Source organism: Perognathus longimembris, chromosome 11, assembly GCF_023159225.1.
Source record: "Perognathus longimembris pacificus isolate PPM17 chromosome 11, ASM2315922v1, whole genome shotgun sequence".
NCBI lineage: Eukaryota > Metazoa > Chordata > Mammalia > Rodentia > Heteromyidae > Perognathus > Perognathus longimembris.
Genome location: NC_063171.1, coordinates 2,965,567 through 3,095,528, shown reverse-complemented (window position 1 = coordinate 3,095,528; position 129,962 = coordinate 2,965,567). Strand labels below are relative to the sequence as shown.

Below are 129,962 nucleotides of genomic sequence, written 5' to 3'. Positions count from 1 at the left end.
CAGTCCTGGGGCTTGAATTCAGAGCCAGAGCACTATCCCTTAGCTTTTCTGCTCAAGGCTGGCTCTTTACTATTTGAACCAGAGCTCCACTTTGGTATTATTATTATTATTTTTTTTTTTTTTTTTTTTTGCCAGTCCTGGGACTTGGACTCAGGGCCTGAACACTGTCCCTGGCTTCTTTTTGCTCAAGGCTAGCACTCTACCACTAGAGCTTCAGTGCCACTTCTGGCCATTTTGTATATATGTGGTGCTGAGGAATTGAACCCAGGGCTTCATGTATATGAGGCAAGTACTCTTGCCACTAGGCCATATTCCCAGCCCCTATTTTTATTTTTTATTATCTTAAAATAGTTATACAAAGGGGTTGCCATTTTACAAAGTGTTTGCTAATACAGTGCATCTTGATCAGTGTTACCCTTTCCCCCTCCCTCCCTGGCCCTTCCCTTTCCTAACTTTTCTTAATTTTGTAGTATATATAATGACTTCTTGACTGCATTCTCCTCTCTTCTCTTCAGTCTACTCTAATCTCTCCTCTTAGGGATCTTCATCTCCTTCAAGTACCCATTTATTTCCTGGTGCTTATTTTGTTAGGCTTTGTCTTTATCAAGAACTGCACTATTTGAGTTCTCTGAAGAGTTTACCATACACCACCCAATGAGTTTACTTGTAGGTTTATAGGCTAGTTCTAGCTACCACAAATGAGGGAAGACATGGCAACCTTTGTCTCTCTGGGACTGACTTCACTTACTATATTTTTTCCAAGTATTTCTATTTCCTTACAAATGGTCCAACATCATTATTTCCTATGGACAGGTAAAATGTAAAACTCCATGTCTATACATTCCACGTTTTCTTAATCCACTTGTCCATTGAGGGGCATCTGGGCTGATTTCATATCTTGCCCATGGTGAATAGTGCTGCAATAAACATGGTTGTACTGGTGGCTTTACTGTAACCTTGTTGTAATCTTTTGAATAAATGCCAGGAGTGGAACTGCTGACTTGCATTTTTTTGGTGGTTGCTTGGAGATAAGAGTCTTGTGGACTTTCTTACCTGGGCTGGCTTCAAAGTCCAGTCCTCAGACCTCAGTCTCCTGAGTATTTAGGATTATAGGCATGTACCACTCATATCCAGGTGTTTTTTCTTAATTGTTTTTTAACTTGTGGCTATGGGTTATGTTAGATAATGGGAAGGATCTAATTAAGTTGGGGCTCTTATGCTCAATTTTAGATAGGTGTCATGAAGAATTAAGCAGAACCAAGTGAACAGGCCTATTTGTGGCTTGTGCAGTGGCACAAAGGAGAGAGCATAGGATGGGGTTGTGAGTTTGGCTCTCTAGTTGCAGCAAACCTTGCCATTCAGCTGCTGTGTCCACAGGTGTGCTGGTTCCTATTGCAGACCATCCAGGAATTTGCACTCATCTCACATGATCTTTGCATGGTGATTTGCTCAAATGCATTAGATTTGTTCTCTGTTTGCAAGATGGCAGAGGGCTGGCTCACTGCTGTCACCCTAGAAAAGCCTCCTTCTAGGCCTGGATTCTGCACATACAGAGGCAATAGGGACATCCCTTTATGAGCCAGGCACTAGTGGCTGACCCCTATAATCCAAACTACTCACGAGGCTGAGATTTAAGGATTGCAGTTCGATGCCAGCCCAGATAGGAAAGCCCATGAGACTCTTACATTCAATTAACCACTAAGAAGCTGGAAGTGGCTGTATGGCTCCAGTAATAGAGTGCTGCCTTGAGCAACACCCCCCCACCAAAAAACAGTGCCCAGCCCTGAGTTCAAGTCAGCACAGAAACACAAAGTCCCTTGGAAAGAAGCAGGTAGTGAGATGAATGGATTAAAAAATCTGGTACCTATATACAATGGAATTTTACACTGCTGTTAGAAAAGATAAAATAATGGCATTCGCTGGAAAATGGATAGAATGGCGTTTGGTCTCCCATTGGGTGTTAGAATTAAAATACAAAGAGACAAAACAAAGTAAACAGATCTCAAGATACCAAAACACAGTAAAAAGCAAAGAGGACACAGAATGAATGGAAAGTATATGAGAATAGTAATAATAACAATAATAATATAGCAGAGGGTACGATCACTACATTGGACACTGATGAAAGGGAACTAAGCAACTCATGGGTGGGAATGAGAAGGAAGGAATGAGTGAAGGAGGGAACAGATGTTGCTAAACAAAAGGAATGTAATATACATATCATCCGAAATGGAGAAAGTGATTTTACTGTTAAAGATCATAGACTTCATAAGCTATGTAGAGTAGAATGACAATTTCCATCATTGTGAAAGTTAAAATGTATACTGTGGGGCTGGGGATATGGCCTAGTGGCAAGAGAGCTTGCCTCGTATACATGAGGCCCTGGGTTCGATTCCCCAGCAATACACATACAGAAAACAGCCAGAAGTGGCGCTGTGGCTCAAGTGGCAAAGTGCTAGCCTTGAGCAAAAGGAAGCCAGGGACAGTGCTCAGTTCCTGAGTCCAAGGCCCAGGACTGGCCAAAAAAAATGTATACTGTGAAATATATGTAATATCTTAAACCCAATAAAAATAAGAAAATGAGGGAAGGAGGTGATACTGTTCAAAAATAAATGCACTCAATACCTGACTATGTAACTGTAACCTCTCTGTGTATCATCTATGCAATATAATTGTGGTTTTTTTTTTTTGAAGAAGCAAGTAGTGTAAGTATGGTTGTCTTCGGAAGTATATCCTGTTATAATTTGTCCTATCAACAATGAAAAAAAAAAAACGAGGAGGAAATGGAGCCTATTGTATTCTGTCTCAGTACTGAAGCCAGAAGGGACTAGGGAGAACAAGGCATGAGGTTGCCATAGGCTAGACACAAGAACCACTGGCAATAAGTAACTTGGTCAGGAATGCACTTGCCTTTCCAACTGGCCTCCCCCTTCCTCACTGAGCTGTAGCATGCAGTAGGAAAACACACCATTTGACCTTGCCCAAAGGAGGACTATGCTCTGGGAAAAATAATAGTTGACAAAAGACACTTTTCTGGAAAGTTTTGATAAAGCAACTCATTTGACCACAGATATGTTGCCAAAGTGGAAAAAATTATCTCAAGAAAGGATAATTGTAACTGGGAGAGAGCGAGGAAAGGGGTGACATTGTCCAAAACAAAACACATTCTTTTTTTTTTTTTTTTTTTTTTTTTTGGCCAGTCCTGGGGCTTGGACTCAGGGCCTGAGCACTATCCCTGGCTTCTTTTTGCTCAAGGCTAGCACTCTGCCACTTGAGCCACAGCACCGCTTCTGGCCATTTTCTGTATATGTGGTGCTGGGGAATTGAACCCAGGGCCTCATGTATATGAGACAAGCACTCTTGCCACTAGGCCATATCCCCAGCCCCACAAAACACATTCTTTACCTAACTTATGTAACTATAGCCCCTCTGTAACTATAAACCCACCTTTATATCAACAACAACAATAAAATTAACTTTAAAAAAAAGGACATTTGTCTTGAAAGGAGACGCTAATGAACCACCCTTTGTTTAAAGGGATCCTTAAGGAGAAAAGATGTTTTTATCACTGACCTAAATTTAGCAAACCCATAGGCTTGATACCTCTGGGCCCAATTGATAATGTAAAAGTGCAGCAGCAAGAATGATTAAAATATACCAAGTGATAGAAGGGGCAACACCGATCAAGATGAATTGTACTCATAAATTATGTTGAAACCCATTTGTGCAACTACTTAAAGATGATTAAATAATAAAATACCATACCAAGTGTATAGAACAAAGATGATTGAGGTTTTGAGCCAGCTTGAGTAGAGAAGTCCATGAGATTTTATCTCCTACTAACTAGCAAAAAGCCACTAGTGGAGATGTGACTCAAGTGGTAGAGCACCAGTCTTGGATGAAAAAGCCAAGTGAGAGCACAAGGCCCTGAGTTCAAGCCCCAGTATGGGCACAAAAGAAAAAGAAAAAAGAATTACTTTCCACTCTGTTCTCACATGGCTTCTCCTCTGGCAATGCTATTAGCAATAGAAAGTTGGAACAAGTACTGGGATTTGAAATCTCTTTGGGCTCTGAGGGAAAACAGCTAATAGAGGAAATGTTGGCTAGTAGGCACAGCAGGAAAGTTGTAAAATGGAATTTGTGGACATTTGAAGGCTTCAATCAGGGAAGAGCCAGTAAAAGCAGAAATTGGAAGATGAAGGAAAAATGGTCACTACTTTAGAACAATTGTGTAGCTCTTCAGTACCATCTTAGATCCCTTAGCTTGCTGTGTACATTACACACCTAGTGGGGGATGAGAGAAAAGTCCCACAACATGGGGTAAGGAATGGCTTCTACTTCTGATTTTCTGGTGGTTAATTGGCAATAAGAGTCTTGTGGACTTTCCTGCCCAGGCTGGCTTTGAACTGTGATCCTCAGATCTCAGTCACCTGAGTAGCTAGGATTACAGGCATGAGCCAGAGAGCTTTAAAGTTCCTTCAGTTCTTCTCTTCTTATGTGCCAGCAATGGAGCTTGAACTCGGGGCCTAGGTACTGTCCTTTACCTTTTTTTCTCAAGACTGGCACTCTACCCCTTCAGTTTTTATTGTGTTTTTTTGTTTTTGTTTTTGTTTTTTTGCTGGCTTTTCTGCAGTTTTCTCTCCATGCAAACAATCCTATTTGCAACAATTAATATCATTGAGTCAATTGTAACAACTTAAATTATATTGACAACCTATTTTTATGTTCTTAGGTAGCATCACCAAGAGTTTAACAAGAGCAATGTTCTGATTTCCCAAGTGTCAATGTGCATATGTGTCTGTCCTGTAGCTGGTGGGCCTGAGCTTTGTTAGTGCTATACTACTGTCTTCTTTCTGGTTACTATTTTTTTTTATTGGATAATACCTGAATAATCACAGGAGTGTTACAAACTCTAGAGTTGGGACTCAACTTGTTTTTAGAGTTTTACCATTGAAAAATCACAATATTCAGTCAAACCCCATGGGCACAAAGGAAAAAGCCAAGTCAGTAAAAACAAACCTAGTACTTTGAGAGACAAGCATGGCAAAAATGACTTGGCATATCTTGAGTGGAACTTGATGTCTGGCGCACCTAAGAAATAAGCTGGGGACTGTAATGGGGAGGCCAGATCTGCCCAATGCCATTAATAGCTGTGGAGGGACTTTAGGTTGACTCCAGCTCAGATTAGAGCAGAAGCCAACTCCATCTCCACTAAGCCCTCCCCCACCCTATTCAGGGAAGCTCCCTTTACTATGTAGATTGACTACCTGAGGCCTGGGAGCTTCAAGGGAACCTGTGTCCTCCTCTTTATTATGATAAGTTATGTAGATTAACCACCTGAGGCCTGGGAGCTTCAAGGGAACAGGCTGTGAGTAGGCATATCCGCCTGCATCATGTGAGCCCCGCCAAATCCATGCGTCAATTCTAACTAAAATGATAGGTTAAGTTCAAATGAATATTATGAGACAGACTGTAACTCTATTGGCCACCTGCGTGCGGCCTAGCATGCTCTGTAAGTGTTGTATCTTCATTGGTCACCTGCGTGTGACAAGTTTGTCTGTGATGTTTGCCTTATAACCAGGCTGGAAGGCCACACGGGGGCGGTCCCAGCTCCCGAGTCTGGGCTCCACACGTGGTTGGCAGTTTCGGCTCCCGAGTCCGGGCTGCGACCAAGGCCTGTCGGTTCACTTTTTACTTCCCCAATAAAACTGTCTTTTTGTCACCTTGTAGCTGGAGACTGTGTGGTGGACTCTTAGGGGAACCAGGAATCCCCTCCCTTGGGGGGGAACCCTGTTTCATTGTAGCAAACCCCCACTCTACTTCAGGGACCACTTTACACATGATGGGTTATCCCCCAGGGCTCACAGAGACTCAGGGTAGAGAAGTTCTCTTCAGTTTGTTCACTGGAAGGCTTTGCATGATTGATAGGTAAGCCCTCCCCATTCTCACATTTCTCCTCTGAGGCACTGCTTCCACTCACCTGGCTGGGAATTCCACTCCTTCCTCACTCATTCACTTTGGAGTCAAATCTAAGATCTGGGATGGACCAACTGGTTTGGAATGCAGCTTTATGAGCCTAGACCATCCATGATGGATAAGCATGCATATGTGTGTGTGTGTGTGTGTGTTTGTGTGTGTGTGTGTGTGCATGCATGTATGTTGATGACAGCAGCCATTCTATGCTCTGAAAACTCAAGTCAGTGTAAGATTGCGAAGATTTGGGGCTATTAACCTTGGCAGTAGTTTCCTTGAATTATTATTTAAAAAATCAAATGAACACAGAGAGGTTTTCACTTTCAATAGTTTCTTTAAATAAAGCATGGCTATCTGTACACCAAGAAAGAAACATGTGGGCTGGGGATATAGCCTAGTGGCAAGAGTGCCTGCCTCGGATACACGAGGCCCTAGGTTCGATTCCCCAGCACCACATATACAGAAAACGGCCAGAAGCGGCGCTGTGGCTCAAGTGGCAGAGTGCTAGCCTTGAGCGGGAAGAAGCCAGGGACAGTGCTCAGGCCCTGAGTCCAAGGCCCAAGACTGGCCAAAAAAAAAAAAAAAAAGAAAGAAACATGCCTGGAATTTATTATATGTAAACAAGTGTGAGGGCCACAGAAAGAAGATTGCTTTGTGATTAGAAAAGCTGAGATCTGACATCAAAGCTAGCCTGGACAAAAAGTCTGTGAGACTCTTATCTCCAATTAGCCAGCAAAAAACCAGAAGTAGAAGTGTGGCTCAAGTGGTAGAGTGCCAGCCTTGAGCAGAAAAGGCCAAGTGAGAGCAGGAGGCCCAATGTTCTAACCCCCGAACTAGGGAAGCTGAAGTAAGAGACCCAAATGGGTCACTTCAGGATTGATGGAAGTTAGGTTTAGATTTTCTTCACCAAGTAGTTTCTGTAAGAATAGGAGCCTAGCCAGGCACTGGTGGCTCACACCTGTAATCCTAGCTACTCAGGAAGCAGAGATCTGATGATTCAAAGCCAGCCTAGGCAGTAAAGTCCATGAGACTCATCTCCAATTAGCCACCAGAAAACCAGAAGTGGTGCTGTGCCTCAAGCAGGAGAGTGCTAGCCTTGAGTTGAAGAGCTCAGGGACAGTGCTCAAGCTCCACCACCAACAGGAAGAGGAGGAGGAAGAGGAGGAGGAGGGGGGGAGGAGGAGGGGGAGGGGGAGAGGGAGGAGGAGGCAGTGAGGCTCTATTTAAATAGGAAAATTTAGAAACAGTGCTTAATAGCATGAATCAAGTTGTTGGAAAAACTAGTAAATTTTTCCTGGATATAGGAATTGCAATCAATTGGTTGGATTTATTCCTAAAAGAGATGTAAGAGACAGGATATTTGAGCCCCTGGATCTTCTACATGCACAATCCAAAGGGAAGGAAGCATTATGATCCTCTATTTTTCTCTCTCTCTCTCTCTCTCTCTCTCATCCTGGGCCACTGGGCACTGCCCTTTAGCTTCTTTTGCTCATGACTAACACCCTACCACTTAGAGCTACAGCACCACTTCTTGCTTTTTCTGAGTGGGCTTTCTTGCCTGGGCTGGCTTCGAACCATGATCCTCAGAACTCAGCCTTCTGAGTAGCTAGGATTACAGGCACGAGCCACTAGCTCTTGGCAGGGTTTCTCACTTTTATTGGACCTGATTTCATCCCATATGGTGATCCCAGGTAACAAGGTCAGGAGACATTCTGGATATATAAAATTTCCAGTGTTCCAGATAGTTTTGAAAACGGATCTAATTTTGTTAACTGTACTTTCATGCACATCTATCTTAGCTATTATGCACTTCTTAAATATTGGCTGTAAGCAAAGGCATCCCAAACAAGACAGAAATCAATCTTATTTCATGGTCTTTAAAGTAGGGCTAGTACCTCCTGAATAAAGATGTAAATTGTTTTCTGTTTGTTTTGGGGGCCGATAAGGTCTTTCTACATAGCCCGGGCTGGCCTCTAGCTTGAGACCCTTCTGTCTGTCTGAGTGCTGAGATTACAGCATGAATCACTAAGCCCTGCTCAAAATATAAACCTTGAGCTACTGCTCTACTTAACCCCCAAATCAACTTGATTTGTCTATTTCAAGAATTGTCACTTCCGGAAGATGGTGGAGGAGCTGCAGAGCGCTAGCTGAGCTCCCTCCGACAATGCAGTTTTCTCACCCCATAGGAACTTTTACTCCTAGAAAGACAGCCAGAGTAAGTTCTCACAGTACAGGGATTCTGGCCAGGAAGGAAAAATCGACTTTACTCATCTGAAAACATAGATTTGAGCTCCGGGCGGTGTCCTGCCACCGCGCCAGTGCTGGTGCTGGCACAGTGACCAGCACAGCGACCCACATTCTGCGCGGCTGAAGCACACAGCGTAGACCAGGGTGAAATCCTCCAGACGGCAGCTGAGCATGGACGGGCTGAAATCGCAGAGAAAGCGTGAGTACCCCACGAAAGATATTCTCACTCGCGCCCACAGAGCAGTTTCTGGAAGGTAGCTCTTCCCCCACCTCCAGAGCAAAGCACCATCTTTGACACTGGCATAGGGTCAGACCAGACTAGAACTAAAGCAGGCCTGGGGAAAGCGAGGACAAAGGAGCCATCTTTGAAAAGGGCAAGAGGGACCGACCAGTGAGAGCCAGCTCCACCCAGGAGAATGCCCCCTGCCCAGGTGGGAGGCTCGTCCTGGGCCACAGCTTAGCCAGAGGTACCCCACCCTGCCTGCCGGAATTTCTAAATTTAAAGCGAAAGCAGCAAGCAGCTACCAGTGGCACGGAAACACCAGATGGGGGAACAAACAGTTCCTGAGACAGATAAATGGTCCCATCACAGAGGAAGTCCAATTCCCAGCCCAAAATGAAGCTGAATTCCATAGCCAGTTCTGCCAGGCGGCTGCCCTGCCCAGGAGGGAGGAACCTCCCCCAGGCAAGCAACTCTCAGCCTGGTAAACCAGGCCAGAGGTGCCCCGCCCTGCTGAGTACACAGCCTATTCAAAGCCAGGAATTAAAGGCCATGGCCCCACAACAGACAGAGGAGCCACGGTTCCTGAGACTGCTCACGTCCCCATGTACAGAGGATGCCCAAGGCCTACCTGAAAGCTGTGCAAACCACAGAGACCCAGGATTGCACCAACAGGGGAGAAGGGTCAGAACAGATCCGCCCCCTGCAAACTGATAGCAAGTCAAAACAGCCAATCAGGAAAATAGACTGCAGACCATGACAAGGAAACCAGAGACTGAGGAAAGACCACCCAAAAAAGGAGGACTCCATTTTTTTTTCTTTTCAAACATTTTTTAAACTTTAAAAAAAATTTTTTTTACTTCTGAAACGTTGTTGGTTTTCTTGTTTTCCATTTTTACCTGTTTGTTTTATCAAGTTTTTTTTTTTTTGGTTGTTCATTTTTCTGTTTTTTTTTTCTTTTTCTTTTTTCTTTTATGTTTTTAAAAATAATTTTTCTCTGTTTTGTGCACCTGTCTTCCAGTATTTTTTTCTTTATTTCTCTCTTTGCATTCTTTCTTTAAAAATTACTTTCCTATGAATAACACCTCCACTCTTTTCTGCTAACTCTCCATTGTCTATCATATTAACCTTGTTCTTTCTACTGATTCTACTCTTCTCCACATTTCCACGTCACTGAAACTAAACCAAAACCATCACCCTCCATACATTTTACTCTATTCTCTTTACTACCTCTAACTTTCCCTCCTGACTTACTGTCAGGACCTCCAGGTTCCATTGACTCCTGGTTATTGGATAGAGGGTATCCCTGCTTAATCCGAGTGAATCAAAGGGGTTCATAGAGAAAGCCAGTCCTAAAAGAACTTAATATAAGAACAAGAATTGCTCATAGGGTTGTAAGAGTAAATACATAACTACTGAATACAGGGCCCAGGATCGATTGTTATATTGAAATTGTATTCTTTAGGAACACCAAATCTAATTTTATAGACAGGTATACAAGGTATCTGTATATAATTGTGAACTTCTAAGATTTACACAACAGTGCTTGGTAAGATCTGCTTTGGGTCTTAAACGGTGCTCACAGGTGCTTGTACATTGGCATTCCCAATCCAAATGGGCAGAAGAAACACAAGAAAGATGGCAAGCAATGGAGTCTTTCCTCCCACTCAAAAGAAGCAGGAAACAGAGCAGTCAATCAAAGACATAGAAGAGAACTCCCAAAATGCTCTACAAAGTCTACTGATAAACATGTTAAATGAAAAGTTTGAATCAATACAGCAATCCTTCCATAAAATAATAGATGATTTCATGGCCTCAACAAATAGAAAGATAAATGAAATTCAAGAGTGAAATGAAAACATAGCTACCCAGGTAAAAGATTTGAGAGACAGCACTCAAAACCAAATTAATGAAGTAAACAAGTCCATGCAAGACCTAAGAGATGACATGGAAATCATTAGGAAAGACCATTCAGAAGGAAAAGAGATTCAAAATCAAGTAGCTAGCCTACAGTCCTGAATAACTGAAGCAGAGGATCGAATCTCAGGAGCTGAAGATTCCCTAGACTCTATGGAGAAAGATAAAAAATCCAGTCCAATCAACAACACAGATCTCTACAGGAGATTCAAGATACGATCAGGAAGCCCAATTTAAGGAAAATAGGTATTGAGGAAAACTTGGAGAAAGAAGTTAATGGAAAAGACCAGTCAGAAGGAAAAGAGATTCAAAATCAAGTAGCTAGCCTACAGTCCTGAATAACTGAAGCAGAGGATTGAATCTCAGGAGCTGAAGATTCCCTAGAAACTATGGAGAAAGATAAAAAATCCAGTCCAATCAACAAAACAGATCGCTACAGGAGATTCAAGACACGATCAGGAAGCCCAATTTAAGGAAAATAGGTATTGAGGAAAACTTGGAGAAAGAAGTTAATGGGATAGGCAACCTATTTAACAGAATATTAGCTGGGAACTTCCCAGATATCCAGAAGGATAGGCCTATATAGATACAAGAAGCATTTAGAACCACAAACTGATCAGACAAGAATAGGACATCCAACCGAGACGTTGTGATCAAAACAGGATCAGTAGAGTACAAGGAAAGAATCCTTAAAGCTGTTAGGGAGAAGAAAACAATGACATATAAAGGAAAAGCAACCAGAATTACCCCAGACTTCTCAGCAGAGACCATGAAAGCAAGGAGAGCCTGGAATGAGGTATACCAAACACTAAATAAAAATAACTACCAACTAAGAATACTGTACCCAGCCAAACTCTCATTCATAGCTGTAGGTCAAATAAAAGTATTCCACAGTAAGGAAAAACTGAATCAATTTATCTCCACCAAACCAGCTTTACAGAAAATCCTCAAACATGTACTATACAGGGAAAATAATCAAGATCCCAATACAGACAGAGAAATGAACCCTAAATAGTAAACATCAGATCAAGAAATGGAAAGACACAGCTTTTAACAAGATAGATATAATGAAAGGAACAAACAATCACCTTTCAATCCTAACTCAATATTAATGGACTTAATTCTCCAATCAAATGACATAGGCTCATAAGTTGGATCAAAAATCAAGATCCATCTTTCTGCTGCCTCCAAGAGACACATCTATCCAGCAAAAGTAAACATCTTCTAAAAGTGAAAGGCTGGAATCAAATCTATCAAGCAAATGGCCCCCATAAGCAGGATGGAGTTGCAATCCTAGTATCAGACAAAATTGACTTCAAATTAAAAAAGGTAAGAAGAGACAAAGAAGGTTACTACATACTAGTAAAGGGATCTCTCCTACAGGAAGATATAACCATTCTAAATATCTACACACCAAATGTAGAAGCACACAACTTCATCAAACAAACACTACTGACTCTAAAAACACTCACAGACCCAAACACATTGATAGTTGGGGACTTTAACACTCCACTATCACCTATGGACAGATCAACTCGCCAAAAACTGAACAAAGAAACCACAGAACTAAACAATTGCATAGACCAACTAGACTTAACCGACATCTACAGAATATTCCACCCAGCAACAACAGAATACACATTCTTCTCTGCAGCACATGGAACATTCTCCAAAATAGATCACATCTTAGGGCACAAAGAAAATCTGTACAAATTCAGAAGTATCAAAACCATTCCCTGCATCCTCTCAGACCACAATGGAATAAAATTTGAGCTCAATTCAAACAGCCACCACAGAAAATCCTACAATTCATGGAGACTAAACAACACACTGCTGAACCAACAGTGGGTAATTGTTGGGGTCCATCTTTCCTACTGGGAGCAGATAAAGGCTGTGGGACTGGCAGCATGGCGCAGTCTGAGAGGAAGGCCCCTAGAGTCCTCATCAATAAAAGCCATCCAAGAAGCCGACGAGAGCCTTGCTGCCTTCGTTGGCCGAGTGAGAGACAATCTCCACAGACAGTTTCCTGGGTCCCAGGTAAATCATTTTTTAAGGACCCTTGTGTGGGAAGGGATGACAACAGAATGCAGATTGGCTTGCGCAGGAGTAAAGGAGAGATCAGTGGACAGCTGGATTTACGCTTGTCGGGGCACCGGCGCGTGAGCCCGCCAGACGCAGCCGCTGACCACTCTGTTCACTGAGGAGCCCGCCCCGGCCCCCACCGGTGAGGTAAGCAGGGAGCACTGTTACACATGCAGCAGCTGGGGTCATACTAAGAGGGTCTGTCCCTCTAACACCACAAGATCTAGCCCGGTAAGATCTGGTGCCGTGAGGGCACAGTCCCCAAGCCGGAGAGCTAGGGAGGTACCCAAAAGACTTTGCTCCCGCTGCCAAAAGGGATTTCATTGGCGGAGAGACTGTCGGTCCAGATTTGATGCCAAGGGAAGGCCTTTAAACGACTAAGGGGGCGCCCTCCAGCCCCGTCACCCAAAGGAGGTGATCAATCCCGAGACAGGCCCAATAAACAGCCCGAGGCTAAGGCCCTCTGGGCAGTTCCCATTGTCCCCGAGATGAGGCCAAAGACTGAAATCATCATAGCTGGGAAAAAGTTCCGAGTCTTAATAGACACCAGAGTGGACCAGACCATATTAAAGAAGGAGCTAGTGCCCCCGTGGTGGGACCTAATCCCCGGCCCACAGACGTTGGGGGTGGGAGGCACAGCTGAAAGTGAAACAACCAGAGACTGGCTCCCTTGGGATGATATGAATGGTGGCAAACAAATTAGAAAAGTTAAAGGAAATAGTTTCAGAACAACTGTCCCTTGGCATATTAGACCTTCGCTGAGCCCTTGGAATAGCCCGGTATTTGTTGTACAAAAGGCCTCAGGTAAATGGAGGATGGTACAGGACCTAAGGAAAATCAATGAGCAGATAGTCCCCGCAGGCACCCCCTTAAGAGGGTTGCCATGGATCCCCTCTATTCCTCGGGATCTTAATCTTATTATACTTGACATCAAGGACTGTTTCTTTTCCATTCACCTCGACCCCCAGGATTGTGAGAAGTTTGCTTTCTCGGTGCCCTCGGTTAACTACCAGGGACCTGATCAGAGATATGAGTGGGTAGTATTACCCCAGGGCATGGTTAATAGTCCTGCCTTCTGCCAACATTATGTGTCACAAGTTCTCCAACCCCTTCAGAACCAGTCAGATATTGTCCTTTTTATTTACATGGACGATATTATTATTGGATCAGCAGATGCTCAAGTGCTAGACTTGGCCTATAGCAAGGCCCAAACACTCCTTCAAAGAGGAGGGCTATGTATAGCCAGTGACAAGGTTCAGAAAGTATACCCCTTTAAGATCTTGGGGGCAGAGCTTAAACTAGACTCTGTATGCCCACTCAAGCCCCAGTTATCCTTCCAGGCAACTTATACTCTGGTGGAGATGCAAAGATGGTTAGGTGAAATTAATTGGCTAAGACCCTGGCTTCAACTGCCTACAGAAGAGCTGATTCCGCTCCATGACTCTTTGAAGGGCAAAGCGCCCACTGATGTTATTAAAATAACTCCATCACTTCAAACAGCCTTCCAGAAAATCCAATTGGCCTTAAATAAGGCACAGCTGGCACGCTACAAGCCTGAGTGCCCACTTTGCCTTTGGATCCTCCCTGGGTCTGAACTCTCCTCAGCTGTAATTACACAATCAGGCGAGCCTCTTCAATGGGTGCACGCATCAGTGGGAGGAGCTCCCAGGGTTTATTCCCAGCTAGACCAGCTAGCTGACTTGGTAATTTAGGGCAGGGATACTTCCCTGAGACATTATGGGAGAGATCCCGACGTGCTAACTATTCCCTACCAGTTGTCAGATTTTGAATGGGTCAGAAGAAATAATGCACGTGTCTCTAGTGCCCTGGAGGGCTTTATGGGTAAGATAGATTGCCACTATGGCACTTCAAGATGGGTGACCTCATTTTCCAGGCTACAATGGACACCCCCTGTGCTTTTCTCTACCAAGCCTCTTGTCAAGGCTGCCAATGTGTTTACAGATGGGGGACGAGCCGACTCTGCCGTAGTGGTGTGCTCCGCCTCACCCCCTGCTGTTGGGAAAGAGACCACCCATTACTTTGAAGCCATCACTGGCTCTGCACAATTTAAAGAGTTGTATGCAGTCACCTTGGCACTGACCCATGTTAAACAGCCAATGAACTTGTTCTCTGATAGTCTGTATGTGGTTAATTTGCTACCCAACCTGGTATGTTCATATATCAAATTGGATGAAAACCCAATCACTCCTCTGATGATCCAAGTCAGGTCTCTGTTAAAAGAGCCGAGTGAGCCTATATTTTTACAGTACCTTCGTGGACACCAAGGACTGCCTGGGGACCTGGCACAAGGTAATCGTATGGCTGACCAGCTGGCCACTAATGGAACCATCATAGCTCTGGCCATTGTACAACCTCAAAACCTCCAAATGGCCAAAGGACTTCATGAGCATACTCACTTAAATTGGAGAGGGTTACATCAGAGATTTCCTTCAATTCCTATAAAAGACTTAAAAAAGATTATAAGGACTTGCAAATCATGTATGCCTTTAGTGCAAGTCCCTCCCCTGCAATCTCCAGGGGTGAACCCAAGAGGATTAAAACCTAACTCAATTTGGCAGACTGATGTGACGCACTACGCTCCCTTTGGAAGGCTAAAATATATATTTATGTCTATTGACACATGCTCTGGCGCGTGTTGGGACTCTCTGCATACCGGGGAAAGAGCACGGCATGCTGAAAGCCACTTCTTACAATGTTTTGCTATCCTAGGACTGCCTTTACAGGTTAAAACAGATAATGGACCTTGTTTCACCAGTAAGCCTTTACAGGCATTTTTCCAAATGTGGAATATTAAACATACCACTGGAATACCTTATAACCCAAAGGGTCAAGCCATAATTGAGAGGCATAATAAGACCCTGAAGGATAAATTATTAAAACAAAAAGGGGGGGAAGCCCCCATGACCAGCTGAGGACAGCGATGTTTACATTGAATATTTAAAATTTCTCTAAGGACCAACCTCTGTTGGCTTTCCAGAGACACTGGTCAAGCCAAACACCCTACTTAAAAGTGGAGGTCCGGTGGAAGGATCCTCTGACAGGGGCGTGGCGTGGCCCAGACCCACTTATCAGTGCCGGAAGGGGTTTTGCCTGTGTTTTCCCCACTGGGGAACCGAATCCAATCTGGATACCTGCTAGAGATGTAAAATATTGTCCATCAGAATGACCACCCAAGTGCACCTGCCCTTGAGGGATGTCTCCCCTTGTTTCCTCTCAGGAAAGCAAAGACCGAGGTGGAATTTTCTAAGGAGAAACGGGAAAGCCTGCCTGCACCAGCGATGGACCCAGTGTCGGCCCTGTTTCTTCCCTGGACCCTGCCTGATGCCCTTTGGAGTAACGTTTGCTGTGGCAGCGTGGCCCACAGCCTTGCACAAGGACCAAAGGGAAATGTTGCACGGTTGTTCCTCCCTTCGCTCCCCCCTTTGCTGCTTATCTCGGGGGTCCCCATTGGAGGGAAATAGGAGCTAAAGGACGTGGACACTTTAATGTTTTATGATAAATGTTTGTAATAAGCAAGGGATTGGTACCTTGCTGCAATGTTTACTATGAAGTGTTTACTAACCTCAGTTGTTAAGTTACCAGCACCCTGGCTGCCACATCGCCATGACCTGAACCTGCCCCTCTACCTCACTGAGGGAAGGAAGAGCCATCTGCGCTACCTTGAGTGACACCAGACTGGACCAGGATTCCTCTGTTTTCCATGGACTGACCCAAATAAGAGACCCTCCATTGCTTTGTGCCTGTGTTGTAATTGCTCATGTGTTACAGTTGCTCATGTTTGCATTTGCCTTGTATTACGATTGCTTATGCTCATGTCTGCTTGATGCTCCCATTTACATTATGTTTACAATGGGTCTCTTATTGTAAGCGATGGGCCAGAGATGTCTAGGTACCAAGCGGCCTTTGGCCTTCTAGCCATATAAGAACCCCAAGAGGCTCGTCACTCAAACCCTAGGACCTGCTGCTCACTGAGGTCCGCTGGCATGAGAGAAAATTATAAGGGCTTTCTTTCGAGTGCCAATCCCACTCTCTCCAAGGCCTCTCATTGGGCCCGCCAGCCCGGCAGGAAGGTCAGCCTGAAGAGCTAGGGCGTTAGCCCAAGATGGGTAAGACTCCCCTTGGGGGGGGGCAACCTAAGACACGGCATGCTCTCAAGTAGGGCGCCTCCTGCTGTTTGAAAAAAAATTAAATATAAAAGAGACAGATGTTGGGGTCCATCTTTCCTCTTGATGGAAGGGGCTTGATGCACCTCCCCCAGCCCTGGGGAATGCGGCCCTGCTACCCCCTCTGGATTGGAATCCAGAGAAACCGGTTGGGCAATCAGCCCCCAACCTTCTAGCCAGCCCGGCGCCTACCAACCCGCCCTGGTTTGGCGCGCTCGAGTGACGTTAGCCCTTGGGGGTCAGGTGATACCTTTAAGCCTATCGACATCCTGGCCAAACCCCTCCCTTGGAATCATCTCCCCTTGTCCTTCTTTTAATAAAGTCAGTTCGCTCTAGGAATCCAGCCCCGTTGCATATGTACGCCAGACTTCTAGCGTAAGGCGGCGAGCACATATCTGTGGCAGATCACGTGCGCGCCAGGTCGGAGCTATCTCTTCTGTTCCACTCTAGCTTATTGGCAGGTCGAATGACTAGGGGAGAGGGCGTGAAAGGGAGAGTGGAAAGGAAGAATTAAGAGTCCGAGCCGGGAGGGGCAAAAAACCCCAACAGGTAGTTGAAGAAATTAAAATGGAAATTCAAATGTTTATGGAATTCAACCAAGATGAGGACACAAAGTACTGGTTCCTTTGGGACACAGCAAAGGAAGTACTCAGAGGAAAATTTATATCTTTCAGTGCATACGCCAACAAACTGGAGAAACAGCAACTCAATAATTTAAAGAAGCACCTTAATTTCCTTGAACGAGAACAACAAGCCAAACCCCATGTCAACAGATGGAAGCAAATAATTAAAGTCAAATCAGAATTAAATCAATTAGAGACGAAAAAACCATCGAAAGAATCAACAAAACAAAGAGTTGGTTCTTTGAAAAAATCAACAAGATAGACAGACCCCTGGCAAACCTGACCAAAAAACGAAGGCAGCACACTCAAATAAGCAAGATAAGAGATGAAACAGGTAACATCACCACAGAAATAACCAAAATTCAGAAAATAATAAGAGACTATTTTGCAAACCTTTATGCCAACAAATTTGAGAACTTGGAAGAAATGGATGATTTCCTAGAAAAAATTGATATCCCCAAACTCAACCATGAAGATTTAAACCTTCTAAACAGACGCATATCCAGTACTGAAATAGAAATGGCAATAAATGATCTCCCATCCAAGAAAAGCCCAGGTCCAGACGGATTCACTGCAGAATTCTACAAGGCCTTCAAAACAGAACTCACACCAATATTTCTCAAACTCTTCAATGAAATTGAAAGAGAACGTTCACTACCAGATACATTCTATGAAGCCAATATAACCCTCATCCCAAAACCAGGCAGGGACTCATCACGGAAAGAGGACTATAGACCGATTTCCCTGATGAACATGGACGCAAAAATTCTCAATAAAATTCTGGCCAATCGACTTCAACAGGTCATCAAAAAAATCATACACCACGATCAAACTGGATTCATCCCAGGGATGCAAAGTTGGTTTAATATACGCATCAATTAATGTAATCCACCACTTCAACTGGAGCAAAGTAAAAAACCACATGGTTTTATCTCTGGATGCAGAAAAAGCATTCAATAAAATCCAGCACCCATTTATGCTAAAAGCCCTGGAAAAACTGGGATTCCAGGGAACATTGCTGAATATAATCAAGGCAGTTTATGACAAACCAACAGCAAGCATAACTCTAAATGGTGAAAAACTACAGCCATTCCCTTTAAAATCAGGAACAAGGCAGGGATGTCCAGTCTCTCCCCTGCTCTTCAACATAGTACTAGAATTCCTAGCAGATCAATTAGGCAAGAAGAAAATATAAAGGGGATCCAAATAGGAAAAGATGAAGTTAAACTTTCTCTCTTCGCAGATGACATGATCCTATACCTAAAGAACCCCATAGACTCTACCACAAGCTACTAGAGCTGATCCAAAACTTTGGCAAAGTTGCAGGATATAAAATAAACCCTCAAAAATCAACGGCCTTTCTCTATGCTAATGACCCGAAGACCGAGGCTGAAATCAGGAAAGCAACTCCTTTTGCAATAGCCCCCAAAACATAAAATACCTAGGAATAACCTTAACCAAAGAAGTGAAAGACCTCTTTGATGAGAACTTTAAAAGCTTGAAAAATGAAATTAAGTCAGAACTAAGGAAATGGAAAAACCTCCCATGCTCCTGGATTGGGAGGATTAATATAATCAAAATGGCAATATTGCCAAAGGCTATCTACAAATTCAATGCAATACACATTAATATCCCAACACCATTTTTTAATGAAATAGAGGAAGCAATCCAGAAATTCATATGGAGCAATAAAAGACCTAGAATAGCAAAAACAATCCTAAGCAGAAAAACGGTGCTGGAGGAATTACAATACCCAACTTCAAGTTGTATTATAAAGCTATAGCAATAAAAACAGCTTGTTATTGGCACTGGAACAGGCCTGAAGACCAATGGAACAGAATTGAAGACCCAGAAATGAACCCACAGAACTATGCCTACTTAATCTTTGATAAAGGAGCTAAAACAATAGTTTGGAAGAAAGATAACCTCTTTAACACATGGTGCTGGCAAAACTGATTCAACACATGCAACAAACTCAAACTAGATCCTTATATATCATCCTGCACCAAAATCAATTCTAAATGGATCAAAGACCTCGAAATCAAAACAGACACCTTGAAAACACTAAAGGAAGGAGTAGGAGAAACACTTGAGCTCCTTGGCACAGGACGGAACTTCCTTAACAAAGACCCAGAAAGGCTGCAAATCACAGAAAGGTTGGACAAATGGGACTGCATCAAACTGCAGCGCTTCTGCACGGCAAAGGACATAGCTCGCAAGATAAACAGAAAGCCCACAGACTGGGAGAAGATCTTTACCGGCCATTCAACGGACAGAGGTCTCATATCTAAAATATATGCAGAACTAAAAAAATTGCCTTCCTCCAAAACAAAACTGCAAAGAACCAATAGCCCCCTCATCAAGTGGGCTAAAGACTTACAAAGAGACTTCTCTGATGAGGAAATGAGAATGGCCAAGAGACATATGAAAAAGTGCTCTACATCACTGGCCATAAAAGAAATGCAAATCAAAACAACATTGAGATTCCATCTCACCCTAGTAAGAATGTCATATATCAAGAAAACTAACAATAACAATTGTTGGAGAGGATGTGGCCAAAAAGCAACCCTACTTCATTGTTGGTGGGAATGTAAACTGGTTCAGCCACTCTGGAAAGCAGTATGGAGATTCCTCAGAAGGCTAAATATAGAGCTCCCCTAAGACCCAGCAGCCCCACTTTTGGGCATCTACCCAAAAGACCACAAGCAAGAACACATTAAGGCCACCAGCACAACAATGTTCATCGCAACACAATTTGTCATAGCTAAAATATGGAGCCAACCCAGATGCCCCTCAGTAGATGAATGAATCAGGAAAATGTGGTACATATACACAATGGAATTTTATGCCTCTATCAGAAAGAATGACATTGTCCCATTTGTAAGGAAATGGAAGGACTTGGAAAAAATTATACTAAGTGAAGTGAGCCAGACCCAAAGAAACATGGACTCTATGGTCTCCCTTATAGGGAATAATTAGCACAGGTTTAGGCTAGTCACAGCAGAGGATCACAAGAGCCCAATAGCTATACCCTTATGATTACATAAGATGATGCTAAGTGAAATGAACTCCATGTTATGGAAACGAGTGTTATATCACAGTTGTAACTACTTTCAACGTCCCATGTGTATCTGTAGCTTCTACTATTGATGATGTTCTTGTATCACCTTCCTGTGGGTGTATCTACACTATCTCTGTAATCTTATCTGAGTATATTGGAAACCATCTATACTGGTATTAGAACTAGGAAATTGAAAAGGAATAGCAAAATCAAGAGACACAGGGTAAAAAATGACAAACAACTACAAAAGCAATACTTGCAAAACTGTTTGGTGTAAGTGAACCGAACACCTCATGGGTTGAAGGTAACAAACAGTACAAGAAATGTATCCAGGGCTGGGGATATAGCCTAGTGGCAAGAGTGCCTGCCTCGGATACACGAGGCCCTAGGTTCGATTCCCCAGCACCACATACACAGAAAACGGCCAGAAGCGGCGCTGTGGCTCAAGTGGCAGAGTGCTAGCCTTGAGCGGGAAGAAGCCAGGGACAGTGCTCAGGCCCTGAGTCCAAGGCCCAGGACTGGCCAAAAAAAAAAAAAAAAAAAAAAAAAAGAAATGTATCCAATGCCTAATGTATGAAACTGTAACCTCTCTGTACATCAGTTTGATAGTAAAAATTTGAAAAAAAAAAAGAGTTGTCATGGCAATTATGTCATTGTTAGGACAGTTTGCACATGATGTTGGATAGGTAATAATACAATAAATTTAACTTTGGTTTACCTATGAAGTTCTTCAAAATATTCCATTGTAAATTGAGGACACTCTTCTAAGTCTCACGGTAGTAGGAAGAGGCTAGGATTCTGGTTAGAACATCAGTTGCACCCTGCAATTTAGTCCTTTAGGACAGCCATTAGAGTCCTGGAGTTTAGCTTCCTCATTTAGAACAGATTAAAATATTGATATGTGCCTGGACTTGTTTTTAGTTGAGTTTAAGTTACTACATATATTTCACCATACACATTTTAACCTTCACAATGATGAAACTTACCATTCTACTCTACATAGCTTACAAACTCTATGAACTTTAACAATAAAACCATTTCCTTCATTTTGGGCCATATGCACATTACTTTCCATTTGTGTGCCTGGACTTGTTAAGACCAGATATTTCTGTGACTCATAGGTGCAACTGAGTGAGAACTTCTTGTTACTGTTTGTGTAAAGGAGAGCGTACATGTAATTTATAAATCACAAGGAAGAGCAGCAGGTTTGAGGTAAACTCCCTTGACTCTGGGCATTCATTTTCCGCAGAGGGTTAAGTATGCACATTTCTGGTAGGCAAGACTACAGATGCAACAGCAGAGCAGCAGTGCAGTGGGCACAGCTGTCCCTGCATCCCCATGCTCATCACCTCATTGACTCCTCCTTCTAACCTCCGGCATGGAGGTGCCAGCCCTACAACAGGTGTGACAGATGCTCCAAAAGACAAAAGACTGCCAGGCATCTGTCATTGTAGCTATTCAGGAAGCTGAGATCTGAGTTTTGAGGTTCAAAACCAGCCTCAGACAACAAAATTCATGAGACTTTTTTTCTCCAAATAATCAGCAAAAACATGGAAGTGGAGGTAAGCCTGAACTTAGGATTTGGGTGCTTTCTTTGAGCTTTTTATGCTCAACAGTGGCATTCTACTACTTGAGCCATGATTCCACTTGCAGCTTTTTGGTGGTTAATTGGAGATAAGAGTCTCACAGATGTTCTTTTTTTTTTTTTTTTTTGGCCAGTCCTGGGCCTTGGACTCAGGGCCTAAGCACTGTCCCTGGCTTCTTCCTGCTCAAGGCTAGCACTCTGCCACTTGAGCCACAGCGCCGCTTCTGGCCATTTTCTGTATATGTGGTGCTGGGGAATCGAACCTAGGGCCTCGGGTATACCGAGGCAGGCACTCTTGCCACTAGGCTATATCCCCAGCCCTCACAGATGTTCTTGACAGGGCTGGTTTTAAATGGTGATCCTCAGTGTGGTATTTGGAGTTACTACCACTCATGTATTTGATGAAGACAATCTTACTCTTTTCATAGATGGAAAGCAAAGCCCTAATAGGGAGGCAATACCTATTTTTCTCAAGGACATGACGTGGGTGGGCGTCCAGGCAGTGGAGTCTGCCTGACTGGTGGGTGGGCATCCGGGCTGTGGAGTCTGCCTGACTGGTGGGTGGGCATCCAGGCTGTGGAGTCTGGCTGACTGGTGGGTGGGCATCTGGGCTGTGGAGTCTGGACTATGGCGCATGCTCAGGAAAGGTCCCCTGGTGAGGGCTCATCAAAGACATTTTGTGGGGAGCAGCTTCAGAGACTTGGGAGTGAAGTACAGGCCAAGCAGTGGCACCAAGCTGGAAAACGCGGGAGTGAGGTACAGGCCAAGCAGTGGCACCAAGCTGGAAAACGTGTGGTGAGTGCAGTCTGGAAATTTCCAGTCACCAGGAAGCTGATACATTCAGAACCACAGACATAGAAGTGGTTACAGAGGCAGCACAAGGAAGTAAAAAATGGGACAGAAAATAACACTCTTTGACTAAAACCTAAATATTAAAAAAGAAAAATCATGTACACAGGATGCCTCAATAAATCTCAAAAGGAAAAAAAATTGTTCAAACTATACTTTGTGACCATCATTATCCATAAAATTAGAAATCAATGACAAAAAAGTCATTAAAAACAGAGAGGTTTTTCAGAAAGTAAAAATAACAATTATCATGTGATCTGGCAATTTATTTACTTTTATTTATGAAATTATTTACTTTCGCATTATGTCCAGTGGAAATAAAACCAGCATGTGAGAGAGAGCTTCCCTCTCATGTTTATTACAGGGTTATTCATATCATCATAGTCAGCCTAAATGGCCATCAGTAGATGAGTACATAAAACAATGTAGCAAGTACACATAGTAGAATACTATTGGGCCTGTCTTGAGAAAGAAAGAAATCCTGTTCTTTGTGATAACACAATAAATGAACACGGAGGGCATATGTGAACTGAAATAAGTCTGGTATAAAAAGACAAACACCATTTGATCTCCTTAAACCTCATAAAAGCAGAGAGAAGAATGGTAGTGGCCAAGGAATCAGGTCTGGGAGTCTGGGGAGTTGGTGAGAGGAAGCATTTCAGTTAGGAGGAAACCGTGTGAGAGATCTATTGTTCTAGCTTGGTGACTACAATTATAACAATGTAAGGTACACCTGGAAATCATTAAGACAGTGAATTTTTTAGTGTTATAGTATTCTCACTATAAAGACATTTGTAAGATAATGGGCATGTTAATTAGTTTGATCAAGTAATTTACATCTATATATCTATATCATTACTTAAGTCTGTATCATCTATCTCTATACCATCTCTATATATCTACCTCTACATATGATAACATTTACAAAATTAAATGTACATATATAAGTACTACTTTACAAAATTAAATGTACATATATAAGTACTATGTAGTACTTATATATAAGTGTACACTATAAATGTATGTAAGTTTCATTTGTCAGAATAAAGAATTAAAAGAAAAATCAATATCTGATATGTTGGAAACAGAGAAATCTTGGAATTGAAATGAATTTATTAAAAATATGAAGAGATATTCAGAAATGAACCACTTTAAGAGGTAAGCCAGATGCTGTTCTTCATGTACAAAATCAGGTTGACTTTAAAGCTCTGAGGTCCAGGAAGGCCTCAACTAGCAAATGTGTCTGTATACTAGAATGGCATGCTACTAGAGATCCTGGGGCCTTGCTCTGAGCATTTGACCACCAACAGTGGGGGTAAAGTAAGCCTTTATTGAACACACGTATGTGTGGATGTCTGCAATCTTCATGTTTTTCCTGAAGGAAATGTCTGTTGTAAATTATCCTTCAGGTCACCACATGTCCTAGGTAGCTTGTCCGCTGTCCTAGAAAATTTATTAATGGGCATTACCTTTTACTTTTGCTAGTGCCATGGTATGGATGATAAATTATGCCATCACTCAGATAATCAGTTACAACTCTAAGCTGGTCATAATCATGAATGCTGATATTTTATATTAAACAATGTATTTGTAAAATTATAATTTTATTTTGGCAGTTGTTTCATTCTTTTATTATTATTTTTTTATTTTTGGTCATCGGGCTTGAATTCAGGGCCTGAGCTTTTCTTGCTCAAGGCTAGTGCTCTGCCACTTTGAGCCACAGCTCCACTTCCAGTTTTCCTACCCAGGCTGGCTTTAAACCATGATCCTCAGCTCTCAGCTTCCTGAGTAGCTAAAATTACAGACATTATTCACTGACACCCGTCTCTCATTTCTAATCTAGCAAAAAGCAGGAGGATTAACATAAATTATTATTTATTTAATTTTAAAATGCTTTACCAATCACACAATAATACCTTACCAATTCTTTTTGTTTGTGCCAGTACTGAGACTTGAACTCAGAGCCTCACACTTTCACTTAGCTTTTTTCCCTCAAGGCTGGCATTCTATCACTGGAGCCACAGCTCCACTTCTGGCTTTTTGCTGTCTAATTAGAGGTAAGGGTCTCTCACATTTGTCTGTCTGGGCTAGCTTCTAACTGGGATCCTAAGATCTCAGCCTGTGAGTAGCAAGGATTACAGGTGTGGGCCACCAGTGCCTGGTACAATTTATTTATTTGTCTATCAAGTACAAACTGAAGATTATTACTCAGAATCCATATAGATTGTTAATTGTTAAAAACTTTTAGCATTTATAAAACCCCTATTATAACAGATTAATATATATTTAATATTAATTCTGAATGAACTATGAACAAGGATTTTCCATGCCCAACTTGAGTATACAGTAAGTGACAGAGACTATCTGTATTTATATTTACTTATCAAAAGCAAGAAGAAATTACTGTGCCATTAGACATTCTTTTCTGATACCTTTCATAACTACCGAGTTCTAGCGATCTAAGATAATATATAATGTCATAGTAAAGAAGAATGTTCAAAGAATGTTTATTTGTGGTGCTTATTTATCTGAATTATGTAAACAAGCATCGAATGTCAATGGAATTGACACCAACTTCATCTGAGATGCATACAGGACTTTAATATGAACTTTGAAACACCCTAGAGGGCTGGGAATGTGACTTAGCAGTAGAGTGCTTGTCTAGCATGCATGAAGCCCTGAGTTCAATTCCTCAGTACTACATAAACAGAAAAAGCCGGAAGTGGCACTATGGCTCAAGTGGTTGAGCGCTAGCCTTGAACAAAAGAAGCTCAGGGACAGTGCCCAGGTCCTGAGTTCAAGCCCTGGGACTGGCAAAAAAACAACACCCTACATTTGGGGGCACTTTGAAAAACTGTTTTTCTGCTTATAGACAGTGCTATTTCATAGACAAGATCAAGTAGGAACCACACAATGAAGAAATATATAGCTATGGCTTAATCATAAATTCTATCAGGACTTTATTATTGTCAAGCTAGATGTAGTCAATTGGTCTTTATCTTTTTAAAATTTATTTTTATTATCCTTAGTTTCAATTCAAGATGCCAGTTTATGGGTATAATTTACTTCGTAGATGCATTATTCCATCATAGGTGCAGAAGAATGAGGAACACAGAGCAGAACAAGTTGACCTAATTCTGCATCATCAGACCCAGGAGAGCTGCTTTGAGTCATCTGGAGGCCTCCTGTTTAGAGAGACCACAAAGCAGATCTGCGAAGGTTCTCTGCTTCCGGTTTGTGAAGACAGTCATTTCCTTCTGACCAGAGATGCACCAGCTTGAATTTAACCATTTTACTTTCTTCTGATGCTGATTCTCTTGAGTGAGTCAATTCCCAAGCCGATGACTAGATTTTAATCTGGGATATCTGATGAAGGCTTGCTTCAGGACCTATTTCAACAAACATCCACCTGGCTAGGATTCTGTGGTGGGTATTTCTTGGACCCCAGGGCTCAGTCTGAGTCAGTTGGGGAAACATAGGCACCGGTTGTCAGAGCTCCACCGAGGAGCCCTTCTCAAGGTCCTGGGTAAACCCAGTCCAAAATGTGGGGTAGATGGGCATCTTCTCCACTCTGTTGTGTTTGGCCCGAGTTTTCTCCTGGGGCAGGTAAGTCAGGAGAGTAGTGTGTCTGTGGCATCTTAAAAAGTAAGTGGGCCCTGAATGTCTAGAAAATTAGCAGGCATCCCTTCAAACTCTTCAACCTTGGGAATAATTGGTATCATAGCTGATTAAATTAGGATCTCATTATAGTGCCTACTTATTGTTTAGGACCATGTACATTATTGTGCTGAGTGCTCCAAATTAAGAAACAATATCATCAAGTACTAAAAAAGAGAATGTTTCTGGGATCCTAACTATTTAATAAAAATGGAATTCATGGAAGGAAAAACTTAAGTCTGTGGTGGTATAGATATGAGTACAAGCGTCTGCAGGAGGAGCTTCCATACTTGAAAGGCAGCAGAATGGCTTCCATGCTGCATCTGAGTTCAGATATCAGCTCAGTCATCAGGGCTGCCTGCTCTCCAGAACAGCTCGGAGCCTTGCTGCTGAGGGTGGTGAGTGCTTGATTTGTCTTCTATAAATGTCATGGGCTGATGAGTAAAGCAAACCAGAATGTCAGGGAGTCTTCCATATATAGAAAGCCTGAAGGTACCAGAACAAAAGATAATGAAAACATTGATTTATAAATAGGAAACCTGCTTTTCTTCCAGGAAGCCCAGCTGCCTGATTCTGTGCATCCACTTCAGTAGCAGGTGTGACCATGTCGACTACTTACCTGGAGGGTAACCACATAGGATCACATTCTCAGAGAAAACAGTCCCAGCACTCCCACTGCCCTGGCCATCCTAGGGTTCTGTGCCATTTTCAAGTCTTTATAGTTGTCTTTAATCCATATATCACCTTTCTCAGATAAAATCTATGTTTAAACTTCATGTAGGTTCTATGTAAAAGTAGAAGATTATAGTTTGAACCCAGCCATGTCTTTCTTCTTTCCTTCCCTGGCAAATTTATTGGACTAGGTATTTCCAACATCCTTCTTTTTGAGGCCACAATTTAATGTAGAGGTGGGATTCTCAGCAGACAAATCAGTTGCTCATTTCTTCCAAATGAGCAGCGGTTTCATCTCACCTTCAGAAACCTCTTTTCTTACCCCTTGCTCTTTGAAATGATTTTCTACTGCTGACATTGAAAGGTCAAAGATGGGGCTCAAAATCCTCAAAGCATCATATATTCTTTTTTTGTTTTTTTTTTCTCTCTCCCTCCCTCCTTTCTTTCTTTCTTTCTTTCTTTCTTTCTTTCTTTCTTTCTTTCTTTCTTTCTTTCTTTCTTTCTTTCTTTCTTTCTCTTTCTTTTATCTCTTTCTTCCCTCCCTCCCTCCCTTTCTTTTTTGAGACCATCTTACTATATACCTAACCTTCAAACTCCGATCTTTCTCTCAGCCTCCTCAGTGCTAAGATTACAGGTGCACCAGATACTCAGCTTAATCTCACGTTACTACAAAAGTTAATTAAAAAATCCATTTGGGCTGTGTGCTGGTGTTTCTTATCTGTAATCCTACTTACTCAGGAGGCTGAGATCTGAGCATCTTGGTTTGAAGAAAATCTGAATGGTAAAGTCCCTGAGACGTATTTGCAATTCACCCAAAGTCCTGAAGTGAAGACGTGGCTCTAGCCCCAGACTTTAGTGGAAAAGCTAACCCACTAAGCTTCTGTTGGATACAGAGAGACAGGTAGGAGTCACCTTGTGTATCATGGCCACACCAATTTTTCTTGCTTACTATTTAATTTTCTTTTCCACAGGGTGACTTCAGGACTTACACAGCAGCTACTTGGCTTTGATTGTGCAACCAGTATTCTGCCTTCAATTTTCTTTTTTTTGGCCAGTCCTGGGGCTTGGACTCAGGGCCTGAGCACTGTCCCTGGTTTCTTTTTGCTCAAGGCTAGCACTCTGCCACTTGAGCCACAGCGCCACTTCTGGCCATTTTCTGTATATGTGGTGCTGGGGAATTGAACCCAGGGCCTCATGTATACGAGGCAAGCACTCTTGCCACTAGGCCATATCTCCAGCCCATGCCTTCAATTTTCTTCTGTCAGTAAACTACCTATCTGCAACAACTGCCTGGCAGTGAATTGGATCACAATATGCTCGTCTATAAAGCCCACAGCCCATGGCGTTGGCCATGCGATCCACATCGCCCGGGTCACAGTACCCACATGATCATGTGACTGACTGTTGTTCTTTTTTTTTTTTTTTGGCCAGTCCTGGGCCTTGGACTCAGGGCCTGAGCACTGTCCCTGGCTTCTTCCTGCTCAAGGCTAGCACTCTGCCACTTGAGCCACAGCGCCGCTTCTGGCCGTTTTCTGTATATGTGGTGCTGGGGAATCGAACCTAGGGCCTCGTGTATCTGAGGCAGGCACTCTTGCCACTAGGCTATATCCCCAGCCCTGACTGTTGTTCTAACTTCCTAGTTTAGCAAGAAATTACTTAATTTCCCCTGTGTGAATTTAACCCTTGGGATGGACATTTGCCAGTCATAAAAAAAAGAAAAGAAAAAAAGCAACCAGCAGAGCAGGAAATGCAGGTGGCTCATTCACCATTTTCTCCAAAAGCAGTTAGCATTCACCATCAAGCAATCCATGAACTATTTCCAACCCCTCCACTGCTCCTCCAGAGCTGCTGGCTCTCGCTGCTGCCTTCCTAATTGAGCACTCATTGAATAAATAGCTTTTTAACAAGTCCAAAGGGGACACTGACTAGAAACAGAGTATTAAGAGTTTCTGGGATAGAATTTTGAGCTCTGATGCCTTGGAGGTTTTGAGTCCTAGGGAAGAATGCATGCACAAAGACACAGAAATGCTTCTACTGAATTGCAGGCTAAGACTACCAAATATATACTTTGATCTGGTAGTGCTATTGGGACCAATAGGCCACCAAAAAGAGCACTGACAACAAACAATAGAGGAAGGAGGAAGACAAAGAGGAAAGGAAGAAAGAGGAAGGAAATGTATTATTATTATTTTTTTTTGCCAGTCCTGGGCTTTGGACTCAGGGCCTGAGCACTGTCCCTGGCTTTTTTTGCTCAAGGCTAACACTCTGCCACTTGAGCCACAGCACCCCTTCTGGCCATTTTCTGTATATGTGGTGCTGGGGAATTGAACCCAGGGCCTCATGTATACGAGGCAAGCACTCTTGCCACTAGGCCATATCCCCAGCCCGGAAATGTATTTTTGATGCCTTTCTTTGGCAATACAATTCTAAATATTGTCATTTTTAAACAGTTCTACTTCTGAGGACTATTAACCGTGATATTTTGCTGTCAGAGGCTTCAACAAATATTCTTGCATAGCGAACTTTAGCTGGCTGGTGGCATAGATCAGCACTTACCGAGCATGTCCAAACCTTACCACGAAAAACAAACAACCCCAAATCACCCATACCAAAAAACCCTCCCAAATTTTTGGTATATCCTTCCTGATTATTGCTTCAGGATAAATTCTAAAGCAAGAGGAGAAATTTTAAACCATCTGTTCCTAGGTGGCATATCACTAACACTAAAACGTGAATCTTTTAAAATGAAGATTTCAGATAGCAAAGTATTTTTACTTATTTTGCTGGGCCTGGGCACTGTCCCTGAACTTTTTTTGCTCAATGCTAGTTCTCTATCACTTGAGCCACATCTCTACTTCTGGCTTTTTGGTGGCTAACTGGAAATAAGAGACTCATCGTCTTTCCTACCTGAGCTGGCTTTGAACCATAATCCTTAGGTCTCAGCCTCCTGAGTGGCTGAGGTTACTGGTTTGAGCCATTGGTGCCTGGCTCAGGAAAATGTTTTTAGGGCTAATGGACTTAGTATCTGTTAAGAGAGCACTTGCTCATCAAAGCTATGTAATGAGCCAGGTGCTGGTGGTTCACATCTGTAATCCTAACTACTCAGGAGGCTGAGATTCAGGATCATAATTTGGAGTCAGCAGGAAAGTATGTGAGATTTTTATCTTCAACACCCAAAAGCAGCAAGTAAATTGGGTGCCAGTAGCTCATTTTTTAAATCCTAGCTACTCAAGAGGCTGAAACTTGAGGAACATGGTTTGAAGCCAGACAAGCAGGAAAGTCCATGTACAATTAGCTACCAAAAGAAGGAAGGCTAGCCTTGAGTAAGAAGCTCAGGGACAGAGCCCAGGCCTTGAGTTCAAGCCTCAATACTAGCACATGTATGCACCTACAGCCATGTGCTTTAGAGACATTATTGTAACTAATCATCACACTGGTACTGTCTATTGGTACTTCTAGCTTCCAGGGGAAAGGACAGGGGTATAGTCAAATAGCTTGCTTGAGTTTATATAACTCATAAAATGGGGGATCAGAATTTGGAATCCAGCTTTATTTATTTTTACTTCACCAATTGTTTTCTTACTGATAACAAGAACTTAACTCATTTTAAAGTTTTGAAATTTTTTTTCCTTATTGCCAATATTGGGGCTTGACATCTGGGGTCTTCCATGGCTTTCTCTGCTCAAGGCTAACACATGCTATCACTAGAATCATAGCCTCATTTCTGGCTTTTTTCTGGTTAACTGAAGGTAAGTCTCATAGACTTCTCCATGGGCTATTTGAACTATGACCCTTGGATCTCAGCCTCCTGAGTCACCAGTGCCTTTGGAGTCTTAAGTAAAATCAGAAGCAGTACAGGTGGAGAAAGCATTATCAAGCACCATAAGTCTTAGTTACGTTATCAGGCTGTTTTATCCAATGAACATTTATTTTAATAGCCAGTGGTGCACCAGACACAGTTGTCTAGTAGGCTAAAAATACAAACGATGTAACCAGTTCACTTATTAGCTTACCTGATTAACAAAATACATTTCATAGAAATGATTATAAAATGCATTGCAGATAGAAACAGAATGTATTTTATACTTATAGATCTTATGGTACCCTAAACATTTAATAAAAACCAACTAACCCATATAGTAAATAAAGTTAGCAACCCTTCAGTTACTTAATTTACTCAGTAAAAGAAAAAGACATACAATTGCCATGCTGAAATGGATTTTATCGTTTCAAACCTAGTTTGCCTACAATCTTAAAGATTTCAGTGTTTTTCATCTGGCATTAAATCACTATTACAACTTTTTGTTTAAAAATTAGTTTTGGTTTCAGAGTTAAGTTTTATTTAGTATTCCCATCTCACAGATTCTTGACCTGAGGTGGCTGAGAATAGATGCAATTAAATATTAGATACAGAAACAGCAAGGTAATACATAAACAGAATAGCTCAATCCACTATATTTAACACTCTTTGAGAAAGTATGATATATAGATGATTTATATCAGAACAGTAAAAGAACCAAGAAAGAGAGAAATACATGTTTTGTTTGAAGCAAGTGTGTCTATTTAGACATTCATTGCATTTCCAGAGACGTGTGGCTAATTTTTAAAGGACCACATGGAGTCTGTGGGTATCCATGTATCCCTTAGTCTGAGGGCTGGTTATGTAGGGCAGAAGGAGAGAGGAGGAGGTTGGGAAGGGTTAAAAAGGCATGACATGGAGTGTTCATTGACACAGTCAAGATCATCTGGAACCACAGGCATTCCACAGGGTCCTCCTGGCCCTTTCTGAGGCCTCCCGAGATGGGTCTGTTTTCTTACACAGCAGCAGCAGCAGCAGGAGCAGCAAAACTTTTTCAGAGAGACAAGATCAAGTTTTATTGCACAAGAAACAAATGATTCCCCTTCTCCCTTTTCCTGTGCTGGAGATCTCCAAGGGCAAACACATCTGGATTCTCATCCACTCACGCCACCGACCAGCAGGAGGCGCCTGACAAGGACACTGCGGGAGCACCTTCTTCAGGGGAAACTGAGGTATTACGTTGGCCCCAGCGATCTGGTTGGTCAGTCACCATTCTTAAGCAGCTTTTGTAAGTTGTTTTGAATCTTAAAAATAATAAAAGAGAGGCCATCATTAAACAGAATGGAGAATTTTAGGAACATATTCGCTGTGGTTTACAAATGCTTGAGATTAATCTATTCGACCTTGAATAAAGATTTATGAATGGGTTAAATTTAAATGAGGTGGGATTAGGGCGAAGAGTGTGTGTGCGTGTGTGTATGTGTGTGTGTGTGTGTGGGTGAATATGATAAAAGTGCTCCATATAAAATGAAATAATGAAACATTAATTAGCGGGGGAAGGGGGATAAGAAAGAGTAACGGAGTGAATTTGATAAAAACTATATTATATATATATATATATATGTATAGAAACATCACAGTGAAATCTCTTTCAAATCAATAAATGCTGATAGAGAAAATGAGAACAAAGAACCAGAGATACCAGGTGTGACCCTGATACATCCAGAGCTGATGTGTCCTCCATAGAACTCATTTGATGGTCTTAATTAGACAAATGCCACAAACAATGCTTAATATTACTTTCAGAGATTATTGTACACAACGCAACCAAGAGGATTGCAAATTTCATAGGGACAGGATTAACCATGTCTTGTGTATGGACTATAAGGCTAGAGTCCAAGGTTGGCCATTAAAAACACACTCAGTGCTGAATACACAAATTTTAAAGAATTCAGAGGGAGGCAGGCCCTCTAAATAACTAAGACTTTCATGGGAGTAGGAAACTCTGAAGACCAAAAGGAACAGAAGAACCCTCTTTTCATTGTGGTATCGTATTTGTCCTCCAAAACTCATGTTGAAACTTAATCCCTGAAGTTATGGGTCAATGGTCGCTTGAGGTGGAGCATTTACTCATGGTTGTATTACATAAAGAGAAAGAAATATACAAGTTAGCAAACGAGCTCTGTCTCACTCTGTGAGGGCTTGTGCTGCTGTGGAACTTTACCAGTAAGAGGTTTTGTTTTTATTTTTTGGGGGGGCTGGTCCTGGGGCTGAACTCTGGGCCTAGGTCCTGCCTATGAGCCTTTGTGTTCAAAGCTAGTCCTCTATCACTTGAACCACAGCTCCACTTCTGGCCATTTTTTGATGGAAATAAGAGTCTTATGGACTTTCCTGCCTGGGCTGGCTTTGAATTGCAATCCTCAGATCTTGACTTCAGCCACCACCACCCAGAGTAAAACAAGTTTTTTTACTAGATATAACTCCTTGACCTTGGTCCTTCCAGCTTTTTGAGCCATATGTTGGATAAACTTTTATTCTTTATAAATCACTCAGTCAGTGGTATTTACTGGAGGTGTATATCTATAAATCTCAGGGAGGCAGAGGTAGGGGGATCATGAGTGAAAGGCTAGCCTGGGCTGCATCATTAATTCTAGGCCAATCTGAATTATATAGTGAGATCCTATCTCAAATAACAATGGCAACAAAAAGGGGAAAACTATCCTTTGGAGGTGATCTGTGATGGACAGGTATACTCAGCAGAAGCAAGAGAAGGGGGTTCTAACATGTATGTGCTGGGACTGGATGAAAGTTTATCTCAATTGCATGACAGCACACAGAGGCAGGATATACATTGCAAATGGTGGGCCAGAAAGACTAAACAACAAACCACTTTCACAAGAAGTAACTTGCAGAGTAGGGACAAGCACAAAGGTGTGACTTCGAAATTCTTGATCTTTCTACTGTATCACTGACATCTTTACCCACTGCCTTCTTCCTTCCACATCTCTGCTCTATAGCATTCCTGCCTCACCCTCAGGAATGAAGACCAGTGTAAAGACAGAAAAGGACATGAAATACAGGATTGATATCTAAAACATGTAAAACGAACAAAACACCCCCCCCCAAAACTCTAAAACAACAAAAAAACCAAAGTTAAGCAAATAGCCAATAAATATATGAGCTGTTGAACTTTAGTAGTAATTAGAAAATATAAAGAAAATCCATGAGATTCAGTTTCATAGCATAAGACTGGCAGTCAGGGGCTGGCATGAATGGAAAGAGAACTTGAGAAATTTTCCAACAAATTAACCACTCAATGGTAAGTGGGAAAAGAACAGAGGTGGGAATTATTCTCAGAATTCCAGTGAGGATGACTGAGAGAGCAGTGATAACCATGACTTTAAGGTCATGAGGCTCTGCCAGGGCTTTAGCACACAGCTGCTATTTCACCCCAAGGCTGTGCTGAGTAATTCCTAGATTGCTCGAGAGGAGAGTCCACCAGTTAAAAAAGTTAAAACACAACCCTAGCAAGTCAGGAGGCTGAGATCTGAGGATTGTGGTTAGAAGCCTACTAGAGCAGAAAAGTTTATGAGACTCTTATCTCCAATTAACTGCCAAGAAGGCAGGAAGTGGAGCAGTGGCTCAAGGGGCAATCAGCATCCAGGCCCTGGGTCCAAGCTCTAGGACTGGCACCCCCCAAAAAGTTAGGATGTGGCTCATAACTCTCTTAAACACATATCTTGGAGCAATGTGTGCAACTTGTAGCCTTTTAAGAATGTGCATTTTGTCCCAAAAGGACAAAGGTGGGTTCCAATGGGAATGCTGGAGTCCCCACTCATCACCCTGCTGGGTGAGGTCAAAGTGTATTGCTGCTCTGCTCTGAGCATGCCCTTCTGTTATTTGTTCCCTTCTCACAGAATGTGGCATCCTGCACAAGCTGGGTAGGGGAGCGGGCAGAGCCAGCGGGAAGGAGGCAGGACTCTGTGTTTCCATCCAAAGAACATCCTTTGAATCTCAGAATGAGCACAAGCCAAAACAAAAGTGGGGGAGTCAGCGCCCAGCCCAGAGTTCATGCCCCACTACCTGCACAGCAACAACAAACAAAAAAAGGAAGAGAAAAGAAATACCATACGATTCTGCAAGTCAACACAAAAGCCAACATTGCTACTTAAAAAAATTGCATTCATTTATTAGAATGTAATGTTTTAAAAAGGAAAATAATTTTAGCAGAGAATCTATAACTTCTCTAGGCTGATTTGGAATTCAAAAGCAATGTTTCTGTGTTTGTCCAAAGATATAATGATTTCAATTAAGAATTTTCTGTCCTGGCTTGGTTTGGTTTAGATCAGCAGTTTGGAAACTCCTTTGCTAAATGCTTGATAACATTTACAGTTGGAAAGCAAACACAGTTTAATTTGGCACCTTTGAATTTCATATTTCTTCCCATATAGCGCTATTATATCAAGCTACCAAAATACTGGAAACTTAAAATTAGTTCAAATGAACACAGGATTCCCACCTTATACCTTTCCTGAAAGATAAGGGTGAAAAACAAAGTAGTTAGCAGATGGAAAGGGACAGGAATGTTGAAAGGAGAAGAAAAGAAGACCTAGACTTGACTGTGGTCTATTTCTGACATGCGTATCTTTTACTCTTACTTTGACCTCCTATTCTCTTCTAAGGGTTCCACCAGCTAGGGAGATCTGTCCTGGGAAGAACCTTTTAGAGAGTGACTTTATCCATAACACCTAAGGCTGGATTCTGAGAAGCCGTATAGCAAAGGGCTGGTTTATTCATTTAGTGCTGGGATTGAGTGCGGGCCTCTCAGCCCCAAGCAGAAGGTTTCTCCATACAAACTTGTAGTTCCAATCCCAAGTCCCTAGTTAACTTTCTACACACACATGACCTTGAGCAAGGGAATTTGAAACTCTGTTCTTCCCATATCAGGTAGGAGCAATGACACCTAGTTTCTAGGGTTCTTCTATGGGTTGAGTGCAACATTTTGTGTCTTGCAGGAATCATCATGGTGTAGCTGGAGCGGCATCTTTGCTCAGCCTCGTGGCAGTAGCTTACTTCCCTCTGTGCTTTCCAGAGCCCGGGTCAGTGGTCACATACCACTGGCCTGGTGGTACAAAGAAATACATCCAACCAAGCAGAAGCACAAAGGGAAACAAATGAGACCCCGATTTTAAAGAAAATGAGATTATACCTGTTTCTTCACTGAAATACAAAACATCTGTCTCCATTTAGTTTGCAACCTCCTGAGTAAGGTTGGCCATTTAAGCTTGTGGTCACCTGAATGTATTTGAGTGTGTAACCCTTGGCTATGGCAAATGACAGGAGCTAGCATGACTACCCACAGGAAAGATGGAAGTCACCTTTTCTAGAGTCACTATGTTGGCTGTGAGCTCCTGGCAGAGGACATCCACGTTTAACTGTACTTCAGATCCCACGGTGGATGACACAGGGCGCCTATAAGAATAAAGAGAAGTATTACTATGGGCAAGGGAAAAAGGAATGAACACATGTTAGTATCTGAAGGGAAGACCAGGCTGTGGCAGACAGAGTGAACATTATTTTTTTGGAAATATCAGAAAGACCCTGTAGTAATGCAGACACCTGCACTAGATATTTAGGAGGCTGATTCTTTAAAGTTCCACTGGAAATCTGTTATGCTACTTTTGTGCAAGCTGAGGCTTGGCTTCTAAACAAAAACTGAACAATTATTCTAGAGCATGTGGTTTCTTAGGCCCTTTTGTTCAACACCAAATATCCTCCCACCATGGTAGACATTTACAGGAATTACTGCTCATTCTAGGCCCATAGGCCTATTATTTTTTTCCTTAAGAGTGATTTCTAGTAGAACTTTCAGAGAGTTTGGGAATATCTTATATCTAGCTGATGAAATTGCTACTAAAGTATGAGACTTAGCTGATTTCTTGAGATTTGTCATGCAAATATAGTTGCCCTTGCCTTATACTAAAACAGATGTAGTCAGTGTTCACTATTATACTATTTATGTCATAAGCTCTTACTCTGGGGTCTTGTACTAGCTAACAGTACACAGGAAATTTGAGAAGGCACAGTAAGTACATTTTATTGCAGAGATGGTCTGAAGCTATTTATCAGATTTTCATGACATGTTTCATATTTCCTGATTTTGATTTGATGTTAAGCTTTTTAATTTTGGATGTCAGTGACTGGTCTCATTTATTTCACACAATGTCTGCTTTTGCGATAGAGGCATTTGGTAAATTATTATTACAATTATTTTTGGCAGTATTGGAGTTTGAACTCAGGGCCTTACCCTTAACAGGCTGGTGCTCTACTGCTGAGCCATGCCCTGTTGTTTTGCTGGCTAATTCTGGACATTGCATGGACATTGTCTGTGTGTGCACAGGGACTATGATCCACTTATTTTAGGCTTCCCATTGTTACTGTACAAGCATGTGCCACATGTCCAGCTTCTCTTCACCGATTCAGAATCTGGTGGGCTTTTCCGCCTGGGCTGGCCTGGAATGGAGGTCCGCTGAGTCTTAGCCACTCTGGTATCTTGGAATGACAGGTGCATGCCACGGTAGCCAGCTAGTGTTGAAGACAGGTCTCCAGAACTCTACTGCCCAGGCTGGCCTCACATCTAACTCAAGTAGCTAGGATTACAGGTACGTGCCACAGGCAACCAGCTCACTGGGTAAATTACTGATAATTATCTATATCTTGACCATATATCTATTTTCTAGCACTGAAACAAATACAATGCTTCTAATCTTCAACTGAGAGAAACAGAATCTAAATCTTTGACTTTCTAGATGAAGGAACCGAGGCCAGAGAACTGTCATTCTGAGTAATTGTGGTGCTGTTACTCCTGGGATGGGATTTTGGGGAACAGCAGCCCCTTGGCAGCCTATAATCTACAGCTGTTGGTGTGTTACAGCTGGTAACGTGTATGGATTCAGAGGGAAGGGGTTTCAGCACGTGCAGAATCAGGCTGCACATGTGGATCAGTTCCTGGGGTGGTGTGGATAGGTCACTCTGGGGACCTGGGGAAACAACAGCCCTCCCTTATGGGTGGCCCTCTTGTCCCTTCTGCTTCTTGTGACTTTTCCTCTGAAGGTCTGTTTTCAGACTTCCTCCTGGGTATTTCAAGAGTATTTCCATTTGTTTATGGAATTTCCCCTCTCCTCACTAACAAGTTAATTAAATGATAACAGGACATGTGGTACATTTTTCTTGTAACAACCTTTATGTGACAGTGACCCAAGCGTCTGTAGAGTCACTTGCTAACTCCAATTGTCTTGGCATTCTGGACAAGATAGGAGAATAAGGGGAGAGACTGGATCTATTCCAGACAATATATTAGGCTTTTGTATTTTATTGGTTCTAATGTATATTTGTGGTTTAAAATAACCTGAATGGCAAAATACATGTAAGCCACAGAAAAGAGCTTCTAGATAATTAGGCAAAAGCAAAGAAGGTCCTAGAATAACTCCTCAAAGTTCTCCAAGAAGCCTCATCCCTTCCCCAACTGCATCAGAAATTCTTGAGTAGTTCCTTCAATCTCTTTTCCCAAGGCCTCCAGATAATTCTGGGGCACACTAAAGTATGAGCTGGCAGCTCATACTTTGGTAGCTATATATATAGACTTTCATTTACACCCTGGTTTCATTCCACACTGAAGACAGTAACTTAATGATTTCTCCCAGTCTCAGTTTCCTCATCTGTGAGATGGAAGTAACAGCTCTCCTACAAGGTTACAAAGGTTACAGTAAAAAATAATGAGGTTATACATGTACGTTTCCGTGATAGAGATTCTGCTACTTTAAAAACTTGAGCTAAAAGTATGCTTTCTAATGGAACATAATGATTTTATTTTACTTTTCACTTTTTAGTGCACCAAAATCCTCATGTAAAAGGCTTGGAAAATAATACTATGTCTGACTAATTAATTAGGTGAGGCATGTTGAAACGTGATGGATGAAAAATGTCTTTACAGACGTACTCAACTAATTAGTTAAATATATAGCGGTCAAGAGATTTGTCAATGAGTTATATAATATGCATGATATTTATGCATGCTGAGTTACTTGAATTGTTTCTTTTCTGTGATTCATTGCTATTTCACAAATACAAACCTGTACAGTTTAATAAATAGGTCAAAGGAACAGAGGCAGATAATTCCATGCTAAGTGTGCTTCTGGCTGTTTTGGTGACACTGTAATTCAGAAATAGTGCAGGGGTAGGTCATTTATTTCTATGGCACTCCTATCTCTTTACTGTTCATCTATTAACCCAATGTCTCCTGGAGAATGTGGTCTCTATTCACATTTGCTAAGGAGGATGCTAAGCTCCAGTCCACTGGACCCATCTAAGCAGGGAAGAGAGGTGGGCTGGAGGGAGGGTCTTACGCAGTACTGTGGGTGTCCACAATGGAGGCCAGGGAGCCCAGCTGCTCCTCCAGAGTGTTAATTCTGTATCTCATGTAGAAGGTCGATATGATAAGTGCACAGACACTGGAAAGGAATAAGTAATTTCTAGTAAGTTAATGGCAAGGACCTGATATTAGAAAAACAACAAATTTGGTGCCAAGGTCCTACAATGGAAGGATTTTCCAAAACAACTTGGCTAAAAAGACATTGAAAATGTCTTTTTATTTTATTTTTTTGGATTTTTTTATGCGCTATAAGAAATTTATTAAGGGCTGAGGATATGGCCTAGTGGCAAGAGTGCTTGCCTTGTATACATGAAGCTCTGGGTTCAATTCCCCAGCACCACATATATAGAAAACGGCCAGAAGGGGCGCTGTGGCTCAAGTGGCAGAGTGCTAGCCTTGAGCGGGAAGAAGCCAGGGACAGTGCTCAGGCCCTGAATCCAAGGCCCAGGACTGGCCAAAAAAAAAAAAAAAAAAAAAGAAATTTATTTTAGCCATAAATTGTCTTTTTGCATGAGGACATGCTGATAAATAAAATCATATATATAATCATATATATATAGTTTACATGTATATAAATTATATATATATATATATATATATATATATATATATATATATGCCAGGTGCTGCGAAGATTCCATGTGGAGATTGGTTTAGAGAATGGAATCTTCACGTATATATTCAATAGCCAAAGATTTACTTACACGATTGCATAGAATATAAGAATATGTTGAACAGCTGGACATTTCTCAGACTTGACTTTAGGTAAGATTCCAGTTGTTTCTGACTGACCTGTTGGGTTAAAAAAAAAAAAAAGGAGCCATTTAAGACTAGGAACCTGTGGCTCATGCTTATAATCCTAGCTACTTAGGAGGCTGAGATCTTAAGATCAAGGTTCAAAGTCAGCCTGGGCAGAAAAGTCCATGAGATTCTTATCTCTAAGTAACCACCAAAAAAGAAAAAAAAAGCCAGAAGTGAAGCTATGGCTCAAATGGTAGAGTTCAGCCTTGAGTGAAATAGCTATGGGACAGTGCCTAGGCTCTTAGTCCAAGCCCCTGTACCAGCGCATGTACACATGCACATATACAGATAAGCACTAACAGCTTAATACCATAGCATAGTGTACTTCTTTCAAGAGATATTTATGACAGGTCATCATTCCTAAGTAAAGAAAATCTTAACCAGGTCTCCCAGTGGCTATTTTAGCCAGTAACTTTAAGGCTTTACAATAATTTCATTCAATGCATATTTTATGAAGGGCCTTCCCTGGGGACATATGTGTGATAGTCATTGGAGAACAATAGACCATTGGAGCTCTTGTCCCAGTATAACTAATAACTAGTTACTAGAGTAATTAGTAAAACAAAAAATCTGAGTTTTTTTTTTTTTTTTTGGTCAGTCCTAGGCCGTGAACTCAGGGCCTGAGCACTGTCCCTGGCTTCTTTTTTTTTTGCTGAAGGCTAGCACTCTGCCACTTGAGCCACAGCGCCCCTTCTGGCCATTTTCTGTATATGTGGTGCTGAGGAATCGAACCCAGGGCCTCGTGTATACGAGGCAAGCACTCTTGCCACTAGGCCATATTCCCAGCCCCAAAAATCTGAGTTTTATCATCAAATTATGGATTATCATTTCAAAGTATTTGGGATAATGAAGCAACTTACATGAAGGAAGGGAGGATATGTGTGGACTATCACCTACTGAAGTACAGAAGTGGGTGCTATTTATTGGATGAATAAATGAGAATATGCAGAGACCTACAACAGGAGAGGACGGAGAATATGAAAAGTAGTCATAAAATGAAACATTGTTGGGCTGGGAATATAGCTTAGTGATAGAGTGCTTGCCTTGTATGCATGAAGCCCTGGGGGTTCGATTCCTCAGTACCACATAAACGGAAAAAGCTGAAAGTGGCGCTGTGGCTCAAGTGGCAGAATGCTAGCGTTGAGCAAAAAGAAGCCAGGGACAATGCTCAGGCCCTAAGCCCAAGCCCCAGGACTGGACAAAAATAAGAAACATTGGGACTCTTTAAAAGTTCCAAACAGAGCCAGGTACTGGTGGCTCATATCTGTAATCCTATCCTAGCTACTTAGGAGGCTGAGATCTGAGGATCACATTTAGAAGCCAGCCTGGCCAGGAAAGTCTGTGAAACTCTTATCTCCAATAAACTACTAAAAAATCCAGAAGTGGAGCTGTGGCTCCAATGGTAGAATGCTAGCTTTGAGCAAAAAGAAGCTCAGGAACAGCACTTAGATCCTGAGTTCAAGTCCCAGGACCAGCACACACACAAAATTTAAACAGAAATCTCCCCACCTCCATAAACCTTCGTTCCTTACCATGTATGGGAAGGTTCTTGGCTTTCCCATCAGGCACTCTGGTCAAATGGGTGTCGGCCCGAGGAGACTTTGCTTCCCCTTTGGTGACATTCAGAACGGTCTGGGAGTCTGTTACGTGGAAGTCTACCAAGCCAAAATGAGGTGGAGTCAGTTTGTTCCAGGATGCATTTGAAAACAGCATCAACCACAAAGCAAATAAATTCTTTTATTTTCCTTCCTTTTTTGGAGGGGATAGAGGGACAGTGTTTTTTTTCGTTGTTGTTTTTTGTTAGTTTTTATTTTTTGCCAGTCCTAGGGCTTGGGCTCAGGGCTTGAGCACTGTCCTTGGCTTCCTTTTGCTCAAGGTTAGCACTCTACTGCCTGGGCCACAGCACCCACTTTCAGCTTTTTCTGTGTATGTGGTGCTGAAGAATTGAACCCAGGGCTTCATGCATGCTAGGCAAGCAGTCTACCTGTAAGCCACGTTCCCAGCCCTGACACTGGGTTTTGAACTCAGGGACTTGCAACAATTCAGCTTACTTGCATGCTTGGAGCTCTACTACTTAAGCTATGCCTCCAATTAAACTTTTGTGGTGCTCATGTTTGTGTGTGTGTGTGTGTGTGCATGTGTGTGTATGTGTGTGTATTGGCACTGTGGCTTGAACTAAGGCCCTGGGCACTGTCCCTTACCTTTTTTTCTTTTAAGGATGGTCCTCTACTACTTGAGTCACAGATCCACTTCCAGCTTTTTGGTGGTTAATTGAGGATAAGACAGACACAGACTTTTCTGCCTGACTGTCTGTCTTTGGACCTTGATCCTCAGATCTTAGCCTCCTGAGTAGCTAGAAATACAGATGTGAGTGACTGACACCTGGCTTTGCGGAGCTTTTTGCTGATTAACTGAAGACAAGATTCTCATGGGCTTTTCTGTTCAGGTTGGCTTTGAACCTCAGTCCTCTACATCTCATTTTCCTGAGTTTCTGGGATTACTAGTGTCAACCACTAGCGTTGGGATAAAACAAATAAATTCTTAATCTGTACAATGGCCAAGTATATGCATGGACTGGCCACAAGTGGGCACACCTCCTGAGCACACCACCATATGTGGCTTATTCTGTCCACTTATGAGACATTTCTTAAATATACATAAAAAGAAATGGGTTTTTACTATAGAAAGGCATTTCCTTTTCTTTGAACTTTCAAATAACCCCCCCTTTCAGATTCCCTTTGCATCTGTTAGGTAGCAAGAGTTGGGGAAGGGCTGAGGGTGTTTGGTGGGGAGCTAAGTTTGAGACAAAATTCAAAGATTTCCCAGACCTCGGGAGTTCTCTGATTCCGGAGTCTGAGAACCCGAACTGCTGTATCCTTCCATGTCCTGCCTTCTTTGTTCAACCACTCCATCCAGGTCGGAGAATTCATCATTGAAGTCCTGCAGGAAAACAATGACAGGAGAATTTCCTTAGTGAAGGGCAGGTCCTTGTAGCCCTGGCTTACTCACACTTGACCCATGGAATATGGAAAAGAAGGAACTACCCTCCAGGACTGGGGTTTTCCTAACCAATCAGTTTTTGATTACTGAAACCAAGATTCTCTGGCTGGTTAGAATCCTGCCAAGAGACAGTAGCCAACTTGTTTGCAATAACAAATATCTAGAAAAAAACTACTAGAATGCTAATGAAAAGCATCTAAGCTTGAAACTGGAGAAGCTTCATTAATGCTTTGTAATAAGAAAAACTGGTTGCTGCAGACATGTACAAAGGAAAAAGTGAATAGAAAGTCAGGAATACAAGTTTGAATCCATGTTTTAAAAAAGAGAACATACTGCTAAAGTATTGTTTACAGAAAAGTATGGAAAGCAGAAAAGGAAAAGCAGATATTACAAATTAGACCATGAAAATTAGGAGCTCCTTAATTCTTCCAGATCAATCTAAACAGGTCAGAGACATTACATTTATTATAGAAAGTTGGCAGGAAAGCAAGGGACAAAGCAGAGAAGTTTTATTTGTGAAACCACCAGCTCCTCCAAGGGCTTGAAGTCTAAAGACACAGGTGCTGTCATGAAAATGTCCTGGTAAAGGTACAATTAGGTTGAACTTTTAGCAATTCAGGCAGTTGAAGAGACTCATCTTACAGCCTTTCCCCTTGAATTTGGTGTTCTGTCTTTGGTTATCCACACTCATTTCAATTCCATGCAAGAATTTATAGGGTGTGTGTGTGTGTGTGTGTGTGTGTGTGTGTGTTTGCACCAGCGGTTCAGGGTGCTGAGATCTGAGGATCTAGGTCTGGATCTAGCCCAGGCAGGAGAGGCCCAGAGACTCTTATCTCTAATTAACCAGCAAAAAGCCAAAGTGAAGCAGAGGCCCAAGTGGTAGAACACCAGCGTTGAGTGGTAAAAGCTAAGGGAGATTGTGAGCTCAAGCCTCAGTACTAGAACAACAACAACAAAAATTACATGAGGAAGGAAAATTTAAAAATTAAAGCTCTTCAATTTTTATCAAATGCCTATTATGTATGAGATTATGCAAAACTGTTCACTTATATAATGACATCTAATCTCCATAGCTATGTCCAGAGATTGGCATGTCAGAAAATTAAGGAACTGAGTATGGGCAGCCTCAGAGCTTGCCTGATGACCAAATGCAGCTGTGGGTCCACAGGTGAAACTAGCTTTGTCCCATTCTAACCATGCATGTCTAATTGTATTCTTTACCATTTTCCAATTTTTCCCCCTCCTCTGTGCATGCCAGTACCAGGACTTGAACCCAGGGACTTCTGGTCTTGCTTGGCTTTTCACTAGGTAATCTGGAGATAAGAGTCTCACAGACTTTACTGTCTGGGTTGGCTTTAAACGGGAGTCATCTATCAGCACTCAGACCCTTGGGTAGCTAGGATTACAAGTGTGAGCCACAAGTTTCTAGCTCTAATACTTTTTTAAAATAACAGATTTTTTTTTGTTTTGCCAGTCCTGGGGCTTGAAGTCAGGGCCTGAGCACTGTCCCTGCACTCTACCACTTGAGCCACAGGGCCACTTCCGGCTTTTTCCATATATGTGGTGCTGAGGAATCGAACCCAGGGCTCCATGTATACGAGTTGAGCACTTTACCACTAGGCCATATTCCCAGTCCCTAAAAGTGAGATGTTTTAAAGAATTGGGATGTACCATTTCAAAATGTACAATTCAGTAACTTTTGAATATTCATGGTGTTTGAAAACTACCACCACTTTCTCATTCCAGAAATTTCCTTCATTCCCCCAAAGAAACCTTGAGCCCATAAGGGATCACCCTCAGTTTCTCTCTCATCTCATTTCTTGTACCACTAGTTTATTTCTGTGCCAATGAGTTTGCCTGTTTGGACCATTTCATGGATGGATAGCTCCTGACTTTAGCGATAGTGTGACACCCTATAAGACTTCTGTGCAATGTCGATAGTGACAGAAAAGCAGTTCCCAGGCAGCAATGGGACTGTGTGAGGAACTGAGCAATGTTCTATGGTACACTATGCTGTGGGGCTAAGTTAAAACATTAGGTTAGGTCTAGCAAATGCATTTTTTTTTTTGTTGGTATTTTCAACCTATGATGGGCTTATTGGGATGGAAACTCATCATCTGCAGAAGAGCATTTGTAAATGGAATCATACAGTATGTAGTCCTTCGTGTCTGGGTTTGTTTTCTTTCCACTTAATACATCTTCTGTAGAACAACTCAGTTACCACAAGCAAGCTCATGGCCCCCTATGGTTCTCCTTCAGGAAACATACTTTGTTTCTTCACCTATACCTCAAAGACTCTACTCCTATGTTCTCCCCAACCCTGCTAGTGGTGTAGGCACAGTGTATTGTGGGACACACCCCTTTGCTTTTGCCTTTAGATGGCTCTGTAGGTGACTTACCAGAGGCAAAGACGAAGGGCGGTCTTCCCGGAAGCTGTTTTCAGGAGAAGATGGGTTGGGACTGTTACCAACACTCGAATTCTGAAATTATTGAAACAACATGAAAAACAAGAAGAACCACAAAACCATACAAAATACAGGAACTGACTTGGGATGTCACACTCACATCTAAGTGTCCACACACAGATCTGAGAAGTTTGTATGTTGAATCTCTGGAGAGTAAGGAGACGAATATGTACTGACAAAAAAAAACAACAACAACAGAAAATCGTGGTTAACAAAGAACCTCTTGATGAGATGAAAAAGTTCGGAGTTCAAAATAATATCTGTAAGCCAGGCACAGGTGGATCATACCTGTCACACTAGGTATTCAGGAAGCGGAGATCTGAGGGTTACAGTCTGAAGCCAGCCCAGGCAGGAAAGTCTGTGAGACTCTTATCTCCAATTAAGCACCAAAAATCCGAAGGGCAGCTGTGGCCCGAGGGGGAGAACTCTAGTGTAAGGGCTAACCCAAGAACCTGAGTGACTAATAAGTTTTAGTGTTAAAATTTTAAAAGCTTCTAAACCCTGGTGATGACTCCATGCTAGAGGGCTGCACCCCCAACCCGTGAAACTAGTTTCTTGTAGTTTGACATTTAGAAATATAGGGAGCCCTTGTTCCCCTCTGTCCCTAGGTAGCAACCATGGTAATGGACAGTAAGAAAATGATCATAGTCATAGATTATAGAAATAACCATAATAGTAATAGAAATGCCATGGTAACTGTTGGGTTGGTTTACTTATGATTGAGTACTGGATTGTTTTAGCCTGCTCAAGCTTGCTTAGTGGTAATGGGAAAACATGGTGGCAATTGTTAAAATAAAGTTGGTACTAGGTCAGCCTGACTGCAGAATTCTGCTTCTGTAAACAGCTTGCTTAACCCATTTGTGACTTGCTCTACCTCCTGCATCAGTGCTACGTGACCACCTGTTGTCAGTTCCTGATATTTAGGCCAGTTCCCATTATCAAAGCCAAAATAGATAACTGAAAGGGTAGATAGCCAATAGAAATAGGACAAGACCTGCTTGCTAAATGCCATCCAGTAAAGTATCTGCCAAGTTGGAAATACCCTGCCCCTGTTGTAATCACAATGAAAACCCTGCCTATCTGAGGGTTGGGGCTCTCAATCCAGATCTGCTGCATTGGTGATGGTTGAGAGTCCAGGCTTGAACTTGCAATAAGGACTCTCGTGAGTTTGCATCGGAATCGGCTCCTTGGTGGTCTTTGGGGACCAGAAATCTAGGCATAACACTGGCCTTGAGCAAAAAAGCTCAGGGACAGCACTCAGACCAATTTCAAGCCCCAGGACTGCAGACACAGACACACAGACACACATACAGGAGAGCAGTGGCTGATGCCTGTAAGCCTAGCTTATTAGGAGGCTGAGACTTAAGGATTACAGTTCAAAGCCAGCCCAGGCAGAAAAGTCCTTGAAATTCTTAGATACATTTAACCAACAAAAAAACTGGAAGTGGAACTATGGTTCAAGTGGTAGAAAATCAGCCTTGATCAAAATATCTAAGGGACAGCCCCAGGCCTTGAATTCAAGTGCCAGTACTGGCACATACACACATAAAAAAGTATCTCTATATAGTTTCCATGTTTTCAAATGACACAGACCATTCTCTCATCTATATTTTCTCCTCATTGAAATTCACATTCAGTTTTTATTGCATTTCTGGAATAAAGCAAGTATAGTTCTTCAAAAATAGCAACAAAAATCCCTAAACTCAATTTAAGAGCAATAAAAAAGAAATGTAGGTCAAATGAAGGCTCTGACAGTATGACGGAGGTGCCACACAAAGCCTAGGGAGGGAGACTGTGACGTTTGCTAGGCCCTCTGAGTCTCTCCCTCTTCAATTTGTTCCCCCCCGCCGCCGCCCCCGAGGGTATTTAAGAATTCCCACAGGCCCAATTTCTTTGCTCTGACCCAGATTCCCACTGCAAACTTCCCAGTGGCTCTCAGAGGCCTATTCTTTCCCATGCCACCTCTAGATTCTTCCTAGTCCAAATATGGAGATTTCCTAGTGGATGCTTGCTTGCTATGGGAATTGGGTAAAATCTGAGCTAGACAAATAATTTGGAGACAAAGGACACATGGGAAAAATTTACCATAAATGTACATTCAGAAAGTATTTTTAAAATTCTCTTTTTCCATTTGTGTGATCCATAGTCGTTTCAGATTTCATTCCCAGGATTTTGTGCTGATCCTCCTCATTTGCCAATTAAAGAAGTTGATATCATTTCCAATATAACAAATACTTTTCATATCCCAAAGTAATTAATACTGTGGGTTCTGGCATTAGACAGATCCAGTTGCAAATTTTAACTCTGATACTAAGTGATATTGGGAAAATTGTTAAACTATGTTTTCATTAATGGATGAGAGAATGGGATAAATGAGAAAAGACAAAGAAAGCACTTGATTTATGCCTGACAATGAGTATTAGTTAATAGCTGTTAGCTATTAGTATTTTCAAAAATCCTAAAATACATACTAGCCTCTTTTATCCTCCCATTTCTTTTCTCATAAGTTATTTAGTATGGTTAGAAATTGAATATAACTTTTATGCTTTCATAAAAATAGCAAATAAAAAGATTAAAAATGGTTTCTAATGAAAAATGAGTAAACAAATTCCCCTGTACCCTCTCTTATATCAAGCTAAAATAAATATCACCTTCAGTGAAAACATTTCTGACTGCACATGTCTAATATAGCCCAGTAACCAAGAGTATCTCTATGATTTGGGCAGAAAACTGGCTGCTCAGGTACTTGGCGGCAAGGAGAATCTGGAGCACATCCTGAAGCTGCACTTGAAGAATAGGCACACATTTCATGCATATGGGATGGCTAGAGAAGAGCCTTCTGAGGTTATGAGGAGATAGTTGCCCTACCCCAGGAGTTCTTCAGTATCATCCTGCCTCATCCTGAAAGCAAGGTGATTATTATTGTTTTGTTTTGTTTTTTGCCAGTCCTGGCGCTTGAACTCAGGGCCTGAGCACTGTCCCTGGCTTCTTTTTGCTCAAGGCTAGCACTCTGCCACTTGAGCCACAGTGCCACTTCTGGCTTTTCTAAATATGTGGTGCTGAGGAATTGAACCCAGGGCTTCATGAATACAAGGCAAGCACTTTACCATTAGGCCATATTCCCAGCCCCGATTGTTTCCTTTTAAGTAATGTTGAAGTAACTGGATATATCACTTTGTTCTGACTAAACAGATGTTAAGGGAAGGAAATTGGGAAGGGATTTTTTTTTTGGCCTATGCAGGCAAGTACATTTAAAAGAGCAGCAAATTCACACTTGGCAACAGTTATGTTAGAATAAACCATTTTGTGAGGGAAAATGACATTACATAAATGTTTCTACACTCTATTATTATGAATTAGTTTTATAGACTATCATCTGCTTCACGCACCACAGCAGACAGCAATGTTTCTGATGCAGGTCCTAGTTGTCAGCAAGAGGCTTCTGAGGCAAGAGTCCTGAGCAGGGCAGAGGGCAGGCAGCTGCTCTACAGTGTACTCACCCTTTCGGTAACTGTGGCTATGATCAGAGCATTTGGCACCAGAAGAGCAGTTTTGGTTTTCTTTATTAGAGTTACTGAGAAAGCCGGAATCGTGATCTGAAACAGAAGAACCAATTTAATTCTGGTTTAGACTTCACAGGACAGCACATGACAATGACCATCAACATCAAGTTCCCTGGCCTTCATGTAGAAAAGCAAATCTTAAAGAGCAGCATGGTGGCGTCAGCCTAGAATCACGGAAGTTGGGAGGCAGAGGCAGAAGGGCCATGTTCAAGGTTAGCTTATGTGAGCTTGAGGCCAGTTCATGGTCATCCACCTTGAGCTAACCTGCCTTGTCCCCATCCTGTGCTGAGAGCATGTGAATGAGGAGATGGTTAAGGAGCACTGTTTGTAGTAGACCCATCACTGGTAGAACTCTTAGACATGAATTCAGCACTGTTACGATCTCCAAATCCTGTTCAGTCTTACAAGCTACCCATTCTAGGCTTATTTCTCAATATGTAAGTTGGAGACCATTCTTGTCTATTTCTCAGATGTCTTGTGACTAAATGAAATAAAACATAGAAAATGTCCAGTCACCAACAAAAATGTCATTGATTTCCTCATATTATAAAATTAGAAAATATGAAATAAAGAACTCTAAGTTCATTCCTGTCTCAAATAAAAAATAAATAGGGAAGCTATTATTATTGTCTGTTTACCAGATGGGAATATTATTTAATTCCAGTGATCTGATAAAGTCATATAAATATCTATATGGTTATATAGAGTTATAGAAAACTAAGGTTCTACTGCCTGTCCAGGCAGAGAACATAATCTGCCTGTTTTTAGGATTCTTGTTATTGATAGGATGTTATTGAAGAGACTCAGGGCACAGCTTCCTCTGTTAGAGGGACTCTTGTGGACTTTTCTATCCAGGATTGGCCTAGAACCACAGTACTCCCAATTTCAGCTGGGAACAACAGGCACACGCCACCATGCCCTGCTATAAATTGTGACTGTGTCTTGTGAACATTCCATTCCTGCCCATCTGCCCATGATCCTCCTGTCCTCAGCCTCCCAAGTTGCTAAAATCATGGGAATGAGCCACAGGTGCCTGGATTAGAAATAGGACTTAAAAACCATTGCTAGAATTGCACACCTTGAAACTACACTTACTTCCTTTGTGACTGTGCTCCTCCTTAAAAACAACAATTCTTTGTTCACAAATGTGAACAAAATGTTTAATTCCTGATACTCAGATTCAGAGATAATGGCTCACTCTGAATTCCTGAGAAATATCTTTGTCAACTTAGAATGACTACCTAACTCCATTCGAAGGACAAGGCCTTGTAATCTAGATATCTAGAAGGATCATAGAATACTACTTAATATTGCCTTCATTATATTGATTCAGATAGCATTATGAATCAAAATGTTTATCTAAATGTCTAACACACATCAATACAACATTTTCATGTTTACCTAAAGAATAGTATGTCAGTCCTCAGACCAAAGAATTTCCACCATGTTTGTTGTGTGGTCTTTTATACCACTACCAGTAGTTTTAGGGAGAATATATAAGTGACGTGCATCTACTTGAAATAAACGGGCCAAGGGCTGGGAATATGGCCTCGTGGCAAGAATGTTTGCCTTGTATGCATGAAGCCCTCGGTTTGAATCCTTAGTACCACATATATAGAAAACTGCCAGAAGTGGTGCTGTGGCTCAAGTGGCAGAGTGCTAGCCTTGAGCAAAAAGAAGCCAGGGCCAGTGCTCCGGCTGAGTTCAAGGCCCAAGACTGGCCAAAAAAAAAAAAAAAAAAAGACTGAAATAAATGGGCCACTTCAGGAATATAAAATTGCTCATTCATGGTCAGATGCCAGTGGCTCATACTGTAATCCAAGCTACTCAGGAGCCTGAGATCTGAGGATCAAAGTTCAAAGCCAGCCCAGGCAGGAAAGTTCTTGAGACTCTTATTTCCAATTAACTATCAAAAAGCCAGAAGTAGACTCAATTTGTAGAACATTAGCATTGGGGGAAAATGCTAATGGACATAAGTTCTATTCCTAGCAGTGGCACCAAACCAAACAACAATAAAAAACAAAACCAGGGCTGGGGATATGGCCTAGTGGCAGGAGTGCTTGCTTTGTGTACATGAGGCCCTGGGTTCAATTCTCCAGCACCACATATACAGAAAACAGTCAGAAGTGGCGCTGTGGCTCAAGTGGCAGAGTGCTAGCCTTGAGTAAAAAGAAGCCAGGGACAGTCCTCAGGCCCTGAGTTCACGGCCCAGGACTGGCCAAAAAAAAACAAAAAACAAAAAAAAAAAAAACCCACCAAAATAAACCAACCAGTTAATCAACCAACCATTCCCGTCCCTACCCCCAGTATTCATAGTCAGCAGTAGAATGACTGAGAACTCACTGAGATTACACAAACCCAAGAAGCGCTGATTCTAGGCAAGTGTGAATGAATGAGGACTTAATACCAAGATTAGATTTTCCCTTCTTTAGGGGAGAATCTGGGAAGGCATGGCCTTAGGAAAATGACCACATCACTTGGGACGTCAGGTACCTGGCTCCCCACATCCATGTTTAGTGAGGATTTAGAGGTGGTGCTGGCTGGGGTACTGGTATGTGATTTCCCCAGACAGTGCCTTACACACTCATTTATAGCCCTGACACCTCTCTAATGGCAAATGGTATAAATAAAAGTGCAAAAATATATATGTTAAAGTGTTTTGGTTTTAATACATGTGTTCATACCAGGGCTTGATCTCAGAGCCTCACATATTCATTCAGATTTTGACATGGTTAATGCTCTACCACTAGAGCCACACCTGCAGTTATAAATTCATTTTAAATGAAGCAAATTATGGCACCCTCCTAATAGGAACATCACAGGAAACATCTGGGTAAAGAGGACTTAGGGTCTGGGGCAGGAGAGGCGTGATGCATGCATAAATAAGGGAATGAGTGAACTTGCTATTTAAGGAAAGAGCAAGTTAGTGTCATCTGGATACATTTAGAACAGCAGTGTTTGGATCCTCAACAAAAGAAATAGAGTGTAAAGGCATAGTCATGATAAGAAATTTAAAACAATTTGAGTGAAAAAGGAAATAGGGCAAGAGTAGAGCAAGAATACTCAATGCATATGTAATAAAGGAAGGAGGATTATGAAATGAGTTAGGGAGGGTGGGGGCAGGCGCAGATGGGATGGGGAGAATGATAGGAGGGGTGACTGATCAAAAAGAACTGAACACTCTGATACGCTATATTGTAACTATGTTATACACCTTTATAAGTTCAGAAAAAAGTTATATTTACAATATATTAAAAAAATAGAGGCACTCCTTCTGTCCCTCTGCTCCTCCTGCCCTTTCTCCTTCATAATGGTATTGAACGTAGGGACTTGTGCTTGCCAGACAAGTGCCTACCACTTGGGCTATATCCCCAGAAGCTAGATGTATTCCCTAGTCTTTATACTAACCTTAGTGTCTTTCCCAAAGACCTTGGAATGAAAACAAATCCAGTTCTCTGATACAAAGAGCTTTCCTTGATACAGTATTTCTTTCTGCAGGGCACACGTAAAGCCTGGGAGAAAACAGACAGATGTAATAATATCATTTAGAATTCCATGAAAACATTATTTCCATTTAAAATAAAAATTGTATATGTTTTGGTAATGTAAGGGTAGAGATAATACTTGGAGATTAGAGATAATATACTTGTACTCTTAAGTTCTATCATCTCTTTTTCAGTCTCTTCTTTCTGTTGCTGTTTACTTGTTTAGTTGTTTTCCTGAGACAGGGTCTTGTTGTTTAGTCCATGTAATTTGTTATCCTTCTGCATAGTCTAATGAGTGCTGGGATTACAGTTGTATACTACTATGCCTGGCTCTTCAGTCATCCTTAGTGGCAACTGGAGTTTATTTTTTAATTTAAATCGTGGAGGCTTTAGAATGACAATCAACATGGAAGACAAGTCTGCCATTGCCCAAGAGAAACTGAGAATGATGCTTCAGGAAAATGCTTCTTTGGGGCAGCTGCCTGCCACCCTTGTGCTACCAGGAATATTCTTCCCCAGATCCTCACTAACGATGGACCAGATGCTTCCACCAGGGGCAGGAACATGTGATGACTCCTTTAGCCTGGACACCACAGCTTGCTGGCACCCAGCAGCTTGCTTTGCCATTTGGAAACAGAGGCTGGAATTGAACCTCAAGCCCCACAATGGGCCATCTGCTTAGTTTGCTTATTGGGAAGTTGTTTAGATGTGACCACCACATCCTGGATAGCACAGGCATTAACTACACATCTGTGTACTCAAACTTGAGTTTGTACTTAACCTCAGCCCAGGCCTGTATCCTAACACCCAGGATGATTCAATTGTAAACGTTTCAGCAATAAACACAGAAGGCAGGGAGGCCATTGTGGAACAGATCTAGATAATTCCTCATCAGCTTTACATTCTTCTTTTCAGAATGCTGGTATTGGCTGGGAATATGGCCTAGTGGCAAGAATACTTGCCTCGTATACATGAAGCCCTGGGTTTGATTCCTCAGCACCACATATATAGAAAAAGCCAGAAGTAGCGATATGGCTGAAGTGGCAGAGTACTAACCTTGAGCAAAAAGAAGCCAGGGACAGTGCTCAGGCCCTGAGTCTAAGCCCACGGACTGGCAAAAAAACCACAAAAAACAAAACAAAAAAAATAGAATGCTGGTATTGGGGCTTGAACTCAGGGCCTGGGTACTGTCCATTAGCTTTTTACACAAGGTTGGCACTCTACTACTTGACTCACAGCTCTGCTTCCAGCTTTTTGGTGGTTAATTGGAGGTAAGTGTTTCGCGACTTTCTTGTCCAAGCTGGCTTCAAAACGAGATCTCACCACCTTGAGTAGCTAGGATTATAGGCATAAGCCACTTGTGTCTGACTTCTTTCTCAATGTCTTATTGTAAGGTGACTACATCTGGCATTATGGTTTCAATATGACCTTTACAAATCTATTCTGGGTAACACAGTCTTAACATGTGCCCTCCCCCCAAACCACTCGACAACTTTCCAAACATGTCATTTAGGGAGACAAACGAGTCAGAACTTACTTTGTCTCAGAGGCTCCTCAGTTGGGACTTCAAGGAACAACTTGTGAAAGTGCATGTTCGCCTTGTACTGTGAGGAGAACAAAATACAGGCACCTTGAACTCTTGTCACAGATCTGACTCTAGTACACATTAAGGAAGAAGGGTTTCCTCTCTTTACCAATTCATTCTCTATTTTCTTTGGTAAAACACAGGAGCTTGTTATCTAGCAGGCTGGCACTCTGTTGAGCTGACTAAGCAGCTGGTGGTCACTGAAATAATGGGGCAAGACAAGAATATTCCTGATAAAAAACGGGATGGGGAAGATACAGGATCCTCACCCGTACACATATAAGTGAGTGCCCTCTGAAAAGTAAGGGTGAAAAGCTTTGCACTCAGATAAGTCTGAACTTGAGTCTTGCTTCCATCGCTTCCTTGGTATGTGATCAGAGTCTAGGCACTTAACTCTCCTGGGCCTGTTTCCTCTTCTGTGGCAGAGGGAAAAACCACTCACTGCCTCAGAGGGATGTCATGGGCTTGCCTGGCATTACAGGTCTAAACAGCCTGGGTCCTGGGACGAAGACTATGATAAAATTGTGGTGAAAGCCTTTCCTTAGTCAGGGCAGGACAAGTAGTCCTTCAAATAAAAGATCTAATTCTCCAAGACAACGTAAGGCAAAAACGTTGGAAGTGTGGTAAATGGCTTCATTTTAAAGGCATTTGTGTCCACGATGGTGAGGACAATGCAGGCCCAGCAATTCAGTTTGAAAAATGCTTTCACAAATGTGATCTTTACAATAGCCCCGGGAAAACCTGATTCTCATTCTATAAGTCAGGACCCCGAGCTTATGAGTGCCAAGTGGCAGATGCCACACCACAGGGGTACTAGGAGGCAGAGTGTGGTCCTCACAGGACCCTTCAAAGGCAAAGTATGGTAAGGAGACAGAGGGATTCTCCCAAGCAGGCCCTCGATGGTTTATTATGCACACCAGGTGTGCTCTACTGCTGCAAAAGGAAAGTTCAGACCAGGTCATCAAAATGATGGATAGTCGTCCTTGCAAGTCACCTTACACAAACCACACTAACTTACGCTGCTTCATTTTGCATCAGAGCTCTGGAACGTCGGTCTAAAATGAGTCCAGTCATGGCTATCCACCTTAGCTGATGTGTGTGAATTTTCAAATCCTCAACTCTGTACTGAGGTTTGAAAGCTAAGCATTTGTTGTTGTTGGTGGTGGGGCACTGAGATTTTGTTTTTCATGGCTTCAGGGAGTCTCAGTTACACACTTAATTAAAAATATTCTAGGCCAGTTAGGCATGGTGTTGTGTGTCTGAAATCCTAACACTGGGAAGACTGAGGCAGGAGGATGGGAAGTTTGAGGCCAATTGGACTATATAGGGACACTGTCTCAAGATTAAGTAAAACAGGGCTGGTGATGTTAGCTCAGGGGTAAGTACAGCAATTACCTAATGCGTGAGATCCTATGTTCAACCCTTGGTACCACAAAAAATTAAAATAAAAATACAAGAGGGATGAAGGAAAGAGAGAGAAAGAAGAGAAAAAAAAAAGAAAAAGGAAGGAAGGAAAGAAAAAGAAAAGTGCCAGGTGCTGGTGGCTCACGCCTTAGCTACTCAGGAGGCTGAGATCTGAAGATCGCAGTTCAAAGCCAGCCTGTGCAGGAAAGGCCAGGAGACTCCTATCTCCAATAAACTTCACAGAAAAAGACAGAAGTGGTGCTGTGGCTCAAAGTGGCAGAGTGTTAGCGTTGACCAAGAGTTTAGGGATAGCACCCAGGCCCTGTGTTCAAGCCCCATGACAGACAAGGAAAAAAAAGAGAAAGAAAAAAATTCTAGGCCACGAACTCTTCAAAAAATAATAATAAAAATAGTAATAATAGTAATAATAAAAATAGTAATAAATGAATAAAATAACAAAATGTAGTTGACTGATGTAACTTAAAACCATAATAAAATATAAATTCACTATTTGACTCTTGACTGGACTCTGAAGAGAAAAAAAAGAAAAGATCTTTATACATGAAGCCCTGGGTTCCATTCCTCAGCACCACCCATACAGAAAAAGCCAGAAGTGGATCTGTGGCTCAAGAGGTAGAGTGCTAGCCTTGAGCAAAAAGAAGCCAGGGACAGTGCTCAGGCCCTGAGTTAAGCCCCAGCATGCACACACACAGGCAGTATACATTTTAGCACTATGTACTAATAGGACTGGAGACACAATACCAGTAGGTAAGGAAAGAAGAATGCCACAGAACAATATGTGTTTGATATATAGGACCTAACAGGATGAGCAGAGTTGGGAATGAGGGAAAACATTCCAGATTGAGAGAACAGTACAAGCGGAACGTGAAGGTGGGGAGAAAGAACACATTTATTTATTCTATTTTATGTACAAAAGAGGATTTGTTGTGATATTTACATATTGGCATACATGCATCTAACAGAGCTTTTGATCAAATTCAAGCCCCTGGACTGGCAAAAAACAAAAACAAAAACAAAAACAAACACCTTTATAAAGAACATTCCTTCTACGACAACTGTGGAAATTTAAAATAAATTTGATATTTAGTGAAATTTTATTTGTGTATCAAAAAGTAGTTCATTTTAGTGCTTTTTAGAAGGTACACATTGAACTATTTAGGGATGATATGTCAAAAAAGGAATAAGCTGGGTGTGGTGGATCCTGCCTATAATCCTAGCTACTCAAGGGGGGTGAGATCTGGAGTCTTATGGTTCAAAGTCAGCCCAGACAGAAAAGTCCAAGATAGATATCCATCTCCAAAATAACTACCAAAAAGGAGTGCTGGAGACAGGGCTTAAGTGGTAGAGCACCAGCCAAGCAAACCCTGGTAGTGGCCAAAGTGTGTTCTTAGCATGCACAAGGCCCTGGGTTAAATCCTTAACATGGAAACCAAAGACAAAACAAAAGAGCCAAAATCCCACACACTTGTGACCTCAGTAAGCATTAGACTCTGTGACACACAATTAGACTATGTGACCTGTCAGGGCGTGTTTCAGAGAGTTGAAATTACGCCTGGAGAATGTGGCCCTGTGTGTAATTGGTGCCCTTACCAGACTGAAATTTCTTACAGGGATGTCACACCATCGTTCCCTGTCCTGCTGGCTACCGACCGGTATTTTCTGGGCTCTTGTCAGAGTTAGAGGCCACAGCTGGGCACTCATTACTTTTCAATATGTGTTGAAAGGTCCATTGTGGACTCTAATATTGATGAAAAATTGAGGAACTGCTTCCCATCTAACCAGCAGGAAGCCGTACCTTTAGATTCTTTTTCTCCACTGGCTCCAGAGCTACCATAAACCTTGGATGTGATGCAATACACATTGCAGTTTGCACTTACCTGGCTGGAAGATGACGACTTTTTCCTTTCAGTCTTAGAGTCATTTTTGTTTTCTGTTTTATATTCATTCTTGTCACCTGATACAGTGGCACCTTCAAAACTGGATTTTGACCTAGAGAAGTAAACACCAGGGAGATCACAAGGTGAATTGTTGATGTCCCTTATTAATTTATTGAAGTAAATCTCTATTATTACACCATGTCATGAAGGAGCCAAGCATTTCTTGTTCTCTTCTAGATATTGCTGATCACTCTGGAGCTGCAGGGCATTTGCCAGTGAAACTCAGCAGGTTGTTGACCCAAGCTGCAGACACAGTGACTTACAAAGGGACTAAAAGTGATGGAAATGTGAGTTATCGTATCACTTCTAAAGTGGTTTTTTTTTTTTTTTTGCCAGTCCTGGGCCTTGGACTCAGAGCCTGAATACTGTCCTGGCCTCTTTTTGCTCAAGGCTAGCACTCTGCCACTTGAACCACAGCGCCACTTCTGGCCGTTTTCTATATATGTGGTGCTGGGGAATTGAACCTAGGGCTTCATGTACACGAGGCAAGTACTCTTGCCACTAGGCCATATTCCCAGCCCCAAAGTGTTTTAATCAATAGAAAGAAGAGTGCTTGAGGCAAATTACTAAATCAAAATTGCAGCTGAGGTTAAAACAAAGAATAATTGTTTCAGAATCTATTAATATTCAATGAGCATTAATTGAGAAAGGGCATTGTGCTGATGGCCTTGGGCACACAAGATAGTCTTTATCTTTAGGAAGCCAACACACACACACACACACACACACACACACACACACACACACACACAGAAGAAAGATTTTTTTTTTAAGTCAGTACATAGCTTGGTGGCTCATGCCCCTTGTCCTTAGCTACTTGGGAAGCTGAGAGCTGAAGATTGTAGTTTGAAGACAGCCTGGGCAGCAAAGTCCATGGGCTCATATTTCCAATTAGCCACCAAAAAGCTGGAAGTGGTGCTGCGGTTCCAATGGTAGAGAGTTAACCGTGAGCAAAAAAACCTCCTGGACAGTGCCCAGGCCCTGAGTTAAGCCAGCATGCACACACACAGGCAGTATACATTTTAGCACTATGTACTAATAGGACTGGAGACACAATACCAGTAGGTAAGGAAAGAAGAATGCCACAGAACAATATGTGTTTGATATATAGGACCTAACAGGATGAGCAGAGTTGGGAATGAGGGAAAACACTCCAGATTGAGAGAACAGTACAAGAGGAATGTGAAGGTGGGGAGGAAGAACACATTTATTTATTCTATTTTATGTACAAAAGAGGATTTGTTGTGATATTTACATATTGGCATACATGCATCTAACAGCTTTTGATCAAATTCACCCTGAAAGAAACATATTTAAATCCAAGTCTTTCCTTGTTCTGTAAAGAGCAGAGGTCAGGTTCAAATTTTCTTTCTATGTTTATTCTAGTTCCAAGAATCTAGAAAGTTTGTGCACACTTTCAGCCACACAGATAACAGCAGCAATTTGAAAGTGGAATGCACGTATGATTTCTAGAGGTATTATATGAACGAGTTTTGTAATTATGTAGTTGCTTTATTGTTTATGGAAGAAAATGGTACATGTGAAATCCATAACTATTCATTACTATTCCTAAAAATGTGGCTGTTAATTTGGTTCAAGGTAGATTTAGGAAGAAACTAACGTCATTTGGGTGCCACAGAGGGAAAGAAACGACTGAAGTTAGATGTTAGTCTCTGGTTTTCTCAGCTTGAAAAGATGTGATATCTCAGGTCTCTTCCAGCCCAATAGATCATGATTCCACAATGCTCAAGTCACTGGTAGAATACCTCTCAGTAGGTCAAAGCACATGAATTCGATCTCTCTTTCTCTCTTTCTCTCCTCTCTCTCTTTCTCTCTCTCTTTCTCTCTCTCTCTCTCTCTCTCTCTCTCTCTCTCTCTCTCTCTCTCTCTCTCTCCCTCCACTCCCCTCTCTCCTCTCTTTCTGTCATGTCAGTACTAGGGATTAAACTCAGGGCCTGGGCTCTGTCCTTTAACTTTTTCACTCAAGGCTTGGTGCTCTACCTTAGCCACAGCTCCACGTCCAGCTTTTTGGTAGTTAATTGAAGATTGCAATGGACTTTCTTGCCCAGATGGCTTTAAACTGCAATCCTCAGACCTCAGACTGAGTAGCTAGGAATACAAGCAAGGAATACAAGGAACATCTGGCTGGATTTGATTTCTGGTTACTAACTCTATTCAGAGATAGAAATCCCCTGGGAATTCTAGAGCTCATTTTTTTAGAAACTATAAACAAACATTTGTACTCTTCTTGACAATAAAATTATTTTGTAGCTTTTATTTTAAAAAGTTGTAAGTATCGTGAATTTGATTTAGAGCCTTTCAGACAGATAGGACCTGCCAGGAAGGTGCTATGCCACTTGAGCCATGCCTTCAGGCCTTTTTGCTTTAGTTATTTTTCAAATTGGGTCTCCTATTTATGCTTCCCAAATGGCTGTGATGACACCCAGTTAGTTGAGATGGGGTCTCATGAAGATTTTGCTCAGGCAGGCCTCAAACTGTGGTCTTCTTGATATCCACCTACTAAATTTTTATTCAATTTTTTTTTTTTTTTTGGCCAGTCCTGGGGCTTGGACTCAGGGCCTGAGCACTGTCCCTGGCTTCTTTTTGCTCAAGGCTAGCACTCTGCCACTTGAGCCACAGTGCTACTTCTGGCCATTTTCTGTATATGTGGTGCTGGGGAATTGAACCCAGGGCCTCAGGTATATGAGGCAAGCTCTCTTGCCACTAGACCATATCCCCAGCCCACCTGCTAAATTTTTATGAAAGTCAAAATAATAATGTCCAACAGAGTGCCAATGGCTCATGCTTATAATCCTAGTTAGCCAGGAGGCTGAGATCTGAGGATTCTGGTTTGAAGTCAGCTAAGTTGGAAAAGTCCATGTAACTCTTAACTCCAATTAACCAGCAAAGAGGAAGAAGCTATGTGGCTCAAGTGGTAGAATGCCAGATATGAGTAGAAAAGCTAAGCATGCATGCAAGGGACTAGTTCAAGCCCCAGTACTGGCACCCTTCTTACCCTCACCCCCAAAAGCTATTAACCAGTTATGGTGGCTTATTTCTGTAATCACAGCACTCAGGAGGCTGAGGCAGGAGAGGAGTGAATTTGAGGGCAGCCTTTGCTATATAAGGAGACCTATCATAAACAAATTACTACTAATTTAAGTACATCACCTCTGCTGATTAAAGTTAACCTGTGCTAATGGGACTGCCAAGAAGATGGTAGATCTTTTGAAGATGAAAGGACTGGAGGCAAAGACTACAAGCAGGGAAGTGCTGCCTCTGATGACTGCAAAGGCATAGCATCTCATAATGTTTCATGCTCTGCGCCCTGTCAACCATGTGATTCCCACTTCCTATAGGTGCACGTGACCAGAACCAGAAGCAATGTGAAAATGCAATCCCCTTACCCAAAGGGGATTAAGGATTTCCAGACTGAGCACTATGAAAGGCCCTCTGCCATGGCACAAACCATATACCTGTGCCATGCAGGCAAGGCTTCCGCCCAAAGCCTGGGGAAGCATATCGCACACAAAACAAAACATTCTGTGTCTTGTGGGAGGACTCACTGGGTGACGAGGCAGAGATGTTCTGATGAGAAATGGCTACAGAAAGATAAGAGCTACAAAAGCAGCATGCAGAACATACAGAAAGATACATGGGAGTCTGAGAAGGGAAACTGAGGGAAGAATTAAGACTTACGGTTGGTCCTGAAGGAAGCAGATTTGGGGAGAAGATAAGGGTGGGGAGTCAGGAAAGAAAGTGAAAAGCAGGAATCAGTTAATCATCTCTTAGCAGAGGTAGAGGAGAGAAAGTAGCAGTTCTAACAATTCCCAGAATGGGGACGGAGGACAATCACATGCTTTAGTAGAGACAAGTACTACGTATGTGGGGCAGGGCATGTGGTACAGTGATAGAACACTTGCCTTCACAAATTAGGACCCAGGTTCCACCCCCAGCACCACATGTGCATACACAAAAATCAAAACAAACATCAACAACAGAACAAAATAAAAACAAGACAAAACAAGAGCCAAACCCAATACCCACATTAACCTGTCACTAGGACCACCTGTACCTGCTCTATTTTTAAAGCCCCTTTAAGTCCACCCTGGTATGGATGCCTCAGAGCTAACCATCTCAAAACAACCGCTCCCTCTCCAGCGCCCAGCCAAGCCACAGGAACCCTCACAGGAGCTCCGGGAGGGGTTCATTGCCCTTTCCTAAAGGCTCCTGGAAAATCTAGAGGCTGAGTAGACACTCCAGGATGCAACTTCCAAGGCGCTTCATTAGTCTACACCTGAGCATGGGAATCCTGGCCTTGATTGGGGCATCAGTGCTCCCAGAGAGGAGCTGCTGCTCTGCAGGCAGGGACAGCCAGGGGCTTTTTTGCAGGCTGGGGCAGCCAGGAAGAGATGAGAAAGGAAGGCAAGTGCCAGCCCTGGGCTATCAGGAAGGGCCCTCTGTTCTTTCTTGGGGCATGTTCTACCTATCGTTAGTCCTAACTCTTAACAAGAACCATAAAACTAGGAACACCATCTTTTTACCAAGTCCCCAGATAAAGAGTTGTGAGAGAACTCACCGCAGGTAGATGCTCTTTTTCTGGTCTGGAGATTCGGCTTCCACAGACGGGGCAGGTGACTGGACTGTTGGCGACCTGCAAACTTTCTTTTTGTCCTCCACACCATTCTCAGCCTCAGAGCTGGAGAAGAGAAAGTACCTGATCTTAGACATCTAGAGAGAGGTTGATGGATTCCTGATGAACACGTCAGTCATGTGTTTTGGAGTAGAATGATCTCAGTTCTCATTGACAGGCTCAATTCTGAGGGCTGTGACCTTCCCAGTGTCCATTCTAACCCCTGTCAGCTGCAGCCTGAAGGGCAGAGGCTGCAGGCCACACCTGCTTCACTTGCAGATGTCTGAGTGTGCAGAGACCTGCTCAGCTCTCAGGCCTGTGCCTCCCGTGGGCCGTGTGCTGCTCAGGCTGTCTGTCTGGCCTAGATGTGTGCTGTAAAGCTAAGAGGGCCCTTGTGCACCTCTCTCTCTCTCTCTCTCTCTCTCTCTCTCTCTCTCTCACACACACACACACACACACTTCTCCTGCAGGTGCAGGAGCCCCCACCCTCTGTTTGCACTTCTCTATGTCACTTATCACCTTTTGTCTGGGCTGTTGTTGTAAGCAAGCCAAGTAAGCACTTCTCTAATTTACAGTCTGCAGTCTTACCGCCATTTGGGTGAGGCAGGATTTATTACCTTTGTTTTACAGGCGAAACCTGGGGCTGTCATATATCCTGCCCAAGTCCACAAAGCTAGCAACTGTCTTGCTTGGGATTCAAATTCCACTTTGTCTTCTTGCCAGGTGTTTGTGCATAAATTCTCTTTTCTTTCTCTCATTTATCAGTCTACCCATCCTTCCAACAATTAAACTGTTTATCCTTCAGTGTGAGAGCTCTAGGATGAGATGAGAATCCTATTCCTTTTTCCAGTAACCACAGGGGCTAAGATACTAGTTATATATAGTTCAGATTATTAAGTTTAGGAAAAATTAAATTTTGGTAAATTTGGAAAATGAGAGATGAATGGGAGTAGATGGATGCAGAAATAAACTTGCTCAATTGGTAGTTTGTGTGGGGACAATTTTCAAGATGAGAGACAAGAAATTCTGAAAGGAGGACAGAAGGTAGGATTCAGAGTTCAGTAAGGAACCCACAAGATACACACACACACACACACACACACACACACACACACACACACACGGAGATGAGAACAGCGTGGCCAAGCCTCAAGTAAGACACAAAACTCAAGTATTACTATGACAGATTGCTGTTCATCGGTTTCCATGCACTGTAGAAGTGACTGATGCAGTGCTGCAGTGGCAGCTGCCTGCGGACACCTAGTGTGCGCACTGTGTCCGCACACTAGGCGCACAGTGGCGCACACTAGGTGTCCTGTCTCAGAGGCATAAAGCAGCAGGCAGACATCCACTTGAGAAGCTTCCATAGGAAGACTCACATGCAGAAGGTAATAGTCATTTCAGCATTCAGTTAAATATGTATTAAGTGTTTTGCAGGGTCAGGTTAGATCTCAGAGGCAGAGCAAAAGCTGTCCTGTACAGCGCTTGCATCTAGCAGGAGTTATTCGTGCCAAGAAGTGTCCCTTTTTTCCTAATACGTGGACTGGTAGAGGTAAGATAGCCCGTGCTCTAGCACCAGATTCCAAAGGGAAGTTCACCCAGCTTGGGTTGGATTAGAACCCTTGGTTTTTCTGGGCAGTGCAGGGTTCTAAGGGCTTAATGCTATGTGCTAATTTGGCATTGAACTGCTCAGTGTGCACCTCTGCACCTCTTGCAGCATATTTCACCAGTGCAAAATATACAAGTGGGTTCCACTTCCACTCAAAAGAGCCTGTCCAGGTGTTTTCCACCCTTTATTCTTTTTTTTTTTTTGGCCAGTCCTGGGCCTTGGACTCAGGGCCTGAGCACCGTCTCTGGCTTCTTCCTGCTCAAGGCTAGCACTCTGCCACCTGAGCCACAGCGCCCCTTCTGGTCGTTTTCCACATATGTGGTGCTGGGGAATCGAACCAAGAGCTTCATGTGTAGGAGGCAAGCACTCTTGCCACTAGGCCATATTCCCAGCCCCTCCACCCTTTATTCTTGAACTTGAGCTTGTCTTCAGCACAGGTTCCTTCCTTCATGATCCTACCTGGAGCACATCTTTCCATCCACCCCATCTCTTTCCACTCAACAGCCTGGAGCAGTGACCTTGGAGTGGTGACCTTGTCTCCTAAAGCCTCATTTACCCAGCAAGCTATAGGAAGATCCTCCTGGCCAGGGAATGTGGTTTTTCTCCACAGCACAACACTCATAGTTTGCTTACAGTGGTCACTTATATGTTGATAGATGTGGGGTTAATTATGGATTGCCTCACAGAGGAAGCAAATTCCATCTAGGGGTCAATTCAATGTTAGGTTTTGTTTACTTAAAGAAGGTACAGGCTCAAGCAAGTTAATTTCCAATAGGTGAGATTTCTCCCGCCCAGGGCCCCTTCCCTTGGAGGTCGTGGGAGAACAGGCTGAGACTGTGTAGAATCCAAACCGTTTTTTGGGCAAGTGGAGTGTGAGGAAGGGGAATAGAAGCTTCTCTGGGGACTCTCAGGAACTGAGAAAGTTTTAGTTGGTGAAGCTGAATAGGCTTCAATTGATGGCTAAAATGAGAAAATCTGCTTTTTTTTTTTTTAAACCAGAAGACCAGGTCCTTGTAGAGTGTCATGGACTAGAAGAGTCAGCTGGAAAACAAACACAAACCCAGCCCTCTCAACAGATGCTTACTGGAATGCACTCTGTTAGGAGGATGCCCAGGGCTTCCTAAGACAGGGAAAAGTGAACCTGGCAAGTGTAGCATCACATAGATACAGAAGATGCTGGAAATCGAGATTCCGCCTTCACATGGCCTAGGCAAGTTACTTCTTTTCCATTTCCAACCAATCTGGGTCTTGAGAGCTTTCAGCAAGAATTTCAGGGCTGTGAGACAGTCATGATTATGCCAACTAAGCCTCACTTCACCTAGTAGGAGATGGTATTTTATTACTCATCAGGGCAAGCTGGTTTCAATAAAACACTGCACACACTGTTACATAATCTATAAATAAAGAAACAGGTTGGGACAACTTTATCAACAACCCATTATTTGTCACTTCCCAGAACTCATTAGTCTGACGATGATTTAAATTCATATTTCACAATTAGATTCTTAGGTATAGGGTCAATTACCATCTTTCTGGAGAAGGCCTCTGTGAGGTAAGGTAAAGTCAACATGCTTTTCTGTGGCTGGGCCAGTGTCTCAGACAAGCATTCAGATATTTTCACATGCAAGTCCAGGGAAATAAGTAGTGTTTGGTTAGAAACTGTGATTAAACTGCATCTCAGGTAAATGAAAACAAGTGCCTCACTGTGGTTTGGTTCAGGAAGAAAAAAAAAAGAATTATATACATACATACATACATACACACACATATATATATATATATATATTTGGTGCCAGCAGTGGGGCTTGAGCTCAGGGCCTGGGTGCTCTCTTAACCTTTTTTGCTGAAGGCTGGTGCTTTTCCACTTGAGCTACAGCTCCACTTCTGACTTTTTTGATAGTTAATTGAAGACAAGAGTCTCAGGGACCTTCCTGACTGAGCTGGCTTTGAACCTCAATCCTCCAATCGGGGCCTCGGCCTCCTGAAGGGCTAGGATTACAGGTGTGAACCCGTTGCCCAAACTGTCTTCCTTTCTAATTACATTGACCATTCCCTGTTGTGAGTCTAAATTCATGCCAGATTATCCTAAACTGAACTTCCTTAGTGTGGTACAGGTGGAGGCAATTTTACATGTAGTACATGTAAAATAAATCTCTGATCCTTACTTTTAAAATCATGGTCTTGACGCACAAGGAGACAGGATAGCTACAGGACAAATTCCTGAGCATGGCAGGCCAGGGAAGGCCGAGCTGCCGGGCCCTGTCTATGCTCCACACTCAGTTGGCCCTTAGGTATGCCAAGATGGGCGCCACGCGGCTTTGTGTCTCTGTGGTGCTGCTGTAGCTTGATGGCTCTATTGCAGGAAAAGGGGCAAAACTTGGAAAACACAGTTAACCAATAATGACAGAGAAAAGTTCTGGGAACTGTGGTCGCAGAATGAAAATATACATTCTTGTAACCAAAGGGAGGAGGTAGGTTGGTATTCTGAAGCTCACAGGTTTGTAGAGAAGACCCTTTAGCTTCTCTAATTTGGTAAATTCAGAATTTCACAAGTCAAGTACAGTCTTCCATTTACAATTGTTTTTACTGGATCCTTGTGTAGACATTTTCAATCAATCTATCAACATACTTATTTTTTGACTAGGTGCAGTAAGCACTAGCATTAAACACAGCAGTTTCTAATGGAGACACAAATTTCTCCAACCCCTGTTCCACAGCGGCCATTTCTCCCCAGCCCCTGGCTTTCCCCAGCAGCACGGGAGACCTTTGTGTGTACATTTGTATACATTGAAGTGTGTGCCATCTTACATATCAATGATGGCACCCTATTCCTAACCTTGCTTTGTCTCCCCTACCCCTACAGTCACACCTTTCCTCATTCTTTTAAATGACACACAGAGTTCCATCATACATATTATAATTTAACCAGTTCCTTATTGTTGGGCACTGAGGAGGATTTGAGTCTTTGCAAATACACAGAGCATGGCAATGAGTGAGTTTGTATGTTTATTATGGAGATGAATGGGCCCGCAGGGTCATTTCTTGGAAGTACAATTACTGTGTCAAAAGGCAGACATAAAAAATATTATCACTGCCATTGGTAGAACTTCCGTGACCCACACCACAAGACATAGTGAAGTTTACACATTCTTACCAATACTTATATACTCACATATGTGCTTATGTATGTGTGTGTATATGTATGTACACATCCATGTAAGTCTTTTAGGTCTAGCTTACACATATGAACAAAAACATATATTTGGCCTATCTATCTCTCTCAACATGTTCTCCAATTTCATTCATTTTCCTGAAAATGACCTCATTCAGTTTTTCTTTACGAATGTGTAATATTCCATAGTGTATGTGTTCCATTATCTTCTTTATTCATTCATTTGTTATTGGGCACCTCAGCTGATTCTACTGTTTGGCTACTGTGAACAGAGCTGCCATAATGTTACAATTGGGCATATATCTAAAGGAATGCAAATCACGTTAATGCATCTCTGTTCCCAGTAGCCATGGCATTAGGGAGGCCTATTTTTAGATTTTTGAGGAAATGCCATACTGGTTTCCATAGCATATGTGGGCTCTTGTTTCCCTGAATCCTTTCCAGCATTTGTCATTTGCCATTCTGATCAGGTGAGATGGAATTCTAGTGTGGTTTTGCATTTCCTTTTGGCAATGTTGAAAATTTCTTCATGTAGCTACTAGCCATCTGTATTTCTTCTTCTGACAATTGTCCAGTTTGCTTGATCATTTATTAACTGGATTATTTGTTCTTTTGCTATTTAAGTTTTTGAGTTCTTGGTACAACTCTTTTGTTAAATAGTTGGTGAAGATTTTCTGCCAAACTATGTGTTGTCTCTTGGTTCTGCTAACTGTTTCTTTTGGTGTGCAGAAACTTTATTATTATTTTTATTTTTCTGAGAAAACGGGCTTCTCTTTTTAATTAGTTGTAATGCCAGAAAAGTTTATAGATATAATTGTCCTAGTATTATTTCAGACCATAAAAGCTATTACCCATATTGCACTTTAGTTAATAATAGTACCATGAAGTTCCCTTCTTTTTAAATGCCAATATGAACTCAGGGTCTCTTGCTCTGCTCTCACTTTTTTTTTACACTGAAGGTTGGCACTCTACCCCTTGAACCACAGCTCTATTTCCAGCTTTTGCTCAACTACAGAAGTCTTATAGACTTTCTTGTCCAGGATGGTTTCAAACAGCAATCCCCAGATCTCAATGATGGAACTATGATTACAGATGTGAGCCACCAGCCCCTGGCTGAAGCTTCAGTTTTTAATTTTTAGATAATTTGAATTGCTTACATTAATTTTTGTTTAAATGTCCAAATAGTTGTATCTCACAACTAAATGCGAGAAAGCTAGTGTTTGTTACTAAGATATTTTCAGATGGTACATTTTAACAAAGAATTTTTTTGTTTGTTTGTTTTCTTTTGCCAGTCCTGGAGCTTGAACTCAAGGCCTGAGCACTGTCCCTGGCTTCTTTTTGCTCAAAGTTAGCACTCTACCACTAGAGCCACAACATCACTTCTGGCCTTTTCTATGTATGTGGTGCTGAGGAATCGAACCCAGGGCTTCATGTATACAAGGCAAGCACTCTACCACTAGGTCATATTCCCAGCCTAGATGGTACATTTTAAAGACAGAATTCCAGGCAATATTGTACTAATCTAATACATTATATACAAATTATTTTTTCATTTGTTTTCTTGGTTCCTATTATTCAGCCTGGCTCTGAGGTATAATTTGAAGTCCAGTATTGTGAAATTCATTCTACAGTAAATTCATCAGTTTGGAATACTTATTTTTAGAAGAAAATAAAAAGTCTGGACATAGCTTTAATTCTTTGTATTATTTATTTATTTATTATTCTTTTTTGCAGAAACTTTTTCATTTGATGTTGTCCATTTGTCAATTCTTGCTCTTGCTTTCTGGAAAATTGGAGTCCTATTTAGAAAATAATTACCTATAACTTACTTTGAGCTCATGAGCCTATTTGCAGTTGATTTTTATACAAACTGATGGATAATGGTCAAGTTTCAGTTTCCTGAAACTATATAACAAGTCTCAGCAGTACCATTTATTCAAAAGACTGTCTTTTCTCCAGTATATGTTTTTGGTAAAAATTAGATGGCTGAACTGCATGGTTTTATTCCTAGATCTTCTATTCTGTTTCACATGACTTCGGGTGTGTTTTTGTGCTAGTACCAGGCTGTTTTTGCAACAATGGCTCTACAGTATAATTTGAAGTCCAGTATTGTGAAATCTCCAGCAGTATTATTTTAACTCAGGATTGCTTTTGCTACTTTGGGTCTTTAATGCTTCTACAGGAATTTTTGGATTGATCTGTGTTGTGTTTTGTGTGTGTGTGTGTGTGTGTGTGTGTGTGTGTACTGAAATTTGAACTCTGGACTAGTGCTTTTGCTTGATTTTCTTGCTCATGACAGGTGTTCTATCACTTGTGCCATGCCACCAGTCCAGTTTTTGTCTCTTAGACTTATCTGCCTGGATTGTCTTCAAACTGTGAATAACACAATATTGACTGTGTTAATCCATGAGTATGAGAAGTCTATCTTTTGGTGTTTTCTTCAATTTAATTTTGTAAGACTTTGTAGTTTTCATTATAAAGGTCTATAGTGGTTAAGGTATTTTAATAATATTTAATAACAATTTAATACTTTTCATTACATTATACATTATATTATGCTTATGTAATATATTTGTATATTATGTTTACACAGTATATTTACATATTATATTATCATATATCATGGTTATACTTATTATTAATAGTTTAATAATATTTAATAACATTTAAGCAATAGAATACCCTGGTATTTTATTTACAGGGTTTTTCTGTTTATTTGCCTATTTATTAAAAGACAGGGTCTTGCTACATTGCCCAGACTGGACTCAAATTCCTGAGTTCAAGCAATGACTTGCCTCAGCTTCTACAGTAGCTGGGACTTCAGTGAGATGCTACCATACCTGGCTTACAATCAAATTTTTTTTTTGCTGGTTCCTGGGCTTGAACTCAGGGCTTAGACACTGTTCCTGAGCCTTTTTGTGCTCAAGGCTAGCACCCTACCACTTGAACCACAGTGCTAATTCTGGCTTTTTTTGAGTAGTTTATTAGAGATAAGAGTCTCACGGACCTTTCTACCTGGACTGGCCTTGAACCATGATCCTCAGATCTCAGCCTCCTGAATAGCTAGGATTATAGGCATGAACCACTGGCACCCAGCACAATCAACTTTTTGAACAAATAATTTTAAAGGTAGTTGAGTCTTCTTTTGTTGTTTAATCCTCTGCATATAATACTGCTTTGTATTGTTTACTACTAATAAAGTTCCTAAAATATATATGCAATATATCTTCTTTATCAAACTAAATATAACCTTCTCAGGGGCAGATAATTGAAATATTGTTTAAATTTCTATATCCATTATTTTAAAAAATGTTATTATAAAGGTGATGTACAGAGGGATTACAATTACGTAAGTCAGGTAATGAGTAGATTTCTTTTTGGACAATGTCACCCCTTCCCTCACTCCCAGTTTTTTCCCTGTTCTCACCCACAAGTTGTATAGCTCATTTTCATCATAGTTTCCAGTGAGTACCACTGCTATCCATTCTCTTTTGTTTTCTACTAGCAATACTGTATATCAGAATAAGCTACTTTGCATATACTTAAGATATAATAGAGAGTATCTATATGAATAGGGTCCTTGGCCTGAGGGATATGGTTAGGATTTGTTTTGGAGAAAGAGTCTCAGGCTGGTCTGGAACTCACTATGTAGCCTACGTTGGTCTTGAACTTATGACACTCCTGTTTCAGCCTCCTAAATGCTGGGATTAAAGGTGTGTATCACCAGAGCTGGCCAGAATCAGTTTTTAAGCAGAATAAAAAAAATTCTCAAACAGAAATATAAAGGAATGGGACATAAAATCCAGAAAAAATTTAGGTAAAGTATCATATTAATAAATCTTTAGCCAATAGAGCAAATATTTAAAGCATAAATTTCAAAGAAGACTGAATAGTAGCCAGGGACTTTAGAAACAGCTATCAATTAAAACCTAGATGATGGAAAGTAACATGGTCACTGGGGATATATTTTTAGAGGTAAGACAGAGAAAGAGCATGCCATGTAATAAATCAAAACAGCCACGTGGAATGAAAGATAACTCTGAAGGATAAAATGAAACAAAGCTGCTCACTCTAGCTTCCAGGGTGATAAATTTCTGTTGTTTATGAGCCACAGTTTATGGTCTCTGTGGCAACAGATGGATTTCATTAATACACCAGGTGGTTTTTCTCTTGTAGGAAAAGAATGAATATGGACCAGGCAGAGAGTAAGAAAGGAAAGGGGGTGAAGACAAAGGCACCCCAGTGAGAGGCATCCCTAATAGAACTTTTATGAGCAAAACATTCCTTCACCTTAGTATAAATTCCTCTTGAATTAAGTTTCAATTTCCTTGTTGCTACCTTAGGGAGAATGTATTCAGGAAAACAAATTTTATTGGGGGTGTGGAGGGGTGGAAGGCATCACGGCAGAAACACATGTATTAGAGCCCTAGATATATAGTACCTACTGACAGTGCAGTGACATTTCAAGTTAAGAGAGACTGAGACCAGGCCATCAGAAGCACTCTTGGAAGAAACAAGTGATTGCTTCTGTGTGAGGGCGCAGGCTACCCTGGCCCTGCCCTCTGCTGTGGACTAGAGCTGCCTCCCTCCTGCACCCTAGAGTAACCCTGGCTAACTAATGGCCTTCCATCTCCTAGGACTCCTTCTGTTCCATGTAGGGGACTAAAGAAATAAAGAGCAAAAGCAGAGTGAGCTAAAGGAGTGAGCATATACGGGCATTGCAGACGGCACACCGAGGCTGGTGGCACACAGCTGTAACTACAACTGCTCTGGGGGCTGAGTTCTGAGGATTACGGTTTGAAGCTAGCTGGAGCAGGAAAAGTCTGAGAGACTCTTTATCTCCAGTTAACCACCAAAAGGCCAGAAATGGAGGTGTGGCTCAGGTGGTAAAGCACCAGCCTGGAGTGAAAAAAGCCAATGGAGGGTTTGAGGCCCTGAATTCAAGCCCCAGTCCTGTCACCCAAACAAATAACTGACAAATAAGTAAAAATAAAGGCATTGAGTGTCCAAAATATCAAGTGAGCATTCCAGAAACCTCCCTCTGTTTTCTTTCTCCCTCACTCAACCAGTCCTTCCTTCCTGCTTCTCTTGTGTGCTGACTCTGTGGCTCAGCAGCCCAGGGCGTCCACGGGACTATGTCAGGGAGGAACCTTCCAGAAGGAGGTAGGGATATATTGGCACATCACACCGGATAGCCCACACAGCAAGGCACAACATGGATGCCATTAGAACATGCCCAAATTATCTTTGTTTAAAATCCATGTATTATTACAGCTAAGAATTCTTTTCTTATAAAAAAATCAGCAGGGTCTAGTAGTACCTGTTTGTAGTTTCAACTACTTGGGAGCTGAGGCAGAAGGAGTGCTTAAACCCAGGAGTTTGTGGTCATCCTAAGCAACACAGCAAGAACCAGTATTTTAAAAATCCATAAATAAATAAATAATAAAAACAAAGCAAATGAACAAATTCAACCTCTAAAAAAGGCAATGTTTCTTCTTTTTGTCAGTATCAGTGCTTGAACTCAGGCACAAAAATCTCACTTGGCTTTCTCACTCAAAGCTGTACTCTAGCATTTGCATCACGTTTCCATTCCACAATATCGTTTCTTACAAATGGTTTGCCTAAGCAATAGAGAAGACAGTTCTGTACCAATGGATTTGATTTAATCAAAACAAAACAATCCTAAATCAAGTATATTTAGAAAAAGAGCAGCTCCTACTATCCTATGACAAAAATTAAGATAGAGCTTTCGTTATTTCAATTACTAGGTTTAATAAATACTAATGTAAGTTCCCTTGGAAGTGTAATTTCTCTTATTTGTACCTGTTTCTCCCTAGAATTTACTTGGTTTTTTTTTGGTACACATTAGTATAAATAATATAGAATTATTCCGTATCTTATCACATAACGTAACAGTAAAATATATTATAATTTGTATATCAAGATAGAATAATTGTAGAATTAGTGATAATTCCTCACTGTTACTTAAAGTTTTTAATATTTAGTCCAGTAATTTATACTAGACAACTGCTACCTTTTTTCAAGGAAATAAAGATTTTAAACAGACTTTAGTTTTACTCTTGATATCCTTAATTTTTCCCATCACAAATACTCATTTTCTCTACTGGCTATATGAAACAGGCTGTCTTGTAAAATACCTTTTCACTGTCTCTTCCTTCTTTCTCCCCACTCCTTTCTACTGGGACTTCTTGAGGACTTTTACTTGCATTGTGTTTTGCTATTCTTCAATATTTGTACCACTGCACCATGCTGCTACCCTGACCCTCCTGCCGACTTTTTGAGGCACAGACAGATGTTACCCATACTCCACAGATGGAGACAAAGTTGAAAGCTTTGAGGAACCACAAAGCTACCATCTTAGAGACCAGAGGCTTCCATTACTCTAGTACTTAGGCTAGCTCTTTCTCACTAAGACCAGATACCTGCCTCCTTAGGATTTTTTAGTCAAGTTTCCTCCCTTCTCTTGTTTGGATGACATCGTTAGGGTCCCAAATGTTTTGTCTGGGTCACCATCCCTCTCACTCCAGAGTGAGACACTGTCTCTTTTTATCTACATAAAAGATCACTTTGCCCTGGGATCTTTTCTTTTCTTTTTTTTGGCCAGTCCTGGGGCTTGGACTCAGGGCCTGAGCACTGTCCCTGGCTTCTTTTTTTTGCTCAAGGCTAGCACTCTACCACTTGAGCCACAGTGCCACTTCTGGCCGTTTTCTGTATATGTGGTGCTGGGGAATTGAACCCAGGGCCTTATGTATACGAGGCAAGCACTCTTGCCACTAGGCCATATCCCCAGCCCTCCCCTGGGATCTTAAAAAAAAAACAAAAAACAAAAAACAAAAAACTCAAATAGGATTACATGCACATCATGAGCCAATCTCCTCAACCCCTCTGTGGCTTTCCCTTGCCTGCAGATCAGAGGTGAAGACAACAAATGGCTGTGCAACAAGCTGCTGCTTCTTTTCAGAGGCTGTTGTTAGGACTGTTTGGCAGTATTGGGATTTGAACTCGGGGTCACACTTGTTAGACAGCAACTCTACCATTTGAGCCATACCTCCAGCTGTCTTTCTGGGTCTAGCGTCTTGTCATATTTCCCCCCAAGACTAGCTGGGATAATTATGCCTTCTCTTGGGTATTGCTCCCATGAGCAGAGCATCTTCTTCAAAATTTAGCTCTGGCTGAAGTCATATTCTTAAAGAAGACTGCTCTACCTCCTTTGGGCCCTGAGGACTGACATTCTGGGTTCCATCCCAGTTCCCTGACCGACTGTCTGGAAATTAACTGTGTGTGGCTATTATCTGTATATCTTTCCTTGGCTTAGCCCTTAAGTTGCTGAAGGATAGTTCAGAAAATAAATGAGGAGGCACTTTGGCTACGTCATCAATATGCTTTCCAATTCTTCCCCACAGAGGTCAAACTGATACCTTGGAAGGTGATGGGTAGAGAAGGAACATTTCCAATGAAGAAGTTCCACCAGAACTGACCGGCTCGCCGTCCCTCCCCACCTCCCTTGCATTATGTAGGATGAGTTGTAGCTCTGAGTTACAGCTGGATGATCTCATGTTTCCTTCTGGGAGAGGCCATCATACCTTCCTGTGATGGACTTTCAGAGTTTAAAAGAGTCATGCTTAGATATTGTAGATTGCAAGAAGCTGGAAGACAGAATTGTTTTTCTTTACTCTCCTCCTTCTTGGAAATGGAAAAGGCTCTAGAAGAGTCTGTTTTGTGACCAGTGGCTGACTTAAGGATCGTCTTAATGCTGGTGCTGGGAGTGGCATCTTCATAAAGAATGTTTGTCATATTTCAGTGTCTTATTAAGATCCTGGGCTTTCCTGCTCCCATACTAGGCTCCTCCTCCCAGCCTGTGTCACAGAGATGCCTGATATGGAGTGACTCTGCCCAATCTTTTTCCAGTTTAGAAAACAGACTCTCCATTCCTTGTGTGTTTGTGTGTATGCACATCAGTACCAGCTTTAAGTTAGGACTTTGCACTCCCATCTGGCTTGTTTCCTTGGCTGACACTTTACTACTTCAGCCATGCCTGCAGCCAGGCTTTTGGACGATTAATTGGAGATGGAATCGTCTGGACTTTTCTGCTTGGGCTGGCTTTGAGCCATGATCCTCAATGTCTCAGCATCCCCAGTAGTTAGGATTACAGATGTAAGTTACCAGTGCCTGGTTTTCATAACTGATGTTAAACAATGCGTGCAATCTAGCTCTATGTAGTAGGATTTAGGATTGGAGTGGACTACTGCCACTCCAGGCAAATGGCTGGGTATCTGGGTTCCTGTATGGGATGGGGAGGAGGGATATTTCCTGCACTAGTCCACAGGTCGCTGCTGCTCGCACGGAAGTACTCATGTCTATGTTACTGGGGACCAAGGTCCTCTTGTCCTGGCACCCGGTGGCTCTGGCTGTCCACAAGAAGGGCAGAAACAAATGATATCCCCAAATCCCAATGTCTGGGAAGATTAGGTTTTCCTGGAATTGAAGGAAGAGGGAGTCCCAACTGCAGGTATAAGCATGAAACGAGTTATAACTGTTAATAGGAAAGTATCAAAGTGGACAATCACCATGACTCAAGGTTGGAAGCTGGAGCCACATCTGTGTCCTGCCCTCACACCACCATGGCTCCTCTCGTCCTCTACCCAGAGGAAAGTTCTAAGAGGATGTGAGCACAGGATACTCCTTCAAGACACACTCAGGACTACCCGGGCTTCACACAAAGATGTGTATCTGCCTTTCCAACTTTGCAATATACCACAAGACCTGAATAGAGCTCTGAACACATCGGAAAAAGAGACACCATATGGGTTTGAAGCAAAATATGGAGTTCGAGGCACAAAGTTCAGTACAGTGCTTTGCTATACAAAATCAGTCCTCTGAAAACAAACCCTTCCAGTCTCAGAACTGTTTGTTGATTGTAAGGTATGCTTAAACCCTCTGATGAAGTGTCTGTGAACTCTTATCAAATAGAGGCCTCCCACATGTCTGAAGCACCTGGGGCGGAGGGAGGCAGGCTTGTTAAACCTCAGAGACTTACTTAAGACCTTTTCAAGTCTTACACACACGGAATTCTTGGAAGCAGTGATCTAGGCACCAACAAAGCCATGTGGGAACAAAAGGAGCTGCTTTGCTTTTTTTCACATAGCAATTTTCTAAGGGAAGCTGGGAAGGAGTGGTGAATTTATTATCATAATGTACATATTCTTTGAAAAATGTACCTACAGTAGGTTTTGACTGAGTTTGTTTCAAAACCATGACTGATGTAAGCATTTAGATGAAGAAGGCAGTGAAGATGAAACCAGAGGTCAGTTATCAAATCCTCCCTGGCTTTGGTTTGCCTAGTATTCCAGGGGAAGTTAACCTTTTTGTTAAATGCTAAACCTTTCTGTTTATATGTAAGTGTCTTACATACATTAGGAAGATTTTGCAATACTGCTGTAAAATTTAGTTGTTTTATAAAAAATATAAATACACAGAAACAAGTTGTTTTAGCCAGACAAAAATGTTTTGATTTAAAAATTTTCATTGCTAGAAGACAAAGATTTGAGCAGATACATTTTTGTAGGCATCATTATAGTTATCTGGTGTATTCCTCCTTCTCAATGAAACATATGAAAGAAGTACATTTCAGGGAAGCTGAGTCATGTATTTTGGTGAAAAATCACTGGGGAAGCTCTTCTTACTAAAATTGAACATACTGTCTGTTTAACATTTTATAATGATTATCCATTAAAATGGAAATTGTGAAATATCTGCTGTAGGCCACATTTTGTCTAATGCTTTTCCCCTGCATGGTGATTAAATAAATGCCATCCATATGAAAATTATGGAAAAGAAGAAAAATTGGGCCAGCACCAGTGACTCACACCGCTAATCCTGGCTACTAAGAAGCCCAGTCTGGGTAGAAAAGTTCTGGAGACTCTTATCTCCAATTAACTACCAGCTAGCCCCTCCTCCTCCAGAAAAAGAAAAAAATAAGCCAGAAGTAGAGTTGTGGCTCAAGTAGTAAGAGCATTAGCCTTGAGCATGAAAGCTCAGGGACAGTGTCTGGGTCCTGAGTTCAAATCCCAGAACCAACACACACAAAATAAAACAGTTGGAATGGCGAAAAAACAAAAACAACCCAAAAACAGTTGGAAGACTTCAATGACTATCCTTTGAATGCCTGTATATAATTTGAACAAGACAAAGAGCATAAAATGGGCCGTTGTGAAGATGACAACATAGAGAAGGGTCACCCTGAATCAACTTGGAAAAAGGTTCTCAAAGCTTGTTTCTTCCTTAGCACCCTCAGGGGAGGAGTCTGTAATTTTGAGCAATTCACAGCCCACAGTCCAATACTGTCTGCCTCTTTAACTTCATCCTATAACCTAATATCTAATTTCAGGATCAGTGATTCAAACAGGGGATATTGTCTTGATGCTATTACATTTTAAGTAAACCCAGCTAATAAAATAACACTGCCTTAGTATTGAAAACACACCAGTATTTTCTATAAAACTAGGGATCTAAGTTTAAGGAGAAGAATATATTAAATCTATGTTTTTATTGTGGACTTTTTTTGCCTGGACTGGCTACAAACTGATTTTCAGATGCCAGCCTCCATCTCGATTGCTATTTTTAGTTTTTGGCAACTTAATTCATTTTTCCTTTTGTAATTTCTATATTTGATTCATGTGTAAGTTAGACTTCTTACTTCAAGATAAAAGTGGCTTTTGTTTTCTTCTAGAATTTCTACGTGTTTATTTTGTGTTTACATATTTGATGTCAGGAACTTTTTTTTTATCTGACAGATGATTGCTTTATTTATTATTATTACTATTATTTTTTGCCAGTCCTGGGCCTTGGACTCAGGGCCTGAGCACTGTCCCTGGCTTCTTTTTGCTCAGGGCTAGCACTCTGCCACTTGAGCCACAGTGCCACTTCTGGCCGTTTTCTATATATGTGGTGCTGAGGAATTGAACCCAGGGCTTCATGAATACGAGTCAAGTACTCTTGCCACTAGGCCATATTCCCAGCCCGATTGCTTTATTTTTTTTAACTTTTTATTATCAAACTGATGTACAGAGAGGTTACAGTTTCATACGTTAGGCATTGGATACATTTCTTGTACTCTTTGTTACCTCCTCCCTCATTCCCCCCTCCCCCCTCCCCCTTTCCCCCCCCCATGGATTGTTCAATTCATTTACACCAAACAGTTTTGCAAGTATTGCTTTTGTAGTTGTTTGTCTTTTTTTTACCCTGTGTCTCTTGACTTTGGTATTCCCTTTTAATTTCCTAGTTCTAATACCAGTATACATGGTTTCCAAAATACTCAGATAAGATACAGAGATAGTGTAGGTACAACCACAGGAAGCGGATACAAGAAGATCATCAATAATAGAAGCTACAGTTACACATAGCACGTTGAAAGTAGTTACAACGGTGATATAACAATCGTTTTCATAACATGGAGTTCATTTCACTTAGCATCATCTTATGTATTCATAAGGGTATAGCTATTGGGCTCTTGTGATCCTCTGCTGTGGCTTGCCTAAACCTGTGCTAATTATTCCCTATAAGGGAGACAATAGAGTCCATGTTTCTTTGGGTCTGGCTCACTTCACTTAGTATAATTTTTTCCAATTCCTTCCACTCAGGAACTTATTTTAATTATGGAGTAAAACAGGTTTCCAACTTTATTTTTTTCCAGTTGGTTAACCAATTGTTTCAAATTTGTGGGCAAACCCATATGATTTGAAAATATCTCCAGAAATTTTTTTTCTGGACTTTCATACCTTCCCCATGATAAGCTACAATTCTATTTGTCATTCAGATTTCATTCAGCTATTCCTGAATATCTTTTTTTTTTTTTTTTTTAGAACAATCAGGATCATTCCATAATGTTTTCTCAAGAGTCTGAGATTTTGGTTGGAGTTGCACTAAATTTAAATTTAAGACACATCTTATATTCAATTCTGCTTTGGAAGAAGGTAAATGTCTTCATTTATCCTTTAGTAGGTATACTGTTCTACTTTAAAATCTATTAAATTTACTGCTATGTCTTTTATAGTTTTGATTGTTTGACTCTCTCTCTCTCTCTCTCTTTGGGTCCATTGTGGAGCTAGAACTTTGGGTCTGGGTGCTGTCCCTGAGCTCCCCTGAGCTCTTCAGCTCAAAGCTAGTGCTCTACCACTTGAGCCACAGCGCTACTTCTGGTTTTCTGGTAAATTACAGATGAGAGTCTCATGGTCTTTCCTACCCAGGCTGTCGTTAAACCACAATCCTCAGATCTCAGCCCCCTGAGTATCTAGGATTACAGGCATGAGCTACCGACACCCAGCTGACTGTACCTCTTATTCCTATTTATTTAATTTATGCTGACCACACATGTTCTCACTCAGCTTTCTTGCTTATGGCTAAGGCTGCATTTTGCTGATTAACTGACATGGAATCTTACAGAAATTTTCTGCCTGGGTTGTCTTTGATCTTCCATATTTCAGCCTCCCAAGTAGCTAGGATTACAGGTGTGAGCCATGGTGCCCAGCTCTAATTTATTTTTCACTTGTTACTGTTGATAAGAAAGATAACTGAATTTTATATTTTTCCTATTAGTTGGAGAACTTACTGAATTCTCTTGTTTCTAGCTGCTTTTATAAACTTGAGTTTAATAAAAACCTATTGTAAATTTCTACCTCTATTTAACTTGTATGTAAAGAAAGTCCAGCCTCCCACACATCACCCTGATCTGAGCTGCCTTTACATTTCTACCCTCTGACATACTTTCTCTTCCTTCATAACTCTGAAATCTAACAACTGTGACATTTACTCTTCATCACAGAAATCACTTTATGTCACAATGTGGCTTTATCAGGACTCAGATTGCTCCATATGGTGATCCTTTGACCCCACTGTCTGTCTGTGGTCACTACATCTTACAATTACCACCCACTCTCATCTTCTGTGCTCTTTGGCCTCAGAGACAGATATCAGTCCTTCCTAGTTCTATGTCCTTCTAGACCCTCTGGACTTGAAGACTTCCTTCTTGAGGCAGCTTGGACCATACATGTGACTGCTCTGTTTCCAGCCATTCAGTCATCTGATGTCCAGTCAACATATACCACTTGCTGCCAGATTAGCTCAGAGTTAGCAGGCCGAAGGAAAAAAGTACAGTCCTATGGCAGATTGGGTCCTTAGTTGCCATAGGGCCCTCAAAAGCTCTTGGAACACTCCTCTCCATTCCACCGAGTCATATTAGAAACATTCTCCTCACTGCTCCAGCCCCTCACCAAACAGCTCATCCCTGTGAAAGGGCTATACCATGAGGACACCAAGAAGAATGCCATTAGAAGTCTTCAGATGAGAGCACCCATGGGTCTTCTCCAGACCTATAGCTCCAAATGCTCCTCTTGTATCTATTCATCCCTCTGGTCTCAGAAGTTCAGGTCTCTCTCCCATTCATGCCCAAGTCCATTTTCTGATGTCTGGGCTTGATCCACCAGCTATCGGATCCATCATCCACTCATCCTAATTTATATACAGGCTCACAGGCTTATTTAAAAATAAAAAATGTCCACAAACCTCACTCCTCCAGTTACCTTCCTTTTTCTTTTACTTCTTAGCCACACCCTGAAGCCTGCTATCTACAAAATGGTATAGAATGTAAAGCCACAGTCTACAAAACTATGTCTGTTTTCTCTCATTGCACATTCCCAGTGAACGGCAGCCTGGCTTCGAGGCCTACAATTCCAATAAAGTCTCTTTAGCAGAGTTCACCAGTGATTTCTATAGCACTAAATGCCAGGAGCGCTTTTGGGTGCTCTTTGCCACTGTTAGCTATCTCCTCAAATTCTCTTTTCCTTGTTTGTTTTTTCATGACATTATGCTTTTATTTTGTTTTTGTTTTAATCCTCTGTCTTTTTGTGGCCTCTTCTTTTGATCTTCATCTCAACATAGGCTCATTTCAAGGTTGTTTCTTTGTTTTTCTATTCTCTTCTTTATTGGAAATTCTATCCACTACTCATAGGCGAACAGTCCCCAAATCTATCTTCCAGCTCTTAATTCCATCCGCTAGTCTCTACTTTTAGACAAGGCAACACTTTGTAACACTCACAACCTTTATGTTCTATGTTTTATGTGCTAATATTCACAGCCTCCCGGCAGGAGAATAAATCTTCCTTGTTTTTTCCCCTATCAATCTAACACATCACCTCATTCTTTTCTCTCTTCAACATTTCTCTCAATATTTTCTCTCTCCAACATTTCTCAAACCTATTTTCCCCAATAACTCCTAGCAAAATAATCTCACATGAAGGGGAGCCCAAAAATAGTTGGAACAAGGATAAACAAAGACACTATGTTGAAAATGAACTATACAACTTGTGGGTGGGGGTAAGAAGGGAAAAACTGGAACAATGGAAGAGGTAAAACTGTTCAAAAAGAAATCTCATAATTTGACATATGTAAGTGTAACTCCTCTTTACCACACCTTTACAATAAAAATAAATACATAAATAAAAGAAAAAAGAATTATATTGATATATGCTTCTTGAGTGCAGGACAAATACCAAATGTATTCCAATGTCCCATACCATAACATCATGCCTAACAACAGTAGGTCATCAAAAATCATGCATCAAATTCAAATACTGATGTGAATATATGTACTTCAAGTACACCAAAATGCTATTGTAATTATTAAGTCAAAGTGAATAGCTAGTAGCCCTTAGTATTTCCCTAATTTGAATTTGAAGAAAAAGAGCTTTTTATTTTAAATTATATTGCTTAAGTGTAACAAATCGTTTTCAGATCTTACGTGTGGATAATGGATGTGGTCTCCATGTGCACTGCAGTGCTTTTTGTTGTTGTTGTTGCAGGTTTTAATTAAGCTCTTTGATGAGGCCTGTTTATTCTAACTAGGGCAGAAGGCACTGTGGCCAAGTTAGATAGTCTGAATGCATTGCATGTATCTGTAAATCCGTAAGAGTACAATTTAGGTTTGTCCCAGGGGAAGTCTTGCCTTAAACAGGTGTAAATTACCTACAGAAAGAAATAAAAGAAAAATAAATAAATCAAGAGGCTAAATCATGAAAGAAAGCCACAATTCCACCCATGTTTTAATAGCTTGCCAGACACCAGTGGCTCACATCTGTAATCCTAGCTACTTAGGAGGCTGAGATCTGAAGATCATGATTTGAAGCCAGCTTGGGAAGAAATTCGATTAGCTAGAGATGTGGCTCAAGTGGTAGAGTATCAGCCTTAAGGAAAAAAGCTAAGGGACAGTGTCCAGTAGAGTCTGAGCACCAGAATCAGCACATAAAAAAATTAAAATAAATAAAATCAACAGAAAGCTTTTCTCAGTTTGTTCGAGAAGAATACAATTTTTTACCCAAAGGTGACAGTAGAGTGCAAAGAAGTAGGCAGTTTCTTCAAAAGCTGGTCCTCTGCTGGTTGGAAAGCAGCTAGCAAATCAGGTCACTCACTCCTCTCCTCTTACAGAGAGGAAACTAAAGACTAGAGACAATGATTTCTTCTAAGAGTTGGTAGCAGACCCAAAGCCAGATGCGAAGCAGAGATCAAAGCATGCTAGCCAGGCTCCAAGTCCCCTGCCCCCTTCACACTTGGCTGGTTCATCCTCCCAGCCCCATTGGTCTAATCTCCAGTACCCCTAAATCCTCATCAAGCATACAAGACTTGTTCTTCTCCATGCCTGGGATAGTAATTTCTTCTTATCCATCAGCCTCATTCTTTAAACATCTCTTGTCCCTCTCTGATGATCCTAAGAGAGCCAGAGTGTCTATAGCTCTGTTCCCAGAGCATTAGATGTCAACTGTACTAGATATGTATATATGAGTCTCCCTCCAGTTATCCCCAGATAGGTAGCTCCTAAACGCCCCATGACTCTCACTTAGCTTTCTGATCCCCAAGTAGAGGAGGTGCCAGAGAATGCTTGTGGAAGTACACTGGATTAGAGAAGAGTGAACACATAATATATAGAAGTTACGGTGCAATTTAGTGCTAACAGATCTCAAGTAAAATGGCTGTGTAATGGCAGGGCTAATGAATCTACTCTGATAAAGTAAAAAACATAGCTGGGTGCCAGTGGCTCACACCTGTCATCCTGGATACTCTGAGGATCCTAGCTAGTCGGAGGATCGTGATTCAAAGCCAACGTGGGCAGGAAAGTCCATAAACTACTCAGAAAAAGCTAGAAGTGGGGCTGTGGCTCAAGTGGTAGAGCACTAGCCTTGAGCACAAAGAGGCTCACAGACAGCACCCAGGATGAGTTCAAATCCCAGGACTGAGGGTGGAGAAGGGTGGGAGTGGGGGGAGAAAAACATGCTTGTACTTAAATATGCTCAAGGACTTAACAGGTAAGTGTATCAGAAAGTCAGTAGATGTTAACTAGGAAGTGCCACTTAGGACAAAAACAGAAAGCTTGATGCTCATAATTGATATTTATCGTGTGAGAAAGTCTAGAGTAGTGCCTTAGCAAGTATTAGTGGCTCATGCCTGTAATCCTAGCTACTCAGGAGGCTGAGATCTGGGGATCCTAGTGTGAAGCAAGCCTAGTCTGAGACTCTTACCACCAAGATACCATCAAAAAGTTACAAATGAAATAAATTGTGGCTCAAATAGCAAGAGTGATAGCCTTGAGTGAAATAGCTAAGAGATTGTGTGAGGGCTTGAGCTGAAGCTCCAGTACTGGCATAAAACAAACAAATAAATAAAAAATACAATTAGGTTATTAATATGGAGAAGATAACATGACATCCTGTTGGGCATCGGCTTGGCATTGAGGGGGGGGGGGGCCTGAGAGGCCGCCTCTTCTCCCGCCCTGGGGCTGCATGTCTGTTAGCCACTCATACCTTCCTAAGACGCCGCCCTTGGATGGACAGCCCTGGTCAGCCTGTCACTAGTGTCTAGCTAGCCACTCCAGATCCCTCCCCTTCCTTCTGCCATTACTGTCATATAAACCTCTCCCCTGATTAAATCAGCGGAGATCCTAGAACCTTTCCCCAAGAACGCCCATGTGTCCTGTGTCCTCATTTAAGCGTAGGAGGGGGGAGGGGCGTCTTCGTGACTACACACAATCCAAGGCTTTCACGTGGGGGCCACACCCCAGCTGTTCCACCCGTGGGACAGGGCGGAACACACGCGAGGGTGAAAGGGTCCCACAACATCCTACATAATTTCCTAGAAAAGACCATTCTGTGCATATTGGGTAACATAATGAATTCTACTGAATAATCAACAAAAAATATTGTCTCTAAAGTAAACATAATTGTCTGCCTACTGAAAAAAATCGTCAATATGTTTAATGAAATTAACAGCAAGATAAACTTAGAAATCAGACTACTCAGTAAATTTTTAATTTGTCATTGAAATCAGTTATTTTAGAATGTCTCAAAAGTGTTACATTTGATTTTAGATAATCAATCTTTTCTTTAATGTGTACTTAAAATAAAGGTAATCTTAATGGCAAAAAAAAAGAAATGATAAAATAATGGCATTCACAGGGAAATGGTCAGATCTTGAACGAATAATGTTGAGCGAGACAAGCCTAGAGCACAGAGGACAAAGGAGCATGGTCTCCCTGATATGTGGTTGCTGGAGGGGGAGGGGAGGACAGTAGAGATCATGTCTGTAAAACAACAAACTTCTTTTCAAATGGTATTTCTAGATATTTTGATCAGCGACTTTACATCATCTCTCTAAAACCAAACAATTACTAAATAAACATAAAAAGGTCTAGGATAGACCTGACAGGAGCACAATAGCTCAACAGCTTACATACATATGATTATATAAGATTGAGGCTAAGCAAAATGAACTCCAAGAGATGGAAACAGAAGGATTTTACTGTTGTCAATGTTTAATGTACTAGGTGAATTTCCTTTGACATACCCCCTGTGGTCACTGTATATGATTCTGGTACACTGGATATTGTATATATACTTATCTGAACTGGGGAAGGGAAAGAAAAATGAAGGAGGGTGTAACAAATATGACAAGAAATGTACTCACTACCTTATTATGTAACTATACCCTCTATGTACATCACCTTATCAATAACATTTAATTTAAAAAATAGTAATACTACAGAACAGTAAGAAATACTACAGAACCATAAGAAAAGATTATCTTGTATAAAACAAACAAAAGAGGGGAAAAGTAAAAAAAAAATGTAATTCCCATACAAATGTAATTCCCAGTATGTATAATAAAATAGAAGGCAATAAAAGAAAGCTGGGATTGTAGAATTTTTTACTGTATAAACTCATGGATATCTTTTCTAAAATTATATTTTCTAAAATACACAAAATATATCTTTAAAGAACAAAAGTTCATATAAGCATTGGTATAAGCATTGTTTTAATACTTATGGTACATCAACACCTACTTGAGCATACTATAAACACTAAAATGATTTTAGAACGAAGTGGTAAACCATAAAGGCTTGTTGTTCATGATGAGGTTTCAAGATAATAAATGTTGACTGGACTGTGCAGAATTGGTTTGGAAGTACTGTCAAAAGCTGTCTTGTTATTTCATAATCACGTTTTGTTTTTGATCAAAAATGATCTCTTTCACAGAGAGGTTCCTAGGTATTCAAATTATTTTTATTCACTAATTTTGGTTTCAGGCAGCTTCAGGCTGATGCCAAAGCCCCAACTAACTTTCAAAGAATATTTGCCAATCCAATGAGTATTCAGGGCTGGCTCTAGGCTTTGAAAATAACGCAGTAAGAATTTCCAGATTCAGTGCAATTATGGCATTGTTGGGAAAGTTCTTGAGTTCCTTTGGTTCATATGCTTTTTAAAAACAAAGCAGTCAAATTCCTTTATACAAACTCTCTGCACACAAGTGCTTTTGTGCTGGTACGAGGGCTTGGGCCCAGGGCCTGGGCTCTGTCCCTTAGTTTATTTCACTCAAGGCTGGTGCTCTATCACTTGAACTACATCTCAATTTCTAGCTTCTTCTTGGTCAGTTGGAGATGAGTCTCACAGCCTTTCCTGTGAGGCTTGGCTTTGAACTTTGATCTCAGCCTCCAGAGTGGCTAGAATTACAGGCACAATCCACTGGTGCTCAGCTCCAAGTGTGGTTCTTAACATTTGGAATTTATGAGCAAGTACTATACAGATCAATATATGAAACAGTAACTGAATAAGCCTACTTCTCTTCTATCAGATGACTATCCAATCCCTAAAGAGGTACAGGTGCCTACAAATGCAGGGCAAAGTATCAGTGCTTGACTGACAACTAGCCTTATTTTCTAAAGAGTTACAGAAAACCTTCCCATGTTAAAATTACAGAATGGAGGTGTGACTTCGTGTTTATAACTGGGAAAATATCAATTAAGAGTTCTGCTAGTCATTGGTGTCTCATGGAGCCTGAGACCTGAGGACTGTGGTTCACAACCAGCCTGGGAAGAAAGGTCTGTGAGATTCTGATCTCCAATTAACCAGCAAAAAGGTGGAAGTGGAGTTGTGGCTCAAGTGGCAAAATACTAGTCTTGGGTGAAAAAAGCCTAAAGCATAGCACCCAAGCAGAATTCAAGCCCCAGTACCAGTACAAAAAATAAAAGTTTAAGTGTTCTAGTCAGGGATGCACAGACATTTAATAGGTAGTATTATATTGTCTGCATCTTGCTCTTCCCTAAATTAGAAAGTTTGTATAAGGCATGCTTTCAGATGAGTGTGCCTGCCTTTGAAATTAGCTTCCAGGAGCTGTTAGGATACTGGGCAAGTAAGTTACTATGTCTCTGCTGTATATAAAATGTAGTGGACATAATACCTACCTTGTTGTATGCACATATGTAAGAGCACAGTGAACAGTGTCTAATGCAGAGCAGTAATTTTACTTCACTTGGTTTAAGTCTCTTGGAGCTATCTAGATTCTTCTTTGAAAGATCAAATGTCAGAAGTAGTCATTTTTTCCTTCTATTGCATTCTTATCTTTCGAATCCTGTTATCTCTTCATAGCTATTTTATGTTCCCAAGTGGACAAAACTATCTAATGTCAGCAGAGCAGATGGTTAAATCTCTAGCCCTTATCTATTGTCAACTACTTCTTTTGTCTTATTTGACAGAACCTTTTAACTCTCATCTCTTTGGTTCAGATGAAAGGTCAGATATTTTGTGACTTTAGAATTTGAGAAAAAGTATTATGATTCTGTGTGAAATACTTGAAAAAGATTCATACAAGTGTTACAAATGTACTAATGTCATTTCAAAATGAGTCCACTTTTGCATATTATGGAATTTCCTTATTAAAGGGGAGCAGAGTGGGAATGTCTTGTCCATAGTTTGCAGAGGCTCTTAGCAGACCACGTTATATTCTATATATGGTATCTAACACAATATTGAAGGGTTCAAATAAGGTGCAATTTCCTAATGAATTATAGGAGCAATATAGTGATAAAGCTATCATGAGAATTAGTGTCTTTTCATCATTGCTGCATGCAATACACTCAACTTATGAAACAACTTTTATAGCATGACATACTAGAGATTCCAAAACACTTATAAGAAAATTTCAGGTAATAATCCTTAGTAGAAACTGAGCGCTGGCGGCTCACACTTGTAGCTACTCAGAAAGTTGGGATTTAGAGGATCATGACTTGAAGCCAGTGTGGGCAGAAGAGTCTGATAGAGACTCCATCCCTAAATAACCAGCAAAAAAGCTGGGCTAGAGGTATGGGACATATGGTAGAAAACCAGCTATGAGTAAGAAAGTGGAGCTAAAGATCAAAGCCACGAGTTCAAACTAGAATACGAGCATATATACATAACAACAACAACAAAAAAGCTTAACAGTGGAGGAAACAAAAGGTGTTATGTTTCTGAAGTTCTTCCCAAATTTTAATTCATTGCACAAGATGGAAGTCACAACTTTAAAAAATCTCAAATATTAGAAGCATGGATATAACCATACATCTGCTCTATATGGATGTTAAAACATGCATATATAGATCAGTAGATCGATATCTCCAATAGGAAGGAAGAGAAATGTCACTACTCATCTCAGTGCCTGAAACTTCATTAGTAAGATATGGAACCACACAGAGGTAAGAATCAATTAACAGCATCACTTCCTTTCCTTTTTTTTTTTTTTTTTTTTGCCAGTCCGGGCTTGAACTCAGGACCTGGGCACTGTCCCTGAGCTTGTTTTGCTCAAGACTAGCACTCTACCACTTGAGCCATATCACCACTTCTAGCTTTTTCTGAGTAATTTATTGGAGATAAGAGTCTCATGGACTTTCCTGCTCAGGCTGGCTCCAAATCATTATCCTCAAATATCAGCCTTTTGAGTAGCTAGGATGAACCTTTGGAACTCGGCCAACAGCATTATTATTAATTTTTACTGTAAAGGTTATATACAGAGGGTTACAGTTATGTAAGTTAGGTACTGAGAACATTTCTTTTTGAATAGTGTCATCCCCTCTCTCATTTTTTCAGTTTTTTCCTCCTAACCTTCCTCTCCCCCAAATTGTATAGCTCCTTTTCAACATAGTTCACCCTTCGTCTCACCATTTTTGTGCTCTCACTTCCCCTCCCCAAATCAGATACACTGATATATAAGACAAAGGCACAGAAATAAAAAAAGGGGAAAAACAGAAAAAACCCACGAAAGTAAAAACAAACAAATCTCTTGTTTCCATTCCTTGGAGTTTTTTTTTTTTTTTTTTTTTTTTTTTTTGGCCAGTCCTGGGCCTTGGACTCAGGGCCTGAGCACTGTCCCTGGCTTCTTCCCGCTCAAGGCTAGCACTCTGCCACTTGAGCCACAGCGCCGCTTCTGGCCGTTTTCTGTATATGTGGTGCTGGGGAATCGAACCTAGGGCCTCGTGTATCCGAGGCAGGCACTCTTGCCACTAGGCTATATCCCCAGCCTCCTTGGAGTTTTTTGATATGCATTATTTTATATGATCATATGCATATAGCTACCAAGCTCTCCTAAGAATATCGTCCTTTGTACTCACTGTGTGAATTTTTAGAGTCCTGTTTAATTTATCATGTCCAAGTGTAATTCTTTGTCTTGTACAATCCACTGAGTTTACTTGGTGGGGATGTAAACTTGCTCAATCAGTCTGGAAAGCAGTATGGAGGTTCCTCAAAACACTAAACATAGATCTCTCCTATGACCCAGCAATCCCACTCCTGGGCATTTATCCAAATGACTTCAAACCAGGCCAAATTAAAGCCACTAGCACAACCATGCATTGTTTACTATAGCCAAGATAGGGACTCAATCTAGATGTTCCTCAGTGGATGAAGAGATCAAGAAAATGTGGAATACACACACACACACACACACACACACACACACACACACACACACGGAATTCTATGCTTCCATCAGAAAGAATGACATTATACCATTGGTAAGGACAGGGAAAGACTTAGAAAAATTACATTAAGTAAGCCAGATCTAAAGAAACATAGGGTGCATGGTTTCCCTCATATGTAATAATTAGAATGTGACTATAAATCTATAAGCAGCACCAAGATATTTAAATACCAAGATAATATAAACAAGAAAACGGTAGAGAGTAGCATTCCTCCCAGACATAGTCAAGCTGAAGGTCAGTTATAAGCATATTGCATTTCTTTCTTTCTTTCTTTTTGTTGTTGTTCTGGTCTGTGGCTTGAACTCAAGGTCTGGATGCAGTTCAGGGCTAACACTCTACCCCTTGAGCCTCACCTCCACTTCCAATGTTGCAGTAGTTAATTACAGATAAGAATATCATGGACTTTCCTGTCCGAGCCGGCTTCCAACTTTGATCCTCAGCCTCCTGAGTAGCTACGATTACAGGCACAAGCCATGGATGCCTAGCAATATGACATTTTAAAATTAGGGATCCTGAGTCTTGGCCTTCCCAGCCCACCAAGGCTGTGAGTGAAATTATTTCTGAGAAATTCCGTAAGAATTCAATATAATACAGTAGTTAGCATATAACTTAATATATATTAACAACTTACATCAGTACTTCATACAAATAAAACCTTCCATACATGCTAATGGTTAATTATCATAATAGCAGCAGCTAAATCCCATGGGACTGACCATATGTGTACAGGGTGAACACAGATAAACAGATATTTGTAGCCAGTCATAAAAGAAGGCTTGGAAATGTGTAAAAAGCTGAGCTGATTCCTAGAGGTATAAGAGTGGGGAATTGCCTAAGCAGAGCAATAAAAAAAATGGTGTTCATTCAATCCTATATGTGGACATTCTTTATTCATGCTACATATTGCTTCTTGACAGTTTTGTATGTTGTATAAACCTCATACACACCAAGCAAACATGCTTCACTTGAGCTACATCTCTAGCCTATCCTTTTAAATTAGTAACTTAAGTTGACTAATAACTGTATACATTTATGGGTTACAATGTGATATTTGATAGATGTCTTCAACATGGTATGATTAAAGCTAATTAACATTTTAGTATCTCAGTTAACTTTTTTCTGTGTTTGTGTGCTAGTACTGGAGCTTGAATTTAGGGCCTTACATTCTCACTTGGCTTTTACTGCTCATGATGGCTGGCTCTCTACCATTTGAACCACACTTCTACTTTTGGCTTTTTGCTTGTTAATTCTCAGATAACAGATATGTCTATTTGTCTGATAGATTTGTCTACTTAGGCTGGTTTTGAAGTTCTATTCTCAGATTTCAGCCTTCTGAATAGTTGGAATTATAGGTATGAGCCACTGATACCCACTTACATATCACTTTTAATAAGACATCTGAAATTTACTCTTCTTTTGAAATATACATTATATTGCCTATATTTAGTAACTTTGCTGTGCAAGAGATCTCTAATCTAATCTCTGCCATGTACCTGAGACTTTGTAACCTTTGATCAACAACTCCCCATTCCTTTCCATCATTCTACTTGCATGAGATCAACCCTTTTAGATTCTACATCATGTGGTTTTTGCTTTTTGATGCCTGGCTTACTTTATCTAACCATAAGGTCCTATAGATTTTTGTGACATGACAGATTTTCCTTCTTTCTTGAGGTTGAATAGAGGAGATCTACTTGACATCTTCCCTTGTGCCTTTATTCCACATCCCTCCACTGCTGAATAACGACTGATTCCACACCTTGGCTACTACAAATAATGTTGTAATGAACATACTACAGGGCTACTAGTATGATTGCTTGTCTATAAGATGTACAGGCTGACTAGTATTAAGAGCAAAGTTGGAACTGAGTGTGTGGTTCAAACAGCAGAGTATCTGCAAGGCTGTGAGTTCAATCCTGGAAGGAAAGAAGGAAGGAAGGAAGAAAGGAAGGAAGGAAGGAAGGAAGGAAGGAAGGAAGGAAGGAAGGAAGGAAGGAGAAAGAAAAAAGTAAGAGAAAAAGTGAATAGCTCATGAGTATCCTAGATCATGAAGCTTCTTAAAGTCTTGGCAGAGGGCACCTATGTTATAGAAAAGGCCATGGAGATCCTGTCTACATTACGGACTCTGGAGCAAAGGATAAATTATGGTGCCATGGTAACAAGTTTGCTGTAGAGTTGGAAGATCTATTTAGGCTTGAATTTCAGCTGCTCTCTTATTAGCTCTATGATAATGCCTAGTTGCATAACTTTGCAGTGTTTCAAGGTTCTTATCTATAAAATAGATAAACAGTGTCTATCTCACTCTATTTACAAATGCATACAACTTGTTAAGCAGACTCTCCTCTAGTAGCCAGACATCTCAATAATGCCAGCTGTTGGAAATACTCTGTGTAACTAACTGGAACTAAAGATTGCCTTGAGGGAGCCCTGGAATAGGAGTTTAAATCCTAGGTTCTAGTTTTGCTTCTGCACTTTGGTGCTCTTGTCGCTTGTCACTTTCAACATCTATAACATGATGGAAACACTGTCCATTGACCTCTTTCTCAAAGAATGTTTGTAGAAGAATGATTAAGTGCAAAAGAAATAGATATAATTTTACAAGTCATTTTTCCCCTTAGTTTCAATTATTATGATGTCAGGATGGGGATGGGAATTACTTCTAGCCATTTTTTTTTTTTTTTTTTTGCCACTCACAAAGAGTAAGGAATGTCAACTTAAATTGGCAAAGAAGCCAGGGACAGTGCTCAGGCCCTGAGTTCAAAGCCCAGGACTGGCAAAAAAAAAAAAAAAAGTCACCTAAAAAAAATCACACCTTTGAAATAAAAAACAAATCAAGCCAGAGCTAGGTGGCTCATGCCTGTAATCCTAACTACTCAGGAGGCTGAAATCTGAGCAGGAAAGTCTGTGAGCCTTATCTCCAATTAACCACTAAAAAGCTGGAAGTGGAGCTGTGGCTCAAGTACTAGCTTTTATATAATATATTATATAATTATACAATATATATGCGTATATATATTCCCCAGAATAAAATAAAATAAAAATCAAAGTAGCAAGAGAATAAACTCGACTTTCATTTTAGTAAGCTAAACTTTGTGATTACAAGATCTGTTTTTAATTTTTTTTAACTAGGATTTAAGAGGTCAAATAATGAGCAAATCCTCCAGCGCTTGCTGTGCTGTTTAACTCTGTGTTGACTGTGGTCTCTCCGACCTAACACCACACCCTCTGTCCAGGGAAGTGGGAAATAAGTTTGTGTGGAGAAACCAACAGCAGTCACAGGGCCCTGGAGAGGGAGAGAAGGCTAGATTCAAATCCCACCGTTTCCCTTCCCCTCCCCCATCCCCCCTCCCGCTCCCCCCTCTCTCTCAATCTAGCAGGCGCTAGGAGAGAGGTCCACCAGCTCCGGTGACACACACACACCGCACACACACGCCACACACACACACACACCGCACACCGCACACCGCACACGCACGCGCGCGCGCGCTGTGACAGCAGTAATCCCATTACAGCTCTTGTCCGAGCACAGAGAACAGAGACGGCTGGCCTCCCCGCCGTCACCGTGTGGTGAGGGTCGGGGTCTGAATGGTGTTCCTCCACTTCCCTTGGGAAGCTTGGGGGATTCTAACACACCAAACACGCTCTCGCACACGAAACGCTTCACATCCCCACCGCAATGCAAGTACAAGGCAAGCCTACAATGCGAGGGGGGGCGGTGAGAGGGAAGGAGGGAGAGAGCTGAAGGAACTAAGCACACAGGCTGTCCACATCAAAGCTCTAGAAGGCCCTTCCCAACCAACGCCTGTGGAGCGGCAGGAAGCCCGAGCGGGCGGCAGCGCGCTTCCCATGTCTCCGCGGGTCCCCTCACCCGGCACACAACACTTACTGGGCCGGCGCGGCTCTGCCCTCCCTCTTCCCGAGCACTCGCGCAGGCTTCGTGTCTTCCACTTCTTGCTGTAGTTCAGTCATCGGGGATCAGCGCCAGGTCGGCTGGGCGCCCCGGGTCGGCACACCGGGACTCCTGGCTGCTCTGCTCCCCGGCTCCGGGGCTCAGGCACCCGGCGGACCGCGCCGCGCCCTCCCCGCGCCCCACCGGCCGCCGCGCGCGCGTCCAGACTGGGACCAGCCGCCGAGCTGGACACGTCCGGGGCCACGGGATTGGTCCCGGCCCGAGAGCCAGAGCCGCGAGGGCGGAACCAGGCGGGACGGCGCGAGTGACAGCCGCTTTCCCCAATCCGCGCGGCCAAAGGCGGGACCGGGTGGGGGCGGGGGAAACCTGTGAAGCCTGTCTTTCTGAGGGACGCAGCTGATTGGCTGAGCAGGTGAAACTTTTGCCTAACAAGGCGTGGGGGAGGAGGGGGGGTCAGCTCTTGGCACATCGGTCTTTCAGTGTTTGTTTTTTTCCTTCTTTTTTCCCCCCCTTTTGCTTCTTCTCTATCGATAATGACGAGATTAAAAAGAAAATGCATTGGGCTCTAGAGCCAGTGGATAGGGTCGTGTGGGGTTGGCTCACACTAATTTAGGATGGGCGGGTTGGTGCCAGCCTGGATTGTGCGCCCACGACGTTGCCTCATTGGGGACTGTCCCTACATATACCGACATTTATGATCTAGCCCTGATTTCAGACTCTCTCACGGCCTAAATAAAGAGTAATGCGCGCGGGCACACACACACAGACACACACACGCACACTATTTATACCGGCACTGGGGCTTGAACTCAGGGCTCGGATGCTGTTTCTTAGCTTTTTCGATCAGGGCTAGCCCTCTACCGCCAGAGCCACATCTCTGCTTCAGGCTTTTTGTTGGTTAATTGGAAACAAGAGTCTCGTGGAAGCTTCTGTGCAGGCTGGCTTTGAACCGTGACCTTCAGTCTCCTGAGTAGGATTACAGGAGTGAGCCAGCAGTGTCTTGCTTCTCAGTTTTTAACGTGGGAATAACATGAAGTAGTTGCCTTTACTGCTTAGATGGTTAACAGGTGGGCAGGATGAAGGGAAGGTGGAGTAAGGACCAACCATCAACATCTCATTAGCGGCCTTATTTACTCACACAAACTAGGAAATGAATAATGCCTTTTCTTCCCACATTATTTACTCTACACAGCCTAAGTAAAGAATGAATGCCCTCTTGCCAGCCTTTAGATGACCTTTTGACTTCCTGCATCTTTCTTAAGTTTGGTATCTGAAACATCCATTCATCCAGTCAACAAATTCTTTTTGTGAAATTTCAGCAACTTTTATCAGAATAAAGGGAGAATTGGGGAGGAAGCATTTTCTGCTCCCTGTATAAAATACAGGAGCAAGGGTTTCCCATATAACAAAATTTGGGAACCAGCTTGTTTCAAGCAGAGTTCTGAACAATGACTTGTTAAAGCAAATAACATTTGTATGGATGGTTATCTGGTTTGCTGGAGTTGAGCGTAAGAATAACTGATATAAAACCTTGTTGAAATCCTAACTTTAAAACAGTTACAAGAAAGAAATTACTAATGTGTTCTGAGGCTAAGGCTACAAGTCCTTTTGTGTTTTCACTTAGTTAATTTAATAATTTTGGAGTTATAGAGGTTTTAAACTCAGACCTCCTACCACACATTTTTGCTTTACTTATTTATTTAGGCAGTGAGAGAGTTTGAAATCAGGGCTAGACCAGTGCTCAACCCCTAGAACCCTCACTCCAGCCCTTAAAATGAATGTTAGATTTAGAAACAAGACTAAGCAACCCTAGTATTATTTGTGATGTGGTTTGGTCTAGTGTGGTGGTGTATGTATGTGGTCTGTGTGTGTGTGTGTGTGTGTGTGTGTGTGTGTGTGTGTGTGTGTGTGTATCTCTGTAACTCCTTCCTTTCCAAATAACATGGCCTATTTTGGAGATCCAAGTCCTCCCAAAAGTTTTTATTTTTAAATAAACTTTATATCTACTATCCTATACTGTTAGACTGCGATCATACAGTATCCTTTTTATAGTCTTCTTGCTCCAGAATTGATTCTTGTGACATTTGAAAAAAAATAACAGAATATTATGTGAATTCCTTAGCAGTTGGCCTAGTCAGGTCTCTGGCTCTTCTTTCTTTTTGAGCACAGATTCAATCACTGCAGATCTGTGCTGGGTGAGGATTGCTTGTGAGGACCTGCTAACTTGGAGGGTACTTCTTTATGCTAATGATATCTTCCTGGAGATATTCCTGATACTTCTGCATCTACACCTTGCTTGACTCTCAACTTCTGTGTAGTGACTCCTCAGGCCTCTGGTACTTTCTATGCCTCTGCTACTCAGCTCACACTCCAATGATTTTTCTTCCCCCTCAAAGAAATGTTTTTATTGTGGTAAAATATACATAACAAATACCTATCATTGTTAACCAGTTAGTATACAACCTAGTGCATTAAATGTATCTATAATGTTATACAATCATTATCACTGTACTCCCAATTTTTTATCATCTCCACCATAAACTCTCATTAAGCAATATCCACTAAACTCATTAAGTAATCACTCTCCCCCTGTCTTTTCCCAGCCCCAAGTTATCTCCTTTCTACTTTGTGTGTCAGAATTTGTCTCTTTTATGTGCCTCATGTAAGTGGAATCATCCAGTGTTTTTCCTTCTGTGTCTGGTTTATTTTTCTCAGCATAATAATTTTTAGTGTCTACCCATGTTGTTGACATATATGAAAATTTCATTTTATGGTTCATTTAGATAAGATGTTATTATTATGTATATTACTATATACCATATTGGATCAATTCATTTGTCTATTGATGGACATTCAAATTATTTCTACCTTGTGTCTTTTGTGAATCCTACTCATATGAATATTATGTTTAAATGGCTCTTCAACTCCCTGCTTTCAATTCTTCTGGATATGAACCTAGGAGTACTTTTGCTGGGTCATATTGAATTTCCATAGTTAGCCTTGTATAGAACCATCATCAGACCTTTTGATGCCTGATAAAGAGCTGGTCTGCGTGGCTCCAGATGGCTGAGTCTCCCAAAGCTCACTCTTGAGCATCTGGAAGGACATCAGTGGCATGGACTGAAGTGAGAAAGCACAGAGGATGTGGAGAGGAAGGGCTTTGTGGGAATAATAGTGAAATGTCAAGTAAAGCATGTACTTGTACCTAGTTACAGTTTTGCCTAATTTGTTTATATTTTGGGTTGTTATTACAATAAAATGGAGTATCATGTTTAAGAGACAGCAGGAAACTGTAGGGAAAATCTGATTGTGGTGTAACCAAATATGAGCAGAAAATCATGTCAAAAATATATTTTAGAAGACTCTTTGATTTTGTGCCAGAACAAAACTCATTTCTCCTTCTCGGCCTCTGGGAATCTAAATTTTTTGTTTTTAATATCAAAGAACAGTTTTAGCTGATACTTTTTCTAGTTACTGACATAGTTTTTGGTAAGAAAAACGCTTTATAGAGGTGGACGCTTCTATTAGCCAAATTCTTGGGCTGTTTTGTTTTTAATATTGATCAGATAAACAGTACATCTGTCCACAGGCTCAGGGACAGAGTTCAAATAGTGAGTGTGGAAATTTGAGTGGAGATTTGGGGCTGTTGCATATAGTCAAAGAATTGCCTGATCCATAGCACATGCCAGGGTGTATATTTATCAGTCAGCATAAGAATGCCTTTGGTATCCGCATGTGCCTGCAATTTTATGCATATTGTCTCATGGTGTGTTTTGGAAAATGTTAATGACTTTATCAAGATGAAACATGGAAGCTTTGTAATAATTTAACTATGCATGGTATTAATAATGAAAAAAATGCCAGGAGCAGTGGTCAGATAATCCTGTTCTCAATTAAGGTCAGTTACCCAAAGGAGGAAATAGGGAGAAATTAAAAGAATTTAAATGAGAGCTTTTCAGTAACACTGAAGAACTTGAGTCAAGATCCATTCCCCTTTCCTTCTCTCCCTTCCTCTTTCTCCCCCCCCTCTTTTTCTGCCTTCTCTCCCCCCCCCCTTTTTTGTGATATAAGGGTTTGAACTCAGGCTTGCCAGGCAGGAGTTCTACCATGTGAACCATGCCCCCAAGCTCTAGTTTACCTTAATTTGTATTTAGGGAAATAGGAGAGGATTGAGTATTATACACTAAGAAAAATAAAAAAAATTGAATCCCTGTCATTTCTTAGAGAGGGGCCTAGTGAATTCAAGTGGTCCCAAAAAGCTCAGCATAGACATACCCTATGAACTAGCCATACCACTCCTAGGCATATATCCTGAACATCAGGATCCAGGATACCACAAAGATACCTGCACATCCATGTTTATTGCTGCACAATTTACAATAGCCCAAATGTGAAAACAACCCAGATACCCCACTACAGATGAATGGATCCAACAAATGTGGTACTTGTACACAATGGAATTTTACACAATGATTAGAAATGATAAAATAATGGCATTCACAGGGAAATGGTCAGATCTTGAACAAATAATGTTGAGCAGGACAAGCCTAGAACACAGAGAACAAAGGTGCATGGTCTCCCTGATATGTGGATGTTGGGGGGGGGGAGAACATTAGAGATCATGTCAGTAAAATAACAAACTTCTTTTTCAAATGGTATTTCCACAGGTTTTGGTCAGCGACTTTACATCATGTCTCCAAAACCAAACAATTACTAAATAAACATAAAAATGTCTAGGATAGACCTATCAGAGGATCACAATAGCTCAACAGCTATGCACACATGATTATATAAGCTGAAGCTAAGCAAAATGAACTCCAAGAGATGGGAACCAGAGGATTTTATTGTTGTGGCTATGTTTAATGTACTAGGTGAATTTACTATGGCGTACCCCCTGTGGTCACTGTATATGATTTTGATACACCAGATACTGTATATATGTCTATCTGAGCTAGGGAAGGGAAAGAAAAAATGAGTGAGGGTGTAACAAATACAACAAGAAATTTACTCACTACCTTATTATTTAACTGTAACCCCTCTGTACATCACCTTGACAATAAAATAAAAAAATTCAACTGGTTCCAAGAGAATACAGACCCAGGTTTCCTCTCTTACAGTGGGGGTGTTTACAGGGTTGCCTGAGGGAGCAGTGCAGGACACATTTGATCAATGGCAGGACCCATGATTTCTACTAGAAATTGTTGAGAAAAAGCCCAATTAGGTGTCTGGAGGTGTGAATACTGTTTGAATTCCCATGAAGAAGCATTTGAATCTAGAACTACTCTGGTGACTACATTTTGCAGTTTGGAAAATATAGTAGCTTACAGCCTCATTTGTTGTCACATGGGCATATGAGTTCAGCTGGCTCAGCTGGGGCCTGTCACTTGCTGTCAGTCATCAGTTATGGTCAGGGCACCCAGTTTGGGAGTCATTTTGAAGATTCAATGGAGCCATTTAAAAAAAATTCTTTTTTTACTTCTATGTCTGTTGCTTTGGCTTGTATAGCTAGAGGAGCTGGGCTAGCTGAGCACTGTACTCTTACCACATGGCACTTCCATATGACTAAGTTCTGGCATCTTACAGAATGATGATCTAAGTACAGTTAGACTTATAACTTTATTCTTAGGGGATTCCTCAAGATCATACTTTTTGCTATACCAAGGTATCATCTATAAGGCTTCCCCTGAGACAGCACTGGAGCCCCTGTGGCTTCCTCTGGGCTGCATTCCCACCATCAAAGGTGAGTCCCAGGGCCAGCCCACATTCAGGGTGATCAAAGCACACAAGCTGTGAGGACCAGGAGACATAGCTCAACAGCGACCACAGTGGAAGACCAGCTACCACAGTGCAGACAATAGATTGGTTCTGGTGGCCATAGACTTCGTCACTGAACATATTGATAAATGGACATTTCTAAAATTCCTGTATAGAATTAAACAAAGCAGGCAGAATCCATCTTGTAGCTCTTATGTTTTAGTGGGAGAAGCCAAATTTTGCAAAGTAAAATCACCACTCTGTACCTGCAGATTCCGCAGCCTTAGTTTCAACCATTTGAAGATTTAAAAAATATATGGTTAGGTCTACATTGGTTGTGTTTATTTGTACTAGACATGTACAGACTTTCTTTCCTTCTCATTACTTCCTACACAGCACGTATGTATAGCAATAACTTATATGATATTGGGTATTTTTAGTCATCTAGAGATGCTTTAAGTTTAACGTATACAAGAGGGTGTGGGTAGGCTACATGTAAGTACTACACATTTCATATAAAGGGCTTGAATAGCTTCAGATTTTGATATAGGAGATGAGTCTCAGAAACATTCCCTAGGAGACACAGACACCACTGTACATAAACTACACAGTTCCACAGAGAAGAGATATAAAGAAAATAAAATAGAGCCAGGAACCAATGGCTCACACCTGTAATCCTAGCTACTCAGGATGCTAAGATCTGAGGATCACAGTTCAAAGCCAGCCTGGGCAGGAAAGTCTGTGAGACTCTTATCTCCAGTTAACCACCAGAAAACCAGAAGTGGCACTGTGGCTCAAATAGAGCTGAAGAGCTCAGGGACAGTGTCCAGACCCTGAGTTCAAGCCCCATGACCAACAACAACAACAACAACAACAACAACAACAAAAGGAAACAGAAAAGGACAGAGAGTAAGGGAGGCCTGTTTTACATGAGACAGTCAGGAAGGCTTTCATTATCACTTGAGCCTTGAATGTGGAGTAGAAGGTCTCACTGTAAATGTCTGCGTGAGCCTGGGTGGGGTAGCTCACACCTGTAACCCTAGTTACTTGGCAGACTGAGATCTGAGGATCACCTTAGCTTTTTCTCAGTGTTCAGGACCTGGGTTCTCTGGGTGTATTTTTAGACCTAAGCAAACTTCCTTCATTGTGCTGGTAGTGGAAAGAGTGAGGAGGTTGGTGCCTCATACAAATACTAGCTGTTCTGTTTGTTTGTTCTCTTCCTTAAGAATGGGAACTTCACACAAAAAGGATCTTGTCTGCTATGTTCACCATACTACCCACAGCACCTATTCATCTTAGATGCTCCATACGCACTTGTAAAGTGAATGAGTGAATCATTGGCTGGTTGTTTCTATCCTCTGAACCCTTCCATACTCTGGAGGAACTCTTAATTGACCTGACCTGATACAACTGAATAACTGTGGCATACTTTTCCTTTTGCACTGAAGGAAAGGGAGTAAATGAAAAAGAAATATAATAGAAAATTTGTCTTCTGAACTAAAAGAAAACCATTGACTTGGACTACTTGTCTGCTAGATAAATACAAGTGGCAAATGGTCCAATAGAGAGGAGCAGTCTCGTGATGGCATGAACACCAAGCCAGATGGCCTAGCTCTGGAGCAGGTCCAATCACTGTATAACCCACAAGCAACAGCTTAGAGCTACATCATCATCATCATCAGCAGCAGCAGCAGCAGCAGCAGCAGCAGCATCACAATCATCATTTATCTTTCTTCCTCTCCTCTTTTCTTAAAGAAACACTCACACAGACTTTTCCTTGTTTGGGAACTAAGGACTGCACCATCCTACCGGCCTTCTTTTCTCTGCCATGTTTTGGGATGTTCTCTTTCTTTCCCTGTGAAATATTTTGACATTTCTGTCAATGCACTGCAATTATCATACGGTTTTAAAGTCATTAATGTTTAATTGCTATTCATGTTATTAATTTTTAATTGCTATGAAGTCACTAATGTTATTGTTGTTAAAGTTGTTGTGTATTCTGTTCTTTCACATACACATTTCATACTTTGTATTGCTTATTTTGAATTTTTCATTCTTTTTACACTTTTTTCATTTTTCTGACAATTTCTATTAGCATTATTTTTCTTCTAATCTTTTCTCTGAGTAGTATGACTCAGTTAAAAAAAATCATTCCCAAGCAATAAGTTAGACCAGAAGAATTAAGAAAGAAGGATACACAAAATCTGTTCAGATGAAAATTTTCTCCTTTTCTCAATTAGCTACAGGTTTATTTTATTTCTACTTTGCAGTTGAATCTCACAAGTAGACCCTTCATTTGAAAATATTTGTGCCTCTTCCCTTCTTTCTCCTCCTTTCCTTTCTCCCTCCCTTCTCTGTTCCTTCTTCTCTTCCTTCCTTTTTTCTTCCTTGTTTCCAATATTTTGTTTTGGATTTCTTTTATGTGCCAGTACATTTTCTAGAGCTACAAAAGCAAACAAGCACCATGCTTGCTCTAGTGAGTTTGTAGGCCTATAGAAGAGACATGTCAACAGGCAGACATTTAGCAAACAGACTTACACAGAGCACTATAGGACTAAGAGCCATGGGACTAAGGGTCAGAAGGTAAGAAAGAGAAGACTGTGGCTGCTTGATCCTTTGTGTTCTGTTTTGGGTCACACTTAAGCCACTCCTCCCCCACATCAGCACAACTTTCAAGAGGCCTAAGGCAGGAATAGAGAAGTGGGCTGGGCTCCAAGCTCTGTGCTTTGTGCTGGAATGTGGATCTATTAATGGAATACAGATTGAGAGGAACAGAACGGTAGGCCCCAAAGAGAGGACCCAGACTTCAGGGTTACCACAGCACTGCATCTACCTTTATACAGGCAGACATAGGAACAAAAGGGAACTATTTTTAGGCAGAAATTTTATATGAACAAATTGAAAAAAAGTAACACTTTCATGAAGAGAGAGTAATTAACTGAAATCTGTTCACCTGAGAAGTCAAATGCCCCCTGGTTTCTATGTCCATCTTAAGTCTTGAACTGAGGGCTAGGTGCAGTTCCTAAGCTTTTTTGCTCAAGTCTAGTGCTTTCCAGCCCTTTGCTGGTTAATTGGAGGTAAAGAATCCCTGCCCTGGCTGTCTTCAAACAACAATCCTCAGATCTCAGCCTCTTGAATAGCTAGGAATACAGGCATGAGTCACCAGTACATGGCTTCTTTCAAATGCTTGGTAGTTTGCATGCATTTCAACTTTAAAAAGCAGATAACATGAAAACAAAATGTTTTCTTGTATGTCAATGTCATAGACTACTCAAAATTAAAGTTTTAACTTAATTTTTAGTAGTCATCAAAAATCAAATAAAAAAATGTATATTTGCTCCAATTCAACAAGGACAACTTTCTACTACAGCATGAATCAGTGGTACAGTTGGGCACTGGAAATTCTTGGTATTCCAGATTCCCCAGCCTCCAGATTTAAGAAAACATTGCACAGATTTGTAGCAGATACCATGAAGCTTCTCGCTCGCACTCCCCAGATGGCCCGTGGGGTTTATTTTCCTGCTTTGGATGTCCAAAGGATTGCTCACAGTGTCCCTGGCTTCTTTTTGCTCAAGGCTAGCACTCTACCACTTGAGCCACAGCGCCACTTCTGGCTTTTTCTAGATATGTGGTGCTGAGGAATCGAACGCAGGGCTTCATGCATGCTAGGCAGACACTCTACCACTAGGCCATATTCCCAGCCCTAAACCTCCATTTTCTTTTCTTTTTTTCTTTTTTTTTTTTTTTTGGCCAGTCCTGGGGCTTGGACTTAGGGCCTGAGCACTGTCCCTGGCTACTTTTTGCTCAAGGCTAGCACTCTACCACTTGAGCCACAGCACCACTTCTGGCCATTTTCTGTATATGTGGTGCTGGGGAATTGAACCTAGGGCCTCATGTATACAAGGCAAGCACCCTTGCCACTAGGCCATATCCCCAGCCCCCATTTTCTTATCTGTTGGGAAATTCATGAATAGTAGAGGCATTGCTGCAATAGAATCCTTAGAAGATGTAGTTAAATAGTGTGGATTGTGGCAGTGTGCCAGGCATGTGGTAGGAACTCAGTTCACATGAACTATTATCATCATTACATTGTTATTGACTAGCATAGCATGTTAAACAAATTGAGGACACTGCCCTCCTTTATTTCATCAGCCCTCAGCCTCGAATGGCAGAACACAGTGTGCAGAGTAGTCAGTCACATGCTGGAGGGAGGCACTAAAGGTAGACAGATAAGACCTGTGTCCAGTTCTTGGTACTTAATCCCATTCAGCCTCTTTTCTTTATGTCAGAAGTTAATTAAGGCTATACCTTTAGATCAGACACATCCACATGTTTAACTTGCTAGATCTCAGTCATCACCTTTCAGGACTCCTTGGTTTGTTTCCCACTCTCTCAAGTGCCTTCATTACCACAAAACTTTAGCTTACCTGGTAAACAAAACAAAAACAAATGTTGGAATGAAAAGTTAGTAATGAAGAGTTAGTCAGTACAGCTTTTTATGGCATGGAGCTGTGTAACAGCAGTAGGGACTATGCCTTGCTCTGTAGGGGACAAGTCTTATTTAGTGTTGCTGTTCTGGAAGAAATGAAATTGACTTCCTATTATTTTCTAAAAGTATTTGAGTTTGTAAAATTTAGTCTATAGTATTGACCAGATTAAAATATAATAGCTCATTTGCCTAGAGCTGGCACTTAATGAACCACTAGCTTGGATCTAATTACCTTATAGTGGGGGAAGATGGGCGATTACTCTCAGTCACTCACTGTACTTCTAACTTCTGTTAAATGGCTGGAAAGCTGGCAGAAGAGTGGGTGAAAAAATGTATACAGGAATGTCAAATGAAAAAGTTAAATCTCATGCTCCATTGGTATCAAATCAGACTCTCTCTCTCTTTTTGGTTGGTCACGGGGCTTGAACTTGGCCTGGGTGCTGTTCTGGAGCCGTTTTTGCTCAAAGCTAGCACTCTACCACTTTGAGCCACAGTTCCACTTCCGGTTTTTGAGTGGCTAATTGGAGATAAGAGTCTCATGGAGTCTTTTCTGCATGGGCTGGCTTTAAACTGAGATCCTCATATCTCAGCCTTTATTAAAATATTGAATATTACATTGAGTTAACTTTAAACTACATTTAAAGTTCTTTTCTCTGTCTCTCCTCCTAGAATCTAAACTTTAGAAGATACTGGCTCATTGTCTCTTAGATTGAGCCCTCCATGTCTAGAACCTAGTATACACACACAAGATCGCATACATGTGTATATATGTGTGCCGATACTAGGGATTGAACTCAGAGGCTCCTACTCTTGTGTGGCTTTTTTTTCAAGGCTGGTATTCTGCCACTTGAGCCACACCTCCACTTCTACTTTCTTGTTGGTCAATTGGAGATGAGGGTCTTATGGACTGTTCTTCCCAAGATGGTTTTTAACTACAATCCTCAGATCTCAGCCTTCTAAGTAGTTAGGACTCTCTAGTCCTAACCACTGGCACCCAGCTTCTTTCTACTTATTTTGAGATAAGGTCTTATATGTCATCCAAGTCTCAAACTTATGATCCTCCTACCTCAGCCTTAATATTTTTTGAATAATAATCAATTAATTAGCACAATCTCTGCATATTATTGGCACCATCCAATTTAGAAATATAACATGTCCCAAATGCATTGAATTCCATTATTGAGCATGTATGCAGACAGTTTGCTCATGTAAGGAGTAATGTGAAGAGAAACAGAATTCTTAAATTTGCTCATAAAATGAAATTTTCCATATTATATTTCTACTATGTTAGCTAATTTTCCAGCAACATTGTTTTCTGCATTACTTTGGGGATCAAATCATTATTATTTTTTATTTTTTCAGTTGTGGGGCTTGAACTCAGGGCCTGGATGCTGAGCTTTTCTTCTCTTTTCTTTGCCAGGCCTGGTGCTTGAACTCAGGGCCTGGGCACTGTCCCTGAGCTTTTTTTTGCTCAAGGTTAGCACTCTTAGCACTTCCTTTTCCATTTATGTGGTACTGAGGAATCAAACCAAGGGCTTCATGCATGCTAGGCAAGCACTCTACCACCAAGCCACATTCCCAGGCCCAAAGCATTATTTTTAACATAGAAAAGTGACCTCTCTTTCTCCATCTCTCTCTCATTAGAGATGCCCCCTCACCTCCAGGTGAGCACTTTACCCTTTAAATCACTCTTCTGGCCCTTTTGTTTTTATTTTGTTTATGAAATAAGGTTTTCCAGGGCTGATCTTGAATTCAGGATCCTCCTGATTCTATGAATAGCTAGGATTACAGGTCTACACCAACCTGGGTGAAGATAGATTTTTCTCAATCTATTTTCCTTGGGTGAATTGATATTCAGTCCAGTGTTAGGGAGAGTTAAGAGGCAATGGCCTCTAAGGGAAAGATTGTTTCTTCATGGACTATGAAGAAACTCTCTCCTAACTCCTGGATCTATAAAATAACTTGCTTCCAGTTGCAGCCTTGTAATACTGAAGGAATTATGTTACCAAAAAGAAAATGATGTAGACTGTTCCAGTGTAGTGACTGAATTTTTAAGTCATGTGAACTCAACTTGGTGTAAGAGAACAAAGCTATCTATTTAAGGAGGCTGCCTTTGGGATGATGACAAATTTGTATAATTCAAAGTAGTATTTACAAATACTGCCCAGCTCAGCCAATCTTTGTTCTCATTAGCCACAATCATTATTGTTAGTGTACCTACTGCTTATGAAGCCAGGCCCTTTGACTTGTCAGAAAGGATGATCTTGGACAGAAAACCTTTCCACTTTTCCTCCTACTATAGGTGGCAGAGATAAGTCACAGTGATAGCTCAGAGCCCCAGAGAAGATGTTGGAGATACATGAAAAGAGAGGGATGCTATAGAATGTATTGGAAGAGGGGAAGAAGATCAAAACAAAGTGGGAACAAAACCTAGTTCAACTGTGAATCCAAGCTAGCTTTTGATTTTCCCTATGGCCAGTTCAGGAGATAGAAAATAGTGCCTTCAGCTAACTGTGATCAGCCAGTGAATTTCACTGGCATCTGAAAGCAACAACAATGGAATAGTCAGCTTCCAACTCACAATAACCTTAATGGTCCTTATTAAATTGCTGTGATTTGCACATTTTTTTGCCACCTGCTAAGATGGAAGAATCTGACCCTGCATATGACATGAGTCTATAAGGTAACCTTAGAACTGAATTTCCTTAGCTAGATAGCAGAGGGCATATCCTAACTGTGATAAGTAGATCTAGTGTACTCAAGAGAATATAATCAGGACATTGAACAATAATGCTAGTTGTTGTTATTCCATTTGAAAGTACATGTTTCTAAGTACTAGATAAGGCAGATCTGTATGCACAGTTCTCCATAAAACACTTCCTGGTTGGAACAAGAGATGAACAGGTGCATCTATAGAAAATGTCTGAGAGGCCATGTGCTAAGGGCTCACACCTATAATCCTATCTACTCAGGAGGCTGAGATCTGAAGATCGAGGTTCAAAGTCAGCCTGGGTAGGAAAGTTTGAGAGACTCTGATTTCCAATTATCCATCAGAAAACTGGAAGTAGAGCTGTGGGTCAAAGTGGTAGACAGTAGTCTTGAACAAAAAAGCTCAGCCTAGGTCCTGAGTTCAAACCCTATGACTGACAAATATATATATCTAAGAGAGCTGCAAATATCTTTAACCAAGACACCTAGGACAGGTTGTTTTTTTCCTGTATTCAAGAAAACAATACATCAACAAAACAACATGTCCAACAAAGACATAGAAATAATAGGAAGGAGCCACCTGGAAATCCTGGAAGTGTAGCATATAATAACTGAACTAAAAACTTTAATAGGGAACTTCAGTAAATATCAAACTTGATCAATCAGAAGAAAGAATCTGTAAATGTTACCCAGTCCAAGGGGAAAAAAAGGAAAGTATGAAAAAAGCAAAGAGGGCTGGGAATATGGCCTAGTGGCAAGAGTGCTTGCCTTGTATACATGAAGCCCTGGGTTCAATTCCCCAGTACCACATATATAGAAAACGGCCAGAAGTGGCGCTGTGGCTCAAGTGTCAGAGTGCTAGCCAGGGACAGTGCTCAGGCCTGGAGTCCAAGCCCCAGGAATGGCCAAAAAAAAAAAAAAAAAAGAAAAAAGAAAAAAGAAAAGAGTCCTTATTGGATTATGGGAGATCATCAAGCAAACCTGCATATGTATTATGAGAGACCAAGAAAGAGAGAAATGAGAAAAAATATGCTGAAAGAAATAAACAATAAAATTTTTGAAAAGGAATAAATGGCAGAAAACTCTGAGATGTTCAAGTTCCTGAAGCTCAAAGCTCCATAAATAGCATTGACTCTTAAGAAGACTATGTGGAGATTCCTTACAGTGAAAAAAAAATATCAATGACAGATAATTTTGAAAGCAGTCAAAGAATAGTGACTTGTCACCTGCAAAGGGAACCAATGGCTGAAAGGCTAAGTGTGTTCATCAGAACAAACCTCACTGGCCAAGAGAAAATGGGATAATAAAAAAGAAAGAAAAAGAAAAACCAAATTGTCAATCAAGCATACTATAGCAGGCAAAGTTGTCCTCACATATGAAGGACAGACACTAGTTTAAACAAACAATAGTTGTAGCTCATCAACACTAGTGGGGTTTATTCCCTGGATACAGGGATGGTTCAACACACACACACACACACACACACACACACACACACACACACACAAATGTGATATAAAACATTAAGTAATGAAATGAAAGACAGCAGGGTGCCTGTGGTTCATGTCTGTTATCTTAGCTACTCAGTAGACTGAGATCTGATCAATGAGGTTCAAAGACAGCCCAGGCAGGAAAATGTGCTTGAGCGCAGGGCCTGGGCACTGTCCCTGAGTTCTTTTGCTCAAGGCTAGTGCTCTATCACTTTGAGCCACAGTGCCACTTCTAGTTTTCTGGTGATAAATTGGAAAAACAGTTTCACAGACTTTCCTGCCTAGGCTGGCTTTGAGCTACAATCCTCAGATCTCAGCCTCTTGAGTAGCTAGGATTACAGGTGTGAGCCACCAGTGCCCAGCTGTGAGACTCTTATCTCCAATAAAACATAAAAAAGCCAGAAGTAGGGGCTGGGGATATGGCCTAGTGGCAAGAGTGCTTGCCTCATTATACATGAAGCCCTGGGTTCAATTCCTCAGCACCACATATACAGAAAACGGCCAGGAGTGGCACTGTGGCTCTAGTGGCAGAGTGCTAGCCTTGAGCAAAAAGAAGCCAGGGACAGTGCTCAGGCCCTGAGTCCAAGCCCCAGGACTGGCACAAACAAAGCAGAGAGGGGGGGGGGATCATCTCAGTTGGCATACAACACACATTTGATAAATGATTATTTATTCATATGATTAAAACTGTCAGCAAAATAGTTACAGGAAGAACTTACCTCAGAATTATAAGACTATACATGAAAACCCCATTAAAATAAATGGGAAAAACGTAATTCCCACAAAAATCTAGTACAAGGTGAAGATGCACATTCACTTCTTTTCAACATAGTAATTACACAACACAGTAATTAGACAGGAAAAAGAAATTTTAGAAACCATCCAAACAGAAAAACAAGAAGTAATACCATCACTACTTGTAGGTTACATACAGCTACAAGAACTAATGGACCAATTTAGTGGTTTCATGAAACAAAATTAGCCTAAGAATGTCAATTGCATTTCTATATACATTGAACTATTTTCAAAGGAAAACAATTCCACTCACAGTGGCTACAAAAAGTAAAACATTTAAATATAAACTTAATTAATGAGGTGAAAGGCCAAATTTATGAATCTATTTCATAAAGGAAATTGAAAATGAAACAGATAACTAGGAAGGTATGTTGTGTGTGTGAATGGTAAGATTTAACATTGTTATAGTGACTGTGCTATCCAAAGCAATATGCGAGTTCAATATAATTCCTATTAACATCCCAAAGGTAGTCTTTTTTTTTTTTGGCCAGTCCTGGGGCTTGGACTCAGGGGCCTGAGCACTGTCCCTGGCTTCTTTTTGCTCAAGGCTAGCACTCTGCCACTTGAGCCACAACGACACTTCTGGCCATTTTCTGTATATGTGGTGCTGGGGAATCGAACCCAGGGCCTCATGTATATGAGGCAGGCACTCTTGCCACTAGGCCATATCCCCAGCCCTCTTTTTGTTTTTTTTAATGCTGGTCCTAGGGCTTGAACTCAGGGCCTAAGTGCTGTCCCCAAGCGTTTGTCCTCAAGTATAATGCTCTACCACTTGAACTTCACTTCTGGCTCTTTTGGTGTTTAATTGGAGATAAGAGACCCACAGACTTTCCTGCCCAGGGTGGCTTTGAACTGCAATCCTCAGATGTCCATCTCCTGAGTAGCTAGGATAATAGGTGTGAACTGCCAGCACCTGGGTCCCAAAGATATTCTTTGCAGAAATAGACCAAATGATTTTCAAGTATGGATGGAACCACAAAAGACCCAGAAGAGGTAGTGTAATCTTGAGCAGAACAAAGAGGGAGGCATCACACTCCCCCATCGCAAAATTTAATAGAATGTTATAGTAATCAAAGTGTTAATATGACAGTAAAGAGCAAGGCTGGACTCTACAATGCATATGGTAAGCATTGCCCACAGGTAAGGTCTTCCCTGAGCCATTCTGGTACCATGTACATGTGACCACCTGGCACATGTTCAGAGGGGAGGGTCCATGTTAGCTGTTAAAGGACAAGGGATATTGGAAGCATAATGTTAATGGAACTTGTCAAAAGAAAACAAATATATGGGTCAATACAACAGAAAACAGATCCTACTAATAAATCTATCCATCTATAATCAACTGGTCTCTGAAAAGAGTGCCAAGAACATCTGATGACAAAATAATAGCATTTTCAATAATCAAGATTAGTAACTATGCCAGGGACCGTAATAGGTTTTTTTTTTTTGTTTGTTTTGTTTTTTTACAAAGAAAAAATACAAATGACCAATGGGTATATGAGAAGTTCCTTAATATCACTAGCTATCAGAGAAATACAAATCAAAACTACATTGAGATTCCATCTCACCCAAGTAAGAATGTCCTATATCAAGAGAACTAACAATAATAAATGTTGGAGGGGATGTGGCCAAAAGGGAACCCTACTTCATTGTTGGTGGGAATGTAAAGTGGTTCAGCCACTCTGGCAAGCAGTATGGAGATTCCTCAGAAGGCTAAACATAGAGCTCCCCTAAGACCCAGCAGCCCCACTTTTGGGCATCTACCCAAAAGACCACAAACAAGAACACATTAAAGCCACCAGCACAACAATGTTCATTGCAGCAATTTGTCATAGCTAAAATATGGATCCAACCCAGATGCCCCTCAGTAGATGAAAGGATCAGGAAAATGTGGTACATATACACAATGGAATTTTATGCCTCTATCAGAAAGAATGACATTGCCCCATTTGTAAGGAAATGGAAGGACTTGGAAAAAATTATACTAAGTGAAGTGAGCCAGACCCAAAGAAACATGGACTCTATGGTCTCCCTCATAGGGAATAATTAGCACAGGTTTAGGCTAGTCACAGCAGAGGATCACAAGATCCCAATAGCTATACCCTTATGATTACATAAGATGATGCTAAGTGAAATGAACTCCATGTTATGGAAACGACTGTTATATCACTGTTGTAATTACTTTCAACATGCCATGTGAAACTGTAGCTTCTATTGTTGAGAATCCTCTTGTATCCCCTTCCTGTGGTTGTACCTGCACTTTCACTGTATCTTATCTGAGTACATTGGAAACTGTGTATACTGGTATTAGAACTAGGAAAGTGAAAGGGAATATCAAAATCAAGAGACACAGGATAAAAAGACAAATGACTACAAAAGCAATACTTGCAAAAGTGTTTGGTGTAAACCAACTGAACAACTCATGGGGGGGGAGAGGGAAGGGGGGAGGGGGGAGGGGGGAATGAGGGAGGAGGTAACAGTACAAGAAATGTATCCAATGCCTAATGTATGAAACTCTAACCTCTTTGTACATCAGTTTGACAATAAAAAAATAAAACAAAAAGCCCCACAAAACTACAATGAACTATCACCTCACATGTTTTTAAAAGACAAAAGAAAAGAAAATGAGAAAAGAAGAGAAAAGGGAAGGAAGGAAGAAGAGAAAAAAGAAAGAAAATGAGTAAAAAGGGCAATAGACAAGTGCTGGTAAGCATGTAGACAGCAGAAGATCCATACTCTGTTGGTATGTTGTACACTTCAGATTTGCTGAGAGAGAGGACTAAAGTGCTCTCATAACAAAGACCCAAAACCTAAAATGAAAAGGCCAAAAAAATCCAAATTAAAACCCAAAAGTTTACTGGGAGCATAGTGTAAATGGTAGAGTTCTTGCCTAGCATATACAAGGCCCTGAGTTCAACTCCCACAGAACCAAAAACAGAACAAAACAAAGTATCTTCTTGTTCTGGAAATTGAGATGCATGCTCTTTCCTGCTGCTTTTGACTTTTTCAGTCCCAGGTTGTATTCTTTTTACTTTTGCTCTTTTAAACTTCTAACCTCCTAGCATTAATACTTCTTTTGCTAAGAGGTTCTTTTTAAGTCAGAGCACTCCAGAAGGCTGTGAAATAAAGAAGTAAAAGAGTGCTTGTGAATACAAGCTCATTTTCCATGAGGAAATGCTTTGAATTGTGTGTGTTGCTTAGAGTCAGGCTGAGGATCGGAGACCAACCTCTGGAATTTTCCCATTGCTTCTCTCATACATAGTCTGGCTCTTGGGGCCTTTCAGATCTGAAAGGCCATGCTTTCAAATTTTCTTGTAAGCTCAGTCTGAGATCAGGATTGTTACATTCAGATTAAGGTAAAGTGATCATATCTTCGAATGTGGATCTTCCAGAACATTTGGAGAAGGAATGCAGAATGAGGAATAGATCTGTCAAAGACTTAAACACTTCTAACTTCAAGGAAATTATTTCTGCCCATGACAGCCCAGTATGTTTTCTTGTTCAGAATCCAGAAATCTTGGTTGTTCAGAATTCTCCTTGACTGTTGTACTCTTATCTCTTTCTGCTTGCTTGATTTAAATTTAGCTCTGTAGTCTGCATACACTTGCTCTATCATATGATAAGCTTTTACATATGAGTTGACCCTCATGCTTTACTCTATCTAATCCAGGTTTGCTTCTAATGTCCCTTGTCCTTTAACAGTTAGCATGGACAAAAATATCTCCTGCTGTCAGACCCTCCACTCTGAGCATGTGCCAGATGGTCACTCATGTGTAGTATCAGAATGGCTCAGGGAAGACCTTACCATATCCATTGTAGAGTCTAGCTCTGCTCTTTTCAAAGGAAGATTTTTTCAGCTTTCCAGAGATAATTTTTTATGTAGGTTTTATAAACCTTCCCTGATTGAAGACAACTGAGGTGGGAAGTCACTGTGATCTTGGGAGGCTGGCTGAGTGCACCACAAGGATTTGTTTTGTCTTGTTTTCAAGTTGACTTATACAGAATCATCAGACCTTGTGAAGATGAAGCCTGGAATACTAGATGAGAGGCCCTTCTAGACCATCCCTTCTAGGCCAGCTATGCAGACAGCTGATCTGGGTTCCAGGGAAGTAACATATCCCCAGATGCAGACATAGGATGGTTAAGAGAGCTCTGAGGATTTTGAAAGACTGGTTAAAGAAGAATTGACTATATCATTTCATAGGGCTGAAGGTACAATTTTGCAAGAATAACTTAGTGATTTTCATAATCTACAGTTTCTAAAGTTAGTTTTAAATTGAACTATCAATTTGGAAGTTGAAGGTGGCTGAACATGCAAACAGGAGTTTTGATTAAATTCATCTTCTAGAAAGATGATACGTTATCTTTATCAAGCCAGAGAAATAGAACTGAAATGGAAAACTCTTTGTGGCCCAGTGGCAGTGGCTCATACTTGTCATCCCAATTACTTGGGAGGCTGAGAGGAACAGGATCATGGTTTGAGGTCAGTCTGGGAAGAAAAGCTTGTGAGACTCCCTTCTCGACCTATCTTTGGTGCAGAGGCACTCTGTGTCATCCCAATGATGTAGAAGGTCTTGGAGATACATACAGAGGATCGTGGTAGTAGGCCAACCCAGACAAAGAAGTCCATGAGACTCCACCTTTGGGGGAGGAAGCCAGACATGTTGACACGTGCCTTTGACACCAGCATGTATGTATCCTTAAATGCATTCTAGCTATTCACTGAAATTACTTGTTATAAAGGAAGCTGGGATGACAAAGCAATTCTTCCACTTTCCCGTTAGGGGAAAATTCTGATCAGGGCTAATAAAAAGAGTTAGGCAACTTGTTATTTCTGAGCTATGGCAATAATTCTGTTCTTGATGACAATCAGTTTAGCAGCCATGTATCTATGAGGATTTCTTCTTCAATGGTTCAAAACAAAACTAAGAATTAACCTCTCTGCTGCTGAGTGCACTGGCTCATTTTTGTCTTCCTACCTACACAGAGAGGAAGAAGATTGCAGTTTGAGGCCAGCCAGGACAAAAGAATTGTGAAAATTCCATCTCAACCAGTAGCTGGGTTGTGGTAGCAGAAGCCTCGTGCTATGTGCAAAATGTAAGCAGGAGGATCATAATCCAGTCCAGCCTGGGCAACAAGTGAGAATTTATTTGAAAACTAATGATAGTGAAAGGGCTAGGAGCTTGGCTCAAGTGATAGAGTGACTGACTGCCTAGGAGGCTTAAGGTCCTGGGTTCAAACCCCTGAACTGGGGAAAAAACCGACCTCGGTGTATCATGTTCTCTTCACTTTCCTTAAAGGACATCCTGGATTGAGGATGTAGTGCAGTGGTAGAGGGTTTATCTAGCATGTGTGAAGCCATGTGTTTAATTCTCAGCACCACAGGAGTGGGGTGAGGGGGAAACAGCCGGACTCCAGGAGGGCACCAAGGTTTATTTTCACTGTAAAGTCTTGAGGCAAACTCCAAGTGTCTGGCTGGCTCTGCTGGGGACAGTCTAACACTGGCCACATGGGTGTCAGCACACTGAACTTTGGAATGGGCCCTCAGAGGTGCCCTTAGCCCTTCAGCCCCACAGGTATTCCAAAGATTCTATCTCTCTCTCTCTATCTGTGCCCTTCAATGGTGGTTTTGAGATCTTTGCCTTTTATCCCTGGGAGGAAAAGTTCACACAGAAGTCCTGGGGCTGCTAGTCTTACAAAAGCTTGTTTAAAAAGAGCAAGACTGTCCCCAACAGACATGGAGGAGCCCAATGTCTTGGTGTTGTAGCTGTTCTGTAGATGAGAGTGCCCCTTGTGCCCAGATCTATGGACTTGGGTTGCACTCCTGCTTCCCTGGGTTTGACAAATGTGCAAGGTAGAGAGCATCTATGTGTGGACCAGCCTGCAGTGAACATCTGGGGTCCTGAGGCACTCCAACAGACCTCCTGCTATAGACACACTGCCCATGTGTTGCTTTGCACAACTCATCATGGGACAGAGAGAGAGAAAGCATCAGAAAGCCAGTACATACTCTCCCGGTGTCTTACCACCTATGATCCTGCTTACATGTCCCTATGATCGATTATGTGTGACCATGCATGCAAGTCTTCATTGAGTCATTCCTTCTAGAGTAAGTCTCTGAATATGGGGTGGTCTTGGAGATACCTTTGTTCCCAGGATTCATCCTGATAAATCTCTACCTCAACACTATGTGATGCAATGGAGAGATAAAGAAAAGTGTTTTTGAAATACCAAATGTCCAATAAAATATTAATCTTGAATATCTACCTTAAGGAAACAGTGTCAATCCTTTAGACCATTTTATCAGTTGTGGAAAATTTATTTATGCATTTTGTATTTACAGAGCATCAACTTCCTAAAAGGAATGAGTTAGAAGGCTCACACCTGTAACCCTACCTACTCAGGAGGCTTAGATGTGAGGACCGAAGTTCAAAACCAGCCTGGCAGGAAAGTCCATAGAGTCTTATCTCCAACTAACCAGCAAAAAGATGGAAGTGGAGCTGTGGCTCAAATGGCAGAGCACCAGCCTGAAGCAAAAAAGTTAAGGGACAGTATCCAGGCTCTGAATTCAAGTCCCAGTAAGGCACAAACACAAAAAAGTCATTTGCTTTAAAAATTTAGCAACATTATTGAAATGTAATTCCTATATTGTTAGAGTCTAACATTTGATGTGCACCATTCAGTGCTTTTATACCACTGATCAGAATTGTGTAACTCACTACTATGTAATTTCTGAATATTTTCATTACTCTCCTCACTGGAACATACACCTCCCCCACCACTAAACCAAATCAAGAATAAAGCCATATTCATTAGTGGTCAGTCCTATTGTCCTTCTCCCCAAGCCCCTGAGAACTAGTAATTTATTTTTTGTCTGTACAGATTTGCCTATTCCAGAAATCTTCCATAAATGAAGCATGCAGCCTTTTATGACTAGTCTCTTTCATCCATGTTGTAACATGTAATAGCATTCATTCTTTCTTGTTGCCAGACAGTATTCTTTTCTATAGATATTACACATTTTATTTATTCATTCCATAATAGATAACTTTTGGGGTGTTTCTACTTTTTGACCATTAGTAAAAATATGGCTGTATTGGTCTTATTATTTGGACAGAGTTTTCTGCCAGCTTTATTATTATTATTGTTGTTGTTTTCAAGATTTTATGTGGACATAGGCTTTCATGTCCCCTGAGTGGATTATTGAGTGTGAAATTGCTGAGTCCTATGGCACCTCTTTGAGGAACTACCCATTTGTGTTTTTAAAGTGTGTACAACTTTATAATCTCAGCAATAATGTGGAAGGTTCCATTTGCTATTACCTGACTGTTCAGGTGTAGCCATTCTGGTTAGTGGGAAGTGATGTCTCCTGGTGGTTTTAGTTTTATTTTTTTTAGTGATGATGTTTAGTACAATATTGCTTGTTGCCCATTTATGTATTTGTTTTGGTGAAGAATCAGCTCAAATCATTTGCCAGCTTTAAAATGTATTATGATTTTATTATTGAGTAATAAAACTTATTTATTTACCTACTTATTTATTTGATTTTAGAAGTGCTTGGGTTTGAATTCAAGGTGCTGAGCTTGCAGGGTAGATACTTTTTACATATACTTGAGCCACATCCACAGCCCTGAGCTGGAAGAATCATTTACATATACTTGGCCTCAGACCTTTATTAGATACACGATTTGTAAATATTTTATTTTATTCTGGCCTGTTCTCTCTCCCCATCCCAATTGCCCATAGGTTTAATTCCAGACCAGAATGGACCATGAGCATTTGATTTAATTTCTCATGGTGGTAGGAACATGCCACCATACCAGCTTTTTCTTTTTATTGGTTTGAGATGGTGCCGGCTTCAAACTGATCCTCCCAATTTCTGCCTCCTGAAGACCAAGGTACATAGACATGAGCCACTGCAACTGGCTGGCTTTTACTTTCTTGATGGTGACTTGAATTGAAATTTGGGCAAGTAAAATTTGTTTGTTGTTGCTTTTGTCACTAAAGCTTTCATTACCACGTGTAAGTATCATATCAGATTTTAATCACCCACTTACTTTTGGAGGCTACACCATTTAGTCAGTTCTATTATACTATGATGAAGGGAAGGTAAAGGTATATGGATGTGTGTTGGAGGGTTGGATTACAGTGAAACTGGGGGAACAGATTTGGAGTCTTAATGTGAAATCTGGTATTAATCTTTCCAAGGCACATTCTTGTAGCTGAAAAATGGGTACTAGTAGCTCTCATTTCATAAGCTTATCATTAAGTTTGAACAGCTTTTGTGAAAGGGCTTGGGAGGAGACATCTGGCATGCTGGAGGTATCTGATAAATGTTAAGCTGTTGTTCTGGTTTAAGAGATTGTGGAACTAGGGCTAGACCTCATCAAAAATTTCTTAACAGACAAAACTATTCCTCTGCTTCTAAGCTTTTCTTAAGGATTGATGAAATGACCTGAGGTGGGAGCATTGCTTAGGGTCAGCCATCCTAACAGATGCACACAGAATGTTTTTATTTCTGTTAATTTCAGCAATAAACAAGGCTTATGCTCTTAGTTTAAAGAAGAATCCAAGATTAAAAAAATCTGTGTTGTTGACAGTAGTAAATACTTTATCAAGAGATGTTCTTCTTATTGCTTAGTAGCTACTTGTATGACTACATGGAAAATGTCAAGTAAAACCCTTCTCTGTCAGATATGGGACTTTACAAGAGGTCATTTAATATCTCAGTTAAATATTTACCACATTTTACAACATTTCCTTAGAACTTACATGCAAATGCCCCGATCATTTGAGTTCAGAAAAAGTTGGAGAAGCAATTAAGGCCACAATAACAACAATAAGAGGAACAACTCTGTTTTATTGTTATCAGCTCAGATATTGGTGAAAGTAAGAGCCAAACCACCTTTCAGTTTAGACCCATTCTACATGGCAGGTTCACTAATAAGAAGCATTTCCCAAGGCTGGGAATGTGGCTTAGGGGTAAAATGCTTGCCTAGCATGCATGAAGCCCTCCCTCCCTCCCTCCCTCCCTTCCTCCCTTAGTTCCTTCCTTCCTCTTTTAAAATGCTGGTACTGGGGCTTCAACTCAGGGCCTCATGCTCTCAGTTGCATTTTTGTCTTCTTAAGGCTGTTGTTCTACCACTTGAATCACAGGTCCACTTCTAGCTTTTTGCTGATTAATTAGAGATAAGGGTCTTTTGGATTTGTCTCAGCCTTCTGAGAAGCTAGGATTACAGGCACGAGCCACTAGCACTTGGCTATGGTTTTCTCTTTTAACAAAGATTAAAAAGTTACTACATATTTTTTTTGTGATTCATTGTAAAATGAAATTCTATATTACAAGTAAGTTCTATAACCTAGTGGGCTACATTATGGTATATTTAATGTGGTTACCCTGCATAATAATGTTATGAATGTTCTAAGCAAAAAAGGTATGTCTGGGTGGGGAAAAGGGCATCTCCATCTTCTTCTGGGAGCAATCATTCTGAAAATAACTTTCATAGCATAATAATGGCTTCCTGTATAGGTCTGTTAAATGACCTGATGGTGGTATGCCATTTACTAGTGGGAAATCCTGATTCTATTATGGGTCTTGGTGGCCATGGTCATCTCCAAGTTGACAATAACCACCAGGATGATGTTAGTTTAGTCATCTGGGGTCTTTTTTTTTTTTTTGCCTGCCAGTCCTGGGCCATGAACTCAGGGTCTGAGCACTGTCCCTGGTTTCTTTTTGCTCAAGGCTAGCACTCTGCCACTTGAGCCACAGCACCACTTCTGGCCGTTTTCTATAAATGTGGTGCTGGAAAATCAAACCCAGGGCTTCATGTATATGAGGCAAGCACTTGTGCCACTAGGCCATATTCCCAGCCCTGTCATCTGGGGTCTTTTACAGTATCGGGAAACCTCTTTGAGGAACAAATATAAAGTTCGATGTATATTAAATAGGATAGGTAGAGTCAAGTGATAGATTTTCATTAACTTCATGGTCAATGTACCATGTTAGATAGAGCCAAGTAAATAAAAAAAAAAAATACCTATGAAAGAAATTCTTCTTCTTTACCTGCCCCACCCCCCTTCCCCAAAGAAAGTACTTCTCATTTAATTTTTTCCCCTTCGCCTTTTTGGAAAAACCCTATTGGTGATGGAGTGTTCCATTTCTGAGCTGCAGAGGGGGAGGATTAGTGACTTGCTTCAGGAAATGGAAGCCTGCCAGCGACATGTCTGGCACTTTCCACTTAGAATCAGTGTACAAATGTGAAGGAATATTATTTTCAGTGCACACACACACACAGCCTTTTTCTAGTGTCTTTATTTTGGTTTATCCAGGGAAGAAACTAAAGCCAGGGATATTTGAAAGCATGCCACAACACAATTTATCAAATTCTTGGGTATGAATCATCATTTTACTTCATAATCCAAAGAAATGTTGGAAACATGGATCATTTTTGACATGAGATAGATGACCATTTGAACTTGTCTTTTATTTTTTTCCAGAGAGCTGAAATTTTGAGAAAAAGACATAGCTCAGCATTGGTGTTAGCCTTTGGTTTGCTTGTTTTTCTTTTTAAAATTCTCTGTGTGTGCACACCTGCATGCTGGTACTGGAGTTTGTATTCAGGGCCTGGCACTATCCCTTAGGTTTTTTAATTAAAGCTGGTGATTTTTCACTTGAACCACACCTCCACTTCAGCTTTATGGTGGCTACTTGGAGATAAGAGTCTCCTGGACCTTATTGCCTGATTGGCTTAGAATCTCAGGTTGCAGCCTTCTGAGCAGCTAGCAGTACAGATGTAAACACTGGCACCTAGCTTTAATTCTACATTTTCAAAAACTAATTAAAGACTTCATCTGTATGGGAAGAATCAAGTTTGGCTCTTAAAATCTTTATGGCTCCTACATATATCCAAATACAGAAAAGTAAATCACTTTTTGCTTTGTATCCTCTTTCCTCCCTCATGTTTGGCTTTTGCTAGTTTATAAACTATGCATGGAAATAGAGCATGAGAAAAGCCATTAGGATTCAACAGAAGGTTTTGTGGGTCATGATTTCTAACTCCATGTCTACAGTAATGATTCACTCCAGTTTTTGTATTGATCTCATCGATCATTTGCTCTGGGGAGCCCAACTCACCTGAATTAAGGACATTCAAGGATCTTAATTCTCTGGGGGAGAAAGTGGGGCCTCCCAGGATAACCAGTACAAACCCTTTGTGTGTGAATAGAAACACATCCTACCCTCAGCTTTGGCTGACAGGCATCAGTGAGTGCCATAATCAGATCTTGCTAGTTTTTAAGTTTTGGCACAATGTGCTGTGAAGCAACTGAAAAGCCAATTCTCTCTCTCTTGCTCTTGCTCTCATCCTTATTTCCCTAAGGATTAAAACAAAGGATTCCTGTGTGCCAGACCAGTGTTCTACCACAGAGCCGCATCCCCCCCTCCCCCCCGCACCCCGTCATCCACACCCATCAGCACGGAATGTGTTTCCTTGATAACTCTGTGTTCATGGCCATGATGGACTGGAATTTGGATTTCGCTTTGAATGTTGGGCAGCATGGAGCCTGCAAGGACCCAGGGGTCAGAGCCTGGGTAGGATGGTGATGGAGTGAATGTCCTTTGTTACTAAAAAGATGGCATGTAAAGAGAGAGTCACTGCTAACTCACTTTCTACACCAGACAGGTATAGTCTCTGGAAGGAAAAGTGGGTGATGCTATTTCTAGAGTGGTTCTTTATAACTTGCAACAAAATTAAGGCTTTGACTTCTTTTTCCTCTAGGAGGAAAAAGTGTCTGGGTTCTGCTTCACTTCTTCTGGCCCTCCTGATCACAACAAAAGTGCTTTATCTGTTCCACAGAGGGAGAAAGAGCAAAGGCTCATGCCTCCAGGTAGAATGTGTGTTCTTCTCTTCCGGTTACACCCTTTGCCTAAGGACCAGATCGCTCCTGTTTCATTCCCTGGGGGACTGCTTATAGCTTAAGTACTGAACTACCCCCCTCCCCTGCATCCCATCTACCCTGTGTTCTGTCCCCAAAGAACCTCAGAACCCTTCTTTAATGCCATCTTTTGACTACAAAAACCTAGACCAGCCAGGAGTGGTAGCATAAACCTATAGTCCCAACATTGGGAGGCTGAGGCAGCATGATCATGTGTTTGAATTCAAGAGTCAGCCTGGGTTATATCCGGTCTGTCTCAAAAATTAAATAACCTGGACTGTACTTATTTTATTCACTAGTGGCTCTCTAGTGTCTTACTACACAAGAAAGATTTTTAAGTTGAGTATTGTTTGAAGGAGCTGTTACAACAGGTGAAGAAAACAGAGAAGAGCAGAGATGTGAAGACTTAAAAGTGTGTGGTGTGTGAGTGATTATTTATTAAATTAAAAATTGATGTCTTATGGAAGGAAATGCCTATTTCTTTCACCTTTCATTTAGCTCAATTTTGCAGTAAATTTGCTTTTAAATTTTAATTCAATGTGATGTTAAATGATGTTGAAGTTTATAGAAATAGAAATTTCAGTCTATATTGCTCATGGTAGCTCTTTTGTTGTCTAAGTCCCCACCCCCATGCCCTTAATCGCAAAGATAAGCCATTAGAAACCTTAGACAGTCAAATACTGGTTTATATCTAAGTATAACTCCCATTGGAGCAGTGACAAGGCCTGTACTTGGATCAGAAGGCCCGGGGTGCATGTCATTTGATTGGCCATTAGCTGTTCCCCTGGACTGCGCAAATTAATAGCTGGTGTGCTGTGGTATGTTGCTGGGGTGAGGTCAGCAGCAACCCAGCGAGGTCATCTCAGGGGAGCTGCACATTCATTCATCACTCTCTCAACATTTATTTCTCTATCTAATGTTTATCATTATCTCTTTGGTGCCAGGAACTGTCCTGAGTGATGGGTGAGAATGCAAAGACAGTCCAGTGGGAAGGAAAGACAAATATCACAAGTGTAATTTAACACATGACAAATGCTAGGCTGGAGTTAGACAAAAGTCATAGTGTGTGCACAGAGAAAGGGAGCCTGATGTCTGGGGAGGTTTTCTGAAGGCAGTAATAGCAGCTCAGAATTTGCTCTATTAAAGAGCTGTAGACAGAGAGGATGGTGCAGCATCCCTGAGTTAGCATGCACACCTGAATATCGACTTCCTGGAGCACAGGAAGAGCAAAAGATGGCACCATTGAGGCAGACCACAGTCTGAGCATCCTCCTTGATGGTCAAGGATAACTGTGAGATAAATGAACTCATTGGGCCTCGTCACCATTCCTGCTTCTAAGCTTCCTTCCTTTCTGCACAGGCTTTTATTAGAAGTGAGTCAATTTTTCTACCCTTTGAGGCTACTAGAACAAAAATATAGAGGGTTTCTTCTCCTCCAAGAGCACTCTGGCAGCTGACACTTTTTCCGTATTAGGCAAGGTTTGTTCTGTTGCTCTATCCAGGTTATTTCTAGATATAAGCATTACAACACAGGATGAACAGGAAACATGCTGTAGAAAGGTATATTTTGGGGAGTTAGGTAAATAGCTGAATTTTCAAAGTGTATGTGCATTATCTGACGTGTGTGTGTGTGTGTGTGTGTGTGTGTGATATATAGAGAAACAGATAGACAGACAGAGTGTCAGCATCAAAGACTGATGCCCCTAGAAGCAGGATCTCTGTCTTTAGTTATTTAGTTACCCGACAAGAGTTTCTTTTAGGTGCTAGGGTAGAGCAGAAAGGATGCATTTCTATCCTCTAGAAACTCTTAAGTGACAAATAAATATGCCATTCCTCTCTGGATTCCTCACACCACATTGCCTTGAAATGACAATGGCTGGCAGTAGAACATTTGCTGAGGGCTGAGTATTCATGTTTTATGTCTTTTAATACTTTTACTCACTTAATGCTCATCCTATGATAATGCCCATTTATCAGTTGGAGAAAGGCACAATGTGTGTGTGTGTGTGTGTGTGTGTGTGTGTGTGTGTGTGTGTCCTGGGGCTTGAATTCAAGGCCTGTGCACTGTCACTGAGCTTTCACTCAAGGACACCACGGTACCACTTGAGCCACAGCTCCATTTCTGGCTTTTTGATGGTTAATTGGAGATAAGAGTGTCAAAAACTTGCTCAGGCTGGCTTCAAACCATGATCCTTCCCAGATCTCAGCCTTCTGAGCAGCTAGAATTACTGGTGTGAGCCATTGGCACCTGGTCTAGGCACAGCTCTCAAGTGACAAAACTAGCCATACACCAGGCAGCCCTCTTTAGGCAAAACCTCCTTTCACAGATCAGAGAGGAGACTCCAAACCTACTCAATGAAATCATCTGTCAGACGGGCCACTCATCGAAAGCATTCACGGCAAGTAGCACTGTCTTTTATAGATACAAATGGTCCTGGACACATAATACTTTGATTTTTCCAGATGTATCATCATTTGTATTTCAAATCTTCAGTTTTTCCAGGGCTTTGGCAGTGGCATAAGATTCTGCTTTAATGCCAGGCAATGGATGAGAGCTGTAGCTGGATTTGGTCACATGACCATGAGAAGAAACCATGATAAACCATGTACCTGTGTGCCTAGGCTATGATGGTCACTAAGTGTACTAAATATGTCTTCATCATGTGGGGTTTTCAACTTCTGCTGGGTTAACTAGGAAGTAACTCCATCCTGAGCTGAGGAATATCTATCTGTACACATTACTGGAGACCCACGGAACCATGTGATGAATCAGTATAGGATTAGAACTCTTCGTGACCTTGTTCCTTCAAACAATATTATGTCGACTTCTAGAGCCAACATCCCCTCCAGGGCTATAAATAGCCTTGGAAGAGAGATCTGAGTTTTGGAAATAGGTTAAATAATTTGAAGCCAAGCCAGGTGAAAAAAACCGATCAATGAAGTTGGAGAAGTCATGGTTCTAGTTGTGTGTACAACTCCTGGAACTAATTTTGTTGGCTTAATTTGGCAATACAGCCACAACAGAAAACTTCTTTTCTTTTTCTTTTACTTGCTTTCCTCATGTAAGCAAGATAGAGCATACTTATAATCTATCACCTTTAGTGAACAGCCACCAGGGTTTATAAGATCACATCTATTAAAAATAAAAATCTCTAGCTTGGCACTGGTGTGGCTCATGCTTGTAATCCTAGCTACTCAGAAGACTGAGATCTGAGGATTACAGTTCAAAGTCAGTTCAAGCAAAAATTCTGTGAGACTTCTATCTCCAATTAACTACCAGAAAACTGGAAGTGGTGCTGTGGCTCAAAATGGTAGAGTGCTAGCCTTGAGTGAAAAGCTAAGGGATAACACCCAGGCCCTGACTTCAAACCCTACAACTAACAAAATAAATAAATAAAAATAAAAATCCTTGTGGGCCTGTAATCCTAGCTACTCAAGAGGCTGAGATTTGAAGACCATGGTTCCAAGCCAGCCCAGGTGGGAAGGCCTGTGAGGCTCTCATCTCCAATTAACCACCAAAAAGCTGGAAGTGAGTAGAACTCCAGCCTTGAGCAAAAAGCTCAGGGACAGAACTCTGGCCCTGGGTACTGGCACACATACACACACACACACACGCACGCACGCACACACACTTGCACGTGTGTGCACCCCCCATCCCTATGGAAACAGGCTAGGCTAGGAGAGGGTACTAGTGGGGGAGGGGAGGGATAACTAAGAAGGTGAATGAGGATGAATATGATCTGTATAAATTAATGTACAAAAATAGCACAATGAAGCCTGATGAAATTGTTTTAAGTAGGAGGAGTGGGATGAGGGAAGAGTGAAGTTGATACATTGTATATATGTGTGAAAATGTCAGAATGAAATCCCCTTGGTATGCTAATAAAAATGAAAGTGAAGGAAGTATTAAAACACATCCCTGTGACTGAGCCCTGTGCCTGTGGAGGAGAAGGCTGGTTATTTTCACTCCTGGATTATATATAAACATCACTCATCCCTCACATGCCTCCTGGCCCAGCTTCCAGCCTCAAGGAGTTTTCACACTAGCTCCCCCACCAAGTTCCACAGGAAGAAATTCCTGGAATGTTCACTTTCATTATACCTGCCTGGCTTTGATTTGTTAAACACAAAGGCTAAATAAACAAATAAATATGATGAAGGCATGCAAATGAATTCGATTTGAGTTTTTCAATCTGTCAAGAAAAAAAAAGAATGTGTGTGTGTGTGTGTGTGTGTGTGTGTGTGTGTGTGTCTATGTGTCTGTGTGTGTCTGTGCCAGTATGGGGTTTGAACTCAGAGCCAGGGTGCTGTTTTTTCTTCTTTTTGTTATTATAAAAGTGATATACAGAAGTGTCCCTTAGGTTTTTGCTCAAGGCTGCTCTACTATTTTGAGCTACAATGCCACCTTCATTTTTTAGAAAAAAGTTTTTGGTGGCTAATTGGAGATAAGAACCTCCCAGACTTTGCTGCCTGGGCTGCCTTCAAACAGCCTTCACCAGATCTCAACCTCCTGAATAGTTAGGATTATAGGCGTGAGCCAACAACCCTAGCCAATAGATATGAAAGCAACAACAACAAGACTTTTAATGAAAGTGAGGACTTTAAATGGAATTCATCCAAAAAAGATTTTGATGTGGCTTTAAGATTTCATTTAAGAATGAGTTAAATATTCCAGAGTACATTCATTATGCTTTTCTTTTTGAAACATTTTAGGGGATATGAAAAATATAATGTAGTGAAAAATACTCAAAACCTTTTTTTCTAATTTTTTTCCTACAAATATTGTCAAATTGCAAGTACAAAGAGACTGACAACAGGAAGTTGCTGGCAAGCCACATCCTGTCTCCCTAGTGGCAACAGCATTCACTCCTCAACTTGCAGATCCACTTCTGTCTCTTCCCTCAGAACTGAAAAGTGTGTGGCCCATGTCAGATTCTGTCCACACAGGGAGTAGAAGCCGCTGGGATCAGGGGCATGTGCTGCCTTGATGGGCCTGGAGCTTATATAATCTTAAAGTCTTATTAGACACGAAGGTGACTTATTTAGAATAAAGGAGGGAAGAAATGTGTGTGTGTGTGTGTGTGTGTGTGTGTGTGTGTGTGTGTGTGGGTGTGTACTGGGGCCTAGGCATTGTCCCTGAGCTTTTTTGCTCAAGGCTAGCACTCTATCACTTGAGCTATATCTTCACTTCCAGCTTTTTTTTGTAGTTAATAGGAGATAAGAGTCTCATGAACTTTCTTGCCAGGGCTGGCTTTGATATACATTTCTCAGATCTCAGCCTCCTGAGTGGCTAGGATTATAGGTGTGAGCCATCGGTGTCTGGGTAGTATTTTTTAAAAACAAAAACAAAACCCTTAAATCTGGGCACCCGTGGCTCATCTACCTAGCTGAGATCTGAGGATCTGGTTCAAAGCCAGCTTATGCAGGTAAATTCATAAAACTCTTATCTCCAATTAACTGCCAGAAAGCTAAAATTGGGGGTATGGATCAAGTGGCAGAATGTCAGCCTTCAGTGAAAAGCCTCAGAGCTGGCACACACACACACACACACACACACACACACACACACACACACACAACTTCTTTATCAATACACTAGTCAGATTTTTTTTTAAAATTCAGACCCATTCTTGAGAATGTCATGATCATCTATGAGTGACACAGAGATGTAATGGCTCTCTTCGTGCTATTTTGGGTTTATTCCTCTGAAACACGGGAATTGAGCTCAATCGTAGTGTGTGCAGTTACAATCAAAAAAGGAAAAGAGTATACAATTGGTTACTTACAATTTTATCATTATTTTTAATTTTATAATTTTATGCATTATTGAGGATACAGTGTCGACAAGAGTGAACTTCAGTTTTCTCTAAGCAATAATGATAGCAAAGTCCAGCTAACTAATTTACGTGTGTAATTGGAAGAATTTCCCAGAGATGAGCTTCTGGCTCCACACATTTCAAGTTTTGTTTCTCTTCCACTACCCACGTACTTCTGGTGCTCAGCACCTGCAGGGCAGTTCATACTCTGAGGTTATCTCTGACCTTACACCTCAGTGCTACTAAGCCAAGGTGAACTCGCTTGCTAAGTGGTGGGACTATTTCTGGATGCAATGTCTACTGCAAATGGCCAGAAAAACCCACTGTGTACACAAAAATGGAGGCAAATCACAGAAATGTATTCTACAGATTGCCAGCTAAATAGATCTCCACATAACAACCCCTAGATCAGGATGCCAAGAATGCCATTGGCTACCTGACCAGATGGGAAGTGTGGCAGAGGGAAAATGGGAGTGGAGAGGAATAGCAATCATAATTTCAGTGAAGGCATTGTATGTATACTTTATAAAGAGTATGGGTATGAAATGGCCCTCCCAGGGCCTTGGAGGTAAGTGAAGGTAGAAGGTTAGCCTTTATAGGCTTTGTAAAAATATACCTCTAAACACTACATTCTGCTAAGTGGCTATCCTAAGACAGGTTGCCAACAACAATGGAGGGTGAGATTGGGGCCAAAGGGAAGACCCTCAAGATTGCATCTTTCAGGAGAAATGTCTTGAAAGATAAATAGGAATCTATGAGGCAGGCAAGGGGAAGAAGGGACTTGTGCTATATTTAGAAGCCTGGCAACTACACAGAGCATGAAAAAATGGGAAACTATAAGTGGACTATGAGGAAGTGTCCAGTGGAGTTGGGAAAGCAACTGTAGCTCCATCCTTTCCAGAGGAAACACCTGCAGAGGAGCTGAATCCATTCCTGCTTGGGAAATACCAACTCTCCCAACAAACAGGTCTAGTCCTATTCCTCTGCACTTCCCTTTCACAATACATTGGTTCACTTCCTTCTGTCTGCCTTCCAAATTAGCCCTCCTTTTGTTCTTCTCTCTGAGAGATAGGACACAGGTACCAACACCCTGACTTTACTCATTCACAGAAACATCTGCCTTACACTCAGGAAATGAATGCTCTTATATACTTCTGTATCATAGACTGGCTTCCCTGCTAATACAGAAAGGATCAGGAGCTTCTCATTTCTCTACATCTAAACATTACTACTCCATTCTACATCTAAGCATTACTCTTGACCCAACAACTACACTGAACAAGAGCTGACAGTGGGTCATGATACTAGGTCTGCTGTGTTCTTGTTCTTCAGATTAAATGGTCTCGTGTCCTTTTCTCAGAAGTAAGAAAGTTTAGCTAAGAAGCAAGCTCTTGGTAGGAAAGAACTCAAGGCTACAAAGGCACACATTCTGCCTAGACTCACAGCTAGAAAAGCAGAGCGCCAGGAGCTCCAGTGGAGCCACAAGAGGAGGTGTGAGTGCGCCAAGGTCATTGGAGATGGCAGTCTAGAGTAGTCCCCAAACTAGAGTTCAGGGGTTAGCAAGCATGGCCTCTCGTTTATTCTCCTACATCTAGACTTAGTTCTGCATCATCGTTGCCCTATTCAGCTGCCACCATGTGCCCCAAAGCTCATGGTACTCTAGTCTGCATATTAATTCCCCTGAGGAACTTTCACCTTTGACTAATGGCTACTCTGTATACTAAGTCTCCAGAAGCTACTTAGTAAAACAGAAATTCTTTATTTTCCATTTTCTGAATGACTAATTGATCTAACTATTAATTCACCAAAGCCTTTACCAATCAACTATAGATACAGGCACAATAGTTTGTTTATATTTTTTACAAGGCTATCTAATATAATACCTGTTTTAGTAAATGATGGTTCTTAGAAACTTTGACTGCTGTGCATATTATGTCATATCCTAGTTTACAACAGAGCAGAGATCCATCTATAAAGGGCCTCTGTGTGAAAGAAAAGCACATTTTCAAAAGAGAATACATCTGAATATTCTTATCACACCATGGTAGAAAGGGATTTTTAAAGTGAGTTACAGAAAGTGTAAAAGTAAGGAAAATGATCAGTTAATTAAAAATGAGGTCTTGAATCTGGCATGAAAAGAAAAATTCAAATGCTAGAAATAAATGTTATAACATATGTAACTAACAAAAATATTACATTACAAAATGATAATGAGCCAGGTATTGGTGGCTCATGCCTATAATCCTAGCTACTCAGGAGGCTGAGATCTGATCATCAAGGATTGAAACCAGCTCAAGTATAAAAGTTCATAAGACTCTTATCTATAATTAGCCACCTAAAAGCTGAAAGTGGAGCTATGACTTTAGTGGCAGAGTACCAACCCTTAAGTAAAGAAGCTAAGGGACAGCACCCAGGACCTGAGTTCAAGACTTAGTAACAGCACAAAAAATGTTGACTAAAGCCCCTCTTTATGAGTACAGGTAATTCACATTAAAGCTATACCAAGATGTCATTTCACATGTTCTATATTGGAAAGAGATGAGACTCAGATTTCAAACATCACGAAATGGCAGGATAAATGTGAATCTGGAGACACAATTGACATTGTTGGGGAACGTCAGTCACAAGCGTAGGCTATCCTGAACCAGAGCTTCTCCAGGTGTGAATCTTAGAGATACAGGTGCATAGACACACCATGAGTTATGAGTAGATGCAGCTTTGCTTGAATGAGCAAATCATTGTACACAAACCACAGGGAGACTAGAGTGCCTGTCTGAAATGGGCGCACATTCCATAAGCCCTCTGTGGCTCCTTATTTCTGACTTGCTCATGTGCCACACTCCACCAGTTCCCAAGACTCAAGCTCTTCTTCCAACTCAAGATATGTTCCTTCTCAGCTTGTCCCTTTACCTAAGTCCCCCCAGCTTCACCTCTTTAAGGTGCCCTTTATTAGCCATCCCCTGTACATTAGTTTCCCCCTCTTACTCTCCATCTCAGCTCTGACTTGTTTCCTAAAACAAACATTAATTTTTGAATTATATATATATATATATATATATATATATATATATATATATATATGTATGCATTCATGTGCATTTTCTGCCTGTCTCTGTCATCTCCAGGAAAGCAAGAACTATGCTAACATTTCTTGTGATCAATCTCTGTACCTCGCCTGTAGCCTAGCCCTGTGGCACTTACTCAACAACCTTCTACCGAAGTGAATGTGGGCACTCAACTATTGCACATGTTCTCTTTGACTCTGTTTAAAGTACACAGTTTATTAGCTCCAGTTCATGGAAAAGATAATGGTATCTCAAAAAGTCATATAAATACTTACTATTATTGATATGGGAGAGTTTATCCTTCCTCTCTCCCTCCCTCCCTCTCTCCCTCCCTCCTTCTCTCCCTCCCTCCCTCCCTCCCTTCCTCCCTTCCTCCTTCCTTCCCTTCCCTCCCTCTTTCCTTCTTTCCTTCTTTTTCTTACCAGTCTTGGGGCTTGAACTCAGGGTCTAGGTATTGTCCTTGAGCTTTTTTTTTCTCAAGATTAACACTCTACCACTTGAGCCATAGTTCATAGCTCCGTTTCTGGCCTTTTTTGGGTGGAATTGGAGATGAGTCTAGTGGGCTTTCATCCCTGGGTTGGCTTTGAATGTAATCATCAGATATCAGCCTCCTGAGCAGCAAGAATTACAGATGTGAGCCACCAGCATCCAGCTACTTGGTCTTATTATTATTTC

The 129,962-nt window shown here is 41.3% G+C and overlaps 1 protein-coding gene across 1 annotated transcript; it reads right to left on the bottom strand.

The window, feature by feature from the left end:
- Positions 1-30,977: 30,977 nt before the first annotated feature.
- On the bottom strand, positions 30,978-93,483 carry Gramd2b (GRAM domain containing 2B). Its single transcript, XM_048356427.1, has 14 exons — positions 93,213-93,483; positions 62,141-62,260; positions 57,502-57,613; positions 54,152-54,218; positions 52,538-52,641; positions 49,067-49,162; positions 45,667-45,738; positions 45,501-45,581; positions 42,930-43,041; positions 41,634-41,756; positions 40,005-40,092; positions 39,275-39,379; positions 36,248-36,341; positions 30,978-32,173 (listed from the first exon to the last, which is right to left on the bottom strand). The coding sequence occupies exons 1-14, from the start codon at positions 93,293-93,295 to the stop codon at positions 32,132-32,134; spliced, it is 1,299 nt and encodes a 432-aa protein (XP_048212384.1). The 5' UTR covers positions 93,296-93,483; the 3' UTR covers positions 30,978-32,131.
- Positions 93,484-129,962: the final 36,479 nt, after the last annotated feature.

Bases quoted from the DNA above. Each gene is read 5' to 3' on its own strand.
- Gramd2b (XM_048356427.1), bottom strand. From the start codon at position 93,295: ATGACTGAACTACAGCAAGAAGTGGAAGACACGAAGCCTGCGCGAGTG. The intron at 45,739-49,066 runs GTGAGTACACTG...TTTTTTTGTCAG, and splicing joins TAGCCACAGTTACCGAAAGG to TACATATTCGTCTCCTTACT. The intron at 36,342-39,274 runs GTAAGACCCTCC...TTATTCTTATAG, and splicing joins GTGGACACCCACAGTACTGC to GCGCCCTGTGTCATCCACCG.